Genomic DNA, 144,179 nt, shown 5'->3' with positions numbered 1-144,179 from the left:
GCCCCCACTCATGTCTCCCACCACCCCCACCCCCCAGCAGTGCAGGGGCAGCCTCCACCAGGCCCCCACTCATGTCTCCCATCACCCCCACACCCCAGCAGTCAGGGGCACCCTCCACCAGCCCCCCACTCATGTCTCCCACCACCCCCTACCCCCCAGCAGTCAGGGGCACCCTCCACCAGGCTCCCACTCCTGTCTCCCAGCAACCCCACCCCCCAGCCACCAGGGGCAGCCTCCACCAGGTCCCCACTCATGTCCCCTATTACCCCCACCCCCCAGCAGTGCAGGGGCAGCCTCCACCATGCCCCCACTCATGTCCCCTATTACCCCCACCCCCCAGCAGTGCAGGGGCAGCCTCCACCAGGCCCCCACTCATGTCTACCACCACCCCCACCCCCAGCCACCTGGGGCAGCCTCCACCAGGCCCCCACTCATGTCTCCCACCACCCCCACCCCCCAGCAGTGCAGGGGCAGCCTCGACCAGGCCCCCACTCATTTCCCCTATTACCCCCACCCCCAGCAGTGCAGGGGCAGGCTTCTCCAGGCCCCCACTCATGTCCCCTATTACCCCCACCCCCCAGCAGTGCAGGGGCAGCCTCCACCAGGCCCCCACTCATGTCTCCCACCACCCCCACCACCCAGCACTGCAGGGGCAGCCTCCACCAGGCCCCCACTCATGTCTCCCACCACCCCCACACCCCAGCAGTCAGGGGCACCCTCCACCAGGCCCCCACTCATGTCTCCCAAAACCCTGTACCCCCCAGCAGTCAGGGGCACCCTCCACCAGGCTCCCACTCCTGTCTCCCAGCACCCCCACCCCCCAGCCACCAGGGGCAGCCTCCACCAGGCCCCCACTCATGTCCCCTATTACCCCCACCCCCCAGCAGTGCAGGGGCAGCCTCCACCAGGCCCCCACTCATGTCCCCTATTACCCCCACCCCCAGCAGTGCAGGGGCAGCCTCCACCAGGCCCCCACTCATGTCTACCACCACCACCACCCCCCAGCCACCTGGGGCAGCCTCCACCAGGCCCCCACTCATGTCTCCCACCACCCCCACCCCCCAGCAGTGCAGGGGCAGCCTCCACCAGGCCCCCACTCATTCCCCCTATTACCCCCACCCCCCAGCAGTGCAGGGGCAGCCTCCACCAGGCCCCCACTCATGTCCAACTTATGTCTCCCACCACCCCCACCCCCCAGCAGTGCAGGGGCAGCCTCCACCAGGCCCCCACCCATGACTACCACCACCCCCACCCCCCAGCCACCAGGGGCAGCCTCCACCAGGCCCCCACTCATGTCTCCCACCACCCCCACCCCCCAACAGTGCAGGGGCAGCCTCCACCAGACCCACACTCATGTCTCCCACCACCCCCAGCCCCCAGCCACCAGGGGCAGCCTCCACCAGGCCCCCACTCATGTCTCCCACCACCCCCACCCCCCAGCCGTGCAGGGGCAGCCTCCACCAGGCCCACACTCATGTCTCCCATCACCCCCACCCCCCAGCAGTGCAGGGGCAGCCTCCACCAGGCCCACACTCATGTCTCCCACCACCCCCACCCCCCAGCCACCAGGGGCAGCCTCCACCAGGCCCCCACTCATGTCCCCTATTACCCCCCCCCCAGCAGTGCAGGGGTAGCCTCCACCAGGCCCCCACTCATGTCCCCTATTACCCCCACCCCCCAGCAGTGCAGGGGCAGCCTCCACCAGGCCCCCACTCATGTCCTCTATTACCCCCACCCCCCAGCAGTGCAGGGGCAGCCTCCACCAGGCATCCACTCATGTCTCCCACCACCCCCACCCCCCAGCCGTGCAGGGGCAGCCTCCACCAGGCCCCCACTCATGTCCAACTCATGTCTCCCACCACCCCCACCCCCCAGCCACCAGGGGCAGCCTCCACCAGGCCCCCACTCATGTCTCCCACCACCCCCACCCCCCAGCAGTGCAGGGGCAGCCTCCACCAGGCCCCACTCATGTCCAACTCATGTCTCCCACCACCCCCACCCCCAGCCACCAGGGGCAGCCTCCACCAGGCCCCCACTCATGTCCCCTATTACCCGCACCCCCCAGCAGTGCAGGGGCAGCCTCCACCAGGCCCCCACTCATGTCCCCTATTACCCCCACCCCCAGCAGTGCAGGGGCAGCCTCCACCAGGCCCCCACTCAAGTCTACCACCACCACCACCCCCAGCCACCTGGGGCAGCCTCCACCAGGCCCCCACTCATGTCTCCCACCACCCCCACCCCCCAGCAGTGCAGGGGCAGCCTCCACCAGGCCCCCACTCATTCCCCCTATTACCCCCACCCCCCAGCAGTGCAGGGGCAGCCTCCACCAGGCCCCCACTCATGTCCAACTCATGTCTCCCACCACCCACACCCCCCAGCCACCAGGGGCAGCCTCCACCAGGCCCCCACTCATGTCTCCCGCCACCCCCACCCCCCAGCAGTGCAGGGGCAGCCTCCACCAGGCCCCCACCCATGACTACCACCACCCCCACCCCCCAGCCACCAGGGGCAGCCTCCACCAGGCCCCCACTCATGTCTCCCACCACCCCCACCCCCCAGCAGTGCAGGGGCAGCCTCCACCAGACCCACACTCATGTCTCCCACCACCCCCAGCCCCCAGCCACCAGGGGCAGCCTCCACCAGGCCCCCACTCATGTCTCCCACCACCCCCACCCCCCAGCCGTGCAGGGGCAGCCTCCACCAGGCCCACACTCATGTTTTCCACCACCCCCACCCCCCAGCAGTGCAGGGGCAGCCTCCACCAGGCCCACACTCATGTCTCCCACCACCCCCACCCCCCAGCCACCAGGGGCAGCCTCCACCAGGCCCCCACTCATGTCCCCTATTACCCCCCCCAGCAGTGCAGGGGCAGCCTCCACCAGGCCCCCACTCATGTCCCCTATTACCCCCACCCCCCAGCAGTGCAGGGGCAGCCTCCACCAGGCCCCCACTCATGTCCTCTATTACCCCCACCCCCCAGCAGTGCAGGGGCAGCCTCCACCAGGCATCCACTCATGTCTCCCACCACCCCCACCCCCCAGCCGTGCAGGGGCAGCCTCCACCAGGCCCCCACTCATGTCCAACTCATGTCTCCCACCACCCCCACCCCTCAGCCCCCAGGGGCAGCCTCCACCAGGCCCCCACTCATGTCTCCCACCACCCCCACCCCCCAGCAGTGCAGGGGCAGCCTCCACCAGGCCCCACTCATGTCCAACTCATGTCTCCCACCACCCCCACCCCCAGCCACCAGGGGCAGCCTCCACCAGGCCCCCACTCATGTCTCCCACCACCCCACCCCCCAGCAGTGGAGGGGCAGCCTCCACCAGGCCCACACTCATGTCTCCCACCACCCCCACCCCCCAGCCACCAGGGGCAGCCTCCACCAGGCCCCCACTCATGTCTCCCACCACCCCCACCCCCCAGCAGTGCAGGGGCAGCCTCCACCAGGCCCCACTCATGTCCAACTCATGTCTCCCACCACCCCCACCCCCAGCCACCAGGGGCAGCCTCCACCAGGCCCCCACTCATGTCTCCCACCACCCCACCCCCCAGCAGTGGAGGGGCAGCCTCCACCAGGCCCCCACTCATGTCCCCCACCACCCCCACCCCCCAGCAGTCAGGGGCACCCTCCACCAGGCCCACACTCATGTCTCCCACCACCCCCACCCCCCAGCAGTGCAGGGGCAGCCTCCACCAGGCCCCCACTCATGTCCAACTCATGTCTCCCACCACTCCCACCCCCTAGCAGTGCAGGGGCAGCCTCCACCAGGCCCCCACTCATGTCCCCTATTACCCCCAACCCCCAGCAGTGCAGGGGAAGCCTCCACCAGGCCCCCACTCATGTCCCCCTGCACCCCCACCCCCCAGCCTTGTGATTTGCCTGGGTATGTGTACTTCGGGGTGCGCGGGAAGTTCCACACGCGATTGGCCTGGGTATGTGTACCTCGGGGTGCGCGGGAAATTCCACACGCGATTGGCCTGGGTACGTGTACTTCGGGGTGCGCGTGAACTTCCACATGCGATTTGCCTGGGTACGTGTACTTCGGGATGCGCGGGAAGTCCCACACGCGATTGGCCTGGGTACGTGTACTTCGGGTTGCGCGTGAACTTCCACACGCGATTTGCCTGGGTATGTGTACTTCGGGGTGCGCGTGAACTTCCACACGCGATTGGGCCTGTGAGAGTGGGGTACATGTATTCCAGGGGTGGGCGGGAATATTTACCCGCGACTCTGCCTGTGAGAGCGTGCTACGTGTATTCCTGGGGTGGGCGGAAAGATTGACACGTTCGCCTATGACGTGCCGAAAAATAAATGGTCCAATCCTGAGACACGTACGCCAGCATGAAGCAGGCGTACGTCGACCCACGCAGCATAAAAGTACGTGCAAACAACAAACAAGCTTATACGCCAGGATGAATATACCATTCCTAGCAGCAGTGGCCGTGGGTTACCAAAGGATGAGGAGGAGGATAGTGAGGGCCCGAATTTTCACTCCCAGAACCAGCCTTTTTGGGATGCCTGATGGCCAGGTGTTTGGGAGGTCCAGGTTTCCCCCACACATAATACTGGACCTGGTCAGTGAGTGGGAGGATGACCTCACATCACCCACCCTGTGCTCCCAAGCACTCAGCCCCCTGGAGAAGGTCCTCAATGTACTGCACTTCTTGGCCACAGGATCATTTCAGCAGACAAGTGTCATAGTGGGTGGGGTGTCACAGGCCACGCAGTCACGCTGCCTACACTAGGTCTTGAACATCATCACTGCACGCCCATCAGTCCGTAGGCACATATACCTGCCCAGGACACCTGCAGAAAGGCAGGCTGCCACCCTCGATTTCTACGGTGTGGCACAATTCCCAAAAGTGCTAGGTGCCATTGACTGCACCCATGTGGCACTACGTCCCCCCAGGGCATCTGAGCACATCCATAGGAACCGCAAGCACTGGCATTCCATCAACGTGCAGGTAGTATGTAATGCTAAGGGAATCATCACCTCAGTATATGCCAACTATCCAGGGTCCACCCACGACAGCTTCATTTACCGAATGTCTACCCTAAGCCGGGGCCTAGAAGCTGGGCGGCATGGCGATACATGGCTGCTTGGTGAGTATGAATGCCACTGCACATGCATGCATGTCAGATGCAGAGTTATGTCACTACCCCACTAATGATACCCATCACCTCCTCACCAGGGGACAGTGCCTACCCTCTGAGCACCCACATGATGACGCCAATTCGGAACCCCATCACGCCTCCAGAGGTAAGATAGAACACAGCCCATATTGCAACCCGGGGCATAGTGGAGCGCACATTCGGAGTGCTCAAGTCACGCTTTCGCTCCCTTGACCGTTCTGGCGGGCAGCTGTTATATGCGCCCCCAGTAGTGTGCAGGATCATAGTGGCAGCATGTGTCCTGCACAATGTTGCAACACGCCGGGGCCTGGCCGTGGACATGGTGGTGCCCCCACATCCCCAACCACATGCACGGCCGCTGCGCATGGGAGGGGAGAGGGCACGGGGTGAGGCAGCCCGTACGCAGCTGGTGGCTAATTACTTCACATAGAAATCACACCCCAGTGGAGTGCACACAGGCCTGGCACATACCATCTGATAAGCAATGATGACTCGACCTGACAATTAAGACGAACAAAGGGAATCTCAACTGTCAGAACCATAGCAGCCTGAGATTGTTCATGTGGAAGTGTCACAATGTGTGCATCCCTACCTACACAAACACCACCAATGCAGTGTCATGAAAAGACACTTCCATGCTGCAGAAATGAATACCCACTTGCAAAATACTACATGAAAACAGTGCCATGTCACCCACCCCCTCCCCGGCATGGCCACACAACACACCATGGCATGTCATGCAATGTGAGAGGAAAGAAATGAATCCCCACAACATGCCCCAAGTGTCAGCAGCTACAGTGTCCCTAATGGAAACATGTCCACACATGAAATGCTCACAGTAATGCAGGACCTACAACCCACATTACCAAATACCTACCAAGAATACTAATCACCTACACAACCTCCAACCTCCCTTAAACATGACATTACAGACTTAAAAATTAGCTAGCCTCACCACCTGATTATGACAGCCCTCCGAACACTTCCAAGTATACAGTGTTAGCGCCACGCAAGAGTGTAGGTGCACTGCTTACAACATGGACTCCAGTTCCAAGGTGGACCGCATTGTGAAGACATGAGGAATGGACCTGCAAATATGGAGGATGAGATGGATGCAGAGGCACATATCAATACACCACACAGTGTACAATACAACAACAATATGCACTATGAATGTATACACAGTATTGACTACAGACTGCCCACACAGCTCATGGGAGTCCAATGTCACCATGTACGTCAATGCCACTTGGGCACACCCTTTGCAAGCCCATGGAAACGGGAAGCAGGAGGGGTGTGTGTGACAAAAACCCAAGCATCTGAACCAAATCCATGACAAGCCTGCATGTGCCCAGCCACAATGCAGCGTATGCCCACGGGAGCCACACAAGGCAAAACACTGTCCCAAAAAAATAAATAAATCAAAAATGGCCATTAATGGGCCGGGGGTGGAGGGATGGGGAAGGCCACCCAAGAGATCCGAGGACAGGGTGCACACCAAAACCCACCTGTGTGGATCTTGCAAAAAAAAAACACCTCCATGGGCTCATGGCCTACACGGCTACCCTATTGTGGGAGTATCACTGCTGTCGCTATCCTCACCCTCTGCAGCTGCATCAGGAGGTGGGGGCACTATGGGAGGCAGCCCACGCAAAGCCCTTGTCTGTTCCTCCATGGCTGCAAGCATACGGGTGTGGTAGGTCTCGTTCTGGAGGATAAGTGTGTGGAGGTCCCCATGCAACAACTCACGGGATGCCCGGACCTCTGCCCTAGTTGCCTGCATCTCAGCTGAGAGCGTACGGGTGAGACGCTCCAGCTGCTGTTCTGTCCTTCGGTTTGTTGAAGCCTCAAGCTCAACAAGAGTCGTCCTGAGGTGAAGGAGTTCCAGCGTCAGGGCTTCCCTGTGGACCTGGGACTCTATGGAGATGGCTTCCTGCAGAGTCACCAGTGCCACCCGCCTGTCTCTGTCGGACGCCAACATGTCCTCCCCGTGTGACTGGCAGATGGAGTCGGCTGCCTGCTGTAGTCGCTCCATCAGCCTTTCGGAGGGGACAATGGAAGTGGCCACCCTATCCATGGCCTGAGCCATCATCTCTGATGATGCTGCCTGTTGGGTTGCCATACCGTAAATGGATTGCTCCCATGCGGTATTGCCAGGTGGCGTACGGCCACCACGTCGGCGGGCACCACACCTGTCTGCGGCAAGGCGAACTGCGCCTTGCTGTGCCGGCACTGCCTGAGGCTGCAGGTCTGCATTCCCCCTCTGATCTGCTGGCCCAGGAACAGGATCAGATGTCGCGGAGTGTGACTCTGCATCCGTAACCACCAAAGGCGTACCTGCCAACACTGACATCCCCATTGAGGGTTCTAACCATGGTGCAGGTGGGTCGGACAGAACAGAATCCCTCCCAGGAACACTCACCTGCGACGGCACGTAGGTCTCATCATCCGAATCGACACCTGAGTACAGCTCGGGTGAGGTGCAGCCAGAGACACCCCTTGAGAGCACGACCTGCAGCAGTTGTGGGTTCTCACCCACCACCACACCACGTCCCTCACTGGTGGTCGATCGGCCCTCAGACCCCTCCTGGGTCTGCACCATCTCCACAACCCCAGCAGTATCAAGTGCGTCTTCCCCTGCAAAGACATAAAAGAAAACAAATGGAAACAGGCATTAGCACTATGGCACACAATTAGGGCTGAGAGGCTACAGAAACAGTACTTGATTGACACATGTCCCACATGACTAAAACACTCCCATGCTTGCACCGTCACTGCGTGTGATGGGGAGGCAGATGGCACACATTGATGACACCAAGATGGAAGATGAACACATTTGCTGCAGGCTGCCTAGCAGTGGCATCACACATTGGCCAGTGATTGGCAGGTCAAATACACATGCCATCACACAGATGGCATGTACCCTAGCCATGAAGTGAAGAGGGAGAGGAGGTCACCAATTGTTCATTCAGTCTAGTTTGTTCATATAATTGATTATTTTCATTGTAATGGTTCAAATATTTAACCTGCAGCTGCCAGTCAAAAATGGTCCTATAGCACAGGGACACGTCCAAACTAATCATGTCCACGAAACTGAGCCAGTCCACTGTACCATAGCCATGTCAGACATGTGACAATAGGACTGAGAAATCCCGAGTAAAAGTGGTGGTTTGCAAACAATCTGCCTGAATAAACAGAGGTAAATAAGCAACAGTGTTGTGGCAAGATGACACTCCAAGGGCAACTGGCGTGGTGTTGGGCTGGATGTCTAATGTTGGCCGAAGGGATGCTGCTATACCCAAATGCTGTTGCCAAGAATGTATAGGAAGAGGCACATGGGTGAGCCGAACCACTCAGGCACACACATCCTCCCCTGGCTCCCAAACAGAAGCCCTCCCACACACCATGCACATGGATGACACACACATGCATGTGCACTCACCGGACAATGCCTCGTAATCTGCCAGTTCTCCCACGCCTTGGATCTGTTCCTCCGTGACGTAGGTCCCAGCAACCTGCTCATGTGGAGTGAGTTCTATGTCGTCTGCTGGAGACCCACCTCCAGTCACTAGAGTTGCGGCATGACTTGAGGCCAGCTTATTCTTTGCCCTGCGCTTCAGGTCATTCCAGCGCTTGTAGCATTCATTAGCTGTGCGCCTCACGATTCCAAGGGCACTTATGATGTCCGCAATGGTCTGCCAGTGTGCCTGACGTTGTGCAGGTGTAGTCTTGGATCCTGCAACAATCACCATTTCGCGGTCATGTGCGGACACATACTCTACAAGTGCATTCAGTTCGGCCTTATTGAAGCTGGGCTTCCTTGACGGGCCGGACTGTGTAGCCGTGTCTGGGGCATCAGCCTCTACTGGACGAGCACTCTTCCTCTTCCGCTTGGAAGGTGGTGGGGATCCTGAGTGTCCTAAGCCGCTCTGGACACTAGGGGCAGGAGCGTGGGATTGCACACTCAGCATGGGAGTTGGTGCAGGCATTATCTTAAGTGTGATGGTGTCAGGGGGAATGTCAGCATGATGGACTTGGACCGACACTGTCCTGGATGGGTGTGTGAGAGGTGGGGTGGATGGAGCCGCAGCTGCCCCTGCAGCCTCCCCAGCCTGCCTACGCGGGGCAGCAGATGACCTAGCTGCCCCTGATTCACGTGGCCTGATGACACCAACGTTCACCGGCGCACGTGGCCTAGACCTGCTGGCCTGGAAGTCAGCCATGGAGTCACCCTGTGCCAGGTCTGGTTCCACAGTGGGCTGGTCCAACAAGGGCTGAGCATGGATGGTGTCAGCCACAGTAACCTCAAGCAGGGGGGGGGGGCATGGGTGTCCCTGACTGCTCATCCACACATGGGGGGCTAGGGGCGCACCCTGCAAGTCACGGCCACGTCCCCTACTGGATCCACCACGGCCACCACTTGGGGCTCGGCCACCTTTGCCACCCTTACGGCTTGGTCGCCTCCCAGCCATGGCACTGATGTTATTGTGCGTATGGGAGTCGATGTGAACTATTGTCCTGGGCAATTGGGGATCAAAGGGGTTGGGTACCAGATGGTAATCGTACCCTAGTGCTCTAGCAAGGCTGTATGTCACCCCTGGGGAAAGATGACGGGTCACACAACGCACAGGCACCCCAAAAAAGCGAAGTAAGGTGCACGCAACCCCTCCTAGACCACGTGCGTGGAAAAATAAACCTGCACTACGCTGTGGCACCCAGGAACACAAGAATGAACGTATGCGTGTCACACGCAGCCTAGAATGACCTCTGAAGGGGTACGCGACACATGGGGCAAGCACAGATGTTAAATACGTGCGCGACTCACCGTCTGCCAGGAACAAAAGCGTGAAAAATATGCGCGTGTGCGCGTTGGCAACACCCCCGCCAAAAGAAGAATTGTACGCTGTCTGAGGAGACAGGACAACAGTAGTAGGGAACGCTATTTGAGGAAACAGGCCCAGGAAAAAGAGGAAAAGAGAAAAAGCTGTCAGAGGTAACAGGGAGTACGAACTGGAAACGCCGTGAAGTAAATCGCGTGTGAACCGACAAGAAGTACAGATTTCACCCACTCGCTCTCCATGAAAAGCACGTACAAGGAAATGGCGTTCTAGACGTACCTTTTATACACACGTCACAGACGCGCATACGCGATGAGGCCATTTCCACCAATTACGCGCTTTGACACTCGGACGTGTATCTCTTCATTTTTACACGCGCCATTCTCTACGGCCATGCGCGTGATGTCACAGCTGTGCATGGTGGCCTTTGGGCCAATGAAATCGCATATGCGAGCACACCTGGTAAAATGGCACGTCCGAGTGTCATTGCGTGTAATCGGAGGGAAGTGAGCGTACACGCAATTGGCCTGGGTACGTGTAATTCTGGGGTGCGCAGGAAGTTCCACACGCGATTGGTGGAAATCCACATGTGCTCTGTCATCACGTATAATGAGGGAAACACCTGCGCGCCTCACGTCACAGACGCGCTCACGCGCTAAGGGCCTTTGGTCCAATGAAATCTCATATGCGAGATGACGAGCATACGCGCTAAGGGCCTTTCCTCGATTTACACGCAGACGTGCAGGATTTTCACATGCCAAATCACTCTGTATCAAGCTGGCCACGCGTAAGCACACGGAAGACCACGCTCCTGCCCAAAAGGCCGAATTATTGCCCCCCAGAGCCCCGAGCAGCCTCCCAGGAGCCATCTGCTGCTGCCTGCCTGCTGCCACTGTGCCCTGCCATTTGGTGCCTGCACATCAGCCATCTGCAGGGGTCCATTTGCTGTGTCCACCCCTGATGGAACAGAAGACTCCCCACTGGGATAGCATCGCTCCACAGCCCAGCCCCAGGACCCAGTTGCCCACCCACTCCTGCCTCTGGGGTTGCCATGTCGGGCACTGCAACATCTGGCACCACTGGCAACCCCCGGCCAGAGAGGCAGAGGGGCACCAGCTTCACTGCCACCGAAGTTGGTGTCCTGGTGGAGCAAGTCCTGGGGCAGTATGATGCCCTCTTCGGAAGTAAGCGCGCCAAAAAGGAAGGACGGACTCGGATCTGGACGGACATCATGACTGCCATCAACGCGGAGGGGGTGGCAGTCCGCGACTACCAACATGTCAAGAAGCGCTGGGATGACTGCAAGTCCAGGACCCTCTTGAAGGCCCGGCGCCTTGTGGAGGGGGGCCGGGGCCGCATGAGTACCATCCAGATGAGGGTCCTGGAACGCGTAGGCCCAGCACTCCACGCCCAGATCCTTGAGAGGCAGACCCGTCTGGAGTTGAGCGGTAAGTGGCCAAGCATTGCTGTGTGAGACAGGGCATGTCGCAGTGTGCTGGTTGTCTGATACTTGCCTGTATGTGTGACATAGGCCATGTATGCATGTGTGTGTGCAGGGACGTCATGCATGTGAGACCAGTAATTTGTGAACCACACGGTTGGTGCATGTGTTCAAATGCAACATGGGTTGCCCTATGTGGAATGGCCACATGAAAGCATGCCAGTCTCTGTTCCTGGACATGGGTGAGGGATGGGTGCTGATGCCCTGTACATGTATGCTGTCCATAGCATGCGCCATGCCTGTTACCGCATGCGTTTTACCTGCACTGAGCCATGTGTTGTGGAGGGACATGATGGAAGTGATCTTTGACAGTGCCACTCATCTGCTATTGCTTCCTGTCTAGGGGACCATTGTACAGTACCCTGATGCTTGTGTTCTATGTCTCCCTCTACACAGCGCCACGTGAAGAAGAGGGCGGAGACGGCTCTGTGGAGCAAAGTGGCGGGGATAACCCCACGGCTGCAGCGGAAGGGGTGGGTGAGCCCCCACAGGGGCTTGCAACGGCGGAAGACGGGGTGGAGCCATCCAGGTTGGTGGTTTCCACAGAGGAGGAGGATGCCGCTACTGAGGCGCACATGGGGCCTGGTGGGGGCATCCCTGCTGGTGCAAGTGTTGCAGTCCAGGGGCAGGGGCAGGAGGCAGCACAGGTCGCCGTGGAGGGGCCTGTGCATGCCACTGTCCTGACACTGTTACTGCACCACCATGCACCAGCAGGGATGCCCCATCCCAGGCCCGTCCGCAGGTAGGGGGGATGTCCATGTCATCTGACTCCCCTCCACCGGCGGTCGAGGGGACCCCTGGCCGTATGGAGAAGGTTCTGATTGGTGTCGCATTGCGCACAGGTGCAATTCGTGATGAGGTGCGTGCTTCCCGGGAGGAGCATGCACGTCATCACGGAGAGCACCGTGCCGACGTGGCCCAGTTGGGAACGGCCATGGTCGGGGGTTTCCTACATGTGTCGGCCAATCTGGCGACCCTCTCCTCCTCTGTGGAGACTATGCACAAGTCGTTCTCCATGCCGTCTTCCGGCCCAGATGCCACCAGGGCCCCCTGTGGACCTGCCCCGACCAATGCAGCCGGCTCGGTGGGGATCCCATCCCTGCCACAGTCGGGAGTCGGAGGTCCAGCAGGGGTGGACACACCAGCAACTGGACCCCAGCAGATGGAGGATGTGACGGCATCATCGGGCAGGGCACGTGCACGACGGCGTCGGTGGATACCATCAGCTTGGATGCCGTTGTGCTGGCACAGGCAGTTGCGTCGGAGGCAGTGGCAGGCTCGACGTGGGAGGCATGATGGCTCGGGGCCATCAACATCAGGGGTGCAGGCATCGGCCGGAGGGCAGGAGAACCCTGGAATGGGAGTGGCTTCCGTGTGGGAGCGGTTGGGCCAGCAGATAGGTGCGGAGCGGCAGTGGGCAGAGGAGGAACGGCTCACAATGGTCAGGGCGGAGAACTCCATGCGGAGGGCGCTGAGGCGGGCTGAGTGCCTCAAGGGTCTTCGCAGGGAGTTGGAGCTGGACACTGCTTTATCCCTGCGAGACCTCGGGGCCAGGGAACATGCCCGCCTCCAAGCCATTGAACAGGAGTTCGATGATGCCCTGGCCCATGACAACATCCAGTGAGCCGTTGGACTAGCCCGCTGCCCATGTAAATAGTTATGTAGTTAGTGTTAGGTTTCCTTTGTTTTTGCATTTTCTTTGGACCTTTTGGACAATGGGCCACATTTTTGTATATAGTTATTTTTTATTAGGTAGTGTTGTTAGATAGGTTTAATTTCTTTTGTTGGGATCATGGACCCTGGCTTGTTCACCTGTACATAGTTCACTGTTGGATTTTCTTTTCTTTTTACAATTTACCCATGGAGCAATGGCTTTCAATTATAATTGCCCATTGGATTTTCTTTTGTGGACTGTGACTTTGGACACCATTCCTTTGGATTCTGATTTTTGGTTTTGCATTTTTTCACGGACATGCTTCTTTTTACTTTTTTTACATTCCCATTTCTGTTAGTTTATTTTTGATTCAATTCATGTTTCCTTTAATACATATTTTGTTATCAAACTTCAATGTGTAGTATCATCTCATTGGTTTCATGCATATCATGATATGGGTTTTGAGATTCACTGACACCCATTGGGTGTATGTGAGGGACATGTGTTCGTTTCCAAACTTGCAATTGCTGTTCTATCATGTTATTGCCATTTCTGAGTGGGTGGATGCAATACTCGGGTGGGTGTTTTGCATTTGGAGGCTGACCATCGGGACCAGGGATCTAGATTGTGATGACATGTTGGCTGGGGAACATGAGTTGGACATGAATGGGGGCCTGCTGGCAGGTGCCCCACAGTGCTGGGGGGTGGGGGTGCAGGGGAACATGAGTTGGACATGAGTGGGGGCCTGGTGGAGGCTGCCCCTGCACTGCTGGGGGGTGGGGGTGTTGGGAGACATGAGTGGGGGCCTGGTGGAGGCTGCCCCTGCACTGCTGGGGGTGGGGGTAATAGGGGACATGAGTGGGGGCCTGGTGGAGGCTGCCCCTGCACTGCTGGGGGGTGGGGGTGATGAGAGACATGAGTGGGGGCCTGGTGGAGGGTGCCCCTGCACTGCTGGAGGGTGGGGGTGGTGGTAGACATGGGTGGGGCCCTGGTGGAGGCTGCCCCTGCACTGCTGGGGGGTGGGGGTGGTGGTAGACATGAGTGGGGGCCTGGTGGAGGCTGCCCCTGCACTGCTGGGGGGTGGGGGTGCAGGGGGACAGGAGTGGGGGCCTGGTGGAGGCTGCCCCTGACCTGCTGGGGGGTGGGGGTGGTGGTAGACATGAGTGGGGGCCTGGTGGATGCTGCCCCTGACCTGCTGGGGGGTGGGGGTGGTGGTAGACATGAGTGGGGGCCTGGTGGAGGCTGCCCCTGCACTGCTGGGGGGTGGGGGTGATGGGAGACAGGAGTGGGGGCCTGATAGAGGCTGCCCCTGCACTGCTGGGGGGTGGGGGTGTTGGTAGACATGAGTGGGGGCCTGGTGGAGGCTGCCCCTGCACTGCTGGGGGGTGGGTGTGATGGGAGACATGCGTGGGGGGCCTGGTGGAGGCTGCCCCTGCACTGCTGGGGGGTGGGGGTGGTGGTAGACATCGGTGGGGGCCTGTTGGAGGCTGCCCCTGCACTGCTGGGGGGTGGGGGTGGTGGGAGACAGGAGTGGGAGCCTGGTGGAGGGTGCCCCTGACTGCTGGGGGGTAGGGGGTGCAGGGAGACATGAGTGGGGGCCTGGTGGAGGCTGCCCCTGGTGGCTGGGGGTGGGGGTGGTGGTAGACATGGGTGGGGGCCTGGTGGAGGCTGCCCCTGCACTGCTGGGGGTGGGGGTGGTGGGAGACATGAGTGGGGGCTGGTGGAGGCTGCCCCTGGTGGCGGGGGGGGTGGGGGTGGTGGTAGACATGAGTGGGGGCCTGGTGGAGGCTACCCCTGCACTGCTGGGGGGTGGGTGGTAATAGGGGACATGAGTGGGGGCCTGGTGGAGGCTGCCCCTGGTGGCTGGGGGGTGGGGGTGGTGGGAGACATGGGTGGGGGCCTGGTGGAGGCTGCCCCTGCACTGCTGGGGGGTGGGGTGGTCTGAGACAGGAGTGGGAGCCTGTTGGAGGCTGCCCCTGACTGCTGGGGGGTAGGGGGTGCAGGGAGACATGAGTGGGGGCCTGGTGGAGGCTGCCCCTGGTGGCTGGGGGGTGGGGGTGGTGGTAGACATGAGTGGGGGCCTGGTGGAGGCTGCCCCTGCACTGCTGGGGGGTCGGGGTAATAGGGGACATGAGTGAGGGCCTGGTGGAGGCTGCCCCTGCACTGCTCGGGGGTGGGGGTTCAGGGAGACAGGAGTGGGGGCCTGGTGGAGGCTGCCCCTGGTGGCTGGGGGGTGGGGGTGGTGGGAGACATGGGTGAGGGCCTGGTGGAGGCTGCCCCTGCACTGCTGGGGGGTGGGGGTGCTGGGAGACTGGAGTGGGAGCCTGGTGGAGGGTGCCCCTGACTGCTGGGGGGTAGGGGGTGCATGGAGACATGAGTGGGGGCCTGGTGGAGGCTGCCCCTGGTGGCTGGGGGGTGGGGGTGGTGGGAGACATGGGTGGGGGCCTGGTGGAGGCTGCCCCTGCACTGCTGGGGGGTGGGGGTAATAGGGGACATGAGTGGGGGCCTGGTGGAGGCTGCCTCTGGTGGCTGGGGGGTGGGGGTGGTGGTAGACATGAGTGGGGGCCTGGTGGAGGGTGCCCCTGACTGCTGGGGAGTGAGGGTGCAGGGAGACAGGAATGGGGGCCTGCTGGAGGCTGCCCCTGCACTGCTGGGGGGTGGGGGTGGTGGTAGACATGAGTGGGGGCCTGGTGGAGGCTGCCCCTGCACTGCTGGGGGGTGGGGGTGATGGGAGACATGAGTGGGGGCATGATGGAGGCTGTCCCTGGTGGCTGGGGTGGGGGTGGTGGTAGACATGAGTGGGGGCCTGGTGGAGGCTGCCCCTGCACTGCTTGGGGGTGGGGGTGATGGGAGACATGAGTGGGGGCCTGGTGGAGGCTGCCCCTGATGGCTGGGGTGGGGTGGTGGTAGACATGAGTGGGGGCCTGGTGGAGGCTGCCCCTGGTGGCTGGGGGGGTGGGGGTGGTGGTAGACATGAGTGGGGGCCTGGTGGAGGCTGCCCCTGCACTGCTGGGGGGTGGGCGTGGTGGTAGACATGAGTGGGGGCCTGGTGGAGGCTGCCCCTGCACTGCTGGAGGGTGGGGGTGGTGGTAGACATGAGTGGGGGCCTGGTGGAGGCTGCCCCTGCACTGCTGGGGGTGGGGGTGATGGGAGACATGAGTGGGGGCCTGGTGGAAGCTGCCACTGGTGGCTGGGGGGTGGGGGTGGTGGTAGACATGAGTGGGGGCCTGGTGGAGGCTGCCCCTGCACTGCTGGGGGGTGGGGGTGCAGGGGGACAGGAGTGGGGGCCTGGTGGAGGCTGCCCCTGACCTGCTGGGGGGTGGTGGTAGACATGAGTGGGGGCCTGGTGGAGGCTGCCCCTGACCTGCTGGGGGGTGGGGGTGGTGGTAGACATGAGTGGGGGCCGGGTGGAGGCTGCCACTGCACTGCTGGGGGGTGGGGGTGATGGGAGACATGAGTGGGGGCCTGGTGGAGGCTGCCCCTGCACTGCTGGGTGGTGGGGATGTTGGTAGACATGGGTGGGGCCCTGGTGGAGGCTGCCCCTGCACTGCTGGGGGGGTGGGGGTGGTGGTATACATGAGTGGGGGCCTGGTGGAGGCTGCCCCTGCACTGCTGGGGGGTGGGGGTGGTGGTAGACATGGGTGGGCCCCTGGTGGAGGCTGCCCCTGCACTGCTGGGGGGTGGGGGTGGTGGGAGACAGGATTGGGAGCCTGGTGGAGAGTGCCCCTGACTGCTGGGGGGTAGGGGGTGCAGGGAGACATGAGTGGGTGCCTGGTGGAGGCTGCCCCTGGTGGCTGGGGGGTGGGGGTGGTGGTAGACATGGGTGGCGGCCTGGTGGAGGCTGCCCCTGCACTTCTGGGGGGTGGGGGTGGTGGGAGACATGAGTGGGGGCCTGGTGGAGGCTGCCCCTGGTGGCTGGGGGGTTGGGGTGGTGGGAGACATGGGTGGGGGCCTGGTGGAGGCTGCCCCTGCACTGCTGGGGGGTTGCGGTAATAGGGGACTGGGGGGTGGGGGTGGTGGTAGACATGAGTTGGGGCCTGGTGGAGGCTGCCCCTGCACTGCTGGGGGGTGGGGGTAATAGGGGACATGAGTGGGGGCCTGGTGGAGGCTGCCCCTGCACTGCTGGGTGGTGGGGGTGCAGGGAGACAGGAGTGGGGGCCTGGTGGAGGCTGCCCTGGTGGCTGGGGGGTGGGGGTGGTGGGAGACATGGGTGGGGGCCTGGTGGAGGCTGCCCCTGCACTGCTGGGGGGTGGGGGTGCTGGGAGACAGGAGTGGGAGCCTGGTGGAGGGTGCCCCTGACTGCTGGGGGGTAGGGGGTGCAGGGAGACATGAGTGGGGGCCTGGTGGAGGCTGCCCCTGTTGGCTGGGGGGTGGGGGTGGTGGGAGACATGGGTGGGGGCCTGGTGGAGGCTGCCCCTGCACTGCTGGGGGGTGGGGGTAATAGGGGACATGAGTGGGGGCCTGGTGGAGGCTGCCCCTGGTGGCTGGGGAGTGGGGGTGGTGGTAGACATGAGTGGGGGCCTGGTGGAGGGTGCCCCTGACTGCTGGGGGGTGAGGGTGCAGGGAGACTGGAGTGGGGGCCTGCTGGAGGCTGCCCCTGCACTGCTGGGGGTGGGGGTGGTGGTAGACATGAGTGGGGGCCTGGTGGAGGCTGCCCCTGCACTGCTGGGGGGTGGGGGTGATGGGAGACATGAGTGGGGGCATGGTAGAGGCTGCCCCTGCACTGCTGGGAGGTGGGGGTGGTGGTAGACATGGGTGGGGCCCTGGTGGAGGCTGCCCCTGCACTGCTGGGGGGTAGGGGTGGTGGTAGACATGAGTGGGGGCCTGGTGGCGGCTGCCCCTGCACTGCTGGGGGGTGGGGGTGGTGGTAGACATGAGTGGAGGCCTGGTGGAGGCTGCCCCTGCACTGCTGGGGGGTGGGGTGGTGGTAGACATGAGTGGGGGCCTGTTGGAGGCTGCCCCTGCACTGCTGGAGGGTGGGGGTGGTGGTAGACATGAGTGGGGGCCTGGTGGAGGCTGCCCCTGCACTGCTGGGGGGTGGGGGTGATGGGAGACATGAGTGGGGGCCTGGTGGAGGCTGCCCCTGGTGGCTGGGGGGTGGGGGTTGTGGTAGACATGAGTGGGTGCCTGGTGGAGGCTGCCCCTGCACTGCTGGGGGATGGGGGTGCAGGGGGACAGGAGTGGGGGCCTGGTGGAGGCTGCCCCTGATCTGCTGGGGGGTGGGGGTGGTGGTAGACATGAGTGGGGGCCTGGTGGAGGCTGCCCCTGCACTGCTGGGGGGTGGGGGTGATGGGAGACATGAGTGGGGGCCTGGTGGAGGCTGCCCCTGCACTGCTGGGTGGTGGGGGTGGTGGTAGACATGGGTGGGGCCCTGGTGGAGGCTGCCCCTGCACTGCTGGGGGGTGGGGGCGGTGGTATACATGAGTGGGGGCCTGGTGGAGGCTGCCCCTGCACTACTGGGGGGTGGGGGTGGTGGTAGACATGGGTGGGGCCCTGGTGGAGGTTTCCCCTGCACTGCTGGGGGGTGGGGGTGGTGGGAGACAGGTGTGGTAGCCTGGTGGAGGGTGCCCCTGACTGCTGGGGAGTAGGGGGTGCAGGGAGACATGAGTGGGGGCCTGGTGGAGGCTGCCCCTGGTGGCTGGGGGGTGGGGGTGGTGGTAGTCATGGGTGGCGGCCTGGTGGAGGCTGCCCCTGCACTGCTGGGGGGTGGGGGTGGTGGGAGACATGTGTGGGGGCCTGGTGGAGGCTGCCCCTTGTGGCTGGGGGGTAGGGGTGGTGGGCAACATGGGTGGGGGCCTGGTGGAGGCTGCCCCTGCACTGCTGGGGGGTGGGGGTAATAGGGGACATGAGTGGGGGCCTGGTGGAGGCTGCCCCTGGTGGCTGGGAGGTGGGGGTGGTGGTAGACATGAGTGGGGTCCTGGTGGAGGCTGCCCCTGCACTTCTGGGGGGCGGGGGTAATAGGGGACATGAGTGGGGGCCTGGTGGAGGCTGCCCCTGGTGGCTGGGGAGTGGGGGTGCTGGGAGACAGGAGTGGGAGCCTGGTGGAGGCTGCCCCTGACTGCTGGGGGATAGGGGGTGCAGGGAGACAGGAGTGGGGGCCTGGTGGAGGGTGCCCCTGACTGCTGGGGGGTGGGGGTGCAGGGAGACAGGATTCGGGGCCTGGTGGAGGCTGCCCCTGCACTGCTGGGGGGTGGGGGTAATAGGGGACATGAGTGGGGGCCTGGTGGAGGCTGCCCCTGGTGGCTCGGGGGTGGGGGTGCTGGGAGACAGGAGTGGGAGCCTGGTGGAGGGTGCCCCTGACTGCTGGGGGTTGGGGGTGCAGGGAGACAGGAGTGGGGGCCTGTTGGAGGGTGCCCCTGACTGCTGGGGGGTGGGGGTGCAGGGAGACAGGAGTGGGGGCCTGGTGCAGGGTGCCCCTGACTGCTGGGGGGTGGGGGTCCTGGGAGACATGCATTGTTGATCAGTAGTGCAAGGTGACATGTGGGTTGGCTGGGGTGCATGCCCATGGTGGATGGGCTGCCTGCGGGACATGAGCAGGAGTGCAGGGTAGTCCCCCGTGGTGTGGGCTGCCTGCAGGGGCCGTGGAGGTTGTAGAGCGGACACCTGGGAGGACCCACACGGCCAATTCACGTGTAGTACTCCCCAGAACCCCTGAAATACACGTACCCTGCTGAAATCGCGTGTGGAACTTCCCCCGCACCCGTGAAATACACGTACCCTGCTGAAATCGTGTGTGGAACTTCCCGCGCACCCATGGAATACACGTACCCTGCTCGCAAGGGGCCAATCGCGTGTGGAACTTCCCGCGCACCCATGGAATACACGTACCCTGCTCGCAAGGGGCCAGTCGCGTGTGGAACTTCCCGCGCACCCCTGAAATACGCGTACCCTGCTCGCACTGGGCCAGTCGCGTGTGGAACTTCCTGCGCACCCCTGAAATACACGTACCCTGCTGAAATCGCGTGCGGAACTTCCCGCGCACCCCTGACATACACGTAGCCTGCTGGAATCGCATGTGGAACTTCCCACGCACCCCTGGAATACACGTACCCTGCTCGCACGGGGCCAATCGCATGTGGAACTTCCCGCGCACCCCTGAAATACACGTACCGTGCTGAAATCGCATGTGGAACTTCACGTGCACCCCTGTAATACACATACCCTGCTGGAATCTCGTGTGATACTTCCCGCGCACCCTTGAAATACACGTACCCTGCTGGAATCACGTGTGATTCTTCCCGCGCACCCCTGAAATACACGTACCCTGCTGATTTTACGTGTGATACTTCCCGCGCACCCCTAATGCACACGTACACAGGACAATCGTGTGTGGAACTTCCCGCGAACCACTGAAATACACGTTCCCCGCTTTGCGTTTGCTGTTTGCAGCCCTGTGAACTGGTCCAGGGTTAGCGCAGCCCTTTGCGAATATTTGGGGATTTTGAAGGCTTTTCCTTGCGCGAGGGCGTTCTTGGGGGCGTAACTGGCGCTGCTGCAGGGTCGCTGCGCCACGCTGCGCCACGTCTGGTTTTGGATGCGAAAATCCATGAATACGCTGTGCGCGGAAATTGACTTTAGCGCACGCGGCTGGCACAGCCCATAGTCTCTGCACCCACCACTATATGATCTTGGAAAAAGTGCACTCCCTTCATACTCCCAAACAGCATGTTGCCCTCTGAAAAAAAACAATGATGCAGAAACTAAGCCATAAGGCATTCTTCAGAATTGAAAGACCCCTTCATGGGAGATGAAGGCCTTGAGGGGACATGACTCAGGGTGCAGATTGATCTTTGGTATGCAGACATTAGGTCTAACTTGATATACGGTGAAGTACCTGGTCTCTTGAACGTGCAGTCTGGGGTACCTTATAAGTTGCACGCTCTCAGCTTTGTTGCAGATTGATCATGTAGCTGGGCAGTAGGAGGAGTCAACCCCCTTCGACCCTGTGGAGCTGAAAATTCAGGGAAGGTCAGGGACAGACTGTCCACAACAGGCTCACATCCCGGAATAACGTGATGTGAAGCCAATGTGGAGACTGAGCCGAGAGGTTCAATAATGATGACCAACAAGATACCCTGAGAGCCAGGCAGAGTATCCACAGAGGAACACAGGAGAGGGATGGGAATAGCAACACAAGCACGAAAGGAGTAGCGGCAAGGCAAGGGCTGGGAAGGAGAGCCAGTGAAAGAACAAGAGCCTCCAGGAGAGACAGCAACTGGAGGCAGCGAAGATCAGGAAGCAAGAACTTAGGCAGCAAAGTGTGGTGAAGCGCTGGCAAGAGGAGCGTTGATACGCACCAAGAAGATCAGGAGTCTTCCTTTTATGGCTCATTGTAGCCAGTTATCATGGAAACAAGCATCACGGACATCCTACAGGTGTAATCAAGAATTGCCCACAAAACACCAGTGGCTGGGTTACCGGGCTGCATAGAAACCAGCTGCTGGTGTGGTGTCCCTCCCGGGGGCTAGGAGCAGAGCGGAAACCCACCGCGAGGGATGAGGCATCAGCCTGCATTGGCTAAGTAGTGGCAGCACCAGACACAGCGCATGACACTCTGCCCTCCTCCCGGCACAGACAAAGGACTCGGTTTCCAAGGGTACCACAGGTAAAAACTCTGCACCAAACGTGGTGCATGCACTTGTGTAGCTGGTTCCCAGGTCTGAACTGAGGCTGCATAATCAATCAGATAACACAAGCGACCCTTCCGATAGCAAGAATCACAGATGGCACTCACTTAGTATTCAGGGTGTCCTGTACAGTTAATGGGGATGGTCTCAAAGGGAGTCTTCCAAAAGGATCAGGCTCAAAAGATTTTAACAAAAAAACATGACAAACTGGGTGCAAATGCCATTTAGCTGGTAGATGCAGATGGTAAGCCACTGAGGCGATAACAGTGATAATGAAAATGTATCAAGGAACCTAGGTGCCAATTTCTTAGGAAGATTGTGTAATGGAAGATTCTTGGACTACAGCCACACAAGATCCCCAACTCGATAGGCAGGCTCTGGAGATCTAAGTTGCATGTACCTTTTGCCATTTCTTGGTATCATGAAGGATGCTTGTCTTATGATTATGAACAGATTGCACCTGACGAACCATAGTATCAGCAGAGGGCACAGTAATGTCAGAAATGGTCTGCATCGGAAGTGTTTTGGGATGAAATCCAAACATGATAAAGAATGGAGTATTCGTGATATACGAATGCCAGGAATTGTTATAGGCAATCTTGCAGTTACCAATTTGTTGGGCCCAATTATTTTGTGTGGCATTGGCATAACATTGTAGATAATGTTCCAATATTTGGTTAGTGTGCTTGGTCTGACCATTAGTTTGGGGGTGGTAAACGGAACTGAGTCCATGTTAGATCTTAATATGTTTGCATAGCTGTGACCATAAACGGGATATGAACTAGGAACCACAGTCCGAAATGATCTTCTTGGGTAACCCATGCAATCGATAAATGTTATCAAGAAACACTACAGCCATCAAGGTCGTGGTGTGCAAGGTGGCCAAAGGTATGAAGTGTGCTAATTTGGAGAAAAAAAACACTCCACCACTTCCATTATGCAGGTTTTGCCATTAGAAACAGGTAGATACACAAAGACATCAGTGGCAATAGTATTGTCTGATAGGCTGGAGTAAGCCTACCGTTCTCTGTTTCAAAATCTTGACTTATGCACACACTAGACAGGCAGCTCTTTAAGTAGCCTCTTGCTTAGGTAAACTGAACCACCAGAAGTTGCAAGCTGCTAATTCCTGAGTGGTCTTAACCCCATGATGGCCAGCAAGGCAAGAATCATGTAAACCATACAGAACCACTAACCAGGTAGGTAGATGCAATCAATTGGCAAAGAAGAGCAAACCATCCTGTTGTCTTTCTTCCGGATTTTGCAGCAAAAGAGAAAGGGGTCTGAATGGGTGGCAAGATGATCCTGTTCTAGATAGAACTGTACAGCCCCCATGAAATGTTTAGCAGGAAGCAAGGCTGCTGGATAGGTACTTTGCACAGGATCAGAGGCCAAAGATCTTGAAAATGCATCTTGAAAATGCATCAGCACAAAGATTGTGTGTTCCCAGAATTGAAGTGAAAAGAAAGTTGAACTGGGCAAAAAAGGAGGTCCAGTGGGCCTGGTGGCTGTTGTGTGGTTGTAAGGTTAGTAGATTTAACAGTTTACGATGATTGGTCTGTTCAATCACAGGTTCCTATGACTCCGGAATGTGGGCTGGCCGTTGCTCAAATGTCCTTTGATAGCTAGCAGTTCCTTTGCAATAACAGTGAACTGGATGGTCTCCCGCCAGCCCTCTGACTGGGGCTCTCCAAACAGCCCTTTGAGATGAGTGGCAGTACCCTCGAGATAGATGGATATGCAGATTCATACTCATGCATCAAATAACTATGACAACTCTAATAGTTTGGCAAAGGGAGTCCGTTTAATGACAAGTACATAAAAAGTGGAGTACAACGAACATCAGCAATTGCTTGATCTTCTATCTCTCTCTTCCAACTCCAACTCAATTTCAGAAAAACACAGTATTTATAGCAAAACCTCATTATCATTGACGTGCAATCTAAAAAACCTAACATGCAACGTGATTGGTTATAGGAAGGTAACTTTATCATAGGTACTATATCTGTATGTGATAACGGAGAGAGGTTATTGGACAATCAATGTCAGGTGGGGCAACTAAGCCCTCCCTTCAAAATGGCCACTATGAACGTCACTAAAAGTACGATGTCCTATTGACTCTACTCTCTATAGGACCCTAGATTACTCGGTCCACTATGATTGGGTTGACAACAACCCCACTCATACTTTTCCACTCGCGTCTTAGCAGCATGCAGAACAACCAGCCAGGTGCAGGGAGCTCGTCTTCAGCACAGCTTCCCTCCAATTATGTTACAATCAATCATCACTTCAGTGGTCATGTGTCAATTACTGCTTTGTAGTTTGGCCTCGAGTCTGCTTCTTGGACTGAGAACTTTTAGGGAGTATGGGTATGGCGGAGATCCATGCGTAGGTGTGAAAGTCTCATTCTTCCAACCTGCCTTGTCACGTGACTAGGACACCATGAAATCGACCTCTTCTTCATGTATTGTCATGTATTTGATTTAATTCTGCCAGTCTTATACCATCTGTGGCTTATCTTGACCTTTCTGGACAGAATACCCTTTTTTTTTCTTTAATTGTATCCACTGTCAGCCTTTCCCAACCAAATACGACCTTGGCTTCTTGGCATGGTTACCTTCAGCTGAGTTTCACTCCATCTTAATTCTCGATTTGTTTGCTGCAGCACTCTCCTCTTGAGACCTTTAGTAACCTCTGTTCAATTCTGCTCATCTGCGTAGTGGAATTATGCTCATGTATAAAGTGCTTTTGAGGTATATTTATGTACATGTTGGCGCTTGCCGCAATTTACTTCACTACTAAGCATATGCAAGCTTCACGATTTCTTTGCTTCTTGCGTTTTCTTGCATCTGTACACGTTTAAACTAACTGAATATCTTCATCGTGTATTTGACATAGGTTTCTTCATTTTGGGTTCAAGATGTAATTTTCATCCTTATTATCGTCTTTTTGACTTTGTTTTCCATCAGCATTCTCTGGTCTTATATCATCTATGTGTGTGTCTGTCCGATGACTTATGACGTCACCATTCGTCTTCCTTTATTATCTTCTTGGCTTCTTCGGGTATTCCATTCTGATAACCGTCATTTTGTCTTGACTGTAGATTTGGTTTTCTCAATGGGTACCGTACTGTCCATGTTTTCTTAGGCGTCGATACTTCAATAGGTGCTGTTACTCAAATAGGCACTGGGCAGAGCCCTACCGTTGCTCTTTGTTGGTTTATTTGTTCTTCATACGTCAGAAACTTTGGCGTAAAAGTACCGGGTACTACGAAGGTGGTGGCTGGAGTGCGGATGACACCTGACACTTCCTCTTCAACAGCATAGTTGACTTCACTTTAAGAAAGTTTGCTTGAATAAAATGCGGCAATTTGTTCCATAGTTGTCAAAGGATTGATCTATAGTAATACTGATCCGATTGCACTGTCAGCTGCATCGACCACAATAATGAACATCAAGTTGTCATCAACGTGTCGGAGAATATGTGCTGTAATAAAAGTTTTTTATAGGGTTTGAAATGTGACTTCAGCTGGTTTGTCCCACTGAAAGGCAATGTGAGCATGCAGAACACAAGTGATGTCCAAGCATAGTTTTGCGAATGTGGATATATGGTCCCAGTAATAATCAGCGAATCCCAGAAAACATTGTACAGCCTTATGATCTTGTAGGCTTTGCCAATTCCTAATGGCCTGTACCTTGGTGGGATCCATTTGAATTCTGGTGTTGCTAATCATATGACCCAAAAAGGAAATGCTTTGTTGGTGGAAAGCACATTTCTCCAATTTAGCATATAGTTGTGTTTCCTCTAGTTGTGGCAGGACCTGAGACACATATACTTGACGATCTTCCCAAACAGGAATGTCATCCCAGTAGACCCAGACATGAAGGCGAAGGCGATCTGAAAAGATGGAGTCCATGAATATTTGGAAGACCGCAGGGACATTGCACAGGCCAAATGGCATCACCCGATACTCAAAATACATCTGAGATGTTTTGAAGGGGGTCTTCCATTCATTTTCATCCTTTATCCCAATGAGGTGGTGTGTGCTCCACAGATCCAATTTTGTGAAAATCCTGGCATTATGTACAGATTCAAGTATGTCCTGCATCAAAGGAAGTCGATACAGGTCTTTTACGGATATGTTGTTGAGTTTGCGATAATTCACACAGGGTAGTAAAGTTCCTTTGCCTTTGGGCACAAAAAACAAAGGAGCCCCCACAGGGGAGAGTGAAGGTACCATATAGCCTTTTTCCAGGCTCTCCTTCAAGTATCTTTGCTGCTCAAGTCTTTCTTTAGGGGACAGTGAATAGACCCATCCATGGGGCATTGGTTTCCCTGGAATAAGCTTGTTTTCACAGTCGAAAGGCCGGAGGAAGCGAAATGTCCTCGGGCTCAGAGAAACCCTTCCAGAATGAAAGATATTCAGAAGGCACCCATTTTATGGCACACAGCCAGGCACCTGAAGATTCTTCCTTGCTTTTAATGATGGGAATAGCAGATGGCCGTGAACAACACTTTGTGTAGCATGCAGTGGAGCAAAAGGTCACCGTATGGGTAACCCAGTTCACAAAGGGATTATGAAAGGTAAGCCAGGGTTGGCCCAGAACCAGAGGGTGAGAAGGCATTTGGATGACCTCAAAATCCACTTGTTCTGAATGTTGACCTATGGTCATGGTGAGCGGATGAGAGTGGTCAACAATGGGACCGGAAGCCAACTCGGTCCCATCGATTAAACCCACTTTGGCAGGCACATTTTTCTTTTCCAACGGGATGCTGTGACAGATCATAAAGTTACCGTTGATGTAGTTTCCTGAGAGCCCACAGTCAAGCAAGGTGAGATCAGTAATCAGCATGGATGAGGCAGGTTTCAGCAACAATACTTCCAAAACCAGAAGTTTGGTAGCAGGCATGGGTTCCTGACTGGATGTGGGAAGAAGAGAGTGATCAAACTAGCTTGTTGTTTTCTTTCCATCAGCCAATAAGTCTGTTAGTTTTCCACCAGTTGTGGGGGGCGTAAAGGACATGACCCCAAGTTAAGTCCCAAAGCACCACAATATAGACACTTCCTGATACTCCGTCAACAATATTTTACTTCTTCTGACAACGGTCTAAGTCTGGATCCCAACTGCATAGTTACAACCTGCTGCACCTTAACTGGAACTGTTGGGCCAGAAGGAACAGGCCTGGGAACCGAAGGAAGTGGTACGTGTCGTCTTCTTTCTCCACGTCATTCTGCCAAGCGATGGTCGATACACATGACCAAACCAATTAAGGAATGGAGATCCACTGGCTCAGGGGTGTGGACTAACTCATCCATATATTCTTCGTGGAGGCCACATTAGAAAAGAGTCTTTTGAGTTACTTCGGGCCATTGTGCATCGACTGCCAGCTGGCAGAATTGACTGATATACAAGATCAGATCCTGTGAACCCTGCTTCATATCCACTAATTGGTTTTGTGCTTTCGAGACTAGGCTGGGAGACCGGAATGTCTCCTGAAAGGCCTTCTCAAAATCCTGGAAATTGTTCAGAATCGAACTGTCAGTTGAGACATATGGAGCCGCCCATGCCAAATCGCTACCCGTAAGATTGCTCAAAATGTATCCTAGCTTTCTTTTGTCGTGCGAAAAATAAGCCCATAGAAACATTAACTGAACTTTGCAATGACTGCCAAATTCCGATAGCTTTCTTTGGTCTCCATCGAAATTCATAGATGCTGTGGGCTACTGCATGTTCTGATGCAGATGTTGAAACATCTTGGATCGAACCTGCCCGTAACATGGTGTTTTCTTGTTTGATGAACGCAACATCAAGGCGTAAGGCTTGCATTTAATCACAAATTTCTTGCAGAGCATCCATGTCCGGACCGGTAGTGAGGCGTCTCAATCTATAAATTACCTGGTCTCTTGTGCGAAGAGTCTGCGGTGCCTTGTGCTTTGCACTTTCTCGACTTTGTTCCAGATTGATCTTGTAGCTGGGCAGTAGGAGGAGTCAGCTCCCTTCCACCTTGTGGGGTTGAAAACTCAGGGAAGGTCAGGGACAGACTCTCCACACCGCAGGCCCATCTCCCAGAATAACACACGTGAAGACAGTGCAGACACTGAGCCGGCAGGCTCAGTAATGATGACCAACAAGATACCCTGAGAGCCAGGCAGAGTAAACACAGAATGACACAAGAGAAGAAAGAAAGGAGAAGCGGCAAGGCAGGGGCTGGGAAGGAGAGCAGGGAAAGAACAAGAGTCTCCATTAGAGGCAGCAAGTAGAGTCAGAGAAGAGAAGGAAGCAAGAATCTGGGCAGCAGAGCATTACGAGCACAGAGGAGATGGGGTGTCTTCCTTTCAAGGCTTGCTGTAGCTCGTTTTGATGGAAATGAGAATCATCAGGGTTCTCCGGGCATTATGCAGAAGTGACCACAATACACTAACTGCCATGTTCCCGGTCTGCATAGAAGCCAGCTCCTGATGTGGTGTCCTGCCCGAGGGGCCAGGAGTGGAGCAGAGCCCACCGCAAGAGATGCATGACACCTACATTTACCTATGGAACACAGCATCTCATTCATATTAGGTAATGGATGATGCTCCATGACTACAGATTTATTCAATTGCTTCAGATCAACACACAGTCGTATATCACTGTTTTGTTTTCTGGCCACCACAAATGGCAACAGCTAATCTACTGCCCTCTCTCAATTATTCCACTCTCACACTATTTCCTCAGCACCCCTTCACCCCTTACCTCACAGCTAACTCCACTGGCCTAAGCTTGATGCTACTAGTATACTACCTTTCCTCAAGATAATTTGATGAACACATCCCTTTAGACTCTAACACAAGAAATCATGGGATATTCGCCTAATTCTACAACACTCTTTTCATTTCCCCCATGTAGCAACTGTGCAACTGTGTTTGGGTCCAAAGGTATGTGGAGTTGTTCTGTCCCTTCCCAGTAAAGATGGTGCCCCTTTATTGGTCATATATACCTTCCCCACAGCTTGTCAACCCTTTAATTTAAAGCTCCCTGCAAAGTACCCCAAGAGATGTATTCTATTCATATTATATCTACCTTGCTTTACATCAGGTGGTATTAGATCTCTTAACTTTCCAACTGCAATCTTCTCATACACTTCTCTCTATCTAAGTGATGTTTTTGCTTCTTAGTCAGCAAACATTTTTACATCAACCCTGTTTATGTGTATGCCAGCCATGGGGCTATCACATTCCTCATCATCTCCCTCAATCACATTTATGACCAACATATCCAGAGCATCCTCATCCGAGGACATCAACATTGCACCCCCACCATCAACTAGTTCACTTCTGTCCAAACCAATACCCCACTCTGGTCCTACCCCGCCCCCCTGCAATGTCGCCCAATAGTTGGCAACATGCCCACATCTTTTACATTTGTAGCACATTAGCTTTTTTTCAAGAAACACATTTGAGGCTGCTAAATGGTTTTTGCTCCCACACCTAAAACTTAGCCTTTCCTCACCAGTTGAAATCAATCCTCCCTGCTTCCTATCAGCCACGATACTCCCTTTTCTTTTGAAAATACTTCTCTGTGGTCCTCCCCCAGGTTCTCCTCCATTTCGCCATTTCTTCTGTTGTTTTCCTATCTTCAGTATGTCCTTTTGTACCTCCTTATCTGTGCCCTTGCTCAAGTGGACAACACAAGTCATTGAGTGCTCCATGCGTTTAGCAATGTGAGTCAACTAACCAAGGGCAGGGTCAGCTCCCAACCACAATTCTTTCCTGATTTTGGTATCAGTGCAGTGCACCATAAACTGGCCGGGTCTATGTTCATTGAAGGAACTTCCAAAGTTTCATGACAGTGCTAAATGTCTGACAGCTATCTCATAGTCCTCAAATGATTCATCATTTTCCTGCACACGAGTGTCAACATTGTACTGCTCTATCATCGTACTGGATTTCAGGTTAAAATTCAGATCTAATTTCCTCAGTACCACTTTGAGTTTATGTAGATTTAACACAGCAAGATGATCCTCTAGCAGGTCAGGCAGTGGTTTGTAAGTTATTTGACCTTCAAAACCAAGGAGATGCATCAAGAGCGATATCTTCCTATCTACCCCATGTCTTCTCCAACTTAATGTAGAAACTTCCTCCATTGCATCCATTTAACCCTTACTGGTCAAGGAGATGGCACGGTTTGGGTAGACATTCTCCCCAGGGATTCTATTTTTTTGGCAGTTGCTCTCTGCTACTTCTCCCCCTTCTTCTTCCTCCTCTTTTTTTCCCTTTTACATACCAAACTGCATCAATGTTTGGAACTGTCGTATTTCTTGCAGTGTGTGATTGCCAATCACATTTAATCTAGAGCTGTGCTTCATGCTTCTGATAGTGATATCCTTTTGTCTGGAGTGTGAGTGAACTGTGCTTAGGTGGTGTGCTGTATTCGTCACATGGTAGCCTTGGAACGTGTTGTAGGGTGCCCTTTTCTCTTTGCCTTATGAGCAGGTGCCTTACTTCTTATGTGACACCTTACTAGATGACCAAAGACCGTGCTCGGCCTCTCGGCTCTCTGGATTACCAAAGACCGTGCTAGGTTTCTTGGCTCTCTGGATTACCAAAAACCGTGCTCGGCCTCTCGGCTCTCTGGATTACCAAAGACTGTGCTCGGCCTCTCGGCTCTCTGAATTACCAAAGACCGTGCTCGGCCTTGTGGCTCTGACACTTCCTCGACTAGCACTGACTCGTGCTTTCTACATTTGTGCATCCTCACGCTCCTAACACAGTCTTGCACTACCAACACCTTCTCATGCCTCCAACCGTTCCAATCCTCTGGATTGTGCAGTAGCACAGGAGCTCAATTGCTTGCACATAACTGCTGAACCCATATGCATGCATTAGTAATGGCCAAACCCCAAAACCTCACCCATAATGATAGGCTCACAACTTGTATCAAGTGTTGGCAATAAAAGGCCATAGGATTTTATTGTACAGGTATGGGTTATGGCAATAACAATGTCACATATCATGATGGTATCATACTTTTGCGCACCGGGTCCTGAGGTTACCCCCTCGGACCCGTGCCACCTTCTTGTGTCCCATGACTTGTTGTGGGCACCATACAGTGCCTTGTACTTCTTTTTGTTCTTCTCCCCTTTTTGTAGGGTGGGCGGGTTCTGTGGTAAAGAAGCAAGAAGATTTGGAAGACACTGAGTAAACAGTGAACCTCCTGTTTGCTTGGGTCCCCGTTCAGGGTCCACAAACAGATTGTGTTTACTCTGAGAATGCTGCTCTCATTTATAGGACCCAGGGAGGCCCTGGGTCTTTGTTGTGTATGTGGTGGGGGCTGCTGTTGTCACAGGCCCTGGCCGGATAGCCGACTGTCTGACCCCCTGGTGGGGGCGGGTCTTTTGAACCTGGGCCCTGCCTGACGGTTGTTTTCCTTATGGTGCTTAGCACCTTGCTGTTTGGAGGAAGGGTGCGATGACTGTTCACACCTTACCCTTCCGTGGCTTTTGTGCTGCCGAGACTGCGTGTCTCCGTAGCTGGGGGGAGGAGAGGAGCAGGCGCAGGGAGGTTGGGGCTGCCCCTCTCCCAGCTGCCGATGGTAACAGCAGTTACCCTGCTTCGCTTGTGGGATGCCCATGCAGCATTGCCCATAACTGCTGAACCCATATGCATGCATTAGTAATGGCCGAACCCCAAAACTTCACCCATAATGATAGGCTCACAACTTGTATCAAGTGTTGGCAATAAAAGGCTGTAGGATTTTATTGTACAGATATGGGTTATGGCAATAACAATATCACATATCATGATGGCATCATACTTTTGGGCACTGGGTCCTGAGGTTACCCCCTCGTACCCGTGCCGCCACACACGGGCAGGTTGCCGGCTGACCATGTTCCCCCAAGAGTATGCCCTAGAGAAAGCCCCTGTGAGCAAGTGTTGTATTGATTTCCCGAAAGAAATGCTCCATGCCCTGGCTAGACAGATGGGTGCCATCGTGGAGAAAAAGGTCTGGGTTGCCTAGTGTAATGGCTGGGTGTTTTATGAAACCCAGTCCTCTTGTCATACAGAATCTCTCTAGCGTCCTGTTCAGTTTTTTTCTGGATATGTCTATAGATTTGTAGCAATTGGCCCCTAGCCATTTCTTTCTTGGTAAAATGGCTGAGAAGTATATTTCAGTACCCCTCCAGTTGTGCGAAATGCCTGCTAGGGAGGAGCAGATTTCTTCACATAGGATGCGTCTAGCTGTGTTGACTAGGTCGTTGCCCCCTAGATGGATGATCAGGAATTCAGGGGGGTCTCTGTATGCCACCAGTTCTGCTAGTGTTTCGTGGACGTCAGCCCAGCGTAGGCCTCTGTATCCCCACCATGAAGTAATGGTGTTTCTGAAAGGTGGCCCTTCTTTAGTCTCTTCTGCCCATCTGCCTGTCCTGAAAACGAATGAGTGGCCAACTACCCATGCTGATCGGAGTGTGGTCCTCGATTCGCCTGTTGTTTCTGTGGTGGTGGGAGGTGGGGAAAAGAAAGAAAATTTTAGGGCGGATGGCTATCTCAATTTTGGTCTGATATATCTTTTATAACAGTCTGACTTCCATCCCCCTATGTTTTTTAGTAGTTGCGGTGCTAAACCTCCTTGCCATACTGCAGTGGCGGCACCTATCCTGAAGGAATGAGTGCCGAAATGTTTGGGATCCCACCCTGCTCTGCTGATTGCTTTTATCAGCACTCCTTTAAATTGGTAGTGGCTTAGGGCCGATGCATCCTTGTGGATTAAAAAACTTCCCCCCACTTTGGGTCATTGTGCGTAATAGAGGTTGGTGATGCAAACCGGGCAGTTTGTTGCCTCATCGATGCAACAAATATTGATGGTTCCTTTTGCACCCGTTTTCGACTGTTGCATTTCTATGTTAACACTCTCCTGTCTCACCCTGATTTCCATGACGCCCAGGCCGTTTGTGGCCTTGGTGCTGGAAGCGATGAGTTCTCCTACCCGGAAAGCCCCAAAGTAGGCTAGGAAAAAGGCTGTTTTAAATAACATTATCTCGTATGGGTGCCAACATATGGCTTCCAAATGGCTTGCTATCTGCACCAGTTTGCTGAAATCAAGGGGTCGGCGGGTGTCCACTTGCAGACCCTCTATTCTGCCCCATCCCTTCATTGCATTAGAGATGAGGGCGTTCTAGGTGGGGTCTGAATCGCCTCGTATTTTTGTAAAGTATGAAATTGCCACCAGGTGTCTTTTACCCCAATCCCTTTTGAAACCTTGTTCCCAGGCCCATTTTAAAAATACTTCTATATCTTTAATTGTTATTAGTTCTATGTGGTTTACACCTGTGGCCTTAAATACTGTTTGCAAACACTTACTGTACTGTGTTGCAGTGGTGTTTGCCACCGCCCTCTCTGCCATCTCCGTTAGGAAGCCTGTGAGGTTGTTGGCACCCGTTGTTGATGTGCCTGATTCTTGTTGGGCATCCCGGCCTGGGCTCCCTGGTGCTGGCGTTGATGCCAATGTGTTGCTGGCACCCCTTTTAGAGGTCCCTGCTTTGTATTGGTCATCCCGGCCTGCACTCTCTGGTGCTGGCGTTGATGCCAATGTGTTGTTGGCACCCGTTTTAGAGGTGCCTGCTTTGTATTGGTCATCCCGGCCTGCACTCTCTGGTGCTGGCGTTGATGCCAATGTGTTGTTGGCACCCGTTTTAGAGGTGCCTGCTTTGTATTGGTCATCCTGGCCTGCACTCTCTGGTGCTGGCGTTGATGTCGATGTGTTGTTGGCACCCGTTTTAGAGGTGCCTGGTTTTCGTTGGGCATCCTGGCCTGTGCTCTCTGGCGTTGACGTTGATGCCGTTATTCTTGTCTTCCCATTATTGCCCAGCATTCTGCTGGTATTGGGGTCATCTGTTCCTGGCCGTGCGGCGCTAGCTCTCGGAATCTTGTCCACTGGAGACGAGATAAGGCATCAGCAATGTTATTTCTGCCCCTGAAATGTGCTTCGCTTTGAGTACAACGTTTACTTGTAGTGTGACTGCTGTAATGGCTCGTAATACTTTTAGTACTAAAGGGCATTTCGTAGACCTTCTGTTTATGGAGCCCACTACAGCCATGTTATCGCACCAGATCAAAAGTTCCGTATTCGCTAGTCGCCTGCCCCAGATGTGTAATGTTAGCCAGATGGGGAATATTTCTAGTAGGGTGATGTTTCTTGTCCACCCTGCTGCTTGCCATGAATTGGGCCAGTGTCCTGCCACCCATTCGGAGTCTAGTATGGCTCCAAACCCCTTGCTACCAGCTGCGTCGGTGTATAGGACCCTGTTTGACCGGGTATTTAAAGGCGTTCGCCAAAGTAAAGACCCGTTGAAATCTCTGAGGAATTTTCCCCATGTTTCCAGATCCTGTTTCACCTCTCTGCCTAGCTGGATATGCAAGTGTGGTTTGGTGAGTGATTTGATTTTGAACTCCAGGCTTCTGGAAAATATCCTTCCTTGAGGTATTATTTTGGATGCGAAATTGAGGCTTCCTGCTAAGGATTGTATTTCCTTTACAGTCCCCTTTTCTCTCATTATCAGGTTTTGTATTTTAGCCAGGAGTTCTGATATTTTTGTTTTGGAGATTCTGGAGAGCCCCTTTGCTGAGTCTATTTCGATGCCCAGAAAAATTATGTTTGTGTCTGGTTTGGTGGTTTTTCCCCTCGCTAGGGGAACTCCCCACTGTGCGGCCATGTGCTCCAGTTTTGCTAAAGCCCGGCCGCATTCCTCTGAGTTTGGTGGCCCTATGACCATGAAATCGTCTAGGTAATGCCCTATTTTTGTCCCTGGTCTCTGCTTTAGGAAAGCCCATTGAAAAAAGGAACTGAATTGTTCAAATAGTGCACAGGATATTGCGCACCCCATCGGGAGGCATCTATCTACGTATAATTTGTTGTTAAAAGTGAAACCTAGCCACTGCTGTGACTCTGGGTGGACTGGCAAGAGTCTGAAAGCAGATTCGATGTCCAGCTTGGCCATCAAGGCGTTTCTGCCGCACTCTTGTACGAGCTTTACCGCCTCTTGGAAATGCGTGTAAGATACAGCGGATTCTGTATGTGGGATGCCGTCGTTTAAAGATTGGCCTTTAGGGTAGGAGAGGTGATGGATTAGTCTCATTTTCCCGGGTTCTTTTTTGGGGACCAGGCCTAGTGGAGATATTAAATAGTCCTTTAAAGGCATGAAGTCCCAGGGACCTGCTACCCTATCCAGTTGCAGTTCTTTCTTGATTTTGGTTTCTACTATCTGGGGGTTGTCCCTGGCTGACTTTAGGTTCATCGGGATGTATTGTGACCCAGTGCCCTTAAATGGGATGAAAAAACCTTTGGTGAAACCCTGCCATAGTAACCTGCTGGTTTCCTTGTCTGGGTAGCTGTTTAGGGCGTCCCTAAAATTGCCCGGATTGATGGGCGTTCGTCCTGGTTCTAAAATTGGGATATCATTCTTTCTTGGCTGGTAGTCTGGTGCAGTTGCTTGCTGCATGGTCGCCGTTGCAGTTTGTGCAGGCGTGTTTGTACCAGCATTCTTTGCCCCATGTACATTGGTTTTTCCCAAAATTTCTGCATGGGATGTTGTATTTGACAGACTGCTGTTTGTTCTGTCTGTGGGCATTATTTTTAGCCGCCCAGGATGGTTCCTCCGAAAGGGCTGCTCCCCTTTTTTGGATTTATCATTGTCATGGGATTTGCTTACTTGCGAATTTTTGCTATTTTTGGAAGAATGCATGGTATCTTCTTCCTGGGGAGGTTCGGCGTTGAGGGTGTGTAAATAGTTCTGGACTTCATCCCACTCAATGGCCGGCCTTTCTGACATGCTCCTCCTAAATCTGATGTCGTATGCAAGCCATGTCTTCCCCCTCTGTGTTACTTTTACTTCCCTTATTTTATCAACGTATGCCCAGATCTTCCTATCATCCATGGGGAATTTTTCTTCATATATTGTTGCTAAAATGGCAAAGGCCTGTAACCAGTTGTCCCAGTTTTGTTCGACCTGGGCGTTTCTGGCAATAGCTTTTTCTTCTATTTTTTTGGGGTATCTGAAAGTGTCTTTCCCCTTGCGCGGGGCTTCTATTAGGGAAAAGATTTCTATACATTCTTTGGCCCATATGGCTTCTTTGATTGTGGTATCAATGTTCCATGCCAGGCATCTTTTGTATCTATTTAATATCTCTGTTTGGGAAGATTTCATTTTTTGGTCTACTTGTGCATTACAGATTGTTACAATGTCAGTTGTATTGCTGCCGGGTGTCCCTGTCGCGCCCGTGTTGTCTGTGCCTGGGGTTGCCCATGCTTTTAGGGCACCTGCTGAATCTGTTGCTGGAGTTTGGAGGCTGTTGTATTTATAGCTGTGGGCACTATTGGCAACTGCTGTTTTTGTTATGGCGGGATTGCTGTAGGTAGTGTTACAGGTGGGTTGGCAAACGTTATTGTAGGTTCTATTGCGATGGTAGGGTTTGAGGCCCCAGGTTCCCTTGTGGGCGGTGTCTCTTTCCCCCTTATTTCTACCATTAGTTGCTGCAATTCCGCTATGTTCTCACATAGTTTTGACAATATTTTGGTACCTTTTCTGGCGCCTTCGGATATTTTTCTCCTTTTTAATGGTGCAGAAACCTCCTTCTGGCTGGGTGGGCTGGTGATTCCTTCCCTGGGTAGGCCGTACATGTTTTCTCTAACCTATGCCCATCCGTAGTGCTCTGCCGCTTCAATGGCTGCTAACAATTGTGGTGATTTGGGCTTCTACACCGGTGTTGGGGGTGCCCGTGCTTTCCGTTTGGGCCCCATGTTCTTCTATGCCTGCTATAGGAAAAGGAAAAAGGTTTTAACAAAGGGTTAAAATGTTGTTATCGGCGAGTTCTCTGCGCCTGTTCTATTTGTTGCCCGTGTTGGGTAACTGTTGACTGGTGCCTTCTTGACCGGGTTCAGAAAATTTGGCAGCCCCCAGGTTTGATTTACTGGATTTAACTAATTGGTTTCACTTGTGAGGTCGTCCTGCAATACTACAGAAATTATTTTAAATCTGCAGTATTTGAGCCCGCCGAGCTTGAAACTGTGTTTGCCAGCTCTGCGTGGCTGTCAAGCAAAAACAAGCTCCCGGTTCGCCGTGCTACCAAGCTGGCTTGTGACTCTGCCCGAGTTTTAAAACTGGCATGTGTTATCTTGCCACACCTGCCTTATAACGCGGTGGTTCCGGTCCACTGTGATAAAATGTATCTCTTCCGGACATAAATGTCTATTTTTCCTCCCTCGTGGCCCCAGCGCGGTGGCACACCTGTAAGTTGTTGAATCGGTCGCTGTCCGCGCCGTGCTGTTCGAGTGCCTTTCTCTCCTTCGTTCGCACTGGTTTTGGGAGTGATTTTGCAGCACGCGTCTTTGTTTGTTTTGTTTTGGACACGCTCGCCGCTCGCTTTTCCTTCTATGCCGAAAATGTTGAGGTTGACAGCGTCCACGCTGGCTTTTCGGTTGCCGCTTCTTCCTTCGTTAAAGCTGCATTGCAATTGCTTTGAACAGTACAATGTTCAGGAAGGAAAAAAGACACTGCGACGTACAGCGAACTTCAAGAATTGCTAAAGAAGCAAGAAGATTTGGAAGACACTGAGTAAACAGTGAATTTCCTGTTTGCTTGGGTCCCCGTTCAGGGTCCACAAACAGATTGTGTTTACTCTGAGCATGCTGCTCTCATTTATAGGACCCAGGGAGGCCCTGGGTCTTTGTTGTGTATGTGGTGGGGGCTGCTGTTGTCGCAGGCCCCGGCCGGATAGCCAACTGTCTGAACCCCTTGTGGGGGCGGGTCTTTTGAACCTGGGCCCTGCCTGACGGTTGTTTTCCTTATGGTGCTTAGCACCTTGCTGTTTGGAGGAAGGGTGCAATGATGTTCGCACCTTACCCTTCCATGGCTTTTGTGCTGCCGAGACTGCGTGTCTCTGTAGCTGGGGGGAGGAGAGGAGCAGGCACGGGGAGGTTGGGGCTGCCCCTCTCCCAGCTGCCGATGGTAACAGCAATTACCCCCCCTCGCTTGTGGGATGCCCATGCAGCATTGCCCAGACTTATCGGACCAGCCACTAGAGTCCTCGGCTGTGCACTCCCTGTATTCCATCTGTTTTGAGGTTACGCCTGATCCAGTTCAGCACACATTCTGGGTTCTCCTAGGGTGCAGCCAGTGGTAGAAGTGTACTGAAACAAGTAGTAGAACTGTGATCTCGGCGGGGGACAGGGTAGGCAGAAGCATAGTGCAACATGTGACAAGGTGTTGCGTCCAGGCCATTGAAATAGTGAAAGCAACTACTAACTAAGTCTCCTACAACAACTTTACACTTGCACAGGGACAGGAATGGACAAATCCCCTATTTCCACCTGATATTTTAAAAATAATCCTTGTGAATGTTATGGGCATTTAGCATTTTACTGAGAAAATAACTTGCAAGTTTTCCAAAAACCAGAGGGAGATACGGTGTGAGTAGCGACTTCTTCTCAGTGTTGCCAGTATCGCCCCACCTTCCCCAATTGCTCTAAGATGGTAAAGTGAAGAGGTATGTTTTAACTTAAAAATGTAGCATTCCGGGATGGTAAATATGGTTGTAAAAAGTAGTTGAACTGTTAATAGAAAAATGTTAAAGTAGTGCTACACCGCTCCCGACCATTCCTGCTCACTTCGATCACTGGGTGCAGCTCGTCGGCATTGTTGTAAAGATCATGCGTCACAGACAGCGGCATGTTCAGTAGATGTACTGCGTAACTACAAAATATGCCACCACAGCAGGTACTTGTCTCCAGCCAGTCACTTCCAACTGCCTTTGCACTCTGGAATGCCCCACACTTCATCTGACATCACCCAGATGGCACATGCCTGCTTGTCTTAGTCTTTTTCCCACTCCCTGATACATTCCAACACCCCCTTCTTCAAGAGTCTTGTGTTTTTTCTCTACTTCTGCTGCTGTCAGTAACTACTGGAGTGGCTCTAGGAAGCGGGGAGCAAGCAATGTGTTAGAGGAGGAGGGGGCGATTGAGAAAAGGGTGTGCAAAGGGTCTGCAGAAACCAACCCTGCCACACATTGAACTCATAAGAACCTCCACTTTAATTGACTGCCCTGACTGGCTCTCTGCCTGGAAATCTCCCCGAACAACATGGCGAAAGACTCCCTAATACTTGAATGCGAAATGGTTTTTTCCAATTCAGATTACCTGAATTAGCATTGTAAATTATGCGATCACTGCCAAAGTTATGACAACTAGATACTAATAAATAAAATAAATAAATACTACGTCTGATCCCGCCCTCTGTACTACTGAAGCCTAGGCCTATTTTTTTAATGGAACCACTGTCAAATTATACTCGTAGTTTTATTTTGGTGGCTTTTCCGAGTTTCGATTAGAAAATCCGGTCGCCCTACATATTACGCGTCTGCTCCCCTCTCTCAGCCCATCCTTTCCAAGGACAGCGAGGCTCCTTAACTCGCGCATCCCACACCAAAATAACAGCAAGGCTCTTTTGACAGCTACAGCCCCGCTCTCCTGCATAGCCCCTCCTTCCCTCTCCTCCCAGAATGCCTTCAGGGAGAACGGCTGGGCGAGCTCAGTGAGCCTCTCACACTAACGCACAGACCGTGCGTGAGGAAGAGACAGAGTGAGAGAGCAGGGGCGTAGGAGACATACATAAAGGGGGGGGGGGCGGGGGCGGGAATCAGGGGACACACTGGGGACTTTGCTACAGACACAACCCAATCAAATCCCCATTGCCGTAGGGCTATGGGCTGAACCTTAAAGGCCCTGTAATCATGAGTGTTTTTCAACTGATTTAAAAAAGAACACCAGATAACGGCTGTTTTTCAAAACACAGTCAAACTTCAAATGAGCTGAAGCTTATGGTTGTTTGCAAAATCTATTTTGGGTTCAACACGCAAATAATTAGAATGTGCCTTCTGGCTCTATGCCAACAAAAACAGTGTTGGAGACTAATATCACCCGCAATACCATGGTGGGTATCTTATATCACTAAGGTATACATATTTGATTACGTTTATAAAGAGCTTTAAGCAATTGCCGCTGCCCCAAATGTTTTCAGATGTCCTCTTTGTTTATCCATTATAATCTAAGTTTATTGTCCAGTAAATTTGTCTTCATTTGGTTGGCCATCATATTCAATTATAATATAACTTTATTCTCCAGTAAATTTGTCTTTATTTGGTAGGTCATCATATTCACAGCTAACTGGACGACCATTACATTTCATGTTCTATGGCTTTATCTCTGCCTTGTCTAACTCTTGCTGTTCTTATCAGCATTTGAATTGTCATGATATGCCATGTTTGTACCATCTCACTAAGGTGGCATAGCTGGACAATGCCACAGCGTGATTTCTGTTCCATTGGCAGGCCACTGTTAGGGGAAGCACACATTATTGGGACCCAAGCGCACTAACAGTGCCCTCCTGGTGGAAGCTCACTCAAAATGCTGGCGTTAACTTATGGTGAGTGAGAGGATGCTGGCGATAACCTATGGTGAATGAGAGGATGCTGGAAATAATTTATGGAGAGTGAGAGGATGCTGGCGATAACACATGGTGAGTGACAGTAGATCAAGACAGACATATCCTCACACCATTCACCATCCTCACGCTGTCACAAAACATTAACGCTTTAAGAGAGAGCGTGCTAAGTCGGTGGATGGTAGCCACGTACAGCTAGTGTCTGTATATTTTCTCTCTATCTGTTTATTTTCTTGTGTTTGTGACTAGCTTGTCTTGCATCTATATGCAAGACTGCCTGCACCCTTTCCCGCCTTGAGGTCTCTTGTACAGCCATCTGTCTCCTGGTCCATATCCCTGCCTGAGCCCCACTGGCAGTCTCTCCGCATCTGAACAGTTACCAGTGCCTCTGCATCGATGCTGTCCATATGCTTTATCTCTGTCTCTATTTCCTTTTGCAAAAAGCTGCTGCCGGCTGATTAAATGCATCAGTCCAAAAACAAGTAATGTTGTGGGACAGGGAGCAATTGCAGACGAGCTGCGGACATGGTATTGATTGTTCGTCGCCACCACAGCTGGCAGGGAATTATCAGTCCCACGTGCCGCGAGGATGCGAATGGACCATCGCACAATCTGGTGCCCAATCGAGCGAGGGAGACTGCGCCTTCTGCAGACAGGCGGATCTGTGCTGAAGGGGCCCAATCCATAATCCTGAATCTGTGTCAGTTCTTGCGGCTTGCCAGGCCGGTGAATGGTGCTCAATCGCCATTGCTCAGACCAGGGGCCTCATTACGACCCAGGCGGATTTCGCGGTGCTAAATGCACCGCGAAGCACGGCGGAAAGCCGTCGATAGCGCCATGGGGGTTGGCGGATTTACCGCCCCATTCCGACCTTGGCGGGGCGGTAAGTCCCCAATCCCCATTTACCCTTCCCCATTCCCATTTTCGCCCCATAGGGTATAATGGGAGTGGGGAAGGAGTTAATTACGCCGCCGTAAAGTACGGCGGCGTAATTAACAACGAGGTCCCGTAGCGCCATGGTTTTCTCCGCCTGGTAAAACCAGGCGGAAAAGGCCGCCATGGCGCTACGGGAACTCGTAGTATGGCGGAGAGGTACGCCATGCACTACGCTGGCGTAAAACCCTCTCCGCCAGGGTCCTAATGAGGCCCCAGATGTCCACCTACTGCTTATTCGGAATCGTACAAAAATGTCGACCTGGGAATTGCGACGGCTGAAAATGCTGACTTTTTTTTTTAACCCCCCTTTACACCACCTATACATGTGGGGGGGTTTAGAGTATAATATTAATATGGGGGACCTGCGGGCGTCTCCCCTGCATATATATATGGTGTAAAGGGTTAAAAAAAGTTGCCATTTTCAGCCATCACAATAATCACATAGATCTGCTTATTCTTATCCTTTTTGTCTCAAATACGCGGCGCACACCAAATGCTGCACCATGCATATTCCACCTGATTATAAGACACCCTTTGAGTTTCCCGGGGGGGGGTGCTGGTGATCAGAATTTAGAGATGTTCCATTGAAAGTACAGGAACTTTTAGTACAGATTGCTTTTCCCGGGGGGTGCCCAGGCCCCGGAGCACCTGCGTACTCGGCGCTCCTGTTATAAGATATGGCCGCACCATTTCCCACATGGTGACTTCCCCAGCCAACTCCTCCACATGATGCACAGTGTTAGGTGCTACTTTTCCTGCACCCCAATGTCTCGGATGTAAATTGGAGCAGGCAGAAAAACCCATGGAAAAACAAACATTGGCATTACTCCACTTTGCATTGGACAGCGGCACCCCTATACCCGATACACCCCGGGAAGAGCCCATGACAGAACCCATCTTCTTCATTCAGTTGTGACTTTTCAGGTAGATATGGAACGGAAATTACAATTCCTTGATATCCCAGTGAAAGACTTGAGGAGACCTCATGATTAGGAGTGAGGTTGGTGGGAGCTTACCACTCTACACCCCAATATTTGGCTTGAAGCTGAGAATTCAGCTGCGAATAATAGAGAAGTGACCACACTACCATTCAGGTCTTTGGGAAATATCGGCCCTGCACACCTCTGTATGCAAGGAGAAGGTCATATAGACATCACTGCCATGTACCCTAAGAGTCTAGGTGCTGAGTGTGGGGTGTGAACCTCTTTACTGCGAGCTGGAGGCAATGGATTGCCATAAACCTTAAGACTTCCTGACAAGTGAGCTTATCGTTCAAGCAGAAGGCCGACGTGACCATCAATCCTACCTCTCGTGATTCCACGACCCGGAGCCCAAATATATTGTCATCAAAGGGGACTATTGGAAGCAGCCACCACCCTGCACCAATAGACCCCGGAAGTCCACAGACTATTGGAAGCAGCCACCACCCTGCACCAAGAGACCCCGGGAAGTCCACAGACTATTGGAAGCAGCCACCACCCTGCACCAAGAGACCCCGGAAGTCCACAGACTATTGGAAGCAGCCACCACCCTGCACCAAGAGACCCCGGGAAGTCCACAGACTATTGGAAGCAGCCACCACCCTGCACCAAGAGACCCCGGGAAGTCCACAGACTATTGGAAGCAGCCACCACCCTGCACCAAGAGACCCTGGAAGTCCACAGACTATTGGAAGCAGCCGCCACCCTGCACCAAGAGACCCCGGGAAGTCCACAGACTATTGGAAGCAGCCACCACTCTCCACCAAGAGACCCCGGGAAGTCCACAGACTATTGGAAGCAGCCACCACCCTGCACCAAGAGACCCCGGAAGTCCACAGAATATTGGAAGCAGCCAGCTGTACTGCACCAAGAGACTCCAGGAAGTCCACAGACTATTGTAAGCAGCCAGCCACCCTGCACCAAGAGACCCCGGAAGTCCACAGACAATTGGAGGCAGCCACCACCCTGCACCAAGAGACCCCAGGAAATCCACAGGCTATTGGAAGCAGCCAGCCACCCTGCATCAAAAGACTCCATGAAGTCAACAGACTATTGGAAGCAGCCAGCCACCCTGCACGAAGAGACGCCAGGAAGTCCACAGGCTATTGCAAGCAGCCAGCCACCCTGCATGAAGAGACCCCAGGAAGTCCACAGACTATTGGAGGCAGCCAGCCGTACTGCACCAAGAGACCCCAGGATGTCCACAGAATATTGGAAGCAGCCAGCCACCCTGCATCAAGAGACCCCAGGAAGTCCACAGACTATTGGAAGCAGCCACCACCCTGCACCAAGAGACCCCAGGAAGTCCACAGGCTATTGGAAGCAGCCAGCCACCATGCACGAAGAGACCCCAGGAAGTGGACAGACTATTGGAAGCAGCCAGTCACCCTGCACCAAGAGACCCCGGAAGTCCACATACTATTGTAAGCAGCCAGCCGTACTGCACCAAGAGACCCCCGGAAGTCCACAAACTATTGTAATCAGACAGCCGTACTGCACCAAGAGACCCCAGGATGTCCACAGACTATTGGAAGCAGCCAGCCACCATGCATCAAGAGACCCCAGGAAGTCCACAGACTATTTGAAGCAGCCAGCCACCCTGCACCAAGAGACCCCGGAAGTCTACAGACTATTGTAAGCAGCCAGCCGTACTGCACAAAGAGACCCCAGGAAGTCCACAGACTATTGGAAGCAGCCAGCCACCCTGCAACAAGAGACCCCAGGAAGTCCACAGACTATTGGAAGCAGCCAGCCGCCCTGCACCAAGAGACCCCAGGAAGTCCACAGACTATTGGATGAAACCAGCCGCCCTCCCCCAAGAGACCCCAGGAAGCCCACAGACTATTGGAAGCAGACAGCCACCATGCACCAAGAGACCCCGGGAAGGGAAGTTCACAGGCTATTGGAAGCAGCCAGCCACCCTGCACGAAGAGACCCCAGGAAGTACACAGACTATTGGAAGCAGCCAGCCGCCCTGCACCAAGAGACCCCAGGAAGTCCACAGACTATTGAAGCAGCCAGACTCCCTGCACCAAGAGACCCCACGAAGTCCACAGACTATTGGAAGCAGCCAGCCACCCTGCACCAAGAGACCCCAGGAAGTCCACAGACTATTGGAAGCAGCCAGCCACCCACCACCAAGAGGCCCCAGGAAATCCACAGACTGTTGGAAGCAGCCAGCCACCCTGCACAAGAGACCCCAGGAAGTCCACAGACTATTGGAAGCAGCCAGTCACCCTGCACCAAGAGACCCCAGAAAGTCCACAGACTATTGGAAGCAGCCTGCCACCTTGCACCAAGAGATCCCAGGAAGTCCAAAGACTATTGGAAGCAGCCAGCCACCATGCACAAGAAAGGAAGTCCACAGAATATTGGAAGCAGCCAGTCACCCTGCACCAAGAGACCCCAGGAAGTCTACAGACTATTAGAAGCAGCCAGCCACCCTGCACCAAGAGACTCCAGGAAGTCCACAGACCATTAGAAGCAGCCAGCCACCTTGCACCAAGAGACCCCAGGAAGTCCACAAACTATTGGAAGCAGCCAGCCACCTTGCACCAAGAGACCCTGGGAAGTCCACAGACAGAGGAATGCCTTTTTAAGGGGCCTGTGGAGGCCCTCACACATGTCAAGGCCCCAGAACATGACAGGTGGACCTCAGTATTCAGCCAATGAAGGGGAGACTTTGGTATAACGGCAGAGGGGAATGAGTGTGGAGCTGGAATTGTATGATTTTTCTTCTGGCTCTCACTGACATTTGGGACCACCCACATTACGGGTATTGTGGTAAACCATGTGTTTAAACACTAAGCCCTAGTTAAAGTACCCTGCAATAATGAGCTGGGATTATATGGATACCTCCCAAATCAGGTACTTAGATATGTGGTAAATAACCAATATTTACCCCATGCCATGCTTTCTATGCACCTCATACCATTTGCAATGCTTAATCAGGAATTTGAAATACGGCGTCTATTTACTGTTACCTCCAGGATGATAATGAGGCCCATGACGAGACATCAGGTGCATCACTGCTTCCGCTTTTCGTTCAGGTGCGGGTCCGGGCCCGGTGAAGCGATGACCTGACCAGACACTCAAAGCAAGCCCAACATCATCAGTCATGGAGGGTCCAGCGTGCCATGGGTTTGAAGCTTGTGGTTCAGAGCTCAGGCCGGGAGGGCTTGATCCTGATTGGGCATCTCTGCAGCTCATTAGTTGGCGCCCCCTAGCCCCTGCACAGCCGCAGCCTTGATGCAAAGTAAACCAGGCGATGGACGTCCCTTATCAGGAGGGATATTCCTCTCGAGCCGCTGCCAATACCTTCATAATTGAACAGGGAAAGGCATCAATTGGGCGCAGCGTGTGTGTGGGAGGTTATGGAATACTTCAATGTAATGCGCTTCGCTGTCGATATCAGCATGTGCTTTGATTATTTCAAGTGATCCGTAGCACAGAACATCCCTCTCATGTCCCCGGAGACTGGATTTGCCAAGGTAGGTCTTTATGCGTGCGTTCAATAAATCAATCTGTGAGGGGAGCAGAGGTAGAAGGTTGGATATCGTGCCACGTGGAGATGCGGTCATTAGACAGGGCGGTATCTTACACAAAGCCGATGCAGCAGGTGGACTTTCGGAGCCTTGTGTTAGATACCGCCTTGCGTAATGACCGCGTCCCCATATCGAGCAATAGCCAACCTTCTACCCTTGCTCCCCTCAAAGAACACACACACAAACATAAATCCTTGTCAAAGGTTTATTGTTTTCTGGTGTCTAGTCAAAGGATCGAAAAAAAGGGTCGACAGGACAAAGGATCGACACCAAAGGGTCCACAGGACAAAGGATCACATTTTTTTTTTTAATTATATATATTTTTTTTAGGTTTTCGTTTTGGACAAAAAGTGATTTTGAGCAAAAAAAGGGGGTTGGGCGGGACCCCCCCAGAAAAACAAAAAAAAAAGTAAAACAAAAAAAGAAAATCGATCCTTTGTCCTGTCGACCCTTTGGTGTCGATCCTTTGTCCTGTCGACCCTTTTTTTCGATCCTTTGACCTACAACCTTGTTTTCTGCCTAAGTCGTGGAAGTAGGTATACCGTCTTTTCATTGAAAAATGTTTCAGTGAAAGATGTTTCAATGAAAATGTTTCATTGAAAACTTTTTTAACTGAAAACATTTTTCAATTAATTTTTTTATTATTTAAAATATATGTATGTATGTTTGGGTGGGGTAATGGGTTGAATTTGGAAAACAGGGGAATGGGGGGACCCCCCAATAAAAAAATAAATATTTGGGAATGTCTGGGGTGTTTTAAAGGGCAGAACCCCCAATAAAAAATGTAAAAAATCGGGAAAGTCGATATACACATTTTTGCTGGAAAATGTCAATAATCCACATTAGATGAAAACATTTTCAATGAATAATTTCTCGATGAAACATCTTTCACTGACATTTTTTTCAGTGAAAAGATATGTAACCGTGGAAGTACTACCTGGAATCTTTTAATTAGGACTCATGCACTGTTTGAGCCAATCACTCCAGAGCAGATTTTGTCAGTTTGAGTCCTACTATGTGACAAGAAGTGAAATGGCAGTGGTGCGTGGCATAAAATCCCAGTAGCGAAACATACTATTTCTCTTTGACTAGTGCCACCAAAAATGTCTTGGATTCACAAGTTCGACAAGCAGCATGTTACCATGTAGACATGCTCTTCCTCAGTCTGGGAACGTCCAGGCGCTGCCTCCGATTTGGGAGAGGATTATAGTTGATCCAAATTGGCCAAACCAAGAGTGTGCTTTGTAGCAGTAAAGATTGCATTAGTCAGGCGATGTACTGCTCTTGATTGGATGAGCAATCGAGTGCCGAGCTATGGATGGAGCTCAGACCTTGCAAGGCATACAGTTAGACTAGGACACCTAGCCGAGGCCTTTGGATAGCTGCTCTAAAATACAAGGCTCAGTGTTGTTTACAACATGCAAAGGAAACTACAGAGAAACGGGAAAAGGGTGATCATATATTAACTATGGAGGTGTAAAGTGAAGGGCAAGGGGTTGTCAATGAACCAGTGCTAGACTCTGGAGGAGAATCTTGATCCTGTGACCTGCTCACCTGTGATGAAGGCTATTCATGCATTAGCTGAGATTAAAAAACATTGCAACAAATTGTATTGTAATCTTGTGAATTTTGCTATGTGGACTTTTCTTCACGGTTCTCATGTAGCTAAAATGTTTTACTCTGAGGTTCGTGCACATGAGTTTACTTTTGCTATGAGAAATCTAAAATCTTCATATATATCAGTAATCATGCTTTATTTTATTAGCAGCTGGTGTAATTAGTTTTACAATAAAAGCCACAACACCAGCAGCTTTTGGTGCCGGGGCGGTGGACGGATAATAGCGCACCAGCAGGAGGCTGCGGGGAACACTGGGCATGCACTGGGCACCAGGGAGGACCCCCCCCAACTCCCACCCTGGATCCACCACTGTACAACACCCTAATTCTTTCGTTCTGCTCCCAGTCATTGAGCTTAGCACTCTCTAGCCATCAGACTGCTAAGAGCAATGTTGTGCCAGGTTTGAGCATGGCTGGTTTGCCAGCAACCATTTTCAGAAGAAACAAAAATGAGAGCTTGCTCAAATCTGTTTCAAAGTCAAATCTGCTCATCCCCTCTCCCTTTTCCTATCTCCGCCCCTCTTCCCCTTACTTTCTTCTACGCACTTACTCTATCAGAATTGTCCCAGGAACTAGCATGATAGCAACCCCGTCTGTCGCTCCCCCACCCCCTTACTGTTCTGCCCCCCCCCCACCTCCCTCCAGCACTATCTGAAACGTTGTCAGGCCTTGTATGATAGTCGCTTGTTTTGTTCCTTCCCTCCCTTTCTGCTCCCCTCTCCCTCACCTTTTGTTTTTCTCCTGCTATACCAGAAATGTTGTCAGGCCTAGTGCGGTAGTCCCCTGTCTGTTTCCATTTCCTTCCCACTCTCCCCCTCCCTTCCTTATCAATGTTTTAGCTCTTACACTATCTAAAATATCGTCAGGCCTAATACGATAGTTGCTTGTTTTGTTTCTCCCCTACCTTTCTGCACCCCTCTCCCTCAGCTTTTGTTTTCCTCCGGTTCTACCAGAAATGTCGTCAGGCCTAATGCGATAGTCGCCTGTTGGTTTCCCTTTCCTTTCCACTCCCCCTCCCTTCCTTATCTATGTCTTAGCTCTTGCACTATCTGAAATGTCGTCAGGCCGAGTACGATAGTTAATTTCACATCCTTACTGTTCATGGCCTGTAAGAATGTCATTGGCCCTCATTACGACCTTGGCGGAGAACCATGGTGCTATTTGCACCATGGTCCATGGCGCTAAGCTGCCAACTCCGCCATGGTGGTTGGCGGACTTACCGCCCCATTCCGACCTTGGCGGGGCGGTAAGTCCCCAATCCCCATTTACCCTTCCCCATTCCCATTTTTGCCCCATAGGGTATAATGGGAGTGGGGAAGGCGTTAATTACGCCACCGTAAATTACGATGGTGTAATTAACAACAAGGTCCCTTAGCGCCATGGATTTTAACGCCTGCTAAAAGCAGGCGTTAAAATCACCATGGCGCTAAGGGAACTCGTACTCAGGCGGAAAGGGGCGCCATGGTTTACGCCGGCGTAAACCCCTTTCCGCCAGGGTCGTAATGAGGGCCATTGTATTTTCCCTTGTTCCCTCTCTTGCCTTGAAGCGCTTTGAAACACATTGTGTATAGGCGCTATATAAATAAACTATCATATCATATCATATCAAATATATCTCACAATCTTATAGAGCTGATAACTGTTCTTGAGTTTGAGCTATTAGGTGGTGCCGAAAATGCTGCCCGTAAGCTGTCTCTGTTGCTTCGGGAGGTGAGAACAGACGTGAGATTACATGTGATTGGGGACACACAGCCTGGGGGTGTTTTTTGGTTATTTATTCACTCATTGCCACCCGTGAACATGGTTGTCGCTATGGCAATTCCCACCCGCTTCCTGCTCAACACACTCCCCTGTGGGTCCTCTTTGAGTCTAGCTCTGCGCTTTTTGAGGATCCCTCCGAAAGATAACGGCCTAATTGCAGCTATTCTTAATCCAATGTGCTTTGCCACTTTATGAGTAAGCAGTATGTGTCTTGTTACATCTGTTGCTTGCTCTGAAGTCATATTAAACACAAGAATTGGAAAAGCCAATAGTTTTGGCTCTTACGTAGCCATTACAGCTTTTTCTTTTTTTACCAGGAACTTCCATGATATGCCCAGGTACTGGCACCATTTGCCAGTTTTTGCCATCTTCTGTCCAGGTAGGACCATTATGGAAGTGCCACGAAAATGCAGGTCCCAAGTCTGTGCAAAAGCCGGCACTATTGGCTTTGCCAGTGCTTATTTCTTAAACTGCCTGATATCATGATCTTGGTTTAGTGGTTTGATAGATAAATATTCAACTTTTAGAAACGTGCAGTTGAAATTTGTGGTATAAAATATAATATAACTAATTAACTTGGACCAAGGTGTTTCTAAATAATATAACCCTTGTGCAACCAACCACATGTAGCAGTACCTTTTCTTGTTTGTGAAATTTGTGGTCTGAGCAGCTCAGTATCTAATTGTGTTGATTACGTTGTGTGTCATTGTTCAGTCTTGCAGCTAGAAAAAGTCGACTTCGGGTGATCTTGCTGCCTTGGACCCAACACAGGTTGATCGCATGCGCATTAGTACATTTTGCCAAGAACTGAACATCTCGGTTCCATTTTGAAGGACATGTGAAAGCAGGCAGACAATCCCTTCCCTGAGTGGCATTGACTTCAAAGTTTTCTTCCATAAAAAGGAAGTATTGCTGCACAAAATTACATTTTGCTTAATTTATACTTAATGAAAATAAGTATATCCTAAAAGTACAGAATTGCATTGCTGGTTCCGTATCAGGCCTCCTGATGGAAAGCAAGCACATGGCCAAACCCAGAGGCCTCAGGGTTCGGTGCGCTATACAAATTGCAAAATAAATAAATAAACAAAATAAATGTTTTTATTTGAAGAGCCGGAATGTGAATTTCGATCAGAAATTACTTAAAATAATACATTTACGGATGGTGGAGGCATTCCCCACAAGGTTGCCTGTACAATAGCACAGAAATGAACACATATAGCGAGCCAGTTTAAGAGGGTGTGCAAAAAGCAGGACATAAACCAGGGAATTAAAAATAAAAATAACAATATAAAGAAATGGGTGATTTACAAAGAGTGTATCACACCAAACAACGGACGTACAAGGCTTACTTCGTGCCAAACAACCCACTTTTTCCACTATTATTGTGATTTACAAAGATAACATTAACATAGGGGAGCAAGTGCTTCACACCAAAGAAGGGTGCTGTAAACATATAAAAAGTGCACTATAACGTGGCACTGGATGGAGCGGTGGGGCGAGGTAGGGACGATGGAGAGAGAGCCGGGGGAGCTACCCCTTTAGCAAATAAATACAGTTATGTCGCACTTTAAAAGAGATGGAGTCGGGTTAGCCTTGATTGTGATAGGAAGTGTGTTCCAGTGCAACAGAGCAAGTAGAAAGAAAAAGCAGAAGCGAGAGGAGACACGTGGGGGCATAAAACAGGGAGGTGGAGGGCCGAGGAGGATTGGAGGGAGTGCGAAGTGAGTACACAGAGATACAGTAAACAGGCACTAATGAGCAAGACCATTGATAGCTTTGTTGAACTTGAAAAGGGAGGGGTTGTGTATGGAGAGCCAGCCAGCAGGTTCGGTAGGTAGAAATTGGGGGATATGGGTAGGTTGTAGAGAGCACAGATAGTGAAATTGAGGACTTTATATAGAGGGGAAAATGAGTAGAGTGGAAGGCTAAGGTGTAGGCATGAACAGTTGTTGAGTTTGCTGAGCATGAAGGTGGCGAATAAAGTTTGTGTAGAGTGCTGAGTAAGAAATTGACTAATTTATTGAAAGTTCAGAAGTTTAATACGGGCAGAAGAGGCAGTATTAGGGATGAATTGTTGCAGTTTGAGGTCGCTAACAAAAAGGACGCCAAGGTTATGAGCCTTGGGCGATGGAGCAGGGCGTCGGGTTGGAAGAAAATAGAAATGGGGATGGTACAGAAGGCATTGGAAGTTGGGAGAAAGATCATTTCCAATTTGGAAGAGTTCAGTATGAAACAGTGGAGAGCCATCCAGTGACGGATTTCAGTGAGATAGTTGGTCATCTGTTTCGGGATGGCTCGGATGAACGAGGGAACGGAGAACATTATTTGAGTGCCATTAGTAAAGAGGTGATAGTACAAGCTAAAGAACTAGATAAGTCATTCTAGGGTGGAGGTATAGAGGGTGAAGAGCAGAGGTCCATGGATGTATACTTAGGGGAGAGAACAGAAAGAGGGGGTGGTCAGAGGTTTGTGAGTTCCAAGAGATTTGAAAGGTGTGTCCTTCCAGGTACGAGGCAATCCAGACGAGAGCACATTTTGCAAAACCAAAGGTCCTGGACAGTGTGTAGGAGAGAGAGGTGTTCAACAGGGTTGAAAGCGGCAGAGAGGTCCAAATGGATAAGTATATAAGAGAGTTTGGAGTGGTTATCATGCAAGAGAAAGTTGGGAACATATATGAGTTGGGGTGGATACACCAAGGCCATTACCCTCCAGGTATTTAGTGACCCCCTCAAGGACCATTGAATAATATGGAAGAAGGGAAACTGGGTGATAGTTTGCTGGGATGTGTGAGTCAGCAGAAGGCTTCTTCAAAAAGGGGTTGGACAGTTGCAGATTTTAAGGATGTAGGGAAGAGCTCAGTACAGAGAGAGAAAGAGAGAGCTGAGTGCTTAGAGAGATAAGGGTAGGTGATTTCTCATTATAGGTTTGGTAGTGTGGGAAAGAAGTGGCAGTTATTCCGTTACCACCTATTTTCCTGCCCCGCCAATCTACAGGTTTGCTTGCCGGTGGGGGTTGACTGATATACCTTCAGCAAAAGGCTAGAGGTAGATCAGGACCCCACTGGCAAAAAAACCTGCCGGTATTGCCAGCACTGGTATTACCGGTACTGGTAATACCAGCCATTCCCCCCATGAAGCCCCATCGGACTCCATGGAATGGGGAATTACCGACATTGCTGGCACCTGTAATATCCAGAAAGTTTTGGGATATCAGGTGCTGGTAACAGTAGGTCCGTTTGCCGGTATCCGGCCGGAATTTCAAGCGGGATACCGGCAAACCTCTAATGACCCTGTAAGTCTTTAACTGTTTGAGGAACAAACAGTTTGATAGAAGAGCAAGATCGGTCGGTGCTTTGAAGGATGGGTGCAAATTCATTAGGAGTGGTGGGGAAAACTAGTCAAGAGTAGAAGGGATGCTTGGGAGAGGAGGTGGATGGAAGGAGGGCGAGGAGAGTGAGAGAAAATAGGGCTCTTAGAGTGTCACAAATTTTAGAGATTTTAGAGGAAGAGTAGTGAGCTAAGTCATTAGCAGAGAGGGAAGAGGCAATGGATATTGTCTTGGGAGATGTGAGCAAAGCTTGAAGGGTAGATGAACGTTTACTCAGGTGATAGTGAAGGCAAGAGGTTAGGTTTATAAATTAGGAGGATTTGACAAAGTACAGTGTAGTGGTGAGGGGAGCCAGGGAATTTTTGTAGTCTCGGAGTGGCGTGGGCAGTGTGTGATTTCCACTAGCATCGCAAGTCAAAGCACGTTTGTTTTGAGGGTCTGGATCTCAGAGGTGATCTAGGGATGAGGATGGGGATGGCAAGGAGTGAATGTGCATGCATGCTAGAGTTGGTTAAAGGGAGTCATAGCTGCATAGTGAAAGTCAGAAAATGCATGGTCAATGGGAGAGGCAAGATTTGATATGATATGGCATGTATAACGTGCCTACTCACAAGTGTTTCAAGGTGTGACGAGGCAAGGGAGGGGGACCAGAGGGAAGACAGACAACAATCTTACTAGACCAGGTGTCATTCAGATCGCACAAGTGCATGGGAAGGGGGAAAGGGAAAAGTGCAGGGGAAAGGGGGAGGGGAAAGTGCAGTTCATGGGATAATAGATTAAATAAGATAAATCAAAAACGGCCAGATGGTGGCAATTGCAAGGCAAGTGCAGACATTAGTGCTGGTAGGGGGACTGTAGAGATACAGAAAACAGTCCCCAGGTGCAGGGGTTGCCAGGGAGGCAGTGCAGGCATGCAACTGGCAAGGCCTGGGCCCGAGATCAGAAGGGTGGCCAGGAAACCAGTGCAGTCTCAGTATCAGCCAGGAATTCAGCAGGTGAGAGGGGGAGAGAAAGCAGAAACAAAGAGGAAGGTTTTAAGGTGCTTCCAGAACCGGAGATGGTTCTCCTCAAGTTTCAGGGAGGCTGTTCCAGAGGGAGGCCCCAGCCTAAGAGAGTGATCTACCACCAACTCGTTGCTTGGAGAAGCGACTGACCCTGAGGGAGTTGGAGGCGGATGAGCGAATAGCTCAAAAAGGATTATATTTAGGAAGAGAGAGTTGAAGGTATTGAGGCCCCAGGCTCCAGAAGGTCTTGTGGACAATGCAGAGGGTTTTGAACTTAATCCTCACAGCTACTGGGAGCCAGTGCAGAGATTTCAGGTGTGTTTTCATGCTGCACTGTTTGTGACTGATTAGTTTAAAATCGAATTTAGGTGTGTTTTTCATCATGCACTCTTTGTGACTAATTAGTTTAAAATCGAATATAGGTGTGTTTACATCCTGCTTTGTAAGCCTGTAGCTTAAAATCAATTTTAGGTTGTGCTCACATCTGCTTCTCTTGTGACTGTGCTGACTGGTCACTCCCTTTGTCCTCTGTCCTTCTGTTTTCTGCTCCCTTACCCGTTCAGTTCCCATTGTTTTTTCTTGATCCTGTTTGTATTTCCTTTGTGCGCCTCCTGCCTACTTCCCCCCACGTACCTCAGCTGCTCTGCCTGGTTAAGTGTACCACACTCTGTGCCCTTCTCTTTGGTGTTTTCTATCTCTTGTATCTTCTCTAACTGCTTCTCTATCTCCTATCCTTCACCTCTCACTAAGTCTGGCAGGATGAATCTCAAGAAAGACACAATGGGCTCCAACCCAGGCCTGCCTATTGCTGACACTTAGGTCAGTGCTTCCGCCAGAGAAACTGTCACCGACATCCTCTTTGTCGTTCCTTCACCCGACTATAGACTCTTCATATGGTTACTCTGCTCTCTTCTTACTCTTCCTCACACATTAATGGTGGCACCCGCTTGGAGTTCCTTCTTGCCTTCTTCTCCACCTCCAGGGTCATCATAAATGTCTATCGAAATGGTACCATCCTGGTACAAGGGCCTCAATCCAACCTCCTACCTTTTGACAGGCTCCTCCCTCACCTTATCAACTTTCCACCTTCCTTCTCAAGGGCTCCCTTGCCATCTGCTTCCACAGCCTCCTTGGCTCCCTCGCCTCCTTCTGACAATATGGCCTCTCTCACCACAGCTCCCTTGCCGCCTGCAACCCACCTGGCTCCCTTGCCTGCAATCTCCTCACTGACACCTATGTCATCTTTCGGACTTCTACCTCCCCCTTCCTCTATCTCTCAGGCATCCTCGCCACTCGGGGGGGCGGAGGACTTCTGTTATCTGTGCACCCTTTAAGTCTCTCAAAAATGGCAACCTGTTTCCATGTTGCCATGCTTAACTCTTGCTCTGCTGTCAACCACTCCTCTGATATCTGCCACCTCCTTGAACTCCTGGATCTCGATGTTCTTGCTTTCACTGAGATATGGTTTAATGACGGCTCTGTCACAAGTTTTGGCACACTTCTCCCTGAAGGCTACATGATTCTCTCCGAGCCCAGGCCCAACAGGCCAGGAGGTGGAGTAGCCCTCATCTTTCCTGAGTGGATCCCTGTTTCCGTTATTCCCACCCAGGCCTACCCCTCCTTTGAAAGCGTGGTCTGCAGGCTCTCTCTCTCTCTCTCCAGTCTCCTCTCTTACTTTGAACACAAAAATGAGGGGTCCCCAGGGTGAACCATCCACATTTTCTTATTTTGTCATGTTGGTCGGCCACTATTCAGGCACGGCCCCTATTCGGGATTCTGATTAAATCTATCAGTCAGCACAAATATAGGCGTGAAGTAAAACTATTTTTTTATTTTATTCCATTCAGAGTGAAAGTTCAAAAGTCCTATAACTTCACATATAAAAATTATGTTACAGCATTTCCAATTAATTGAACTGTAGTCAAGTTTTATAACATCTTAGAATAAAACTGTGATAAAAATTTCTTTGTCACATCATACAATAAAACATCACAAAATATATAATAGAACAATTCGGAAACAGGCCAATACTTAGTATCTTAAGTGCAAAATACCCATTGCCTACGCAGCCATGCAAAAAGCATATGGTGCAACTCTTAACACTTATAATTCAGTGTTAAAAGGTTTCCCAACAATGAAAAAAACTTTTTTTGTATATGTATTTTTTGTGAGGAAAACCAAGCTAACACACGGGATTAACCAAACAGGTTTTCTGGATACAAAAACTTTTTTGTATAGGTTGATTCTAAAAGTGGGTAATCTCAATCCTATTCTGTCCCTGTCTTGATTATACACCACACAGGACTTCTTTACCAAAACCCTATGGTTCCCGTAGTACGATCTGAACACACATCCCAGGTCTACGTCTTGGATCTGGTCACCGAGAGAAGGGACCAAAATCACTGCCGCTTGAATGTCAGCATGACGTTTCGGCATTTGTTCTATTTCGCTGCCTTCATCGGGACCCCAAGGTAAGATGGAGCTCTGTGGATGTGATATACAAAGTTACTAAAATGTAAAAGAAGCTGCAATTGTAATTTATTTTTCTAATAAGGGAAAAGCTACTTTTTGAAAAACGTTTTTAATACAAACAGAAAAAGTACAGACAAGACAAGAAGTCAGCCCGAATTGAAGAACGTCCCCTATACCACCATAAAGTGTGCCGACAATCTGCCACCAGTGCCTCCACCAAGAGACAAAGCGAATTTCTATCCATCTATAAAAGAGGCCAGCACCAAAGAATATGACACTGTATGAAGCCAGTCTCATCCCAAGCCTGTGTTAAATGCTGGCCGGCCAAAACTTTACCCTGTGCGCATATCACTCCGCAGGTGGATTTCTTAAACCCCCTCAAGAAGGCATCGCACTTACTGAGTATGCAAGTTCTTGATTGTTCACTAAAAGAATAAATCTGATATTCACTTATAATGGTCACTTTAGAGTTCCAAAAAGGCTTTTGCCACAATCCTTAATTTCCAACTGTGTTATGGCTGCATAGGATAAAATGTATGTCAGTGCTCATGTGGGCACAATACTAACATGCTATTTAAATGTTGACTCTCCTAATCAGTTGCCCAACCAAAAATAGTCCACATGTAAGTGTCCAGAAAGTCAGAAAGAAATATACGCCCTACCCATATACAAATTCCTATTACTATGAACCTAAGTATAAAAATGGTAAGTTCTTTCACTACACTATACATTACCAGCTGTGTTGCTGCCCCACGGACAAATGTAAAAGAAGCTGCAATTGTCCGTGGGGCAGCAACACAGCTGGTAATGTATAGTGTAGGGAAAGAACTTACCATTTTTATACTTTTCTAATCGAAATGCGGTTCTGGGAGTTTTCAAAAAAGTACCTTCAAATGCTGGTAACTTGTACGTTTGCCAGCCATTTACCGATTCATTTGTCACTGAAAAAGTCAAACAATATTGTGCATTAAGCATCGGGGACATCAGGTACTATGCAAAGCACATAATTTAGAGCCCAGTCATTAATACATAAAGATCTAATTATCTGCTGTCTGCCCCCTACACGGGGGGAGGGGGGGGGGGCTGAACACGTCCCACATCGTAGAGTGTAAGCTGGGACTCTGGTTCCCGCACGTGCTATCAATGCCGTTATGTTGAACCATTTGAATATCAAACGTAATTCACATATACGGCGAAATTTCTCAAAAGGTACAAACACATGCCTCGAATATCCCACTTACAAACACGTATGATTACAAACGTTATTTTATAAATAGGTTGCACCCACTATGCAGGGACAAATAATGATGATCTTACTTTGGCCACCTTCTATCGGCCGCCGTGCCAGTCTACCCTCTTTCTCTTGGAATGGGCAGGCCTCCACTCTGCTCTCCTTTCCTCCTCTTCCCAACTCCTCCTGATGGGGGATCTTAACATACACCTTCACTCTGTCGACTCTTCAGGACCTTTCTGCAACCTATGTGACTCCATTTCTCTCTCCATTTTACCTTCTGCCCAACGCACAACGCAGCCCATACCTTGAATGCTCTCATCTCCACAGACATACCTCTCTCTATCCCTCTCTCTACCTCACTCTACTGGACTGATCACTCTCTTCCCTCTTCATGCTTGAAGCTCTCTTCTTCTTTAGCACTGGCCCACCCTGCACCACCGACCACCTTCAAGGTCTTCAGACCCATGAAAAGAGAGCCAGTGGCTGCCTTTGCCTCCTTCGACTCCTGCAGCTGACTCCCACCCTGTCACAGCCCTCTCTAATTTTCACATTTCCATCTCAAACACTCTCGACAGTCTTGACCCTGTCATGAGGGTCCGACTGAAGCCTGCCAAAAAGTGCAACTCTTGGTATGGCTCCGATCTGGCTGCACTTAAACGCAGGTGCAGAGCAGCAGAACGGAAATGGGGATCCTCAGATGCACCCTCTGACAAGCTGGCCTGCCGCCTTCTTCAAAGCCAATACAGACTCCTCATCAAGTCCAACATGGCCAAACTTTTCAAAGTCTACAAGTAACTGGCCAACCCTACTGCAATGTCATCCTCTACTGCTCCCACCCAGGCCCTATGCTCCGCCCTGGCTGCACACTTCATAGCCAAAACACAGGACATCCTGACCTCCCTCACCTCCGCACCCACTCATGCACCAACATTGCTTGGGCCCCACTTAGCAGCCCCCACCCCTCCCCCTCTTCTCTCCTCCCTCTCCCCTGTCACAACAGAGGAAGACTAGACAAGTCTGGTCTATGAAAGCCTCTTCCAAACAGGTGACCCCCCTGCCCTTCCAAAACCATCAAGTACAACATTGACACTCTCACTCCAGCCTTGGCAGACCTCTTTAACCTCTCCTTCGCCACTTGTGTTTTCCTCACTTCTCTCAAGTACTCCCTTGTGCACCCTCTGCTCCAAAAACCTTCTGCCGACCCTTCTATTCTGGCAAACTACCACCCAATTTCTAGCACTCCTTTGTGGGAAAACTCCTGGAGAAGTTGGCTATCTCTCAGTTTACCATCCACAATGAATCTGTTGGTTGTCTCTTAGATCATCCAGAGGCATGGAAATTGCTCTTCTGAACACCTGTGAAGACCTGCTCTCAAATCTTGACTCTAACTCTCCGTCTGTCCTCATTCTTCTCGACCTTTCTTCTGCTTTCGATACAGTAAACCACAATATCCTGATCTCCCATCTTGTGACACCCTGGGTATCACAGATCAGTCCCTGGTGTGGCTTGCCTACTTTCGCTCTGACCGTCCTTCCCAGGTGGAACTGGGGTCTTTTCTCTCTGCTATCACTCTCTCTACTTGTGGTGTCCCCCAGGGATCTAACCTATACCCTGGTTCTTTAATGTCTACATGGCCCCTCTGGCCCGCAGGATCTCTGCCTTCACCTCCAACTTTCAGTGTTATGCGGATGACACACAGCTCTCTTTCAGGCTAACCTTGGCCTCCTCCTCCTTGCTCATTCCTGACTGTCTGTACGCAATTCCGTCTTGGTGTGCCTCAATGCTAATAAGACAGAGATTGTCCTCATTAGGACCTCTGCTCCCGCTTTCCCACTTTCTCTCTGGCCGGCCTCCCTTGGCTCTGTGCCCTCACCCACTAGTGAGGCAGAAAATATGGGGGTCATCTTCAACTCCACTCTCTCCTTCTCCTCTCACATCTTGGACATCTCTAAAATGTCCCACTGCCAGATGCACCTCCTCAGAGGTATTCTTCCTTTTCTCAATTTCCCAGGGAGCCGTACAGTCTGCAGAGGCTTGGTTCTCTCTAGACTGGTCTACTGTAACAGTCTCTTTCTCAATCTTACTACTTCTACTCTCTGACCTCTACAACACATCCAGAGCAGAACCGTGTGACTTATCCTTGGCCTCAAGCCCAAGGACTGCATCTCTTCAGTGTTGAAATCCCTCCACTTGCTCCCCGTGGCTGCAAGGATCAAGTTCAAGATCCTCTGCATAGTCCACAAGGCGTTCTGGGTCCCAGGCCCGCACTATCTACAGCTTTCTCTCCCTAAATACTCTCCTCTAGAGCCCTCCGCTCAGCCTCTTCTAACTCTCTGTGGGTGAGCCATTTTTCCAAACAGAGATTTGGGGGTAGATCTTTATCCTCTGCAGGTGCTTCCCTGTGGAACAGCCTCCCTGCCTCTCTCCATTTTGAGCCGGAGCACCTTAAGTTCCGGAAACTCCTGAAGACCTTCCTCTTCTGTTTTTCTTTCTCTCCCCCTCTCCTTGTCTAACCTCCTCTCTATTCACGGCTGCTTCCTTCCACCTTCTCTTCCCTAACTTCGCTCCATTTTGCTGACTGGTTGCCTGTTGCACCGCCAGAGCCAGACAGGTCTGAGGCTCCCCCGCCAGTCTTTGCACTTGCCCCCATGCCTCTGCACTCTGCTTACCACTACTGCACTTCTGGAATTTGTTCCATGAGAAGGGTAACCTCTATGCACTTAACCCAGAGCCCTGTTGGACTGGGTGCCCTTGTTCCTTTCCCCCTCCCTTTCACTTCCGGTCTGCGTCCTTACATTACCTACAATGCACTAGGCCTAGTTCGCCAGTCCTAGTACGGTAGTTTTTGTTTCTCCTCTCCCCCTTATCACCTCACTCATTGTTATGCACCTGCACTATCTGAAACTTAGTTTATGGATTGTATGTTCTTTTCCCTCTCCTCCCACTTTCTCACCTCCCTTCTTGTCATGCGCTTGCACTAGTAGTAATGCCGTCAGGCCTAGTTTGATAGTCTTTTTTGTTAGATCATTCGGAAATGTCAAGACCTAAGAATATCTTCTGTATCCCCTTGTTCCCTTCTGGCCTTGAAGCGCTTTGAAGCACTTCACTTGTGTATAAGCGCTCTACAAATAAACAATTACAATTACAATAAGAAGAGGTGATGTGAGAGGGGAACAGGGGGCAGTGGTGAATGCCTTATTGATAAGGAACCCCGCTCCAGCACCCTTCGCAACAGGTTGGGGAGAGTAGGAAATGTAGCAGGGTCAATTGGGGGAGCCGCTAGTGTAGCAGAGTCATGAGGGGAGATCAGGTTTCTGTGATAAGAAGAACTGAAGGTTGAGTGGATAAGAGGCAAAGTGGTCAGTGATGCAGGGAGATTTGTTGCAAAGGGAGTGTGCCATCCAGAGGCCAAGTGAAAGAGTCATAGGAGGTGATGAGAGGTAGCAGCGTTGTGCAGTTAGTGAGGGGGATCGTTGATGCTAGAGATCTTGGGAGAACGGGAGCATCAGGTGTGAGGGGGTGCAGGTGCATGGAAACAGGATGGAGATGGAGAGGTGGGGAGATTAAGGTATGTCTATGGGTATGTATATAATCGATGTATAAAGTGCAACCAAGTTTGGGAGGGATGCACCCCAGAGTGTTACAGGTAGGGTGCAGGAGTATCAGTGTTGACTTGGATGGGCAGGGCTGCAGGGGAGGAAGGGAGCTCAGCAGTGAGAGACGTATGGATCAGTGGAGCTATCAGCAATTGGGGAGACGTTCTTTGTAGGGTATGGTCTTCAGGTCCTTCCTAAAGTGTAGATTGAAGGGGGACAGACTGATCAGCCTTGGTAAATTGTTGCAGAGACAGAATGCTTAGCAGGGAAAGTGGCTGCTTTAATTTAAATGTTGTGCACATCTTGGGAACACTAGCGCTGTGGGCCTCGGATATCAGAAATTGACAGTGGCCCTCATTACGACCCTGGCGGAATTCGCGGTGCTAAATGCACCGCGGAGCACGGCGGAAAGCTGCCGATAGCGCCATGGGGGTTGGCGGATTTACCACCCCATGCCGACCTTGGCGGAGCGATAAATCCCCAATCCCCATTTTGCCCTTCCCCATTCCCATTCTTGCCCCATAGGGTATAATGGGAGTGGGGAAGGCGTTAATTACGCCACCGTAAAGTACGGTGGCGTAATTAACAACGAGGTCCCTTAGCGCCATGGATTTCTCCGCCCGGTAAAACCAGGCGGAGAAAGGCTCCATGGCGCTACGGGAACTCGTAGTAGGGCGGACGGGTCCGCCGCGAATAACGCTGGCGGAAACCCACTCCGCCAGGGTCCTAATGAGGGCCAGTGACTTGCTCATTAAATTATTTAAAATGAGTGGCGAATGCTAGAATGCCAAATGTTGCACCCCTTTAGCGACATAAAAGACATTTTTAGGGACATTTGAAAATAACACATTTAGGGCCTGATTCATGGAATAATCAATGTGTAATATATGGACTTTGCATGCCAAACTGCGTGTGAAATCCTGTTTGTCGTTTCATGGAATCGGCTGTGCAGCACTTTTTCCTACTTTGCAGGGACTTCATGAAGGCTGGAAATGTCTCTCTGAGCAGCCAAGTGCCTTGCATGAGACCCCATGCAGAGCATGGGCCTGGCTTGCACAGAGGGCAGGGAAGCGGGCGGAACTTGGAAAATGAGGAAGAACAAGGGAAGATGTGGGCGTTACGAGGCACGGCTTGCAGGCAGTCCATCGCATGTCCACTATTGCACGGATTGATACATATTCATGGATCCAACCGTGCAACCTCTCAGCAGGGAAATGACCACGCAAAACCCTCATACTATCTGCCAGGCGAAGACAAGCGTACAGCCACTTGTGCAAAGGAGGTAAGATTGGGTGTTGGATGTCCCATGGTTCGTGTGTTCTTGTCCCAAAAAATCAAAAAGCAGGCGTGAAAGGAATGTAAATGAAAAACAAGCTAAGCCCCCATAAAAACAAGAAATTAAAATATGGTTTCAAGGTTTCAATTGGAGAAGGGGGAATTTAAAAATAAAAAAAAGGAAAAAATACAAGAGAGAAGCAGATTTAGGTTTAGATGCAGTGGGGAGGAATTGTCGTATAAACGAGAGAGAGGGAGAGACAGAGAGAGAGTGTGCGTGTGGGGGGGCAAAGGAGGGGCACCCCATCTAAAAGCAGGGGGGATATGTGAATCAAAAGCATAGACTGGAGTTAACATGAATTTTGATTTGGGCACACAACACATAGATACAAAAAGAAAACCATTGAATGATTTGTTCCTGCAGCTTAATAAAGCTGACATGGCATAGCATAAATTAACACAGTGTGGTATTCCAAACCTAGCAGAGCACAGAGCATTTCAAAAGCAAGCAGAACATAGTGTAGGAACCAAGCAAAAATATGCCATAATTTAGCATAATGAGAAACTAATAATGTAACCCAGCAAAACAGCACTGCAAAGGTAGCATGTCCATCAAATTTGAATGGGTCTCTCTCTCTCTCTCTCTCTCGCTCTCTCTCTCTCTCTCTCTCTCCCACACACACACACCCACCCACCCACACACACACACACACACACAGCCCCCATCACTCCTTTAAAAATCCTTGGCACCTACTTTTAACTCAATTGGGCACGGACAATGGTGATGCCTCCCATACCATATACTCAGTTAGGGAAGACTCCTATTTGGCGACATGTGCGTCCTGTCATGAGGCCATCGTCATGGAAGTCATGGAAGCTGAACTAGTACCAGTTCATCTTTACAGCACTGATGATGATGAACGATTCAGACCTTACCATGGGGAGCCTGTTCAGATATGTACTGGAGACTATTTGTATTGAGAACAATAGACCACATGGGACCTTTGACGAAACTAGCCACTGGCGTGAAACGTGCGTCAGTTCACGTATCTGCACTAATAATGTATACTAAATCCACAACGACTGATCCACACAAAAGGCTTATGAATTATTAGCCACCAAATAGGAGTGAAAGACTAATATAAATCAGGATACTGGGCCACATTACGAGGTTGGCAGTAAGGGTTTAACGGCTCTGGTAAAGGTGCCGGAGCCGTTAACCCCCTACCGCCCTATTACGAGGTCTCCTCGTGGGACCCGCTAAGGCCGCCTGGTTTTACCAGGCGGCCTTAGCGGGTCCCACGAGCAGTCCAGCATGCTAACAGGCCCATTATTAGCATCATCCCCATTCCCAATGAGCCCTATGGGGGCTCAAATGGGGATGTACAGGGTCTGGGTTCCCTGAATGGGGAAATACCGGGCCCTCTAAGGTCGGAATGGCCCGGTAATTCCTCATTCAAGAAACTCTGACCCGGTAGCCGCTAAGGGGGTAGCCATGCCACTAATAGCGGCATGGTTACCTCCTTCCTCGTAATGGGGCCCACTGTCTCTCTTTCTTTGTCTTAATTGATGATTTTACCTCTCCTCGAGGGATATCCCCAGCGCCCGAGTTTAGTACAACACGTTCTTGATACTGTATGCACAGAAAGCCCCCCTTTCTTCATTTCCTTCCCTGCTTCTTACCCTCATTATAAATTGTGTGAATTTCGTACTCGGATTGGTGTATGACTTAAATACAATCTCCCATGCTGTGATCTGTGAAGCGACTCCATTGTAAGAATAATGCCAATATGGCAGTAAGAGATGGACATTTTACATGCTATTGTTCCGAAAATCTTCACCCAATATTTAAAGACATATAAGTAGTACATTGCCATCCCTGTCTTGCAGGTGGAGATGGAATATGTACAGTACTGGATACGACTGCTGCTGTACAATGTATATAACTCAGAAAAGGCCACCTATTGACCACCCACGGTATCTAAATTGAATTTGCAGCATTTGTATAGTGCTGGCACCTAAAAGCTAATTGCATCTAGATGCTAGGATTTGAAACTGGCATATGCCATGTGATCCAGGAGCACCTGCAAGGATTGGTAAATAAATGTGCCTTGATGGTTTCCTGAAAGGTTTTTGAAGTTGATTGTGGCTATGCAATGATATGGCAAGGAGTTACACAAATGGGAAGCCTGAGGACATAACTCCCCATGAGAAAAACATCTAATAGTTGGAGCTTTCAAAAGATTTACTCAAGCAATAAACCCCAGCGTGGTTGGGCATTACCGGTCAGGTTATGGCCCGGGGCCCAAGATAAATGTCTGTTAATGCCCACCCATGCAGGGGTGTATAGCTATTAGCCCGGGATGTTGATAGCTTTTTTTAACCTAAGGTAAGAAACAGTAGGGTTGCCTTTTCTCCATTTATAAAAAAGAAAATACAAATCAAAATAGCCACCATGAAGTCCCTTCTCCCTTTTCATGCCAGCCATTGCAGCAGGGGGGAAGGGGCAGGACAGTGGGAGCCAGCGAGGTGCAGGTAAGTAGTGCCTGGGTAGCGCTGGTGGGGAGTGGGTGGGGCAGGTGGAAGTGGTGAGGGGTTAATGAGAAGGGGTGTGGGGTGAGCGAAGGCTTGTGCCCGGGGGGAGGGAGTGGGGGGATGATAGCCTCCTGCTTCTCAAGGCACTCGAAATGCTGGCAATACTGTAATACCATATCAAGCTTTGTGACTGGCTGGCTGGCCCCATGATGAGACCTAGCGAGTGCTAATTAGGAAGAGCATAGTTCCCTGCTATGGAGCAGTGTTCATTCTTTCACATTAGGTAGAATGGGGATGAATCCATGAATGCATTTGAGAGTTAAGTACAGGACCTTGAAAGTGATCCGACTGGCAACTGGTAGCCATTGTACGGATCTCCATAGATCTGACACAGGTACCTCCACGAGAGAACAAACACCAGGTCAAGAGCAGCATTCTGGGCCACTCCTGATTATATCATAAATGGTCTGAAAAGGTGGGCATTTGTGAGTCCCACTTTTCGACTGATTTTGTCCTGAAGTGACTGGTTGTGCATATGCATTCCTTCCCTTCAGGGAAAAGAAAACTTGGGATGCCGAGGTTGGCCTGGAACCAACTTGGGCATCACATCTTTGTGATGCCACATCATTTGGCAACATCCCCAGGAGGTGGATGACAGCACAAGACCTCAACTGTAGGCCTCATCCCTGAAGGCAATCATCATACCGCCCCCACTCCTTATTATCATCCCAGAAACCATTGATGCTGTGGCAACCTCTGTCTGGACACAAAGCTCCAGCTCTGCTTTCTACACTACCTCTAAGCACCAGGCCATAGTGATGGATGCAATTGAGCATGGACACCAATATTATAGATCATATGATAGGGTATGTCTGGCCATTACTAACCTCGCCGCAATATTGTCTATGTGCCACTTGGCCTACATTTCTGGTCAAAAAAGCCTGGTTTGCATGGGTCCATGCGTAGAGCCTATCAATGGTGGAGAGGCTGCATCAACGCTGGAAGAATCCCACTTGTCGTTACTTTTCATGAAAAGCTGCACAAGAGTTGTATAATGACGTACTTTATGCTTTGGGAAAGGCAATCCAAGGGGGCATAAAGTCTGTTTCATCATGGAGATGTGTACCAGTGGATAGAGCATTGTCTACATGGATGTGACCGCAAACAGGGTAACCAGCCCATTCCCTGGCAGCTGATGGAGGGTCCTGATCCCTAAGTATTCATGGTAATTGTACCAGGCCACATTTTGAATGCAAGTATTTGAAGGCAAAGGCTAGAGGACAATTGACATCTAGGAGTAGGTGTCATAGGTGGTGACGCAGTGGCTAAGATCATGGCACATGCAGATGGACTTTTCTGCTGCTAACAATGGGTTTACATCCTTATTGACCTAAGAAGTGTCCAGACCATGCATTTCCCTTGCTTTGCACACGTCCTTCATCTTGTGATGGCAGTTTTCATCAGCGATTGTCACCCTGTGAAGGATATAATAGCTGTGGCCCAGAAGATCAGCTCATAATTCAGCCCTGCCACTAGTGCAAGAAATGTGCTGCATCAATTCCAGGTGTGCCACAAGTTGCCACACCACAACTTGAAGAACACAACTGCCACGCATTGGGATTCTACTTTGCACAAGATGCACCTTCTAAATTAGCAAAGCAATGGCAGTATTGTATTGCAACAGTCACAACTGAGCCTTAGATGGCGATTCTCTGTGCTAGGACAGTGGCAGCTGCTTTGTGTTGTCTGCTCTGTGATGCCGCCTTTAAAGGAGGCCACCAAGTATATTAGCCGGCCTAGTGTATCACTCAGAAGGGTACTGCCACTGGTGTGCCTGCTAGACCTCAACCTGACCAACATGTCCAACCTGTCTAACATGATAAAGGCCATCATTTGGCAGGTGATGTAGATACACTGTGGTTGGTGAAGGCAGTATTCCTAACCTTGCAAGCAGATCTACTTCGAGCCTCAGTGACAGATACAAATGAATACCACGTGGCCTAATTTCTCAATCGTGTTTCAAGATCAAAGTGGCTGCTTTTCAGCTCCATGAGAACTTAACAAGGCACTGTTAAAATGCGCAAAGGTGCACTGATGCCGAGGGTGGAAATGAAATTGAATGAATGACGGAGCAATCAAGAAAATGCAAGATTCCTTGTGCTCAACAAAGCACTTCATCATCAATACGCACATGGTGTTTGATGTCTACACCAGCGGACCCATCCCCTACAAACACTACTGAATACAGTGATAAACTGGAGAAGGCGAGCCTGTGTGATGCATTACTCAATCAAACGTGAATCTTCATTAGCACCCTGGCAGGGAATCCAGCAAACCAGGTGGCTAGGAACGCAGGCTTGTACTGCCGGTTAAAGCATGCGTTCCATCCTACCTGATGACTGGCTCCCCCGCCGCCTTCTTCCCCCCACCTTCTGTCCCTTTTTTGTCCCTTCTCACCCCCCCACTTACCTTATTTCTGCCGCGGTGGCACTCCCCGCCGCCGCTCCTGCAGGCTATCATGGAAAGGGCAAAGGTGCTCCGTATGGAGCCCCGCTTCCCTTTCCATGGTGGCCATCTTGGAAAAGTATTTTCCTTAGTTCAATGGGATGCCGCGCTCATCCGTTGAATGAAGGAAAATACTTTTTTTTAGCACCCCGGGTTACCGCTTTGGTAGCCCAGGGTACTAATGGCCTTAAACCCTCGTTCCAAGTGCTGGAACGGGTGGTAACACCCCGGAGCCGCTTTGCTCGGGCCATTAACTTGGGTTTACCTCTCCTTCCAGCCCTTGGAACGGGGGTTTAACACCACAATATGGATGAGTCCACATCATGGATCATAACTTCTGCAGCTCAGATTTTGGGTGCATATCTACCTGATGCATTTCACCTGCGTAGGGACGATGATCCACTACAGCACTCAGTCTGGAGTCTGGACAGCACCACTTGTGAGATTTGCCAAAGAATGAATGAGCTGCCACCCTGCCAGTGTTCAGTCTGAGCAAATATTGTATTCTGCCTAGGCTTACGAATCTAACCACAGGAGAATCCATACACACACACACACACACTCGGATCAGTACTATTTAGTGAGGCTTGTCATTGTGAAAGAGAGATCTCTATTGTCTTGACTGCCGGGTGAGCTGTGGCTCTCATGTTAATTTCTTAAGTCCTACTCCTATGTTCTTTCTCTGTAGTGGAAGGGAATGCTACCTTTCAACAGTGCCAGATGTCAAAAACATGATAATTTTGGGATCTTCCCTGATACCTAACAGCTGCCCACGGGGGATACTTTGGGTTATTCCCATTAGCTGGGAGCTGCCTGTATGAGAATTTGTGTGGGTGCGCCCCTCAACCTGAAGCCATCAACATGAGAATATGTTTTGCATACTGTCTGGTACTTGAGAGCCGCGAACATGAGAATTGTTCAGGTTCTTTCCTTTAATTTAAAGCCTGTCAACGTGACAATGTCTTGGGTTTTCCCCGCCAAATGAGAACAGATAACGTGTAGTGTTTGGGGTCTCCCCACCGCCTGAGTTCTACCAATATGAAAATGCACTGGCGTTTTCCCTGTGATGTGGCATTTTTGCCAGGGTATGCATGGGAGATGGTGGGTGAAGGGAAAGACATGAACTAAAGAAAGAGACAGAGAAGAGACATACAATGGATCAAACATGATCATATAGGATCATATAGAGACAGGTCATCACGCACCTATACAGTGATGGTTAGGGAGCGGGGACAAAGAGGGGTAAGAATGTACTGGGTAAGTGTGTGAGGTCATTGCAAGTACAGAAGATGGATTTGGGGCTGACGTGAATGCAAATATGTTGTTGGTGGTGTTTTTAATTTCAGGTAGGGTGTTCCAGTGGTGGGGCAGGCGCAAGGAAGGCGAAGGAGCAGAAGGGAGAAGAATGCACAGAGTGGGCTAGGAATTGAGAAATTGAGGGTGGTGCTAGATGCCAGGATGAGAATGAAGACATCAGGTGCGGGAGGGTGGCTAGTACATATAATATTATGCATAGTTTGTCAGTCTTTCACTCCTTGCTCGATCTATTATGATATGATATGATATGTTATTTATAACATGCATAATACCCAGAGGTTTCTAAACGCATACCCGGGGATCGAACCCGTGTTGCTCTGCGTCATCTTGCTTCCAAGGCAAGTACATTCCCCCTGAGCTATCCTCCGGAGTCAAAATTGGAGGATGTTGGGCCACAGACGAGCCTCCTGAGCATGTTGGACTGAATTGCTCTCTCGGGTCCGGTCCTGGTTCCTTGAATGGGGACTTAGCGGGTCATTCCAACCTTGGAGGACCCGGTAAGTCCCCATTCAAAATACCCATCCCCATTCCCATTTGAGCCCCCATAGTGCTCAATGGGAATGGGGAGGGAGCTAATGACAGGCCCGTTAATAACTGGCCTGTTATTAGCTCCATGGTCCTTTAGCGGCTCCCGCTAAGTGCGGCTGGTAAAACTAGCTGCTCTTAGCGGGACCCGCTAAGGGACCTCGTAATGCGGCGGTAAGGGGTTAATGGCAACGGCATCCTTACCGGCAGCGTTAACCCCTTACCGCCGCACTCGTAATGACCCCCATGTGTGCCTGCATTCCAGAACAGGCAATCATGCTGGCTGTTCTCAAATGTAGTCATAGCCCACCTTTCCACCAGGGAGGGGCTAAAGGCCAATCAACTCAACACTGACTTAAAGCTGTAGCATGTACCACTGGCTGTGATTGGGCCTCTGTCATCCCGCCAGGTCTATGTCATGATGGGAAACGACCTGTGTTTGGAGTTGGTTACCGTGGTGGTGAGGAAGTGGATATCACATTGCTAAAGAAATGTGTTTTATGAAACCACAAAATGTGTTTACGTGTTGGCATTGTTTCTAATGCATAATGCCCAGTCTTCTTGCCCAGCGCGCTACCTTACTGCAGAGCTTTCACACACCTTTGCGTTTACCTTCTCTTCTGTCTGAGGAACTACTGCCGAACCCAGGAAGGGCCACATAATAAACTATCGGAGCAGTCCCCTTGCATTTGCCCCATCCTCTGGCCTGCTTTGCACCTTTCACAGGATGGGTGTTACAAGCATCAGCTTGGTCAGCATCCTCCTCTTGCCCATCCTCTGGCTGCTCTCCCCCTCCACCCAGCCCTCTTTCTCCAGCGCCATAACCACATCATCTGCTGCCTTGTATCTGCCTTTGTCCCACCTACTGCTACCCCTGCTCCTGCCCCTCATCCGGCTCCTGCTACCTGGCATCCTCCTGCTCCTTTTCTGCCACTTCCTCATGTACCACCTACTGCCCCTCGTCTGCCGATGTTCCGCTTTCTGCACTGCAACCACCTCGTGTCCCTCTCAGTTTCTGCAGCTTTGTTTTCCATCTTCTGCTGACTCTCTTCCTCACCCAAAGATTCCACTGCTCCAAAGAGACCCACTTGTTCCATAGAAGTTGTAGGTGTGTGACAATGGCCCATGTATTCTGTTAGAAGATGAGAGTGGAGGAGCCAGTCACGACCACACACTCCGGAAGGAAATGGAGACACACTCAGGAACCCCAGCCAATCCCTAACCTTTTATTTCTAAGTAAATCTACTGCCAAAGGGACATCCTCTCCCAAATCTGATGCACACTTTCACCCCTGCAGTGATGTGCTAATACTAGTATTCCCAGTGTGCCTGACATTGCATTGGTTCAAGTTCTATGACTGATTCCCAAGGTGGTCACTGTACTCCAGGAAACACAACCCTACGTGGATGACGTTAGGAAGTTGCCTTTGCTTTACCCGCTCCTGGACAAACCAGTCCTGGCCCTTGAAGGCGGCTGATAGCGCATGCATGCTTAGCACCCCACATGTGGGTGAAGAAGTCATAGATAAAACAACAATGGGAAGGAGCAGCATGTGATCTAAGACAGGAAACCTGAGCAGTTAATCTCAAGGACTCAACACACATACACCCAAGGCATGTTAGTCTAGGGGACTCCTCCCAAGGGCGGGCCAACTTGTGGAAAGCAGAGTACGGACTACCCGTGGGGAGGGACCAACCAACCCCAAGTTCCATATCAAAACAGCAACCTATCCCAGACGCAATGCCCATTACCAATCTGCTTAACTATTGAATAGGGAGGCACACCTGAGTACCCTTAGACCAGAGAGCGGCTGAAAGATGGAGATCAAGGCCCTATAAACAGAAGAGCCTGTGACAGAAGACTGTTGGGGTCCAGAAAATGGGCTCCTTCGGAGGTGTCTGGAGAGGAGTGTAGAAGGAGCAGAAGCAGAACACAAGAGGCTGGTGAGAGAAGGACCCAGGAGACTGGGGGTAAGAAGGACCGAGGAATAAAGGCGAGACACTCAGGGGCAGAGAGAATAAAGACAGAGGGGCCCTGCAGAGAGAAAGAACCGGGTCATGGGGTGAGAAAGACCCAGGGGGCTAGAGAAAGACGGGACGGTGAGGAGAGACACCAAAGGTTATGGGGCAAGAGAGACTCAGGGGTCTGGGGATAGCAAAACCTGGTGGGCTGGGGAGATAAAGACCCAAGAGGGTGGGGAAAGAAAGACCCAAGAGGCTTGAAAGAGATAAACTGAAGATTTGGGGATAGCAAGAACCAGGAAGCTGGAGGGCCCAGGGAGTTGGAAACAAGACTTTGCAATGCTATCTCTGGATGACAGAGGTGTCTGAGGAGGAGGCGGTGAGACAAAGTAATGGGAAGGCAGTAGAGAAGCTGAGGAGGAGGCTGTGAAAGGAATCCCAGAGGAGGGGGTGGAGAAGCCATCCCTCAATAGAGAGGTGCCTGAGTGGGAGGTGCCTTAAAGGAAAGCTGTGAACAGTGAGGGGTGGCTAAAGTTAATGGGGACCACCGTGGAGAGGTGAAGAGGTGAATCACCAGGAGAAGAAGATAGGAGGAGTAGAAAAGGTAGATCCGTGGCACAATAAAAGAACAGGAGGCAGAGGAAGATACTGAGACAAGATGTAATGGGAAGCCTTGGGTGGGTGGAGGAATAAGCAGAGGGCAAAGCATTGAGGAGGTGCAGAAGAAGCATAATAATGCAGACACAGAGAAGGAAGGAACAAGAGGAGGCCCCCAAGGTATGAGCTCATGGCTGGAGGTTGAAGAGGAGAAATGGCTTGGGGCAGAGGGTGTAGAATCAGGACCCTGAGTGAGGGAGGTGCTGTGAGATGCTTACATAGAACCTTGTAAAGACCTTAGCACAGCCCTGTGCTTCCCTATGGATCTGGGTCTTAGTTTAAAGCCAGCTCCATTGTGGCGCCAACTACGGAATCAACGATCAGGCTTCAGTCAGACATGAGACCCAGAGGAGGACTGCCCATCGTACACTACCCGCACAAGAATATCACCAAGACCATTGCTAGAGACTGAGACTTTTCTATGGACTTAATCGGCAAGATGGTGAGAGACATTGTTCTTTTAATTATTTATGCATGATTAGGGCCACTGAACACCTACCACCACATTTGGTTTCGTTTGTAAAAGCCATTGGAGAGGACCAACCATCCTGACACCCTTTAGGTTACCTTTATGCACATTCTTTGACCTTAGCAAATTGCTTTGAATTGTCAAAAATCCTAATAAATAGGCGATGGGTAAAATACATTGGGCCTCATTACAAGTATGGCGGTAAGGCAACAACGGCGCCGGTATCGCTACCAGCACTGTTGCTACTGTACTGCCATACTAGGAGTTCTGCTCGCGGGTGCCCTTGTAGCCACCAGGTCTGACCTGGTGGCCGTACCGGCACCCGCGAGCAGAACATGATGGTAGAACCGGTACCGTTATAAACGGTACCGGTGCTACCACCCTCCCCAATCCCATTCAGCCCTATGGGGCTCAAATGGGAATAGGGATGTACCGGGCACGACACCCACGAAATGGCAATTACCGGGTCCGGCTGGGCCGGAATAGCCCAGTAATTGCCCATTCCCGGGTGCCGGACCCGGATGCAAGTTTGGAGGTAGCCTTGCCGTTAAAACTAGCAGGCTACCTCCAACCTCGTAATGAGGCCCAATTGAGTCTGGCCTTTGTTCGATCCCTGTGTGCTTCATGACAGAGTAAGGCAAAACGAGGAGATGAAGGGGGAGCATCAGGATAGAGAACAGAGGACGTTGGAGAAGGCCAGGATGTGGGGAGCAGAACTTGGACTAGGAAGGGAAACAAAGGGAGAGAAAGTGAATGGATGAGGTTGGAGAAGGTGGAGTAGAGAAAGAGTAGAGCAGGTAGAAGGAAGTGCATTGACACCCTTTTTCTTGCCCTGGTTGACTTCTGTAACCACTCCATCGCCACTGGAGCCTTCCTTTCCCCCCTCAACCACTCTGTTGTGCACCCACTTCTCAAGAAACCCTCACTCCTTTCTTGTACAAACTCCTGGAAAAGCTGGCCATCTTCCAGCTTAATCTTCATACTGAATCTGTTGGTTGTCTCCATGACCAACAGTCTGGCTTCAGAGCAGCCAGAAGTGCGGAAACTGCTCTCCTGACCATCCATCAAGACCTGCTCTCTAACCTCGATTCTAATCTTCCCTCTGTCCTCATCATACTCGATCTCTCTTCTGCCTTTGACACGGTCAACCATGCCATCCTGCTGAATCATCTCTGTGATAACCTGGTATCACCGATCAGGCCCTGGTCTGGCAGTCCCCTTTTCTCTCAATTGACCCTCCCAGGTCCAACTCGGGTCCTTCCTTTCCTCTATCTCACGCTCTATCTGTGGTGTTCCCCAGGAGTCTAACCTCTCTCCCTGACTGTTCAACCAATACCTGGCACTTCTTGCCCACCGCATTGCTGCTCTCTGCCCCAACTTTCAGTGCTATGCTAATGACACTCAGATCATTTTCAGGCTCCCCTCTGCCATATTTCTCCTTCTCTCATCTCTGACTGTCTGTCTGCTCTCCAGGAGTGGTGTGTCGCCAACTATCTCTGCCTTAATGCCAGGAAGACAGAGATTCTCCTCGCAGGCACACCTGTACCCTCCTTTCCTGTCACTCTCTGACTGGACTCCGTTGGCCCTCTTCCTTCTCCAAACTTTGAGGGTAAAAACCGTGGGGTGATCTTCAACTCCACACTCTATATCCTCACATCTCTGACGTCTCTATGAAGTCAAACTACCAACTGCACCTCCTCAGAGGTATTCTTCTTTTCCTCTCCTTCCACCAGAAGCTCACTGTATCCAGAGCTGTGGTTCTTTCTAGGCTGGGCTACTGCAACAGCCTCTTTTTAAATCTGCCTGCTTCCACTCTTGTCCTTCACCTCAAGCCCAGGAATCGTATCTCTCCAATACTGAAATCTCTGCATTGGCTCCCAGTGGCTGCGAGGATTAAGTTTAAGACCCTCGCGATTGTCCACAAGGCCTTCTGGGGCCCCAAGAACTCCAACTCTTGCTTCATGAATACTTTCCTACTCTAGTTATTTGCTCCTCCACTTCCTCCCTGAGGGTCAGTCGCTTCTCCAAGCAACAGGTTGGTGGTAGATCTCTTTCTTTGGCTGGAACCTCCCTCTAGAACAGCCTCCCTGCCTCTCTGAAACTTGAGGAGAACCTTCTCCGGTTCCAGAAGCACCTCAAGACCTTCCTCTTTGCTTCTGCCTTCTCTCTTCCTCTCCCCTGCTGATTTCCTGTCTGAATCTGCACTGGTCACCTGCCTACCCTCTGATCTCGGGCCCAGGTACCTGCCCTCCCAGTTGCACACCTGCACTGCCCCCCGGGAACCACTGCACTTAGGTTTGTATCTGTAAACCTACAGTCCCCTTACCTGCACTTTTGTACACCTGCTGCTTGCAATTGCACATGCCACGCGTTGGCCGCACTTCTTGATATTGTTTGATCCCATGTACAGTACTGCCCCCTCTTTCCCCTCTCACTTTTCCCCTCCCCCCTCCACTGCACTTGCGCGATCTCAATGTCACTTGGCCTAGTAAGATCGTTGTCTCTGTCCCCCCGTTGTCCCTCTCCCTTGCCTCGTCCCGCTTTGAAACACTTGTGTATAGTCACATTATAAATGCCATCTCATATCATATCAATCAGGAGGCATGGAGGTGAGAAGTCATTTGGAGAGGACGAAGGAGCCAATAGGGAAGCCAGAGAAATATACTTTGATAAGGTGAAGAAGGGAAGCTAAGAGGGAAGGTGAAAAGCTTAAAGCGATTGTGTGACATCAAGGAGGAAAGAGAGGAGAGTAAAACAGTGGAGAAAAGTTGGAAGAGTGTAGGCCAGGAGAAAGAGTAAATGCCCAAGCCTAGGAACCCTCAGTAGATAGCCTTCCAATCCAGTACCGGTGGAGACATAGGCAAAGAATGCCAACAGCACTAAGGGGAGCAAGCTTTCCCAATCGCAGTCTCAGAGTTGGCTGGTCCAATATCATCAAAGCCTGGAGGTTGGGCCCAAGACCCTAAGACCCAACAAGCTCAGAGTAGTGAAACCTCCATTTGTATTCTCATGCTTCTTCTGCCAAGGCGAATGATATCCCAACACATGCAACCATGGAACATCAAACAACTTTGAGTCAAGAAAGAAGGGTCAGGGCCCTTAAAGTCACAAAGACTGCAAGCGACTTTGTTTGAGGGATGGACTGATGCATTAAAGGCCTTGGGAACGTTGGCATTGCTTCCTCGTGTTTCTTTGAATTCTCCTAATCTTGTTTCCAGTCTACCCTAAACCCTGGGCATGCATAATTTGTAAAATAAAACCTTTTAAACATTATACTCAGGTTCTGAGTTGTCGGTTAATCCCACGGCCATGGCAGGGGCGCTAAGGGAATGTTTGTCTCAAGGGTTTGACAAACAGTTTCACTGCAGGTTTCTCATTTCCCCCATTTTGCTGGTGTTGAAATGGAAAAATATGAAAAAACAATACTCTCAAAGGGTTCCATTTTGTGCGGGAGGAAGTAGGAAGGTGGGGGGACATCACTTACTGCTGAAATATATACTCACAAGTAAAGAAAAGGTAAAAGCAAACAGTATGTTGTGCTGTGCTTTCTTCCTTTACTGCCTTATCCTCTGAATTCATGGTGATGTCGTGAGTGTTATGAGTGTTTAATGAAGTGCGAGTGCTGACTGCTGAGTGTTCTATGTATAACAGTTGGGGAGAGGTTGGCTGAGAGAGAAGGTGTGCTGGTGAATGTCTTCCCCTTACCCGAGACTTGTGTCCAGAGTACCTATGGGGCTGTGCAAAACTGTGTTGTAGCTGAAGAAAGATGTCTTTTGTACAGCTAGCTCCTGTCATCTTGGGAAAGGACACCTTACAACTGGGTCCCATTAAAACAGTGGGACTCATTACGGGTCTGGCGGTAACCGTGCCAGTAAAATCGGCAGGTAGTTGCCCGGACCCGTAAACAATTACCGGCACCTGACTTGCTGGTAACACCAGGGGATTACAACCCTGGCGGCCGGTAAGTCAGGTGCCAGTAAAATGTTGTTCCCCATTTCGATAGAGTCCCATAGGATTCTATGGGGATGATGGAAACACCGGCACTGGTAAAAACGGTGCCGGTGCTTCCATGAAACTCTGTGGGCGGGAGCCGGTCTGCCCGGCAGGGCAGACCTGCCGGGAATAACAGTGCCAGAAGCATGCTTCTGTGAAACTTTGTGGGCGGGTGCCGGTTCGCCTGACAGGTCAGACCTGCCAGGCAGGAGGGCACCCGCCCGGGAGATTTGCACTTTGCCGGTCTGGAAACAATGGTGCCGGTAAGCCTACCGACACCATTGTTTACGGACCAGCAAGGTTAGAATAAGGCCCAGTGTGTCCATGCCTGATTAATTAAAAAGGTAGTGTGAAAAGGAACATTAATAACATGCCAGGCACGTTAAATGCTGCATGTTAGAGCTGGATGCCCTGAAGGGGATGTGTTGCTGATAAAGAAAGTACTTCCATTGGTTCTGGAACCTACTTGTGCAAATTGTGTAATGTAAATGTAAGAGTTGTGAATTAAATGAAATGGATAACGAGGATGAATTTTCATTGAATGCTACATTCACAATGAGAAGCAATGCGTGCCCCCATAATGATAACTGTCTGCTACTGTATGACATGTTTCTGTTGGAGGGCCCGATTTCCTATTGGGATGGGCCCACATCATGATGAATAGGGGCCCTATAAGGAAAGGAAATGTGTTACATCTGGAAAGGGGTCCATCCAGTCTACACTGCAGCGAAGATTGTCCAAAACAGGAACAAGGAGGTTACGACCCATATATTGAATCAGTTGGGTATTACTAAACAGTTTCTCTGTCCGTGCACTGTACAGCACAGAGCATATCACTGAATGGAGGGTGGGAGGTCATGAAGCGGACCAGGAGCAACATCGTACAGACACCATTGGCATGTCCCAAGTATTGCTTTATTCCACTCAAATCTCTAGAAATCATACCATAATGACCCCATTGTCTCCTCTAACTCTAAGGGTGCCCCGAATTATGATGCCCTCTACTAGCTGAAGCCCCTGATTTCATGCAGCTTGCTTCAATCAACGACCACATGTTTGTGATTCATTTGCTCAATACACAAAGTCTGTGTACTCGTTTCTTCAGCCTTACAAAGGGCCTCATTACGACCCAGGCGGTAAGGGGTTTACGGCAGCGTTAACAGCGCCGACCCTTAACGCCTGATTACGAGGTCCCCTAGCGCCATGGTGCTTTTAACACCTGCTTTTAGCAGGTGTTAAAATCCATGGCGCTAAGGGACCATGGAGTTAATTACGCCACCGTAATTTACGGTGGCGTAATTAACGCCTTCCCCACTCCCATTATGCCCTATGGGGCAAAAATGGGAATGGGGAAGGGTAAATGGGGATTGGGGACTTACCGCCCCGCCAAGGTCGGAATGGGGCGATAAGTCCGCCAACCACCATGGCGTAAACGTAGTTTACGCCATGGTGGTAAAGTCATGGCCCAGGCGGTAACTTACCGCCTGGGTCGTAATGAGGCCCAAAGTCTTTTCTCTAAACGTAATGAAAAAAAGCAAGGGTCCTTGGTATCGCAACACTAAACTCCAGGGTAAATCACATGTCTCTCCCTTTGATGTTCCTTCCTGGGAAACAATTGACATTACGTGTCCTTGCACTTTTTTGTTTCCTCATGTCTTTGATTGGGTGCCCTGTAAGAACTTCTCTGGGCCTCTGGGCCAGCTGAGCCTGCACCTTAGGCCTAGGCAGTGGCATTACCAAAGGGATTTGGGTTGTTTGACCATGGTAGAAATATTTGCAGCAGAATTTACCATAGTCATTTTTGCCGCAAATACGTTTTTGCTGCGGTTAAACAAACCAAACCCATGTCCCCCCAATCCAACCGTACACCCACAAACCGGATCTGACACTGCAGTGTCCCTTTTTCTTTTTTCTTTCTTTTTTTTTGTTCCCCCGCCTCTAATATTGAAGAAGCGGGGGCCAACCCCACTTCCCCGAAGCCCAAAAATACCGGACAAGGGTTGCAAGGCCACCCCCGCAACTCCTACCCTTCATGGTCGGTATTTTTAACAATTGATCGATTAGTACTCTCCAAAATCGGTCAAATGTACCATTTGATCGATTTGTTTCGATCAACTTTGGTAATTCCGCACCAAAGGGATGGTACTGTGCCTCTAAGCAGCCCATTACCCAGAGTTCCTACCAGAAATTAGCACATGCGTTAGTAGATGGCTATGTTCAGTATTGTGTCCCTTCTTCACTGTCCCTGTCTGTCTCCTTGTAAACTCGGGTTTGCCTCATACCTAAGAAAACATTCCATACGCCTTTCCTCCTCCTACCACTATAATCCTCTCCTTACTCTGCAGGTGCCTCCTCAGTGTCCTGCCATGTTCTAGTTCCTCTTCACCTCCCAATTTCCCTTTTTGCAGTATAACATGCCTGGCCTCTTTCTATATCTGACCTTCCTTGGCTGCACCTTACCCTCCTCCTTGTTTGTTGACTCCTCTGCCACCTCCTCTGTATGATTCTCCACCTCCCCAACCGTAGGTATCCCTCAACCTCCATACTTTACTTCTCTCTGACTCTCTCCCGCCTTCTGATCCTTCTTCACTATATGTTCTTTCTTCTCCTTCTTATTATCCCTGCCAATTGCTTACTTGCCACCTCCTCCTCAATAGTCACCAGCTCCTGATTTACTCCCTCCTTCTGTCAAGCCTCTGATCTGCAGCCTCATTTCCCTTTCTCAAGATCCACCTGCTCTTTAATGGCATCCAAATTCTCCTGCCTCAAACACAGTCCTGCACTGCTTCACTGCTCTATCCTAACACCCTCATCCCTATGACAACACTTGTGCTTTATATAAGGGTCTGGCCACCTCTTGGGGACTGGTCTCATTCAATTATATTCAGGAGCATATAGTTTTGCGTCTTTTCACTGGATTTGTCAATGCTCACCGGCTTGCTGTTGGTCAGGCTGACGGCCATCTTGTATTTACATACTGCATGTGCACGGAAATGGGCTGCTACTGTGGAACTCTTGCTCCTTGGCAATGCTAAGTAAGTCAGAGGATTTATGGGTGCAGTGGTTCCTGTTCACACTCACTGTTCTCAGGTTTCTCTGTGCTGCCAGCTCCCAAAGCAATCTCCTGGATTTAATGTGATCAGACATTTCTCTCCTGTCCTGTACTTCTGAAACAACATACCTGATTGGGAGAAGACCGGAGGAAGGGGGCAGGGGTGTCAGGAGGAGAGAGGGGCGGGTTGAAGAACACATTCTGAATATAGGGTTCAGGGACAGAGTAGTAGGTTTTCATTTGGTGACTCAGGCATTTCCTCCCTGCACTACTCTTGTGTCCAGCATTGTTTATTGAGCATCAGTAGAGTGCTCCCCCATGGCCACCCCACTCTGCACCCCATGACCCAGGTAGGGGACTTTGACCTAGAGGCCCAGATTTACCCTCCAAAGCCGAAGTGAACAGCAGCGTTTTTAAAGAGTCCCAACATGCTTTTTTCTTGGATTTGGAAATCACCGATGGCAGGTACATTGTTCTCATAGATTCTGTAGTCGTACTTCCAACAAACTCCTGCCAAGGCAAGACCTTGCAATTTCCCCGCTTTACCCTGTGATACCTTCAATAGTGCAGCATCCCCTACCAGGGCAAGACCTCAAGCTTCCACCCCCCCACCCCCTCGAACCCTTGCTCTTCAGCATTTCCAATGCAAAGAGGCAGGATTTTCTCTGACTCCGCTGCCTGTGTGCTTTTCAGGCTGCAGTTACTCTTTTGCCATCAGTCCAGGGTCACTTATGCCCACTCCAGACTCTTGCCCCACTCCTCAAAGTCTCTGGTCAATGCGAGGCTCTAATCTCAGCAGGAAAATAATAGGTCACTCTTTTTTTCGCCACAACTCGGGTGGACTCATGATCCTCACTAGGATCTGGACTATTCAAGCTGCTCCTTCTCAGTAGCCTCTGTCTCCTGCCAGCTTCTGTGTTATTTCCCCCTGCCAGCTACTTGCTCTCTCTCTCTAACCTATCCCAGTCTCTGTGCTATTTGGCTCAGCCATTTGCTGTTTGCTCCTCCTGCTACTCTGGCTAGTAGCACACCAACTCTCTGGAAGTCAGCCCTAGTTCCCACACCACAGGCCCACATCTGACCTGTTTTATACTCTGCTACAAGATTCATGTTTCTCAGTAATGGCACTGATGGTTTCGACCCGCCCATCTTTAATTCAGGATCATGGAATCAGTTGGAAATCCTCCCTTTCACATGTTTACTTTCTTCTTTGTATTCATAGCTGGCGCTGTGTTTTTAATTAGGACCTTTTGGACCAAGTGCTTAAAAACACTGTGGGTGTCATTACGAATTGGGACATATTCTGGAGGTAAATCCACCGGAATACCGCCCAACGGAATTAGCATTACCCCCACTTGATTCCTTCGGAATTACCGCTCACTTACAAGTGGCAGTTGGGGAGTTAATCCCCATTCTCCCAGAGTCCATCGGACTATATGGGACGTTTTTGGTGGAATTGCTGTGGCAGTATTTTCGCTGTGCTAATTCTGTCGATTTTGCTGATTTGTCAGCGGTAAGTGTGAGGATTTACCTCCAGCATCATGCTGGAGTATTATGCAGGGCTATACTTGTAGTATTATCATTGTTATTTTTTATTATTATTATTATTATTATTATTATTATTATTATTATTATTATTATTATTATTATTATATTATATTTATTGAGCGTGGACCAAGCTTCAATAAGCAACAGAGCGCTTTACTGAGGGAAACTACAGTACAGATTCATAGCAGAACACTTTACAGAGGTAACAACAGTACAGATGCATAACAGAGAGCTTTTCAGAGGTAACAACAGAACAGATATACAGCAGGAGGGGGGGAGTAGTATGGCGGTGCGGGCAAAGTGGCTGTAATTTTGTCGCCATCAGCAGATTGGCAGTTTTGCCACCTTTCACCCGGCACAATTTTCTTCAACGATATGAATCTGCTTGTACTTTCTGTTTATTGCCCATTATATGTGAACACCCGATTTCCCCTGGATTCGGTGCCTGGCTCTAGGGTCTCTTCAGCCTTAGGGTGCACAGGGTGAAGTTCATAGAGCAATCCGAAGGGCAGTGGTTGGCCTACGATGTCTCTCCTTGTTACTTCTCTCCCACCTTGGGGTGCTAGGGGCCAACGTTACCCCCATGTTGCTTTACTATAGGGGATCGCTCCCTGCCTCTTGCATTACAGATCCTATGGGGGTTAAGAACAGGCAATCCCTCTTGATTGGATTCATCACAGCACCACCATACGTTCATACGTACAATAATGAATGTTGTAAGTGACAGAGGAGTTCATTTATAAGGTCACAGAAATCCGAGGTGACTTGCAATATCCTTTGATGTGGTAGAGGATCCTTGACTTAATAGAATACGCAGTCCCATCGTCATCCCCTTTAGAGCGTGGCCCTGTGCTTGTTTTGATGTAAGAGACCTTGAAACTGAAGTGCAAAGAAATGTAGATGCCGTACTGTTGGAAGAACAGACAAATGCACTGCTTGCATCATGTTGCAATGAAGTCTGTTAAGCTGTTTAGTAGAATTCTCTGTAAACACCAGCTTTATGGCTTTAAATAAGTGTTAGCATAGCCACCTCATACAGAAGCAGTTGCTGGGTGTTGTGCGGTTTCTAACTTTCCTCTTCTTTTTCAATGTTTAGTTTTCCTATCTCTCAATGCAGACCCTGCCCCACTTGGCGTGATCTCAACTGCTCTATAGTCACATATTTGTAAAGTGCACTCTCACTACTGTCCATCAGTCTCTCTCTTCCCCTTAGATCTTTCAATTAAGATCGCGATGTCTCCACAGTTTAAGGTAAACCAAAAATTTGATTGTAATATCACTACTGACAAAAGCGGACAAATGCAGGTCTTACCTGGGAGTGATCCCATCCAGTTCTCGCAAAAACTGGCCTCCCCTCTACTGAAGCCACCGTTCCAGTATATAGTAACATCTCCTGACAAGGGATCCCCCAAAAATTAAGACAAATAAGAGGAGAAATTCCGCCCCTACCCCCGCAACCCCACAGGGGTAACACCTCAAAACTGATGTTGACAGAACTCACTGGTTGATGAACTTGCAATGGGTCTCTTAAAGGAAAGAAGAGGGGTTGCAGCAGGCAAAAGGACCACCAGGAGCATCATAGCTTGCAAGTAGCACACATAGCATTCAGGAATGGAAGGAATGTTCAGGGGGAAAGGGAAAACAAGACCGACAAATTAGCAAGAAGAAAGAGGTTCGAGCAGAAAGGCAGAAAACAGAACACACAGGAACAGCATCAGTACACTGACAGGAGTGTTGAGACGTCCGGAGTCGCGATCTAGCGACCCGGAAGTCTGCCATATTTGGAAGGTCATCTAGGACCAAAGTGGCAGTCATCTTGGAAGGGCAACTCTCGTCCTAACAGTATGCACTAGGCGTGGTTCCCAATGCGTCTTTTCCTGCATAGAAGGGTGCATGGCCACAATCTCCACTTTTGTGAAGGTAAGTGGTGCATGGCACAAGCATCCTCTTGATGATTTATTTGAAAGTGGTACTAATCACAGTGTGGTAGGGTGTCCTGTGAAATAATTTGGTGAAATTGGTCACGCTGCTCACATCAGTCTTTCCTTTCACTTGGTTCTGCTTGACATTTAGATCACTGGGCAAAATCATGAATGACTTCTGCTTTGCAAGGATGAAAGGAAGATATCCCTGTTATCATTTACTCAAAGGATTGAAGTCTCCAATAAAGTTGGGTAGCATGCTTGCCAAGCTCTGGCTTGGAGAAGGCCACAGGAGTGCACTTTGAAACTTACTGTGCAGTAAGGGAAAGTAACTCAACAGTTCAGCCTCACTATTAAGCCTCTTACTGGAGTGTAACGCCAGGTGGGTGGAGTGGGTTTGACATATTATAATGAGCACAGCTCAGTCTGGTGTTCGGCGTCTCAGTACCACCTTGTTGGTACCAAAATTGTATGTCACTACGGCTCTTGCTAGTGTGATACTAGACTGGAAATACACCAAGAGGGCCAACGACACTCTCGCTTGATTCTGTGCTGCTGCTGTTTGCGACTATACTTAAGTCTTATATTTTATACTCGACAATGGGCCTGATATATGGCATTTTTAGCTCATGCAAATCGACGTTCTACTGATACAAAGTCACTTTGCACTGCCAATAAACACCCGGATTTACAGAACAGTGCAAAGTGTATGTTTGCAAGTCAAAAAGTCACTTTGCACTGCAAAAACACACTTTGCACTGTTCTGTAAATCACTTTGTACTGAAAAAGTACTCTTTTGCACTGTGCTAAATGGGCCCAGTTCACGGTGCAAAGAGGATTTTTCAGTGCAACGTAATTTACAGAACAGTGCAAAGTGTCTTTTAGCAGTGCAAAAATACACTTTGCACGGTTCTGTAAATCAGGGTGTTTGGTGGCAGTGCAAAGTCACTTTGCACCAGTACAAAGTTGCTTTGCACCGCGCAAAAAATTCCATAAATCAGGCCCAATGTTTCATATTTGTTTTGCACGTCTCGGGGTATCGCCATAGTGCTTATGGTTAAGAAACAGAAGCACATAGTATGTGTCAAGCACTTGATCGGCATTTGCAAAGACTTCATAGACTTGATGTTTACAGATTAAACTTCTTCCTCGCTTGAATGTTTCAACAGAATGGCCTTTAGGAAGAAGGGCCACCTATCAGTTAAACCTCAGGTTAAACCTGCTATACTATTTCCTTAAAAGTGCATGTCTCAGGAGGCAACTTTAAGAATGTCCCAGGGTGAATAGTGAACTTCAAATGCTGGCCCTGCATTGTTTAAAGGAGACCATTGTGAGCAAGGCATCAGTGCTATGCCTGAAGACAATATTGTGCACAGGGCACTCGCAAATGAAGGACAATTCTGGAAAATCATACACAACATACTTCAGTTATAGGGTTTATGGAAAGCCAGATTGTAAACTAGGTGCAGACTGCACCCGAATACCTTGATCTCAGTAGAAGGGGTCTGAGCCCAACTCAAAGTATATTTCTAATGAGCGCACAAACCTACAAACAAGGTAGAGTTGTTGAGTGACCAAAGAAAGTTTGGAGCTGAAGTCCTCACTATACATCTTTTCAGCAGAGCATTGGACATGTGAAGAATGATCCTTCAATGGTTATTGATCGTAATTCAGCCATCACCAATATTTAATCTATGTATTGTATGCACTGTGTTTTTGTTTGATAACCTACAATTCTGTAATATTTTGGAGCCTTTTCCGTGACTCCAGACTTGCATCCATATCTTGAGTATTGTGCTAGTAAATCTGTGCACCAACCCCATCAGCGCTGCCGCTGGACCTGAATCCACCTTTCCACCCACTCAATGAGTATCGCCCTGATTATAGCTCTGCCACAATATCATCAGTGCAGCCCCAGGATCCAAGTCTACCCTTGCATCCACATCCTTTGCATCATCCTGTCCCAACCCCATCAGTGCAGTCCTGGATCTGGAACCCACCCTTTCAAAACACCCTGAAAATCACCATCACTGCAGCTCGGAATCCTGAGTCCACCCAGCACATCCAAGTGTCGCATTACAGCAACATTATCTCTTCTAAAAAACACACATTGGGGGTCATTACGACCCAGGCGCTAATTGCGCCAACTTTACCACCATGGTGTAAACTATGTTTACACCATGGTGGATGGCGGATTTACCGCCCCATTCCAAGGTGAGTGGGGCGGTAAATCCCCATTTCCCATTTTCCCTTCCCCATTCCCATTTTTGCCCCATAGGGCATAATGGGAGTGGGGAAGGCACTAATTACGCCACCGTAAATTACGGTGGCGTAATTAGCATCATGGCAGGTTAGCGCCATGGATTTTAACGGCTGCTAAGAGCAGCCGTTAAAATCAGAATAGGCGTTAAGGGTTAACGACGGCGTTAACCCTTAACGCCTGGGTCGTAATGAGGCCCATTGTTTCTTAAAATGCAAAAAAATGGCAATTCACACCTCGGGAAGGCCCATTGACCCATCAGATGGCTGGGACAGTGGGCTACAATATACATTCTCTGGCCGCTGTTTCAGCCACCCAGGAACCTTCCCAGGGTGGGGCCATTTTTTAAAATAGTTTTTATGTGGAGAGGCAACAGGGACCATCTCGCTGTTGCCTCCCCACCTTCCCCTGACCCTCAAAGCCAACAAATCCCCTTCCGCCTTCCCCTCCACTTTCAAACTTATCTGTGGCAACAGAGCTTTGAGCTCTGGTCCCTGCTCTCCTTGCGATCCCAGCCGTGATAGAAATGGAAAAGGGGACATAGCCCCTTTTACCTATGGCGGTGGCCATCTTTTTTCTTTGTTTCTCTTCCCTCGAGAGATTGGTTCCACAGAGGAGGTACGGACATGGCCGGTAACGGCCCACAGTCCTCGCTGAGGCCCTCGCTTCACTCAGGCCTACCATGACTTCGGCTGGTGGGCCGTGACAGCCATGTACATCCCCCACCTAGCAGGGGAAAGCCATATTCTGTCAGCTTTTGAATAGACAAGCACATCTTCCCTGTTCAAGGGGCATGGTTGTCTAACTGTTGCAATTCTTTGTTGCCATTCACTGCTCGATATTCTTACCTGCTCAGATCTTTAAAAATACTGTGATCCAGACTCAATCCTTCCTTACTGCTCACAAGTTGGAATGGCCCTCGTTTTACACAGTACATGCTACTGTGTCATGACACTACTTTTTCTAGCATGTTAATTATTTTTTGGGGCGACTGCATGCTTTGAGAGTACTTTATTTTGTATAATAGGAGACGCCATGTATTGGTATGTCATGCCCTCCAAGATTGGCCTTTCACCTTCCAGTATCATCTACCTTGAATGCAAAAGGCCCCATCATCTGGGCAGAACTTTTCAATCCATGCACCTTTAAGGATGTGGTGCCAGCTGGGCTGTTACAGATAGTCTTGCTTCTGAATTTCCCTTTTGTGTGGGGGGCACAGATGAGCAGAGCCTAGCCACTCTTCAGCCACCACAGGAGGAATATGCAAACCTGAGACTAATGCCTGGCCTCCTGTCCGCGAATGCCCTAGCTATGACACACACCTGGTGCTAATGTCCCTGAGTGCGTCCTGTCCCTGGCATGCATGAGCGAGCGCAAAATCCCCATATGAACGCAAGGGGACCCCTAGAATTGCAACGATGTACTGCCTCTCGCTCCGCTGTACCTCCCCCACTCTGAGAGATTTTGGAGCCAAAATGTTGATGATGAAGATACAGCTGTTTGAGAAAACAATTAATGTTTCTAAGTGCCCCTCAATTAATATTGCCTTGTAGCTTTTCGAAAGCATTGTAAGTTTTTAGAAGCAAGTGATATAGAGAGCAAAGAGCAGAGAGTTGTGGCAGGTGCGGAGGAGCGGGGCATGGTCCTATCACACTTGGTCAAAACATGTGAAGGTGGGCACAGCAATGCACATTTTCTTACTGTTACATGCTTAACGCACCTCCTACCTGTCTCCAGCAACCCCTGCGTACCTTAGCTCCATGTCACGCTGAGTGCACCTCTGTGGGAAATGGACGTGGGCAGGAAAGGCAAAGGTTAGGATTCCCAACCTTGCGTATGGCAAGGACAGCCTGGCATTGTTTACAGCGTGGGGGGGGGGGCAATAAATAAAAGTGCGGCCAGCTGGTGGCCAGTGTAAGGGTTAGTTCAGACATCAGGGGTCAAGTGCTAGTAGGGTCTGTAGGGAGACAGAAACAGTCCCCGGGTGCAAGGGTTGCCAGGGGGGCAGTGCAGGTGTGCAACTGGCTGGAAAGGGACCTGGGCCCGAGATCAGAGGGTAGCCAGGTAACCAGTGCGGTTTCAAATTTAGCGAGGAGATCAGCAGGGTAGAGGTGGAGAGAAAGCAGAAGCAAAGAAGAAGGTCTTGAGGTGCTTACGGAACCAGAGATGGTTCTCCTCAAGTTTTAGAGAGGCAGGGAGGCTGTTCCAGTGGGTGGCCCTAGCCAAAGAACGAGATCTACCAGCAACTCGCTGCTTGGAGAAGCAACTGACCCTGAGGGAGTTGGAGGCGGAGGAGCAAAGAGCTCAAGAAGGAAGATATTTAGGAAGAGAAAGTTGAAGGTATTGACGTCCCAGGCCCCAGAACCCTTTGTGGACAATGAAGAGGGTTTTGAACTTAATCCTCATCACCACTGGGAGCTAGTGCAGAGATTTCAGTCCTGGAGAGATATGATCCCTGGGCTTGAGGCCAAGGACAAGTCTTGCAGTCCTGTTTTGGATGAGTTGCAGGGGCGGAGAGTAGAGGCAGGCAGATTTAGAAAGAGGCTGTTGCATTAGTCCAGGCTAGATAGAACCAGAGCTCTGGAGACAGTGAGCTTCTGGGGGAAGGAGAGGAAAGGCACAATCTCAGGCTTCCAACATACATGAGGTAGGGGTGGGATTTCCTGCAGAGGCATATAACTGCTCCTCTACAGAACACACCCCTGGCTCCTGTCTTCTTTTTTTTTTTTAACAAGGCGGTCCCCACCACACTCTGTTTTATCAATGTTCTCTGTTTTCAATATCTTCCCAGCCCAGGCAACATCCACCTCGCATTGCCACCTTAGTAGGCAAAAGGCACATCGATACATGTAGGCTGCGGTAACTTGACCTGCTTCCGAGGATATAGCCCAACTCAACTTTTCTTGTGACTAACATTGGCTAAACGGGGTCTAGTACTCTCTATGTCTGCTCGTTTTTGACAGCTGAACCAATTGCCAATTCCATGCTCCTAAACTTTATTGCTTTGTTTAAGAAATGTTTCCTCTCTGAAGGACTTTTATTTTTCCAGCTTTTCACTCATGTCTTGTTGGTTGCCCAGTCTGAATATTATCAAAAATAATCAACTGACAGCTTCCCTCCATTACCTTGGAGAGACCTAACATTAGTACCAACTCACATTCCCCACAAAAGGCTGAATTTGAGTACCATCTTCAAACATGGGCAGGTCTCAGGCGGAACACTCTCCACATCTTGAACTCCCTGCTATGTCCTGCATTCAGAACCTTTTCACCTTTTCGGGTGCAAAGTGCAAACTTAGCAGAGTGAAGAACTGTTTTTATTAATATTTGATGGGGTTGTACATCATGAAATAGCCTGGCAGGTAGTTCAACTTTCCCCGACTGCAAGCTCTCAGACTTTCTCCCCATTTTGCCGACATTGGTTCTCATGTTTACTTATTCTCTGTTTTCCAAGCACCCCAATACTATCTTGAGAATTAGTGATGCCCTAAAGAATTCCAGCTTTGAATTTCTTGTATTAATGCATCTGAAAAGTCTGACTTCTGGTCAAATCATCAAATCAGACTTCCTTCTTCATGACAATGCTCAAGTTATGATAACCGAAAACTGTCAATTGCATTCCAGAATGTGCTCTACATTTTTGACGCTTATAATTTCCAGGCCATCTCCCGTCCCTTCTCTGCCCGGACTCTTGGTTTGCATCCACTCCACCTGACCTCACCTGAACGGCCCTCACTCGGTTTGGCTTTTGTGGGTGTTTTATACCCCTGACCTCCCTTTCTGTTCCTTTCCTCCCTAACCATTGGTTATCCCGCCCCTCGGATCTCTTGGGACAATCTAGTGTTTCTGGTCCCGCTGGGGTTGGGCCACAATACCTGGAGGTGTGAAAATCCCCCTTTTGTCCTGGACCCATTCCATGCGGGGAAGTAGAATCATTGTCTCTGGAGCAGGGCTTGGTTGTCTGACTTCAATCGCTGAGGTACAATGTGTCCTTGTTTGTTGGTGTGATGGGCCGTTTAACTCGTATTGTCTGTGGCTCAGTCGCAAAGTCGGTGGCTCTCCTCTGCAGAGCACGTTGACTGCTAGCTGCAGCATGGCCTTCTGGCATGGTCTTCTGGGACCAGTTATCCTGCAAGAAAACACAAAGAATTCTGGCCAGCTGCTTCTGTGCCTCCATCTCCCCCGTGCAGCTTCCCTTCTCTCCGCTCTGCCATGCACTGTCCTTAACATCAAGCTGCCAACTAAATTCTGACCCACCTCTCTGTGTAACTCTCATAGTGGGATTGCTAGCCAGCGAGCTCTGTGATTGGCTGGCTTGCCCTTGGACTGCACATGTCCTATCTGCTGGTGTTTGGTGGTCTGGCTCGAGTGCAATGCCATGTTTACTTTTGCACAGGGCATCCTTTTGGAGGATGCTCAGAAGCATCTGAAGTTCCTCATCTTATGTGGTGGGTATGGGAAGGATTGAATCCCCACACGGGTTCCTGCAACCATCATGGAACGAAGGCCACACAATGCCTCCTTTGAAATCCTCCCTCCTCCTCCACCAGTGGAATTGCGTCTGTGATTCGCCAGGACTAGGGGGCCACATCTTTGCAGTTTGTCAAATATGCAGTTTACTTCCTCATTGTTTCATTGCTGCTCCTCCCAGCAAATTCGTGTTGGTAATCTTGGGGAGCTTCTTGGTTAAATAGAACATTACTCCCTTCATCATATATAAAAGGGGCTTCTAAACTAATCAGCAAGGGGTTTCACTGGTTTGTTGATGGTGTTGGTTGGTGATGGATGCTTGGAAACAATATGATATTGTAGAGGAGGAGCCAAGTACCCCACTCCACCTGCCCTGCCTACATTAACTGAAGCATGTGAACCAAAATATGTGACGTATACTGAACAGGTGAACCAGCAAAGAGAAGAGCGCAGACTCTGTGCAGTACCCATAAGAATACCTCTACCTAAGAGAATATGGGAGGTAAAGTACCCATTGAGGAAACCATACTTGCATCCAAGACAATATGATGGCCATTTGAACGAGATTCCTGAAGAAGCAAAGAAACTGAATGACCAGGATGAATGGTGACGTCATACAAAGTTGAATCGACACCCATATAGAAAGATAACCAGATCAGAGAGGCAGACGATTTATAAAAAACAAAGAAATACCAAGGATAAGTGACGTCTTGGGATTAAGATGAAGAAACGTATGCCACAAACCTGATGAAGAAACTTAGTTAGTTTAAACGTGTACAGATGCAATGTGACACAAGCAGCAAAGTAATCATAAAGCTAGCAACCTGCTTTTAAAATAGATAGATCGCGGCAAGCGCCAACATATACATATATACCGATAGATACATATGGACAAGTAAAGGATGGATGTTTCCACTACGTATAAAGCAGTGCTGAACAACGAAGAAAGGCCTCATTCTAGTGTCGCAGTTCAGAAAAGCATTTAATTAAACAGAATAAAAGTGCAGCTAAGAAGTTCACTGAGCCAAGAAGGCCAAGACCTTATCAAACTGGAGTTGGCTGACATCATATACAATTAACGTGAAAGAACAGAAGCTCCTGTTCAGAGAGGTCAAGCAAAAACAAAAGATGTCAGAAGACTCTTGTAAATAAAATAAAATAAAATACACAGAAAGGCTTAATTTCATGGTGTCCAGTCACGTGATGGAAGAAAGTTGGATGAGCAAGATTATCACACCTATGCACAGAAGCCGGATAGTGCCCATACTCCTTAAAAATTCTCAGAGATCAGTACAGACTCAAGGCCAACTTCAAAGCACTAATTTACACTGGACCATTGAGGCGATGATGGATGATATTTTAATTGGTGTGAAGCTGGTATCAAGACAAGCTTATCCGCACCTGGTTGTTCAGTCTGCGTGCTGCTCACGTAGGTGGAAAAATACTGACGGGGGTTAGTAGCCAACCAATTGTAGGGGACCACATAGATGGGGGTCCTATAGTTTGTGTAGGCAATGGGACCTTGTACATTTAGTAACGTTCATAGTTGCCATTTTGAAGTGAGAGCTTAGTTGCCCCACCTGATATTAATGATCCTATTACTTCTCTCTGTTACTCCATACATATATTGAACTTATATTTAGTTATTCACTTAGACCAATCCCACTTACCGATAAGTTTCTGTAGTTTGCCACATAGGATGACGTTGGTAATGACACAGGTCAACACGTCAGTTATGACCAATTATGGGTATAAGAAACCCAACCTTTTTATGAAGTCGTTAGAGTCAGAGTATCAAGCAATTGCTGATGTTCGTTATACTCCTTGTTTTAAGATATTTGACATTAAAACAGACAGGATTTGCCTAGCTATTTGTTTCATCTTGATTATTGATGCATGAATAAAATCTGCATCCCCATCTATCTCAAGGGTACCGCTACTCATCTTAAAGGGCTGGAAGCCTCCAGTTCACTTGTTGTCAGAGATTTGATGGTTAGATAAGATACTATCGGCCGTCGACATTAGTAACTTTAGAGTCTCGGCAATATCGCACAACCTTTGCCATTCGGCTGTCAGGACGTGAAGCGCCCCGTAGATAGTGGCTAGAATAGGTAAATCCTTGCAAGGAAAGGTTTGACGGGACCCCTATTTTGAGATAGAAACCCCTCCCACATCTACAAGAAGTGGATCGGAAAGCGGCTCGAAGAGGTGGTAACGAAGGCTGCGATGCCGAGGGTTCGAAGATGAAAAACATGTGAACGGTGAGTGAATAGACCAAAGAGTGTGGCAAAGGTATGCATGCATAGCAAATAATGGAGAGTAACAGAGGGAAGCAGAATAAAATATAATGCAAGAGTAAGAGTGTAATATATATGTATATGGGAAACAAGATATTTATTGACTTGAGTGTGTCCAAGTAACATATGAGGAAAAACAGTCGTGAGTGTAGCCACGCTATGAGGATACGCCCTGTTCCTAGGCTTTAAAGAGTGTTAGCAGAAGCTTTAATTCAGAGTCCATTTACGTGGGACATATAGACAATGAGACTGATTAAAGACAATCTTAAAGGAATAAGCTAAAGTTCCATATCGGAGCAGATGTAGAGGGTAAGGCGAGTCTTAAGAAAAAATTGCGAGTATTACATGTGGACGGTCAAGTCTGTCCGTTTTGTTTTATGTGGTTGTATGGTGTGATGACGTCAGAGTTGAACAGAAAAATATTTTAAGTAATAGAAAAACGCGAAGTTGAGACGGTAAAATTGATTGTTTTAAGATTAAACTTTGATGGTTGTTTTCTAGCAAGATTAAAGTCAAAAATGGTATTATGACTGAATTGGAGCTTGCGACGATTGATGCTTGTTCATAAGTGTATTTTGACTGAGACATTAATTGAAAACTGTCATTAAAGTATAAGCGAGTGGTAGCAAAGAGAAAAGTGAAGGTTAGAAATGGATGAAGTTATGCCATTAGTGCATCTTTGCAAACAGCTACCAAAGCACGCGCTTAAACTTAAACAATACAGAGCAGAATGGGTTAAAGGGACAGCAGAAAAATGTTCATGCCATGGCCACAAAGTTGTTCATTATCAAGAGCAGTTCTGCAGCACATGATGACATATTTGCATGCTGCGTTCACAGGAGAAAATTTAGAAAAGCGCATAGCGAGTCTAGAGCTTTGGAAAATGTGTGAACACGAAAAGAATGAGGATCCTCTTTAGATTGGATACTCATTATATGCAAAGGGGGGGGGTGAAGAGCCTTCTGCTCCGCCCGCCCCATCTGAAATGAAAGATGAGATTAAAAAGGATGAAGGGTTATACCCATTAAGAGAACTTAAAGCAGAAACGGGATATAGCAATCTGTCATATGAGTTACCTACGCACAGTAGTGGCGAGGGCCTAGAGAGAGACACTGAGAACGATATAACCTCCAAAGTCCCAAGGGACAAGGAGAGATGTAATAAGGAAAGAAGCGATCGACCAAGCACATCTCTAGATATAAGGAGATAAATAAAGAGATGAAAGGAGACAAGGATAAAAATTATGAGATAGCGCTCTTACAGAACAAATTGTTGGGAGGTCAGATTTGTCTTCAATTTGACCGAAAAAGTATTGAAGATGTAAGACAAAGAGAAGATCAAGACTAACAAGACAGAAAAGAAAAAGAGAGGGAGGAACGATTCAAAAATGAAGGAGCGAAAAGAAAAGATAGAAAGAGACTAGAACAGTTAAATCAAGATGAGCAGGCTAAAAAACAGGAGAAAGCAGAGGAGAAAAGAAAACGTGAAAATAAAAAGAGAACAGCCGATGAACAGGAAAGGCTAAGAGAAAAAAGAATAGAAGATGATGAACAGGAAAGGATAAGAGAGAAAAGAATACAGAGGCAAAGGGATGAGGAAATTCAAAGGGCATACGAATGTAGGGAGATGAAAAAGAAAGAGGAAAATAGAGTAAGAGAAGAAGTGAGAAAGCGCAGAGAAGTTGATGATGGCATGGAACGTAAAAGAAGAAAGAGAGCACGCAATCTCGAATATTTGGAAAGGGAAGTAAGAAATCCCAATCCACGGGTAGCATGGGAAGACATAGAGGAATTCTTTCCCGAGTCCGAGTCATTACCAGGCACGTCTAGAGAAAATCTAGAAAACGAGTTTGACTCACAAAGCATTGGGGACACAATTGATAAGGTATACCACAAAATGCAAGCCCAGAAAGAACCACAAGGGAAGGGAAAAAATGATCGTCTCAATATCACTCAGTTGTACGACACAGAGTAATCCTCCTGTAGTGCGAGACATAAAGAACTGTCTTTAGATAGACTAACATTAAATAGAGATGATGATGAGAGAAGTTGCACGAGTTGGGCACAAGAAGTATTAGACGAAGAAAGGGAAACATTCCCGAGGGAAGAGAGAAGTGATATATGTGTTCCAGAGGGATGTGCGCCTATGGATAAGGGAGTAAGATGGTCAGATTTAAAAATACCTATGTCTAGGGCACCAGAGAAACTGAAATAGTCAGACTGACATAAAGGGCAACCCCATGGTCAGAGGGGGGAGTCCCCGCCTTATGTAAGTAGGCTAAGATCATTGCCAGGTAGACGGCGATGTGGAAATATTACTCCAGCGGTAGGTAGACAAATGATGAGAGAGGACAATGAGTTTGTAGTGTCACATTTCCCCTTGTTGGAAAAGGGAGGGGTTGTTGGGTGTCCTGACCCACGTTTAAGCTATCATGCTACAACATTTGGTGCTGTGGGCTTAGAAAATTCAAGATGGCGGAAAACCCACATGTGCGCCGAAATCCAGGAAAGCTGCGCAGTTTGTGCGCACACCAAAATGGTTGCCTCACTTGCCACCCACCAGTGCGAAAATGAAAGGCCGGGTTGCCATGAGGGAAATGGGTTGCCAAAGGAAAAACAGTAGCGCCGGTTAGCTTCAAAGCGCTTTAAAATCACCATTGGACTACCCGCACAGTAGTCTGAAACCATTGGGAATGGCAATGCTGATTGCCAAATGCAACCTAGAATTGTTGGGAATTCATTTTCTTAAATCCCAAAAATGGGTGCAGTACCAGTACTCACCACTATCCAAAAGCCGGCAGTTTAAAACCACCCTGTGTTTCTCTGAAGGCAGGCTCAAAATGTCTATTTTAAACATTGCAACACATCTAAAAACTCACTGGACACCAGCAGACATTTGGCAGAATGGAGTTTTGTGTGCCTACAAAATCTGGGAAATGAAGAGCCCAAAACAATGCTTATAACAAAACTGCTATGGAGTCAGCAGTTTAAGTTGCACTGGATTTAAAGACACTAAAATCGAAAATGTTTAGATTAAATGAGTGACCTATGTTTGGTGTCACATGCCTTTGTAACTGTTGAAATGTCATAGTTTTGCACTTACAATCAGCATTCTAGCTGCATGTGTAAAATTGCAAGTTAATTTAAAAAGCAACAAAAAAAACATGACAGCTGAAAGTCTGGTTTAAGGAACTTGATTCTGCCTGACAACTACCCCCATCAGGAGTGAAACTTGAGTCACAACTGTGTTCCCAGGCCCATCTGCCTTTTTGCTGGCCACACTAAGGATATGCCATCTATCTGATAATTGAATTACCTGTGCTCTACAGGAGCTCTGAACAAAGCCTGTCTTGACTCAGGCAAAGGTTTTATTACAGCGGTCGTAAAATGTAGCTTCCTCTTGGCAGAAGCTGGGAGGGGCACTGCCTGTGAGAGCAAGCTGGCTTGGCAGAACTGGATAAACCAGTATTTCTACCTTGTGCTGAGAGGAAACCACACCCCTTTGGAGCCAGAACATAACTTTAAAAAGATGGATCATTCATAGAGCGGACATGTGAAAATTTTATAAATGATACCATAATTCTTGTGATTTTTCTGCCCACAGTTTAAGAGGTTTTTAGAACCGGTGGTATGTTCAGGGGGGTGTCAGCGGAAAAGTGGATATTACTCTAAATGTATGCATGTTAAAAATCTGAAACTTCATCAGTTAATGTCCATACTCCCTGCGCACATGTATGTAAAGTTGGGTCAATGTCAGAAATTGAAAAATCAGTTAAAAAGTCAATTATCTGCCATTTCTGAATGCAAGCTCTTAGAAACAGCAGATTTGGACGGAGGCATGGCTAAATTCAGCCACACCATGTATATGTAATTTCAAACAACTGTGTAACTGTGAAATATGGATTTTGATCATATATAGATTTGGGTGCACAGATGACAGGGGAGGTTTTTTCAAGAGATCATAAATGGCTGACATCACTCTGACACAACTTAGTTCCCCAATCAAATGAGAAATGGAAGTTTGACCAATTAGAAGCTGAGAGAGAGGTAGGGTCAGTGATGCTAGAACACACCCACATTCTAAACACATAAAAGCAGACAGACAGGACAGATAGGGACTTTTCAAATCCATCTGCCGCTGGAAGCTCTGCCGGAAAAATCCATACTTTACCTCCATCAAACCTCCAGAGAGCCAAACTAGAGACTTCAATCTATCCAGAACTAGAGACCCAGACCAGAGAACCAGAGAGAGCTGACCCAGATCACTGTGAAGTGCAGAGACCAGAGGCGAGTTTAAAACCTGACCAGATCCATGGCGAGGCCCATTTCACTCAAGAATATAGGGTGAGTACCTAGAAAACTGTGCAGAACCAATCTCCTAGTTAAAATAATATAATTCAATCTAGCTTAATCTAAGTAGAACTGTCTCCTAACTGTCACCTGTCATTTGCAAAGCTGTTACCTGTCATTTTCTAGTTGCAAGCTGCACTTGTCTTTTTGAACTTTAAAATTTCAAATCTGAAAAATGACCTTTATTTAATCGCTCATATCTCCGCGACCGTTTGTGCTAGAGACTTGCAGTAACTTTCATTTGAAAGCTTAGAATCTTAGCTTAGAATCGCACCAAGAACCACATTCCTACCCCTTATAGTTTTACCGCAATCGCGGAAAACGCACGTGTGAATTTTGCCGCGATTTGCAAATTTCTTCACGTGTAAAAAGACAGCAGTTTTGCTTTTCCTTGCCAAAAACTTCGTTTACCTGCTAGTTACTACTAAAGCATTATTAAGGTGATCCTGAATTTATAGAGAGTAGCTATCACTCACCCTGAACCTCTGAAAGGGAATTAATAGCATTTCCAGCATATTTCTCATCCATTGCTAGCACATATCAAAGCATTTTGCCTGTGTTTTCAAACTTCTGTAGTCTAAGCTTGCTGGGGTGAACTGAATCACATTTGATTGCATTTCTGAGAACTGTGTGTTTTCCTTCCATTTCCTTGCCTTGCATCAAGGGGGGGAGGGGATTGCCAGAGAAAAGTGATTACATTGTTTGGTTGAAATCATATTGAGTATTTTCTGTACTGCATTCATTGAATATTGCATCCACCTGAGCTTACATAAAGCATCCTCTACCACATTATACTTTTGTTCCTACTTACCAGTGTGCTACCGTATCCATTTCATGTCAACTCATTAGTGATTATAAGAAGTGTGCTAGTGCCAGATTCTCCGTTGTTGATCTTTATCATATCAGATTAAGTGTGCTATTCAATTATTAATTTATTATAAAGTGTGATATATATATATTTTAAATTATCAAATAAACCTTTTAAACTTGCAAAACAGAACTACTTCTTGGCTCAGTGGGGTCAGGGGGATTCCAAGAGAGGGGTGTTATATAGGGGTAGTCATCCAGAACGCATGAACTGGACATAAAGATATATCAATAAGGGTTTTCATTCAGTATTCTAGACTAGGCGTTAACTTAGCTGTAGTGCTGAATTGAATCCTCTTACAAATTGGGGGCTCGAGCCGAGACATTGGGTTAGATTTACCACTTGTGCAGCTTAATACAGTGTGCTAACTGACGGGATACATACATCCGGTCGGATCACCACGCTGCATTACGCTGTGAAGCATTCCTCAAAAGGGACACTCCAAGAAAAGTTCTGTTCTGCAAAAATAAAATACAAACTTCTGTAAGTCAGGACAGAGACCAATCTCTAGAATGACGACCTTAGTAGACATGAAAATAGCCAGAGAGCACCTCTTGCATAAGCTATTTGTGAGAGGTGAATGGACCGAACAGGGCCAGGATGTGCGGTTGCAGGCCATCACACAACAGGTCACTGAAACAGGGTCAGATATATATAGAGATCAGGGTCCCTTACATGTGGCCCTGAGTGAACTATATATGGCTCCTAAAGCCAAAGAGGAACACAATAAGATTGCCAGGATAGCAGCATACCTGTACCTATATATGGGAGACATGCAGGATAGATGTGCTGAAAGCCAAAATCTGGCAAATAGGCAACAGATGGCATTACAGAAGGCCCAATCTGATCTGGACTCTTCTGAGCAGAGGCTGCAGAGGAGCCAGGAGTCAGAAGATGATAGTAGGCAGCACATCATTAAAATAAAGAAGGATATGGATGTGCTGCAACAGGAAAAGGTAGAACAGGATACCAGATTTCTGGCCTTGCAGAAGGAATACCAAGAAGGTTTGGACTCCCTACTGCAAAACCAGAAAAAGCTGGAGCAACAACTGGACTTTAACAGGGCATGTGCTGAGCAGGTAGTCACCCTGCAAGGCCACCTAGATAGGGAAAAGGCAGAAAGCAATAAACTGATTCTGAAAGACCTGGATACCCAGGCAGAGTTTGATGAAGAGCGCCGGAAAGCTGGTGCCCTTCAAAGGCAGAGGGATGACCTGGCGGCACAGATGCAGGCTCTTACTCAGGAAAGGGACACCTTAGGCCAGGAAGTCTGCCAGTTAAAAAGAAAAACGGAAGAAAATCACTTGGCCCTCCAGGGGCTGGGTGATCTCCAAAAAGAGCATGCAAACTTGTTAGAGCACACCAGAAGGGTGGAAGATGCTCTTGCAAGAAAGGAGCAGGCCAGTAGGGAGGGGAATCAGGAGGTAACCCTCCTGCAGCAAAGACTGGCCCAGTGCTCCAGGACCAATCAGGAAGCACAGAGGGAAAATGAGGCTCTCTGCCAGCACAATGAGAGGCTCCAGCAACAGGTAGCGATGCAGGAGAAACTGATAGAGTCGAGTAAGGCCTTAACAGAGGAACTGAAAGCACAAATGCAGGCTCTTGCATTGCAACAGGGAGCAGGGGCGGATAGAGATGAGGTCCGCTGGGAAAGAGAGATTCCTGACCATAACCGCAGGAGCCCTACCACCAGGGGCCTTCATCTCCCCCAGTCCCTGGACTCTACCACCCCCATGTCCCCTGGCGCACCTGAGCACAGGGCCACAGGGATGGCAGATTACTATCCAGCTAAGAGTATGGGGCTCATAGGCCAGTACCACTCAGGAATGGAGGGGTGGGCATCCGGGTATGGGCACCCAAGTACAGTACAGTTCAATGGGGAACCCCAGGAGAGTAGGCCCATTAAGGGCATCCTGAAAACCTCTGCTCAGTTAGGTCAGTGGAGGGGGTACCCATCAAATCCTGGCAGCAAGGAGGAATCTGAAGACTCCTCTGAACTGCGCAGGACACAGGAGACCAGGTCCCCACATTCTGCCAGCCATTCCCAGGCTCGCAGAATCCGGGAAAACCTGGAAGAACAGACGGGAACCTCTGGGAGCAGTGCCTCTGAGTCCGAGGACGAATGGACAAGGGTTACCCGAACTAAAAAGGCCAATAAGGCAAAAAGGGCCTTGCTAAAGGACCCCTTAAAGCAGATTAAGGCGATCAGGAGCGTCATCACGCCTTACCATAAGAACGCTAAGTATTCTGTTTGGGAGCACTTAGAGTTGTTTGAACAAATGATGGAGACTTTCCATTTGAAGGACAGCCAAAGCTGTATTCAGTATGTAAAGTGGACCTTCTCCCCGGAATACTCCAGTTTCTTTGCAGGGCTGGAGGACCAAAATCATTTAAGATGGTCCACCTATAAGGCGGCCATCTTGAAACATTTTTCTGTTCACAGAAATCCTCAAGAGGCTCGCAAGGCAGCCTACAATTTGCAATGTGGGGAGGATCAGGCCCCACAAGAATTTGTGCAGGAGTTAAAGCGTGCTTTTGCACAGACCACAAGAAGGGTGCGCACGGATAGCAGAGAATTTATAAATACGTTTTTCCATGCCTTGCCCAAATATATCATGACCCAGCTCGTGAGGGATTTTCACGAGAAAAGATCTTTAGACTGGGTCATTGAACAGGCTACCCGGATCTATGAGGTGCAGAAACCGGTAGATAGCAAAAGTAATGCCCAGAAAAACCCCAAAGCCAACAGCACCGCTGCTGCTGCCAAGGTGGCAGAGGTAAAGGTCACCCCCGTTTTGGATTTGGAGATTGGGGGGCCTAAAAACCTACCTGCACCTAATAATGCTAGGCCCAGGAGGTCCTCGGGTCAGTCACAGACAGGGAGCCAAGGAGGCAGCCCCACAAATGGGGTCCCTCGCTCTCCTGATTATGTAAGTCCCCGTTACAAGGGAAATCGACCCATCCTGGGTTATGTGTGGACTCCTCCAGCCCAAGGGGGGGGATCCAGCCAAGCACCTAACCCAGGGAACTTCCCTCCAAACTTCCCACAGGAGGGCAGAAATTTACCAAACCCTGGGCAGAACTTTTTCCCCAGATATCCACCCGACTTTCAGCCCCAAAACCATCCATCCTTCTTTCCCCAATTCCCTGAGCCCAGACCACTGAATCCGGGAGAGGGGAGGCCAAGGGTGGAGGGGTACCCAAATCTTCCAAACCCGGGGTATTACCAGAGGAGGGACAGCTACCCTTCCCGGGATTAGCCCAGGGGAGAAAACAGGGCCCCGTATCAGCCTGAGCGGGTTTCCCAGTTAGAGCGCCAGGCTCAAAACATGGCGCGGGACCTGGGTCACATACTGAGGGCTCAGCAGAACCCTCAGATGGGCGTGCCGGCGCAGAACGCACCCAACTCTGGACCTGGTGCTCCAGAACAATGACGGGGGCAGCACCCCGATAACTCACCGGTTCCCAGGGAGGAGGCACAAAGGGAAGGGGGGTGTAAAGCCTTGGAGGAAGCTTCCTTCCTCACTTGTAAACAGCCCCTGGAAACCCAGGAACCGGAAACAAAATCTCTTGCCCCTGAAAGTCTGCCTCCTAAGGAGCAGAGGGGGGTAGGAGAAACAAAAGACCCAAACAGACTCAGTTTGAGGAGGAGGTACAGATCTTCCAATTTGAGGGAGAGGGATCCTCAGAGGATCCTGGGAAAAGGATCTTCTCCTTCAGAGAGGGGGGAACTCCTCCCAAAGAAAAATGGGTCCCTAGGGATGCAAATCCAGACTGGGGAGATGTGGAGACTGAGCTACCGCCGCCCACCATCTCATCCCAGAACCAACAGCAAGAAAATCCCCTGGTTCAAACCCATCCTGGTGACTGCCTCCAAAAAGGGGGGGGCGGCCCGGAACCGGAGCCAGGGGAACCCACAATGGCTCTGATCTCCAGTTGCCAACTTTTTCTTTCAGATTCCCAAGGCTCTCCACAGAATTCTGCCCAAAATTCTTCTCTCGCGATGTCCAAAACCAGAAAATTAGCCCACCAGTTGTCCAAAAATGTACATTATCTGTGCCCCCTTGAGGAGAAGGAGGGAAGATATTATGCCCCGGTACAAGTACAGGGGCAGGGTACAATCTCGGCACTGGTGGACACTGGATCTCAAGCTACCCTTCTGTCCAGAAGGGCCTTTGACGAACTGAATGCAGGAAGGGGAGAGAATTACCAAATTCCTCTCACCTCTCTTCCGGGACAACTACAGAACTTTGACGGGAAGGAAATTCCCGTTGAGGGGACTGCAGACTTGGACATTAAAATTGGGCGACATAAGTTGAAACACCCGGTCATAGTTGTGACCCCGGAGGGCACCCCTTGTTTACTAGGGAATGACCTCCTGAGAAGGTTGTCACCCCTAATAGATTGTGTAAACAAGGTCCTCTGGACCCAGACTAGCTGACCAATAAAATTGAAACAGAGTGTCAACCATGTTAGTTTAAACGGCACATGCCACATGGTTGAACAAAAATCTGACCAAGTAGAATTTCACTTCCAGAACAACCAGATTCCAGACGTGACAGTAATAGCAGTAGGACAACAGACTAGTGATGGGGGGGTCCTCCCTATTTCTGAAAATCAACCTTCCTTCCAGTCTAAAGTGGTACTCCACGCTGGAAGGAAACACTCTGAAATTCTATACCAATCCACAATCTGAAACTCCCACTCCTATAGTCCAGAAAGATGTGAAATCAGCTCAGAGCCTGGCTGATATTCAGCAAATTGGAGAGCAGTTGTTCATCCCTGTTCAGTTAAATGATGGGAAGGACTCTGTTCTCGCTCGAGTGTGTGTGAACAACGGTAAGAGCTTCATCAGCGAAGCCATGTTTCGCCAACTTCCAAAAGATCCAGCCATTCCCACCTTCAAACTGATAGACAAATGTGAAATGGACCTGGAAGCACCCAATTCAAAACATCTCCTGCCAAGCAGGTGTATGCTCAAAATCTCCATTGGCAACAAGAGCATAGTCCATAATTGTTGGGTCGTGCGAGACGTCACTGCCGCCTTTTACTTAGGCAGTGACATTCTCAATCGCTTTGCCATTAGTTTGGACCTAATAAACTTCAAAGCTTGGTCCCGATTAGCGGATAATCCCATGGGCTTTGATGATCCAGAAAAAGCATTTAGGTCAGCTCAATTGCTACCTTATGCAGTTGAAATTCAGGTTAAAGATGAAGTCACCATCCCAGAAAGGACCCGACAATTCTCCCTGGAAGTGAAAGTTAAAAGGGGACAAGAGTTGAAAAACCCTGATGCTTACATACATCTAAATGCTTCTTTCCAACAGCAAGGGTTGGGGGTAAACCCAACTCCATTAGTCAACATAGAACATGACACCATTCTAATAGAGGTGGATAACAGCGACTTAAAGAGTATTACTCTAGCCGCAGGCACCATTATTGGAATGGCGGTTGATGACCGACATTTTTCCATCGACTTAGTAAATGAACTGTTAGGACCAATCCCCAAGGACTGTTTTGACAGTGACAGTGATGACAATACAACACCAGACAGGATTTTTACCCGGCATGGGGGGAACTTCCTGGTGTACACTTCCTGCCCCTATGGTAAGGAAGATGTGACTTTTGACTTCAGGAGGGATGAGGTGATTTTCCAGGTCCATGAGGGCTGCCTTTCCCACCTGAAGCCTCCAGTCCAAATCAGCACTCTGACCAGGGACTTCTCCACCCAGCTGGAGGAGGCCGCGGAGATAGCCAAACCAGAAGTCTTCCCAGGCTTCAGGCAGATGGTGGAAGAGAGAGTCAACCTAGCTGATGCCTGTGTGACTCTGGAACAAAAGCAAAAGTTGAAACAAGTTTTCTTGGATTTCCAAGATCTCTTTGCGGTAGACTCATATGACTGTGGTCGCACTGACATCCACACAACAACAATCCCCACGGACCCTGGCATGACTCCTGTGTTTGTGAAGCAATATCGCTTGCCTCTCGCATCAATGGAGTCCCTTACTGAAATAATTAAGAACCTTGAGTCCCGGGGAATAATCCGTCCAGTCCACAGCACCTTCAATAATCCGGTGCTGGGGATATTGAAGCCAAACGGCCAGTGGAGACTCTGCGCCGACCTTAGGGAGCTCAACAAACGGGTCCATACTTCCCGATGGCCTCTGCCCTACATTGACCAAGGGCTGGCCCAGATTCAGGGGTCACAGGTATTCACTGCAATAGACCTGACCAATGGATACTGGACCGTGCCTGTCAGCAGGGAGGACCAATACAAACTGGCTTTTACCTTTGGGGGCCAGCAGTACACATGGACCCGGACTCCCTTCGGATACCTCAACTCCGGCAATGAATTCAACATTTTCCTACATAAGGCCATGCCCGACCTGGGTGCAAGGGGTAACCTGGCTTATGTAGATGATGTCCTCATCAAAAGTTCATCTGTGGAGGAACACATAGCGGAGATCCGTTATGTTCTGACACAGTTGAGGGCCGCCGGAGCAAAACTTTCCTTTCAGAAAGCACAGTGGTGTAGAACCCGTGTTAATTTCTTGGGGCATGAGATTACTCCTCAGGGCCTCTGTCCCCAGGAAAAGAAAGTGGAAGCACTTCAGAAACTGAAAGACCCCACAACTCTGCGGGAACTAAGGAGCCTCCTTGGACTGACTAATTACAGCAGAAAGTTCATTGAGGGCTACGCAGAGATCACCAGACCCCTGATTCATCTCCTAAAGGGGGGGGTCAAGTGGGAATGGGGTCCAGAACAATCCGAGGCAGTAAGACAACTCAAGAGAAGCCTCTCACAAGCGCCTTGCCTAGCTTACCCTGTCAGAAACAAGGAGTTCTTCCTGGAGACAGGGTTCTCTAATACGTGCTTGACGGCCGTATTATACCAAAAGCATGACAAGGTCAATAAAGTAATCTCATATGCGAGCAAAACTTTATCCTCTGTGGAGGAAAAATTCAACGATTGTGAGAAGGCACTCCTGGCAACGGTGTGGGCATTGAAGAATTACCGCCCGTTTATCCAGGGGGAACACATCATAGTGGAGACTCCACACCAGCCTCTGCAATATCTCCAAAGTGACAGAATCCGGGCCGGAAATGTGAGTAATTCCCGAATTACTTCCTGGATTCTGTCAATGCAAGGCTTTCCTGTGGAGGTCAGATATGGCCAAAACAAGAAGAATCCCCTCGCGCAAGGTCTGGCTGACTTGCATGATTGCGCCAGAGAAAACTGTCTCGAGGACGAAAGTCTAAAAATAAAGGACAACATGGAGGCATACCTTAATTCCCCCCACAAAGTCTTTGAAGAAGACAAGTGTGAGGGAATGCCCACTGTGTATGTGGATGGATGCTCTTACCATGTTGACAACAACGGGGAGAAAGAACTGGTGGCTGGCGTAGGGAATGCATGGGTGAATGAGTCCCCAGAACCCTCCGCTGGATACAAAATTGGTCCCCGAAGTAGTCAGGTGGCAGAATTGATGGCTGTGCATCAGGCCATCCTCACTGCTGTCCAGCATCAACTCCACGAACTGGTCATAATCACAGATTCAGATTATGTACGGAACGGGTTCGTGGAGCACCTGGTTAATTGGAAAACCAGAGGCATGTTATGTGCTAACAACAAACCCTTGAAACATGGGAAGTTGATCCAAAACATTGATGATTTGGTCACCTCGAATGAGATGACCATCTATTGGAAAAAGATCAAGGGTCATTCCAAAGTAGAGGGGCCAGACAAAACTGGAAATGACTTAGCTGATCAGCTGGCCAAAACCGGGGCCATCCAAGGGGATCTAATTGAGATTGAGTCCCTATTGGGGGAAATCCAGGTCACTGCTATCACTAGGTCCCAGACAAATGCTCACAACGACCTTTCAATTGCACAATGGAGCAAGGAGACCCCTGATGCTGATTTGATTACAGCTCAGAAGGGGGATCCAATAATTGGTCAATTTTACCAGCACCTTGAGGACCCTGAGAACTTTCCCCTGACGGATACCGATTATATTGGGAAAGAGGACCTAAGAGTGTTGATGAAATGTCCAAAAATGTTCCGAATCCAAGACGGTTTGTTGGTAAGGAAATCCAAAGCTGGCCACGATCAGTGGGTGGTTCCTACCTCATTCCGCAGCCTGATGTTAAGTCACGCCCATGATGCGGCCACTGCCGGTCACAGGGGGTTTCACACAACATTGGAAATCTTAAGAGAGGTTGCATACTGGCCACACATGGGCCAGGACCTCAACCAATATTTGAAGGGTTGTCTTGTGTGTGCACAATTTCAGCCGACATCCCTCACACACCGGGCGCCTTTACAAAAGAGGGGAATGACACTGCCATGGTCAGATTTACAAATCGACTTTGTAGGCCCCGTGATTCGCTCTGCTAGGGGGAATAAGTACATGTTGACCGTCACATGCGTGTTTACCAAGTGGGTGGAATGTCTCCCAGCCCCAAATTGCAAGGCAGAAACTGCAGCTGCTTTGATGATTAACCACATCTTTTCCCGTTTTGGTCTACCTCAAAGGATTGAGTCAGACAGGGGTAGCCACTTCACCAGTGAAGTAATGACAAAGATGTGGGAGATACTGGGGGTCAAGAGAAAGCTGCATATTGCTTATAGACCAGCTTCTTCTGGGGCAGTGGAGAGATATAACCGAACCATTGTGAGCATCTTAAAAAAGTTTGTGGCAGATTCTGGGCCAAGTTGGGATATCCGATTACCTCTGGTCCTAATGGCCATCAGATCTACCCCTTCATCTGCAACCAAAATGTCACCATTTGAGTTGATGACTGGGCGCAAGATGGTGCTTCCTCAGCATTTGCTCTACAGGACCCAAGAGCAGACACTGATAAATGCCTCCACTACTCATGAGTATGTGGAGAATTTAAGGAAACACCTCCAACATGCTTTTGCTTATGCTCAGCGGAATCTAGAAAGATCAGCTGATAGCATGAAGACCCACTATGACCTGAAAACTTCCAGGAAGGAATATCAGGTGGGGGACCGGGTCTATCTATACAACTTCCAAAGGAACCAGGCCAAGCAGCGCAAATTTTTGCCTACATGGAAGGGACCATTCGAAATCATAGACAAAATCTCCCCTGTGGCCTACAAAATCCACATCCCCAAAGGTCCTTTGGCAGAGGGAGAAGTCAAGTGGGTCCACATAAACCAGTTGAAATGTTGCCATCCCAGGCACACTCTGCAACAACTGGAGGAATCCTCTGGAATCCTAGCGGGTACTGTCTCAGACTAATTCAGTTCCAATCATAAAACATACCACATCTAGTCTCTAAAATATTGTGATTTGCATGAAACTGTCTCTTAGTTATACTGTTGTTTTTTCAAAATAAGAATGTAATGTTTCGTTATGATGAAATGCATATGCTGCCCCACTATCTCAACAGTGGTGGAAAAACGTCTATGAGTAGGTATTGCCGCTCTTCCTTTGTCGTCCTAGGAGAAAGAAAACCTGAAGACGGGCCAAGGAGGGCGATCCGGAGACCGGGAACGAAGATCCAATGGGCCCAGTGGACCGCCCAATACTCCCATCAGGACTGGCGAGGAGAACCGATCGATCAGTACCGGATGGAGAAGAAGATGCTGAACTGTGCCATCTACAGAAGAGGAAGAAGATTATGCGGACAGACCGGTGCGTGGGTCAAAACCCTTGGGCACACGACTCCCCATCGACTCAAATTCAAAGTGCAGTCGCGTGGGGGGGCTTGTTGGGTGTCCTGACCCACGTTTAAGCTATCATGCTACAACATTTGGTGCTGTGGGCTTAGAAAATTCAAGATGGCGGAAAACCCACATGTGCGCCGAAATCCAGGAAAGCTGCGCAGTTTGTGCGCACACCAAAATGGTTGCCTCACTTGCCACCCACCAGTGCGAGAATGAAAGGCCGGGTTGCCATGAGGGAAATGGGTTGCCAAAGGAAAAACAGTAGCGCCGGTTAGCTTCAAAGCGCTTTAAAATCACCATTGGACTACCCGCACAGTAGTCTGAAACCATTGGGAATGGCAATGCTGATTGCCAAATGCAACCTAGAATTGTTGGGAATTCATTTTCTTAAATCCCAAAAATGGGTGCAGTACCAGTACTCACCACTATCCAAAAGCCGGCAGTTTAAAACCACCCTGTGTTTCTCTGAAGGCAGGCTCAAAATGTCTATTTTAAACATTGCAACACATCTAAAAACTCACTGGACACCAGCAGACATTTGGCAGAATGGAGTTTTGTGTGCCTACAAAATCTGGGAAATGAAGAGCCCAAAACAATGCTTATAACAAAACTGCTATGGAGTCAGCAGTTTAAGTTGCACTGGATTTAAAGACACTAAAATCGAAAATGTTTAGATTAAATGAGTGACCTATGTTTGGTGTCACATGCCTTTGTAACTGTTGAAATGTCATAGTTTTGCACTTAGAATCAGCATTCTAGCTGCATGTGTAAAATTGCAAGTTAATTTAAAAAGCAACAAAAAAAACATGACAGTTAGCTGAAAGTCTGGCTTAAGGAACTTGATTCTGCCTGGCAACTACCCCCATCAGGAGTGAAACTTGAGTCACAACTGTGTTCCCAGGCCCATCTGCCTTTTTGCTGGCCACACTAAGGATATGCCATCTATCTGATAATTGAATTACCTGTGCTCTACAGGAGCTCTGAACAAAGCCTGTCTTGACTCAGGCAAAGGTTTTATTACAGCGGTCTTAAAATGTAGCTTCCTCTTGGCAGAAGCTGGGAGGGGCACTGCCTGTGAGAGCAAGCTGGCTTGGCAGAACTGGATAAACCAGTATTTCTACCTTGTGCTGAGAGGAAACCACACCCCTTTGGAGCCAGAACATAACTTTAAAAAGATGGATCATTCATAGAGCGGACATGTGAAAATTTTATAAATGATACCATAATTCTTGTGATTTTTCTGCCCACAGTTTAAGAGGTTTTTAGAACCGGTGGTATGTTCAGGGGGGTGTCAGCGGAAAAGTGGATATTACTCTAAATGTATGCATGTTAAAAATCTGAAACTTCATCAGTTAATGTCCATACTCCCTGCGCACATGTATGTAAAGTTGGGTCAATGTCAGAAATTGAAAAATCAGTTAAAAAGTCAATTATCTGCCATTTCTGAATGCAAGCTCTTAGAAACAACAGATTTGGACAGAGACATGGCTAAATTCAGCCACACCATGTATATGTAATTTCAAACAACTGTGTAACTGTGAAATATGGATTTTGATCATATATAGATTTGGGTGCACAGATGACAGGGGAGGTTTTTTCAAGAGATCATAAATGGCTGACATCACTCTGACACAACTTAGTTCCCCAATCAAATGAGAAATGGAAGTTTGACCAATTAGAAGCTGAGAGAGAGGTAGGGTCAGTGATGCTAGAACACACCCACATTCTAAACACATAAAAGCAGACAGACAGGACAGATAGGGACTTTTCAAATCCATCTGCCGCTGGAAGCTCTGCCGGAAAAATCCATACTTTACCTCCATCAAACCTCCAGAGAGCCAAACTAGAGACTTCAATCTATCCAGAACTAGAGACCCAGACCAGAGAACCAGAGAGAGCTGACCCAGATCACTGTGAAGTGCAGAGACCAGAGGCGAGTTTAAAACCTGACCAGATCCATGGCGAGGCCCATTTCACTCAAGAATATAGTGTGAGTACCTAGAAAACTGTGCAGAACCAATCTCCTAGTTAAAATAATATAATTAAATCTAGCTTAATCTAAGTAGAACTGTCTCCTAACTGTCACCTGTCATTTGCAAAGCTGTTACCTGTCATTTTCTAGTTGCAAGCTGCACTTGTCTTTTTGAACTTTAAAATTTCAAATCTGAAAAACGACCTTTATTTAATCGCTCATATCTCCGCGACCGTTTGTGCTAGAGACTTGCAGTAACTTTCATTTGAAAGCTTAGAATCTTAGCTTTGAATCGCACCAAGAACCACATTCCTACCCCTTATAGTTTTACCGCAATCGCGGAAAACGCACGCGCGAATTTTGCCGCGATTTGCAAATTTCTTCACGTGTAAAAAGACAGCAGTTTTGCTTTTCCTTGCCAAAAACTTCGTTTACCTGCTAGTTACTACTAAAGCATTATTAAGGTGATCCTGAATTTATAGAGAGTAGCTATCACTCACCCTGAACCTCTGAAAGGGAATTAATAGCATTTCCAGCATATTTCTCATCCATTGCTAGCACATATCAAAGCATTTTGCCTGTGTTTTCAAACTTCTGTAGTCTAAGCTTGCTGGGGTGAACTGAATCACATTTGATTGCATTTCTGAGAACTGTGTGTTTTCCTTCCATTTCCTTGCCTTGCATCAAGGGGGGGAGGGGATTGCCAGAGAAAAGTGATTACATTGTTTGGTTGAAATCATATTGAGTATTTTCTGTACTGCATTCATTGAATATTGCATCCACCTGAGCTTACATAAAGCATCCTCTACCACATTATACTTTTGTTCCTACTTACCAGTGTGCTACCGTATCCATTTCATGTCAACTCATTAGTGATTATAAGAAGTGTGCTAGTGCCAGATTCTCCGTTGTTGATCTTTATCATATCAGATTAAGTGTGCTATTCAATTATTAATTTATTATAAAGTGTGATATATATATATATTTTAAATTATCAAATAAACCTTTTAAACTTGCAAAACAGAACTACTTCTTGGCTCAGTGGGGTCAGGGGGATTCCAAGAGAGGGGTGTTATATAGGGGTAGTCATCCAGAACGCATGAACTGGACATAAAGATATATCAATAAGGGTTTTCATTCAGTATTCTAGACTAGGCGTTAACTTAGCTGTAGTGCTGAATTGAATCCTCTTACAGGGTCAGGCCACAATATATACCATTGCCCCAGATGAAAAGAGAAAATTAAAAATGTAAAATCCCAAATTAAACTTCTGGGGCTGTAAAATGGATACATGAGTTAGAAAAAATGACGGAGGGAACACATTAGCTATAGGGGATATTAAAGGTCTTCTAATTGCCATACTTGATGAGCGAGCTGATGACGTATGGACACGGTCAGGTTACCCTGGTGTGACTATACTCAACACCGCACACTTAGGAGCACCGTTTAATAATTGTAGAGCAGCAATTTGGAAAGCGCTTTGAGTGCTATATCCAGACACGTCCGATATGGGAGCTATAACGATGAGAAAAATGATGGAAAGAGAGGACCCGTTGCTTTATATTCAAAGTTTTCAAGACGCTTGGGCGCTTGAAACACATGAGGCTTGGGGGAATTCTATACCTATATTTTATCATATATTATGCAAAGGGCTGCCAGAGCAGATACATAAACAGCTCAAGAAATTAGTGGGGATTGAAGCCATTGCGTGGTCGGAAATCCAGTTAACCATTGCACATTATTGCAGACTCCTGCAGGAAAAGATTCGCAAAAATGACGATGCACGAAAAGGTGAAGAAGCAAAATGAGCTCAGAAAAAAACTATCCAAGTATGCCATTGAAGGGGCAATGTTAACTAATGTAGGCAGATCAAATTTGCAGCACGCAGTGAATATGCCTCAAATAAATAACCAAAGGCAGTTTGATCAGACAAATAATGGATATGCTCCGCGAGGATGGGGATACCGAGGGAGAGGTTGGCAAGGTAATCAAGGGTACTGGCTGAATAATCAGGGAGGCTTCCAGAATATGCAAAATGGTAATCAGAACATGCAATATGGGCAGATGGGGAGACAGCCGCTTGTAGGTTGGACATGTGGAATGACGGCACATAGCTCGTAAGTGTAGAAGCCAAGGGATGGTACAGTATGATCAGTTTTCAAGACAGGGAACGCCAAATCCACCTGCATATTCGCAGCAGGGTGGAAATGGATTTGCGCAAAATCAAACAGTGCAGCAGCAAGCGCTGAGAGTGCAGCAAGGCTTGAAATCACAGCAAGTAACAGGTAATCAAATGCAAGGACAATCACAGAAATCTCCTATGCAACTCCAGCAGAAAACGAACACAGAACCATCAATGACACGTAGAATAGGAGGTGTTATTATTGATGGAAGAAATCCATTCACGAGTGATGGAGTGAGACTGTACCCGAAATAGGACAGCTCACTGGGAGACCTGATGTGTTCAGTACTATCTATTACACCAAATCCTCATGAGGAGCCAAGGGTAGACGTAATTATAGGTGGCAAAGCTTTTTCCTGTGGACACGGGTGCAACGCGCTCGTGTATATGTGAGGGCAAATTTTCAATGTCTAGCGATGCAATGAATACAAGTTGAGTTCCTTTTACAGAAGAATTACCAGCCTCCATAGGCGAATGTGATATGAAAGTGCCACTGCTTTATTCAAGGCAGATGCCTGTCATCTCATCATATTAGGACGAGATTTAATGACAAAAATGAATATGACCATTTCATTTACAGATGATGGCATAGTATGCTCAATACCAGGAGTGCATTATTTAAACATGTGCGAAATGATCAGGGCATACGCAGGACAAACAGCGCTTAGAGCGATACCGTTGGAACCCGAAGTGTTCCATTATGCGGTACGTGTTTTGTTAACATGGCTGCCAGGTCTAGTAGGCAGAACCATGAGAATACCTGATGAGTTTCTATTTAGACCTCAGATACCCATGGACGAAGAGGAGGGGCGAATTTCCCCTTAGACATAGAAGCAGTTATAGTCCGAGGAAATATGGCTTTGCTTGATGCAACTGATGATAAAGGTAGATGATGGAACACAATAATTGCCATTGAGGAAGGCTGCAGAGTGACTGACGTCACTGATGAGGACTTGTTTGGAGATGACGTATCTGACAATTTTGTGATATTTGAAATGTGCATTACTAATTGGGTGAAGGCGATTGAGAGAGAAGTTCTGCAGAGAATAATGCTAGCAAAGAAGCGTCCTGAATATTTTGATGAATATATTGCAAAAGTGCCAATTTCATTGTGGAATACTGGCCCCTAGGATGTAGGCCTACTGAATGGAGTTGGGGAAGTGAAGATTTCATTGAAACCAGGAGCGATTTTACCTCGAGCACAACAATATCCCATGTCTCGAGAGGCAGATGAAGGCATTTTTAAGATGATTTCCGCCATGATGGACCTATCTTAGTGACGTCAAAGTCACCATGTAATACATCAATTTACCCATTGAAAAAAGGGAAAGTGAGGTCTTGGAGACTCGTGCAAGACCTTTGCCCAATAAACCAAATTTGAGAGGGCGAGTTCCCTCTAGTCCTGAATCGGTCTACAATTTTATGTAATATACCTGCTGATGCACGATATTTCACGGTGATTGACTTGAAAAATGCATTTTTCTCACTCCCATTGCACAAAGACTCACAAGATTTGACATCAGTTACAGTTAGTTAGACAAGTGTGATTAAAAAGCACTAGGCTGCCTCAGGGGTACTGTGAGTCCCCATCAATTTTTAACAGAGTCCTCCAGATGTACTTGATCAATACTGCTTTAGAAAGTGTTGTGCTGCAATACGTAGATGACATTTTAGTTTGCAGTACCACAGAGCAAGAGTGCAGGCGCGATTCTGTTCTGCTGATGATTATACTTGCTGACAAAGGTTACAAAGTTGTCATGGAAAAGTTACAATATTGTCAACAAGAAGTGTTGTACATAGGCCAATTGATTTCACATGAGGGAAAGAAGGTCACCCCTGAAAGAGCTAAGGCAATTTTAAAAACAGCTAAGCCACACACGATAAAACATATGCAGAGTTTTCTAGGACTATGCAATTATGTGAGGGCATGGGTCTTTGACTTCAGCTCGTATACGAGGCACCTTTTACAGGCCTTGAAAAAAGCACAGGCAATGAAAGAAAAAATCGTGTGGACTGAGGCAATGGAAGAACGGTTTGACTAATTGAAAAAAGCAATCTGCACAGCCCCAGTTCTAGGGATCCCCAATTATGCAGAAGATTTATTTTTATTCTTGCATACAGATGGTACTTTTATGACAGCAGTACTCACACAGAGAACAACATTGGGGTACAAGCCCCTTGCATATTATAGTGGAATTTTGGACCCAGTAATGAGAGGCCATTTTCCATGCGAACAAAGTTTGGCAGCCGCCGCGTTCGCCATAGAAAAGGCTACAATCCTAGTGATGGGATGCTCCTTGACATTATTTGTTGAACACACATTATTTGGCAATTTAGAAAAACCAAAAGTCACGCTGACTACTCAAAGGTCTTCTGCCTATGAGGTAATCATATCAACTCCAGCGATTAAAATAGTTCAATGTAAAATAGTGAATTCAGCTATCTTTATAGCTGAGCCAATCACCGAAGGAGAGCCTACACACGATTGTGCAGACTATGAAGAGTTCTGTGATGAGCTCCCTAGAGTAAAGGAAAATGCGCTTGCAGGGGGAGAGGTTGTCTTCATTGATGGGTCCTCAAGGATCGATTAAAATGATGGGCAAAGATATACAGGCGCCCTGGTAGGGAAACATCTGGCAAATGGAGAATTTTGAGTGCTTGTGAGTACCCGATTGCCATCTCATTATTCAGCACAAGCTGCAGAGTTATTGGCGTTGATACTCGCAGTTGAGAATCACGCAGACCAGGAAGTAACAGTGTACAGCAACTCTGCCTATGCGACATTGACGGTACACGAAGGATTAGAGCGCTGGAAAAGGAGGGGCTACCTCCAAGGGACAGCACGCCAGTGCAGCACGCAGCCTTGTTGGACAACTCATTATGGCACTACAACTCCCAGTGGGCATAGCAGTCACAAAAGGGACAGATTTTATCTCGCATGGAAATTGAGCAGCAGACGCTGAAGCCAAGCGCGTAGCAAATACAGATACAGGGATGATGAATATAGAAACCATTAATGTGAATGAAATAATGACTGTAATGACGATTGTGGATGAGGGATATAATCATATGTCTAAAACATAGATAGTGGAGATTCAAGGAGAGGCACCGCTAGAGGAAAAGAACTTGTGGAAGCGAAGAGGGTGTTCTTTAAACCCCTCTGAAGCATTGTGGTGACAAGACAGCACTGGTAAACCAGTGATGCCTATAGCCTTATTAAGGGTAGCGCTAGAACAATTACATTACCAAGCGCATACAACTAGGGAGAATCTTGCTGTAACCGTTGCTGAGGATTGGTTCGTACCCCACCTAATGGAGCATGTTGCATTTTTTATGGTAAATTGTATTGTTTGCTAACAATTCACGGCTGGGGATACACTGCGCATAGTGAGGGGAGTCATCCCAAGACTCAATGGACGGTTTTTAGCACTTAAATATCGACTATGTTGACATGATAGAGGTTTGCAATGGATATAGATACCTAATTGTTGTAATATGTCCTTTCTCTAGATGGATAGGGGCAGGACCATGCACACACCCAGACTCTAACTCTGCAGCTAATTTCTTAGTGCTCAAAGTGTTTCCTAGATGGGGAGTGTAATGAGATCAGATAATGGACCTCACTTTGTTAATACAATTTTCGAACAGATCACCTTGATGCTTGGTATAAAACATAAAAAAGTACACAAAAGTTTTCTTTCAGCTTATCACCGCAAGGAAACGGAATCTGTGAAAAGCTCTATGGCCTGTTAAAAGAAAGAATAGAAAAGTTGAAGCTTACTTTGAAAAAAGGGTAGTTGCACTGCTTACCACTGGCATTGTATGCATCGAGGAACCAACCAGGTTCTGACCACCATCTTGCGCCGCACGAACTTGTCACAGGAAGGTGAATGAGAACACCTTTAATGCCTCCATCCCGAGTTAGAAGTGATGCTCAGCCAACGTCAGAAATTTTAGGACTTCAATTGCAAAACTATTTGAACTCTTTAACATCTAGTTTTTCTGTGATTTCAGGACAGTTGCAGAGACAAGGGTGTAGGGTGGCAGTACACAATACAGAAGGAGATGCTTCAACAACCCAAACTCCTGAATTTCTACATCCAAGAATTTACCCAGGAGATATGGTCCTATATCGTAATCACACAAGGAAAAAGTGGGTCGATCCCAGATCCAATGGTGCTTTTGAGGACGTGACGCCATCTGCTGTCATATTGCAGGGTAGACGAGCTTGGGTCTTCCTGGGAGACATCAAAATCTACTCTGGAGAGACCCCTTTGCCTGCACCCCACCGCGTAGAAGCTACAATCATTGGCGAAGAACCACAGCATGTGCAGACCATTTCTATGACGAGTAAGAAGGACAGATAACCTGACAAGTGGAAATCATGAAGAACTCTTTAATTGGACTGTGGCTTGATTTTGGACACTCCCTTTTGAGCTATAAATAAAAGGGTAAAATGGCACATTCAATCACTCTGTCCATCCTAGTTGCAGAGTAAAAGAAGATCTGCATTCTTAAAAAGCCACAGTAGTTTATTGACTTTGGACTGAGGCATACTTAAGCCTTGAAAAGAATAAGGATATGCCAAATTTTGATCGTGGGCACAGCAATTGGAAGAGGGTACAGTACCCCAATTCTTTTTACACAGAGTTCTTGTTTGGTTCTACTGATGGTGTTACCCTGTGACGACCTTTCTAGGTTCAATCTTACTTATCTCGAGTGGGTGTTACGTTTTTATCCTACGTTGGTGGGGAGAACTTGCCTCGGGAGGATAGCTCAGTGGCAACGTGCTTGCCTTGGAAGCAAGATGACACAGAGCAACACAGGTTTGATCCCCAGGTTTTTGCTTAGAAACCTCTGGGTATTAAGCACGTTATAAATAACCTATCATATCATATCATTCCAGCTTATATTCAAAATCCTGACAATGAAAAGCTCATAAGAAGATTGCTCATAATCATCACTGAAGAGTTTTTGAAGTTGCCTGGGTTCAGTGAGGAAAACACAAATGCCCTTATCAGCCCACACAGCACATAGACTAGTCAGTGTGGTGTTCTTTGGTCAAATTGAAGAATACCCCCATCTCGTTGGAAGACACATGGATGTGCTAACTTTCCTGAGAGATCCAAGAAACACTGCAAACTTGAATGTGATCCTGGAAGGAATAATCCTCCAGGGGGCAATCTATTCTGACAGAAATCACAGAGCTGTGTAGAAACTTTCCTTCGAGGGACAGATTGAGGAATTGAATGAAGGACAAAACTCTTTGTTCATGCTGACAGGGAAGCAACATGTCATCTGGACTGAAGCAGATTCGAGGTATTGATTGGAAACTAATAAATGAAGCAGATTTCATAGAGGCTCACTGATGACATTTTTCTTCACAATAAAGGAACATTTGCATCCCGACTGGTGAAAAGACTAGTTCCATAGAGAAAGATAAAGTCACTTCTTAAGGCATCCAGAAAGCAGATAGTTGTTCGAGGACGAATGCTGAATGAAGACAACAGTTGCCAGAAAGCAATCTCAAAATGCAGAGCTATTAAAGTTTGTTTTTCCTTCCTTAGCATCGAATGATTGAGATGGGGAATATGAATAGTACCATTGTGTTGCCCCATGAGGATTGACGTACACATTGTCCAAGAAGTAGATTCTGTCGACTAATTTACCACTGCATCATCTACACATGCATTATATTCATACTAATATTGCTTTCACTGACAGTGAGAACTGCATTTTATGTAGGAGCACATGATGCTAAGAGTCCTGTATATGTTTCTGAGCAGAAAGAAACAGTGAGCGTGGCAACCACAAGGCAGCCTAGACCCTACATAGCTATTAATGTCCCAAGAAAAAATGAGAAGATACCTGAGCTTGAAATGGATGTTGTCAGTAATAAATCGCACACAGCACTTGGTTCAGAAACTGCTTTTAAACGCCGGAAACAGGGTCGGCGAATCAGACAAAGTAAGGGGTTGACAAAGGTTGAGCCTACACAAATAATACATGCAGACACACCAGGTCCAGTGACAAGAGCCCAAGCACAAGTCCCCCAGAGAAATCACGTGTAGAGATTATAGCAGAATCTTTATGGCCGGTTTTAGCTGCTGCTAGAAAAAGACAGATGGATAAAGAAAGACTTGCTGAACTTTCTGCTATGCAGGGAACCCAGATGGATGCTCCTCCAACCTGACCAGCCAGAAGAAGCTATGGTGATCCATTTAAAGAAATAGTCATAGAAAACTACATGAAGACCTTGAGAACCAAAAGAAGCACTCAAGAATATAATTATGAACTGAATGATTATCTGGACAGCACAGCACACTTGGGAAATAACATATGGTACTAACACATGAAAGAAGTTGGAAGAAGGACATCAGATAAAGAATGCTTTGTATGTGCACTCCTGCCATACAGCATGGGAAAGTCAAAGATCTTCATAGCTATTGAAACAGATGTCCTGTCTGTGCATAATGCACTTAGCTTTCTGTAGTACCAGAGGCCAGTTCATGGGTCGAACAGCCTCTCTCAAATGGGCAACTGAAGGAACAGATCCGAATGAAGATGACTATGTTCAAGACATAAAGACAAGAAACAATGATAAGACAAACAACATTGTGATAAGATACGAGTAACCCGGAATACATGGAACTGGAATATGAAGAGAATTGAATGACATTCTACAGATGACATCCGCAGATGGAAAAACAGAGGCCAGATGCAGATATGGGGAACAGTTTTATCACCAGATGGCTGGGAAGAAGGAGTAGTGATCTGCAGAGACTGGGTAATAATGGGTCTCTACCAACCAACAATCGAGAATGCACAAATGTTGTGTAAACCATTATGGCCAAAACCTGCTAAATTACTGACATGGGTCGAAGACAGAGGAGTACCCCTGCAGATATTACCAATGGAAAGTTCTAAATTATGCATCAGGAACAATGGTACAAGAAAGATGGGAGAGAATCAGAACTGTGGACGAATCTTTAATGCACCAGGAATGAATATCGGAACAGCAGTAATCATGGATCATTATTGGGCTTGTGGATCCAAGGCCTACGTCAGACAGCATTAAGATTGGGGAGGAATGTGCACATTGGTTAATGTCCATGTTCCTGCATTGGTGATTCCTAAAGGTGACCTGAACATTGATAGATTCCCGAAAGCAGATGCTCATTTAAGGAGGAAGAGATCTGTGGAAGTGACCAATCGAATAGAGAGAGTGAACTACTTTTCAGCCAAATCAATAGAAGTCTTTTCTGCTATACCATATGAACATAGACTGTTCAGCCAGACTTCCTCAGTGTTCACGTTGATCTTTATGCCAAGGATCCAGGTTGGAGCAAATACCAAGTGGCTTCAGTTCACCGAATGGGAACTGCTACAGATGATTACTACGGTATCCAGTTAAAATGTCGAAAACATTTTTTTGAATGCAATATTATTATATTTGTATGTTCTTTTTTTGTTTAGCTAGTAGAAATAAACTGTAAATAAAAAAACGGGAGCTTGGGAGGGGAACACCCCCATTAAAAAAATAAAAAATCGAAATAATTTTTTTCGCCATTTTTTTGTTGACATTATGGCATTCGAAAAAATGTCATTTGACATATTCACTATAAACCAATTAATACTACCATAAAGGAATTCAATGCAATCAGAGAAGAGCTGAGAGCTGTAAAATTGATGACCCTCCAGAACAGATACGTCCTGGGCATGATCACAGAGATGGATGGAGTTGTTTGTGCCAAAATTGGAGAATCTTGTTTCACATTTATACCTTCTCATGATGACGAGAATGGAACATCGACAGAGGCCATAGACATGCTGACGAAGCTTCATGGCCAGATGATAGAAGCGGTTGAAGACATTGCTTTTGACAACCCGTTTGGATCACTCTTCTCATGGGTTCCACAATGGATGGCAGATATGTTCAAGTTTTTAGGAGCTTTGTCATTATTAGTGATGCTTGAATTCTGTGTGATCAAGATAATAATCTCACAATGCAAGAAGACAGCAAAGAAAACCTTAGGGATGAAAATCATGATTGATGTTGAACCAGGATGGAAGCCTAAAGATCTGACTGATGAAGAAATCAGACTTCGTAAAGGTCAGTATCCATGCACCTGAGGGAACAAAGTTCCTGTATCCAAAGGACCATAAGAAGCATGTGAGAAGATGGATCTATTGCAGTCCAAGTGGACAATGCATGCTCATGGCATGGAACAAGGATGAGCATGTGAAATCAGCTGGATGCCTGAAGGGAGTAATACAAAAATGGATCCACAAGAAGCATTTCTTCAGACCTGGAGGTTGAGATACAGAAGATGATGTGAGAGTGGTCGATAAATCACCCAGAAGGGGGAGTGTAGAGGAGGAGCCAAGTACCCCCACTCCTCCTGCCCCGCCTATATTACCTGAAACGTATGAACCAAAATATGTGATGTATACTGAACAGGTGAACCAGCAAAGAGAAGAGCACAGGCTCTGTGCAGTACCCATAAGAATACCTATACCTAAGAGAAAATGGGAGGTAAAGTACCCATTGAGAAAACCATACTTGCATCCAAGACAATATGATGGCCATTTGAACAAGATTCCTGAAGAAGCAAAGAAACTGAATGACCAGGATGAATGGTGACGTCATACAAAGTTGAATCGACATCCATATAGAAAGATAACCAGATCAGAGAGGGACACAATTTATAAAAAACAAAGAAATACCAAGGATAAGTGACATCTTGCGATCAAACCTGATGAAGAAACTTAGTTACTTTAAACATGTACTGATGCAATGTAACACAAGCAGCAAAGTAATCATAAAGCTAGCAACCTGCTTTTAAAATAGTTAGATTGCGGCAAGTGCCAACATATACATATATTCTTCATAGATACATATGGACAAGTAAAGGATGGATGTTTCCACTACGTATAAAGCAGTGCTGAACAATGAAGAAAGGCCTCATTCTAGTGTCACAGTTGAGAAACACCATTGAATTAAACAGAATAAAAGTGCAGCTAAGGAGTTCACTGAGCCAAGAAGGCCAAGGTCTTATCAAACTGGAGTTGGCTGACATTATATAGAGAGGTCAAGCAAAAACAAAAGACGTCAGAAGACTCTCGAAAATAAAATAAAATAGAATACACAGAAAGGCTTAATTTCATGGTGTCCAGTCACGTGATGGAAGAAAGTTGGACGAGCAAGATGATCACACCTATGCACGGAAGCCGGATAGTGCCCATACTCCTTAAAAAAGTCTCAGAGAACAGTACAGACTCAAGGCCAACTTTAAAGCACTAATTGACACTGGATCATTGAGGTGATGATAGATGATATTTTAATTGGTGGGAAGCTGGTATCAAGACGAGTTTATCCACACCTGGTTGTTCAGTCTGCGTGCTGCTCACGTAGGTGGCAAATTTCTGATGGGGCTTAGTAGCCAACCAATTGTAGGGGACCGATTAGGTGGGGGTCCTATAGTTTGTGTAGCCAACGGGACATTGTACATTTAGTGACGTTCATAGTGTCCATTTTGAAGGGAGGGCTTAGTTGCCCCACCTGATGTTAACTATCCTATTGCCTCTCTCTGTTACTCATCCAGATATAGAACCTATATTTAGTTATTCACTTAGAACCAATCCCACTTCCCGATAAGTTTCTGTTGTTTGCCACTTAGGATGACGTTGGTCAACACGTCAGTTATGACCAAATATGGGTATAAGAAACCCAACTTTTTTATGAAGTCGTTAGAGTCAGAGTATCGAGCGATTGCTGATGTTTGTTGTATTCCCTGTTTTAAGATATTTGACATTAAAACAAACGATCTTTGCCTAACTATTTGTGTCATCTTGATTATTGATGTATGAATAAAATCTGCATCCCCATCTATCTCAAGGGTACCGCTACTCATCTTAAAGGGCTGGAAGTCTCCAGTTCAATATTGTGCAATACATCCGGGTACAACTCCTATTAGTCAATACACAAGGTGTGGACAATGCCTCCTCGTCCCATGAACCTGCTGGTGGTTCAATCAAGCCAATTTAAATTGTTACATATATACATTATATATAACCCTTTAGTGCTGCGCCAGTTGATTCTGTCTCTAGTGCCCTACTGACCTGTTTACATGTTTCGAAACAATCTTCTCCTTGCTGGCAAGTAACCTGTAACCTACTCCTGTCGTTCCTGTTGTCCTGGAGTCCAACCCAGGTTCTTGAGGTGACTGGTTGTCATGGACTGGTGGCCTTTTCCTGTCTCTGTAACTTGATCTCTTTGGGCCCTATCACATGAGCTTTGGATAAGATATCTTTTGGGGAACTTTACCATCTTCTCCGGCCTGACAGCCTTATACGGCCAAATCTTGCTAAGGTACCAGGAGAGGGCATGGACCTTAGGTTGGACTGGGCATCTCAGGGCATCCTCCTTATGCCACTTCCAATGCCTACATCATGGCGAGTGTGCTGGTGCCCAACCCCAAGCACGCACAGCCCCATCACCCAGCCGGCAACATGTGACTTCATAATAAGGACCCACAAAGGGGGTAAATAGAGTCCCCCTCACAGGGGCAAAGGAGACACTGCAATTCCAGTGGAGACAAAGCATAGCATGGGCAAGGGTGGGCTAACTTTCCACTAGCAGAGTGGATTCGACAAATTCCACCCAAAATGTCACTCTGCTGGCATAGCAGAAAAACACAAAATAGTTGTAAAAGATCAGGAGGGCGCGGTCCAGGCCCCCAGGCTTTGGAACGCTCTCCCTTTGGTGACCCGTGCTCTACCTGAGCATATTAGTTTGTGGAAACAACTAAAGACCTTATTGTTCAACACCTAATCCATTTCTTTTTTGTTTCCCCTGTTTCTATTTCGTTTTTTTCTTTGACTTTCCCTGGTTTCTCTCCATACATATATACATACAAATGAGAAAGCAATCCAGCAAACGATGTATCATAACACTAAGGGCCTGATTCATAGAATTTTAGCACGGTGCAAAGTGAATTTGCACTGCGGAGCATGTTGAATATGGCAGCAAGTGGGGATGGGGAGAGAGAGTCTCACCTTGGCAAATGTGAGCCCTGCAATTTAAACCTTAAATGAGGGGCAGCTCAGTCTACTAGCTTTCCCTTACTCCAAAGATGCCCCCTCTGGGACCCTCCAACAGATAAGTGGTTTAAATTGCCAGAGCATCAGATGGATAGTCTTTATTTCGAAGGAGGTTTGAGCCATTAACATTGCTGACTATTTTCCCAACATCATGCTCTATTCCTTTCTATGAGGACTGTGTGGGGATAGATCCCCACCCCCTATTCCCCACCGTCACTTCACCTCTGGCTCTTCAAATGTTCACCTTCTCACCGCCCTTTGAAATGTTAACAGGAGAGCGTCAATAATGGCCCTACTGGGCATTATTTTGCATTCTACAGCAACTGTATTATCCTCTACTGTACACAATCCGATGCAGCTGGATTAAAAACACAACATATGCTGCTTGCAGAGATTTTCTGAAATACTTCCGGGGATATTTTGGCAAATGCGCATCTTTTGCTGCCCTTCCAGTTGCACTGTTACAATAAGGTGATCCCTGCGAGCACGCAATAACCATGATTACTACAGGCAGTGATCCTGGAAAACATCCCCCAACCACGTAATAGGCCAATGGCGTCGCCCCCTGGGATAATTATACCACGTCTCAAAGGCGTGCGCAAGGTTTTTCGGGTGTATTGTAAGTTTTTAGGAATGTTTATGACACTAGTGCATGTTCTTTGTTCACACCATTTTGCTGTTAATTCACTACTTGATTTGACATCTAGAAAATGAAAACTCGCATCCTCCTCTCCCATCTACCACTTTGGCCTTGGCCTAGAACAGCCTCTTGCAAGACTATGGACACGACACTGGATGCAGCTGTTAAAGCATTTTGGGACTCATTACGAATTCGGCAGTAAGTTAAAAAAAAGCGTCAGTAATGCAAATACTGCCACTTTTTCCACTCAGCCAAATCAGGGCTACCATTGCTGAACCATCCCTGAACCAGGATGGCATCCAGAGCAGTCTCAACATCAAACAGCCTTATCACCGATGCTCAAGCGTCTGTCGGTGCTGCATTTCCTAGCCACAGGCACCTACTAGCACACTTTGGGCATGCTGCATTGAATGTCACAGCCCACATTCTCAATTGTGCTTGTGCAGGTGCTGGATGCACGTTTGCAACATGCTGCCCACCACATCTCCCTGCCCACCACCCCAACACAGATAAATGCCACAAAGGCTTGAGGTAACTCAGCTGCCAAACTGCCTAAACTAATAGCAGCCCTATACTGCACCCATATGGCCTTGGTGACCCCCCCCATCCAGACAGCAGAAGAGGTATACCGCAAAAGAAAGGAGTACCATTCACTGAATGTACACATGACCACATCACACACTGCTGCGCCTGCTTTCCTAGTTCCACCCACAACGCCATGCTTCTGCGTATCAGCACACTGTCTGCCTACATGGAGAGATGCAGAGTGCAATGGAGATGAATGCTGGGTAAGTATAAGTGCCACCACACAACACAAACTTGCAATACAAGTGGAATGCTACCTGAGGGGGGTGTACACAAAAGAATGAAAAATATATGCAGGACCTGACATGCGTAGAGAAAACATACCTACACATAGAATAGCACTATTTACCACTCCACTGAGCAATGAGAATCCAACACTGTCAGACAGTGATGCCATGTATGTTGAAAACAATGAATGACATTCCACAAGCGCAGGAATGCACAAACCATAGAAAATGCACAATTACAACTGTATGGCCCTCAGGGCACCTGCATAACAGTACAGCATAGGACTACCACAGATGACATGTACATTGGCAATCCTGTCACAGTGTATTCATGTGAGGAATTCGACCATCCGCATGGGGAGTGTGCGCTCGCCTGTGCTTTTTTGAAGTTTTGTTATAAAAATGAATGATGGGAGATCAACCTCAGAAAATGCATGGGCTAATCCACAGACATTTTCCTCTGCTCACTGCACAACAAACACATAGTTATGTGTACTCCGGGGGGGACACAGCCTACAGGCACAGTCCTCCCTGTCACATTTAGCTGGAATGTGACAGCCACAGTTACATCAAAGCATCTCAGGAAGGAGGAAGACAACACCTTCCTTCGGCAATGGCCAGCCTAATTAAAATATCAAAGGCTCCATGGATCTGCCTTCTCTATTGTCTAAGTTCTCCTGGTGGCAGCGCATACTGGTGAGAATTAATTGAAACAGGCCTGCGAAAGGCCTGATCGCAGAACTGAAAAAAGGGGCCAGGAAACCCAACACCTCTTTGATATGCTTGTTTGTTTGTTTGTTTATTTTATTTCTATAGCGCTCCGGACCCGGGAGTAAAAGGGTGCTTAGTACAAATTACAAGGCACAGTACATGGTAGTAGGCAGTGATACTAGACAACAGTTAAATACAAAATGTACAGTCAGTGGCGGTAATAGCGGTAATGGTATAGTACAGGTTGCATGGCACAGTACATTGTGATAGTCAGTGATACTAGACAACAGTTATGTACAAAATATACAGAAAGTGGCGGTAATAGGGAATAGTCATAACAAAAATGAGACATGTGCAGTTCGTATAGTTTCTAGCTAAGTCTAGCTTAGAGGTTGACTTTTAGTCAGAAGCCATCCAACGGCAAGTTTCCTGAATGATAGGAAGGATTTTGATGACTTAATGTTCAGTGGCAGGGAGCTCCAGAGTTGGGAGGCGAGGACAGTGAAGCTCGAACCTCTGGATCATTTAGATGTAAATCTAGGTACTGTGAGACATAAGGTGTTGGAATATCTCATGGTTCTGATGGAGGATTTCAAGGTGAGTTTATTAGTAAGGTAGGGAGGGTCTAGATGGTTGAGGGCTTTGTAAGTGAGGCAGAGGATTTTCAAATCAATTTTATGTTGGATAGAGAGCCATTTACATGAAGTTCTAGTGGCCGAGATATGCTCATGCCTGAGAATGTTTAGCGCTGCGCGTAACGCATTGTTTTGAAGGACTTGGAATTTACTGATTGCCGCTCGGTTAGCCCCTAGGTAGAGGCTGTTACAGTAGTATAACTTAGATTGTATAAGAGCTCTGGCTAGCGTGAGGCAACTGTTAGAGGGAAGAAATGGTCTACAAGCTCTAATTAGTTTTCCTGTGTAGGCGGTAGCTGAGGCGGTTGAATTAACTTGCTTGGTGAGGTTAAGATTGGCATCGAGATAGAAACCCAATGTTTTCACATTTTTGGTGACTGGATGGTATTCCCATCAATTATGATGTTAGAATAGTTGGGGCTTAGTTTTTGCAGGTTGTTCGGTGAACCAACAATGAGAAGTTCAGTCTTCTGGTCATTCAGGCAGAGGCCATGTGTGGCCATCCATGCCTGAATGACAGAGAAGATTTCATTGATCCTGGCTAATGAAGTATTGTAATTGCCCGAGATGGTGAGGAATATCTGGGTGTCATCCGCATAGTTTGTGTAGGTGACACCCATATGGTCCAATTTATCAAAGAGGGGCTTTGTAAAGATGTTGTATAGGGTGGGTGAGACGCATGAGCCTTGCGGGACACCACAAGTGATGGGGATAGGGTTGCTGCACCCACCGGAGAGAAGACTCTCATGGTTCTATTGGCCAGGAAGGACTGTATCCACGAGACGGCAGAGGGGGAAAAGTGGGCAGCAGAGGAGAGGTGGTTGCAAAGTATTTTATGGTCGACCAAGTCGAAAGCTGCAGAGAGATCTAAGAGGAGTAGGATGGCAGCCTTGCCTTTATCTTTGATTTCGTCAATCTGACTTTTAAGATCAACAAGGGCAGTTTCAGTTCCATGTTGGGGCCGGAAGCCAGACTGACGTAATCCAAGTAATTGGTTGGCCTCTAGGTAATGCTGAATTTGCAAGTAGGCAACTCTGTCCAGGATCTTTAACAGGAAGGGAACGTTTGTGATAGGTCTGTAGTTTATGGGGATGGCTGGGTCCAGGGTCTGTTTTTTTAGTAGCGGGACGACGCATAACTGTTTCAAATTGTTAGGTACCCAATTGGTGGAGAATGACACGTTTATAAGCTTCGAAATGAAGGGTGCGAGGTCTCTTGCTGCATCTTTTATGATCTGTGAGGGGCAGCTGTCACCTTTGCAGTTTGACGGTTTGAGGGAGGATATGATTTTTTGCACTTCTAGTGGGGTTACTTTTTTTAACGTGAATCCATGATTAGTGTTGGGGGTGGTGGGTGAGCTAGGGATAGGGGGCTAGAGGTGGGGCTACTATTGGAGAGTTGTCGTCTTTTATTTTCCATTTTTGTTTTTTAAGCCAGGAATTTTGTTTGCAAGAGCATCTTGGATGCTAGTGCACCAGAGTTGGTCCTTCACGGACATGTCCGAGGGTGGAATGGGGTTTTCTAACTCCTTCAGGATGGTGAATAATTCTTTGGTACTGGAGCTAGCATTACTTATTCTTATATTGTAGGCTTCCTTTTTAGTACAAATTATTTCTTTTTTATAGAGGGAGGATGCATTTGTGAGATTGGTTTTGTGTACCTCTGTCGAGTTGCTTTTCCAAAGGGTTTCCATTTTGGACTTATTATTTCTTAGTATTTTAAGTTCTGGTGTGTACCAGGAGTTAAGATGTGCTTTAGGTTTACGTTTGCGTAGTTTTAGAGGGGCAACAAGGTCGATAGCTTTGGTCATGGCGTTATTATAGGTGTCTACTAGTAGATTGAGGTCCGAGGTGTAAGGGATCATGTTTAGGGTGGGTAGAACTAGTGGGATGAGGGCTTCAGCGGTGATATTCCGCTTGTTTCGCGTCAGACATGCTGGTGCAATGTGTTAACTTGAAGCTAGCTTCCACCCCTCTGTATAAAGGGCAGTGAATGTCTTGTCTGGGACAACTGTTTACAGTAGGCAACCCCTGCAGGGAGACTCCCTTTCAGATGGAAGAAGTATGTGAATTGATGGAGACTGAAAGTCTGTTCTCACCACAAACGTCAAGGCAGACCTGTGCTTTGGTCAGGAGATACAGGGAGCTCAATTAACCAGAGAGACACTTTGATCCACAATGGACAGGAAGATGGGTTACACTTAATAGTACATGTCACCCCTTACCTTTCCTGTTGCAAAGCACTCTGGTTATAACCTCGCGCATAACAGATGATTGCTGGTGGGGACCCAGGGATTGGTTCATTAAGGTTGGCTTAGCCTGCACCAATCACTGGGCCCATTTGGATTTAAAAGAGGGCTGACCCTCTCATTTAGCAGATCATTCAACGACTTTGAAAGAAGTAAGAAGAAGGACTCATTTGGACCCTGACTGAGGGTACAGTCTGCCTTGCAGCTTCTGCCAGTGAAGGAAGACCAGGATTTCCAAGAGGGGAGCAAGATCCCGCCCCTAAACATCTCCTAGGGAACAGAGGGAGATACCATACTCAGAGGACACTTCCAGCAGCTCCAGGACCGGTAACCAGCCAGCACACAGCGTGCCCTGCTAGGTTCTACCAGAAAGCTTCCTGAATGGGGAGTACCAGAGAGTCTCTAAACAAAGGACAAGGCTGTTGCTAGCAAACACTCTCTTCAGCTTTGGCCCAACCGCCTTAAAGGATGACACGAGCCTTGTGAAGAAGCTAGGAGGAATGCCACGACAATGTTCAACCAGCGTCCATCTTTTAAGAACATTTTCGAGGCAGTCGAGCCCTCAAACTGTGACTGGCTGCATCACTGACTGTTGTCACGCTGCAGTCACTAAAGCCATCCGAGGCACCTCAACCAGCGTTCCATATCTGCCAACCAGCACAGAGACAGCGATTCCTGACCCCAAGCTGGCGTGAAGGCCAGCCTGCAGCCGTCTGTTCAGTCTCACTTGTCCAACTGCCTGCTGCCATATACTCACAGCTGTCTCCCATCTTGAACTCTGTCGCAGGACCTGCAAAGTGTCCTGGAACCTACTTGATGCTGTCGAGCATCAAGATCATCTCAGGCACCAGGGACATTGTGGTTCTGTCCCTCTGGTCCTTCTCCAAAGGCCTCTAGTCACATTTACGAACCCTTGCTCCCTTGGTGCTGAAACCAAATAACCTTGAACAGTTAAGACTGACTGCTTTACCGAATACCCTCCTGTCAGTACCCAGAGTGCATCCCTTTCCCTCGTGAAACTGTTTGTCCTATGGGATCCTTTACAGGGTGGGCTGTATTTTGTAGTGTGCTAGAACTGTCTGTTGTAATAATAATAAAGTAGATATTTTTATACAACCGTGACTCGACAGTCCCTTTTATCATTGGGTAATAATAGTTTTTTCGCTGTGCTGCAACTAACCAACGATCCTCGACCTTGCAGAGATAACGCTGCCATTCCATCCACATTACCAAAATTGGACAAGAAGGTTTATAATTGACTTGTGTTTCCAATCTGTTCGGATCCCTTCTGGTGTACTAGAGGTTTGGGGCTGATTGATGGTTTAGAAATCTATATTCATCCCTGAACAACTGGTGCCCCGGAAGGTTATTCATCACAATGCATGTTACAAAGGGTGTTTGAGAGATAAGTGAAAGCGGACTCCCAAACTGTTATTGTATACATACCCCTGTCGTTATGACACATGAAGTAGTATCAGTGATATGCTACCACGTTTTTCACCAAAGCTCACTAATGTCATGAAGATAGTGTAGATGAACTTGCCATGAACAAATGTCACACATCCTCAATTAACCGTTACTGACACCTGTGCTCTTTGCCTTTACAGTTGACTTTGGATAACTACAGCTCGCGTGGCTAATGACAACTGTGTGAAATCCACACACACTACAGGAGGCGGCCTATAATGCAGTGCACATCCTGACCAGGCTGGGCATTGAGTCGACCTTCGGCCTACTGAAGGGAATGTTACGGGGGTCTCCATTTGACCGGCGGGGCCCTGATGTTTAGACCTGAGAAGGTGGGGAAAATCTTCGTAGTCTGTGCCAGGACAATGAAACACATGCTGCTGATGAAGTGCTGCCATGCAGTCAGTGTGATAATGTCAGGGAGGGCCGCCTGGAGACAATGGGCATGATTATGAGTTTGGTGGCAATTCAGCAGTTAATCCACCAAATTACTTCCAAACTCATTTACCGTTTCTGCCACTTGGTCCTGTGGGTTTACCACAGGATTACAAGTGGTGGTAGGGCGGTGTTAATTCACATTTATGGAGTCCAACACTCCATGGGGATTTTAGCAGAATTACTGTGAGCGGTAATTCTGCTGTGGTAATTCTGCAGAAATGTTGGCCTTAAAATGGCAGGTTTACACCCAGCATGATGCTGGAGGAAAGGCTTCAACATCCAGGTCGTACTTGTAGTTTGGCCGTGCAGGAAAAATAGAAGTAATTCTGTTCCCACCAAAAAAGTGGTATTAACGGAATTGCCGCCAGCTATTTCCCACACAAATTAGCTTGTGATGAGCCCCAATTTCTTTTAGACACATTTCTGTGCACCATTCTTACTCATTTGGACATAGCCAATTGTTAGTACGGTTCACATTGTCGGTTTCCTTTTCTTGGCATTTTCTCATTGTGTACCGCCCGCCTGGATCCTATGCATCATTTTTGCATCCTTTTCTGGACTTGGGGGCAACTCTCCAAGTTGAATATGGGAATTTGATGATGTTGGGAGATTTTAATATGAGATTTAATGCTCCTATGCCTCTGGGACTCTCTCAATTCCATGAGGCTATGTTGGATCAGGAATTGGTACAAATTGTCTGTAACCCGACGCGTAGCCGGGATGGTATCCTGGACTTGATTTTTCTGTCGACTACCAGTATCTCTGGGGTGAAGGGGAAGCAGTTACTCTGGTCTCACCACAGTCTTATCTCCTTTAACATTTTGAGCCCTTCAGGGTGGCTTAAAGAGCCCCCAGTTTCATCTTGGAGACGCAGTTGACAGACAGTTGATCCCCAGCAGCTGTCCTCCGATATTGTATCTCAGTGTAAGGCAGCTGGAAATATGGATTTTTCCGTACTTTCTGGCATCCTACTGGATGTCACTAGTCATATGGCTCCGCTTAAAATAGTCCATGCCAGGAAACATCCCTCTAAACCCTGGTTTACTGAGTCGTTGAAAGTATCCCATCTGCTTGTGGGACAGGCGGAGTGCAATTGGTGCTGTGCTTATGGTGCGACCGAGAAGGCCTCTTTCTGGCATCTTTCGAAAGCATACCATCAGGATGTGATTTTGGCTTAACAATTCTACTTCACCTTTAAGGTGGAGTCGGCTCTTAATCAATCAAAATAACTTTTCTTGGTGGTAAAATCTTTTTCTACGGCCTCGCTCCATCAATGCCTGCCTCCCAAGCTTTGTGTGACACGTTGTCAGACTTTTTCCAAACTAAGGTAGCCGATATCCGTGCTAATATCTCAGGAGGTATGCAGGTGACTGCCACAACCACGTCCTGGGATAAGGTGGCTGCTGAGGGCATGGGATGGAACTGGTTTCCTGAATTCTCGGCCTCTGAAGTTTCTCAGGCAGTGGAGCGCCTGAAGTCAGCCGCCCCATCTGACCCCATTCCTCTGGTCACTTTGAAAACGATCTTGCCAAATATGATTCCCTGGGTTATGGAGGCTGTAAATTCCTCTTGTCGGTCAGGCTGGGTGCCAACTGAGTTGAAGCAGGCCACGATGATCCCACTTCTTAAAAAGCCTTCACTGGATGTGTCGGTGCTGGCTAATTTCCGTCCTATTTCTCTGCTTCCTTTCTCTACCTCCTATTTCTCTGCTTCCTTTCTCTATGAAGCTATTGTAGTCTCTAATACCTCCTCTTCTTTACTCTTTTTTGGAATTGCCGTCTTTCTTTGACCCCTTTCAGTCGGAGTTTTGTCCAGGCCAAGGCACCGAGAGCATCTTATTGTCTGTGGTGGATGATCTCACTATATTAGTTGATCAGGGAGTTGTGGGAGCCCTGATTTTATTAGATCTGTTGGCGGCATTCGACACAGTCGACCACGCCATCCTGCTATCTCGCCTGCAGACTGCTGGCCTCTCGGGACCCGTCCTGGACTGGTTCACATCTTTCCTCGCTAATAGGTGCCAATCACTATCCTGACCTCCTTTTCTTTCCTCTTCTCGTGTTTTAATTTTTGGTGTCCCTCAGGGATCGGCCTTGTCCCCTATGCTTTTTAATAGCTATATTCAGCCGCTAATTTGCCCTATCCGTTCTTACGGTTTCCCTTGTTACTCCTATGCCGATGACACTCAGATCCTGGTCTGTCTTGATCATGATCAGGGTACGGTGGCGCTTGAATTCTGGAAGTGTCTATCGGCTGTGGGAAACTGGATGAGTGCGAATTGGCTGAAGCTGAATGGTTATAAGACCGAAATCTTGGTGGTGTGTTCTTCTCCGGTGACTGCTTATTGGTCTGCTTCCTTTTGGCCCTCAAATTTGGGTGATTTTCCTATTCCAGTGAAGGTGGTTAGGAACTTAGGGGCCCTTTTGTCATCTGAAACTCTATGGCATCTCAGGTCAGTGCTGTTTGTAAGACTGGTAATTCCTTTCTAAGAGCTCTGCGCAGAGATCTGCCTTTCCTGCCTGAACGTCTGCACCCACTTGTGGTGTCCTCTCTGATTACCAGCTGTATCGACTATTGTAACGCACTCTATTTGGCTCAACCTCTCTGGCTAATATATCATCTGCAATTGTTGCAGAACCTAGCTGCTCGGGCGGCTACTGACTCTCCTTATGGAGCCCATATAAGTTTTGTGCTTCGGTTACTCTACTGGCTACCGGTGGCACAAAGGATTAAATTCAAAGCCTTATGTCTGGTACACCGTGCCTTTTTCAAGCAGGGACTGGAATATTTGGAGGACAAATTTCCCCCTTTTATTCCGGGCAGGCCACTGCATTCTGGTGACGCCAATTTAGCTGTCATCCCAAAGGTCTGTCTGGTCCATGTGGGTGGTTGGGCATTTTCATATGCTGCCAGTAGATTGTGGAATGGGCTTCCTTTTGGCCTTAGATGCCTGGTAAACCACTTACAATTCAGAAGGGCGTTTAAAACTTTCTTGGTTTAGGGACACTGCAGGGGCCTGTATTTCCTCCTTTGTCCGCGCCAAGATGCCTTCTGGTGAAAATGCACACTACAAGTGCTCCTAACATAACATAACATAACATAACATAACATGACATGACATGACATGACATAACATGTAATAAATTGTACACTCACACAAATAAGATGTGTTAAGGTTAACAAGTGATTTATTTATTTCAGTGCAATACCCCCATCTCCCCCACACCCTCACCCCCAACACCATGTCCACCCCACACCCTCATCCCCAAAACTATCCCCTTCCCAAACTGTTGTGGTCTGCAGTCACTCACATGGAAAAGTGCACTACTTTTTCCTCTTACCACCTCTCTGTTTTGGAGTGGTAGGATGACTGAGGAGCTCCTGTGAGTGCCGTGGTGCTGTGCTCAAAACCGATCCCTCTTTTGGGGTGGCTGAGAGTGAAGTGACTGGTTCACTACCCAACATGTTCTTCAGGGTGAGGGTTATGGCCCATGAGGCGTTCTCATTTGAGGCAGCCATATTCTCTGCCAGCTCCCGCACTCTTTGGCCTATCAGTATTGTGCTGGCTGTTCATCAGCTGCACACTGACACAGATGGTCACAGGCAGTTGCCAGGCTCCTGGAGGCACTGCATCTCGCATTGACTGGGAGTGTCCCAGTTGTTTCTAGACAATCCTTACCATTCTCTCATGATGCTGCTCAATCTGTTGGAGCCTCTCCCAGATGGCATTGGGAATGTGCTGGGGAACTGGGCTGTATATGACATGTCGGTGCCTCCCCTGGGAGCCAGAAGCCTGTGCTCCATCTGAATCTTCATTCTTGGGAGAGGACAGCGAGCCAATAAGGGGGAGGGAATTGCTTGTAGAGGTGAGATGCTGGGCAGGGGAGAGGAGTCCATGGAGTCCATGTCAATCTGGCTCACTGGGGTAGCTGCATTTGTAGTGGCAGTGTAGTAGGTAGGGTGTCTGTGTCCTGCATAGTTGCCTGCCCAACAGCCTCACTGACGTCTGTGATTGGGTGGGTGCTTTGCACCACAGACGCTGTGCCAACACTGATAAGATGTGGCTGGGTGGAGGTGCTTCTGCAGACTCTCCGAATGCTGATGTTGGTGCCACTATGGCAGCAGCTGTGCTTGTGGCCCCATAGGTGGCGGTAGTGGTGCCCTTGGACTGCGAACTCCTGGCGGTGTCCTTCTGCCCAATTGTCTTCCTGGGGGCTGAAACGCTGGACTCTGCTACATGTGCTTATGCCTTGTTGCCACTTCTAGGAGCAGGAGTGTCAGATGTGCTCGGGCCTTCCAAAGCCTATTGGCTGTCTTGTGTGCGTCTTGGGAGACCTGAAACATGGAATGATTACCCATCTTGAAATGTCGGAATGTGATTTCATGCAGTGTAGCATGAGGTACTGTCAACACTGGGTAGGCAGGTTGCTATGGTCATATGAGTGGCATGTTCACATGGCATCATGCATCACAGGCAACTTGATTGGTGATTGGTTTAAGTACTAAACTGGTGGGAAGGTCCACCTTGGCTGGCCTGTGGCCTCATTGATGTCACAGTTGTGCAAGGACAAGGGTGCCCATGCAGTGCTCAGCACATTTTCTATCTTGAATGTGTAATCCTTTTACCCGAGGGCTGCCTTGCTTCCCTTCATGGTGTGAGTGTGTCATTTGGCAGTATACACTGTTCATAGAGGCTTTGCTGCTATTGATCTGTTGCACTTGTTGTCTGTGGGGCCGGGAAAACAGCAGATGCTTGATTTTTTGCCAATGCGTTTAGTGGGTTGTGGCTTTTTGGCTTACATGTGGTGTGCATACATGGGTGCGTTGCATACTGTCATACAGAGGTTGGTGATGTACTATGTGATTCATTGTCAGTCCATAATATTTGTTGGGTGTTTCTGATTTATGTCCTACATGAAGGGCCTTGTCTATGGTGGGTCGTTTTGGTGGTTGACAACCTGCCATGGCTCCTGCTGTACAGTCCTGAGGTCTGTACACTTCTGGATGTACTATGTGATTCATTGTCAGTCCATGATATTTGATGGATGTTTGTGATGTATGTCCTACATGAAGGGCCTTGTGTATGGTGGGTCGTTTTGGGTGTTGACAACCTGCCATGGCTCCTGCTGTACAGTCCCGAGGTGTTTGATGTGTTGCTTGTGCGTTGACTGCCCAATGCTTTGCAGGGTGACTGTAAGTGTGTAAGTTGTCATTCTATTGATGTTGATGTGAAATGGGCCCATGGGTCACTCATGTACTCAGCAGCGGCTTCCTGGCTGCCGGCTCTGACCTCTGCTGACCCAACACCCTGTAGGCCTGCCATGGGGAGTATGCTGCCCACTGTCTCCTTCCAGGGATTGAATTGCAGCGACTTGACTGTTCCTCCTCCAGTGGCTATGGTCTCTTGACAGTGGTTGGACATGCGGGTATGGACCCTGACTTTCAGGTCATACCACCCGTTCTGGATGTCCTTATTGTCTTGTGGGACATTGCTTACTGCCGCCTCCTTCTCCTGGCTCTTGCTCCAGATGTCCATTTTTTGCGCTGGTGGGATGTTTCACGGTGTTGTGCCCCATAAAGCTCCTTTGAATGGGCCACCATCTGCTCAGCAAGCACAGTGAGCTCTTGGTCTGTTAATTTTGGCGTGTGAAGCTACATTTCAGGCAAAAATTGGCAGAATTACTGATGAACTTCATTTTTCGGTGGTAATTCTGACAGACATAATTAATGTTACTGCCGATGGTTGGTGCGTGCACCCATCAAGTATTGATTTGGAAGTAATTCCGCCGGACACCAGTGCGATAACTCTACTTCCATCCGGTGGAATTACCGCTGACCTTACTGCCCAACTTATAATGAGGGCCTATGACTCTTCAAAATACAAGATTACATGTCACCAATAGTTTCATGTCCAGTGTTGACAGACATGTTTCTTGAATGCAGTCATGGCTGGTACATTTTGTAAATGGGGGAGAAATGTTTTCCCTAAATGGAGCGAGCCATGGTAGCGAGCAAGATGGAACTCACTCATGGAGGCTTCGAGTAGTTCACTCCCAAGTCTTCCCTTTTGAAAAAGAGTCAAAATTGTGCATTTATCATGTATATTTTTGTGTCAAACTAGATAGAAAAGCCATCGGATGTACAGGTAGTGCTGCCTGGGAATGCATTAATATTTTATAGAGCTAATAATGTATGTGTCAATCAAAATGTTGTGTGCTTGATAGAGACACTGGATTCACTGGAGACACATATATATATATATATATATATATATATATATATATATATATATATATATATATATATATATATATATATATATATATATATGTATGTGTGTGATGCCACTGAAGCAGTGGCAGATGCTCTGTGCCTTTACTATGCAGCCAAAAACACCAATTAAAAATCACATGGCAGTAGACAGCAGTTTTAAATATTGTGCCAGGTGAATACTCATTTATTGCAAAGCACGGTTCCTTTAGTTCTTCCTGAAGCCACATCTGACCTGATAGAGCATCAAGTGCAATCACATATAGCTACACGTTTGTTTCCACATTATGCCAAGTTCCTAAATATGTGACAATTCTGTTAACTGTGCCAGCCTGTGAGTTGAAAGATTATGATGCCAGTGTCTACACAGTCATGCAATTTTCAACCCCAGTTCATCACATATTGGCAATGTCATGCCTGTGTCATCAGTGCGATGCAAGCGATGTCACAGTCAAGCACATTATCATTCTGCATCTACACAGTCCCCAGAAAAATGAAATAACAGTCTAAACAATGCATTACTAGTTTAGCTCCATGACACTGCCTTTACCCACAGAGCTGTCCTTTTGCCAATTGATGTACCCCTATGTCTCAATCAAAGCTAAACTACCCCATTGCAGTGGAGTAACACTAAGGGGGTAATTCATAGAATTTAGCGCACAAGTGGCGCACGCGGCTGGCGCACAGTGTGCGCGTGCGAATCTCTGTGCCAGCCGCGTGCGCTAAAATCCATTTCCGCGCACAGCATATTCATGGATTTTAGCTACCAAAACCAGCCGTGGCACACAGTGGCGCAGCGACCCTGCAGCAGCGCCAGTTATGCTCCCAAGAAAGCCCCTCGCTCAGAGAAAAGCCATCAAAAACCCAATCCAGCGCAAAGGGCTGCGCTAACCCTGTACCAGCACGGCAAGCGGGGTACGTGTATTACTGGGGTTCGCAGGAAGTTTCACACACGATTGGCCCTGTGCGAGCGGGGTATGTGTATTACTGGGGTGCGCGGGAAGTTTCACACGCAATTACAGCAGGGTACGTGTATTTCAGGGGTGCGCGGAAAGTTTCACACGCGATAGGCCCTGTGCGAGTGGGATACGTGTATTTCGGGGGTGCGCGGGAAGTTTCACACGCGATTTCAGCAGGGTACGTGTATTTCAGGGGTGCGTGGGAAGTTTTACATGCCATTTCAGCAGGGTACGTGTATTTCAGGGGTGCGCGGGAAGTTTTACACGCGATTGGCCTGGGTACGTGTATTTCAGGGGTGCGCGGGAAGTTTCACACGCAATTTCAGCAGGGTACGTGTATTTCAGGGGTGCGTGGGAAGTTTTACACGCAATTTCAGCAGGGTACGTATATTTCAGGGGTGCGCGTGAAGTTTTACACACGATTTCAGCAGGGTACGTGTTTTTCAGGGGTGCGCGGGAAGTTTTACACGCGATTTCAGCACGGTACGTGTATTTCAGGGGTGTGTGGGAAGTTTTACACGCGATTGGCCTGGGTACATGTATTTCAGGGGTGCACAGGAAGTTTCACACGCGATAGGCCCTGTGCGAGTGGGATACGTGTATTTCGGTGGTGCGCGGGAAGTTTCACACGCGATTTCAGCAGGGTACGTGTATTTCAGGGGTGCGCGGGAAGTTTTACACGCGATTGGCCTGGGTACGTGTATTTCAGGGGTGCGCGGGAAGTTTCACACGCAATTTCCGTGGGAAGATTTACACACGATTTCAGCAGGGTACGTATATTTCAGGGGTGCGAGTGAAGTTTTACACATGATTTCAGCAGGGTACGTGTTTTTCAGGGGTGCGCGGGAAGTTTTACACGCGATTTCAGCACGGTACGTGTATTTCAGGGGTGTGCGGGAAGTTTTACACGCGATTGGCCTGGGTATGTGTATTTCAGGGGTGCGCAGGAAGTTTCACACGCGATTTCAGCAGGGTATGTGTATTTTAGGGGTGCGTGGGAAGATTTACACGCAATTTCAGCAGGGTACGTGTATTTCAGGGGTGCGTGGGAAGTTTCACACACGATTTCAGCAGGGTACGTGTATTTCAGGGTTGCGCGGGAAGTTTTACACGTGATTGGCCTGGGTACGTGTATTTCAGTGGTGCGCTGGAAGTTTTACACACGATTTTGCTGTCAGGCTGGGGAACACATATTTCGGGGGTGCGCAGAGAGTCCTACACGTGAATTTGCAGTGTGGGTCCTCCCAGGTGTCCCCTCTACCCCCTCCACGGCCCCTGCAGGCAACACACACCACAGGGGACTACCCTGCACCCCTGGTCATGTCCCCCAGCACCCCCACCCCCACAGCAGTGAGGGGCACCTGCCAGCAGGCCCCCACTCATGTCCCCCTGCACCCCCAAACCCCTAGCATTGACAGGCACCTGCCAGCAGGCCCCGACAAATGTCCCGCAGCACCCCCACCCCCAGCAGTCAGGGGCACCTGCCAGCAGGCCCCCACTCATTTCCCCCTGCACCCCCACCCCCAGCAGTGAGGGACACCTGCCAGCAGGCCCCCACTCATTTCCCCCTTCACCCCCACCCCCCCAGCATTGACAGGCACCTGCCAGCAGGCCCCGACACATGTCCCCAAGCCAACACGTCATCACAATCTAGATCCCTGGCTCTTATGGCCACCCAAATCCCACCCCACGCCACCCCAGTCCAAACACCCAACCAAGCTTTACATTCATTCCAAATTGAAATCCCCATTACATGATAGATCACAAATAAGCAGTATACGCATGAGTACAAGTCTGTCCGACCCACACAATGGCAACACATGACTGAGAAATCCCACATTGTGACATGCATGAAACCAATGAGAGAAGACCACACATTGAAGTAAGAAACAAAAATGTAGTTCAAGTTAAAATGAAGGAAATTAAATCAAAACACACAATAATGCCAATAATAATCAAAATGCAGCATGTCCCAAAAAATGATAAATAAATAAAATGCAAATCCAAAATAATCCAAATGAAAATGTGTCCAAAGTCACCGTCCAAGAAAGCAAATCCAAAGGGAAAGAAAAGCGTAATATCCATTGCTCCATGGTGAAGAAAAAAAAAGATGAAGGAGAAAAATCCACTGTAAAACTATGTGCAAATAGCAAATCCAGGGTCCATGAGCCCAACGACATAAATGAAACCTACAATGAAACCTACCTAATTACTAACTATATACAAAAATGTGGGGCATAGTCCATGTGCCCCAAATGAAACAAAAAAGAAATGAAACCTAACACTAATGAACTATATACAATGGCGGCGGGCAAGTCCAACGGCTCACTTGTTGATGTCATGGGCCAGGGCATAATCAAACTCCTGTTCAATGTCTTGGAGGCGGGCCTGTTCTCTGGCCCCGAGGTCTCGCAGGGATAACCCCATGTCCACCTCCAACTCCCTGCGAATTCCCTCGAGGCACTCAGCCCGCCTCAGCGCCCTGCGCATGGAGTTCTCCGCCCTGACCATTGTGAGCCGTGCCTCGTCCGCCCGCCACCGCTCCGCACCTATCTGCTGGCCCAACCGCTGCCACACGGAAGACACTCCCATTCCAGGGTCCTCCTGCCCTCCGGCCAATGCCTGCCCCTCTGATGTAGATGGCCCCGAGCCATGATGCCTCCCACGTTGAGCCTGCCGCTGCCTCCGACGCAACTGCCTCTGCCAGCACGACGGCATCCAGGCTGATGGAATCCAACAACGCCGTCGTGCAGGGGTCCAGTTGCTGTGGTGTCCACCCCTGCTGGACCTCCGACTCCCGACTGTGGCAGGGATGGGATCCCCACCGAGCTGGCTGTGTTGGTAAGGGCAGGTCCACAGGGGGCCCTGGTGGCATCTGGGCCAGAAGACGGCATGGAGAATGACTGGCGCATAGTCTCCACAGAGGAGGAGAGGGCCACCAGAGTGGCCGACACATGTACAAAACCCCCGACCATGGACACTCCCAACTGGGCCATGTCGGCACGCTGCTCTTCGTGATGACGTGCGTGCTCCCCCTGGGAATCACGCACGTCATCACGAATGTCACGCGTGCGCAACACGACACCAATCAGGACCTTCTCCATACGGCCAGGGGTCCCCTCGTCCGCAGGTAGAGGAGTGTCAGATGACATGGACATCCCCCCTACCTGCGGACGGGCCTGGGATGGGTCATCCCTGCTGGTGCATGGTGGTGCAGTCACAGTGTCAGGGACAGTGACATGCACAGGCCCCTCCACGGTGACCTGTGCTGCCTCCTGCCCCTGCCCCTGGACTGCACCACTTGCACCAGTGGTACCACCCCCACCAGGCCCCATGTGCGGCTCAGTAGCGGCCTCCTCCTCCTCTGTGGAAACCACCAACCTGGATGGCTCCACACCGTCTTCCGCCGTTGCAAGCCCCTGTGGGGGCTCACCCACCCCTTCCGCTGCAGCCGTAGTGGCAGACGCAGCACCAGTCCCCTCGGTCCCAGACGATAGTAAATTCGGGGAGGTTGACTGGGCCTTGCATCGCCGCTTTGCTCCACAGCGCCGTCTCCGCCCTCTTCATCACTTGCCGCTGTGTAGAGGGAGACGTAGAACACAAGTATCAGGGTACTGTACAATGGTCCCCTAGACAGGAAGCAATAGCAGATGAGTGGCACTGTCAAACATCACTTCCATCATGTCCCTCCTCAACAATGGGTCAGTGCAGGCTAAACACATGCAGTAATAGGCATGGCGCATGCAATGAACATTAGCATACATGTCCAAGGGACTCTTGAAATATACAATGCTGGTTTGAAACTCACATGCATCATGGGTCATGCCTATCACATGCACACACTTCACCGTAGTTTCATCCATCTGGCCTCATACACCCCACACACAGTGGATACAAGGATGAGTAGGCTGCATCAGTGAATCTGAACATTGTCACAGACATGTCATGCATCCATGGCATTTACAAGTCACAGACACGCAAGTCAGACACACAGACATGGACACCATACATGTCCATGACCGCCGCACCCATCTCTCACACCCCACCCATGACCAATAACAGAGACAGGCATGCATTAATGTGTGCATTCCGCATGCTGCTCCACATGTTGCATTGTAACACATGGACCTACCATGTTGTTCACACATTACTGGTCTCACATGCATGACCATGATGTCCCTGCACACACACATACGTACATGGCCTATGTCACACATACAGGCAAGTATCAGACAACCAGCACCCTGCAACATGCCCTGTCTCACACAGCAATGCCTGGCCACTTACCACCCAACTCCAGACGGGTCTGCCTCTGAAGGATCTGGGCGTGGAGCGCTGGGCCTACGCATTCCTGGACCCTCATCTGGATGGTACTCCTGCTGCCTCGGCCCCCTTCCACGAGGTGCCAGGCCTTTATGAGGGTCCTGGACCTCAAGTCCTCCCAGCGCTTCTTGACTTGCTTGATGTAGCGGGTTGCCACCCCCTCCGCGTTGATGGCAACCACAAAGTCGTCCCAGATCCTATCCCGTCCTTCCTTGTTGGCGCGTGATGTTCCGAAGAGGGCATCTTAATGCCCCAGGACATGCTCCACCAGGACACCAACTTCCTTCTGACTGATGCTGGTGGCCCTCTGCCCCTCTGGCTGGGGGTCGCCAGTGGTCTCAGATGGTGTTTGCCCCGACATGCTGACCCCCGAGGCAGGCATGGGTGGGCAACTGGGTCCTGGGGCTGGGCTGTGGAGTGATGGTATCCCAGTCGGGAGTCTTCTGTTCCAGCAGGGGTGGACACAGCAACTGGACCCCTGCAGATGGCTGACGTGCAGGCACCAAATAGCAGGGCACGTGGGCAGCAGGCAGTCAGGCAGCAGCAGATGGCAGGTGGGAGCATGCTCGGGGCTCTGGGGGGCAGGAAAATGGCCTTCAGGGCAGGAGCGTGGTCTTCCATGTGTTTTCGCGTGGCCAGCTTGATACAGAGTGATTTGGCACATGAAAAAATTGCACGTCAGCGTGTAATTCGAGGAAAGGCCCTTAGCGCGTAAGCGCGTCAGCACACATACACAATTTCATTGGACCAAAGGCCCTTAGCGCGTAAGCGCGTCCGTGACGTATCACGCATGGGCGTTGCTCTTTCGCGTGTAAAACTTCCCGCGAACCTCAGGAATACACGTACCCTGCTGAAATTGCGTGTGAAACTTCCCACGCACCCCCGAAATACACGTATCCCAATCGCACAGGGCCTATCGCGTGTGAAACTTCCCGCGTACCCCTGAAATACACGTACCCTGCTGAAATCGCGTGTGAAACTTCCCGCGCACCCCAGTAATACACGTACCCCGCTCGCACACGGCCAATCGTGTGTGAAACTTCCCGCGCACCCCTGAAATACACGTGCCCTGCTGAAATCGCGTGTGAAACTTCCCGCGCACCCCAGTAATACACGTACCCTGCTCGCACAGGGCCAATCGTGTGTGAAACTTCCCGCGAACCCCAGTAATACATGTACCCCGCTTGCCGTGCTGGTACAGGGTTAGCGCAGCCCTTTGCGCTGGATTGGGGATTTTGATGGCTTTTCCCTGAGCGAGGGGCGTTCAGGGGGCGTAACTGGCGCTGCTGCAGGGTCGCTGCGCCACTGTGCACCACGGCTGGTTTTGGTAGCTAAAATCCATGAATACGCTGTGCGCGGAAATGGATTTTAGCGCACGTGGCTGGCGCAGAGATTCGCACGCGCACACTGTGCGCCAGTCGCGTGCGCCACTTGTGCGCTAAATTCTATGAATTACCCCCTCAGTATATGCGTGCTTTTTATTTGTGCATACTTTTGTAATGTGCAGGGACGCTACCGCCTACCTTCGTGTGGCGGACGTGTTTAGGCCTGTGCGTGTCTTTGCCCGTGCGAGGGTTTGCCCTATTCTATTCCATGAATACATGTGGTTCGCGTGCGCGTGGGCGTTCTGTGTCCTTCCCAGCAGTACTTCCCCCGTTACACCTTCTTTTTCACACGTTATTCCCCATTCCGTGTGTTACGCCCCCTGTTCCTCCTACTTTTGTTGTGTGCACTGCGCTATGTGCGCTTTCGCTGTGCGCTTATCGCACGCTGTTTGGAGACGTGTGCGCCAGCGTGCGCCATGCACGGATTTGGCGCACAACCAGTGGGAAAGTAGCGCAGCGCCTTCCTTGAATCGCACGCGTGCGCGTGCGCTTGCTTTCTCACGCTGTCACCTCCTTGCGCCTGCTTGCGCTGGGATTTTCGGCGCACGTTTGTTCCATGAATCGGCCCCTAAATGTCCCCCCTGCGCTCCCAGCTAGCCATGCTCCTGGCCCCTGCAAGCTCTTCAATGAAGCACCTGACCCTCCACATGCTCCAGGGCCAGGGCCAGCCTGGACCATGTGCATAATGATCATGCTGCTCCATGGTCATGCTATGCAATGCACTAGCTGAAAGATGCAAGTATGTTTTTTAATCAAATGTTTCATCTTTCGCCTAAGGTAGAAATGAGGGGCGGTGCCTAGTCACTGGGACCCATATGTACTATGCCAGAGGTGGAGGTAGCTTTTTGTTCAAGTCGGGCGGGCAGCTCCAGAGGGGGCACTATCATTTTAAACGATTCAAGGTCAAAGGTGGGAGGTGAGTATTTCTGGTGCAGGGGCATTAGCACCTCCCACAAATTAGTGCAAGCAACCGAGTGCAGCGAGAAAGCCGTAGATGATGTAGGAGATTTCAGCAGGCTGGGGGAATTTTAAAAGAATGTTCTGAAATGATGCATTTATTATTATTATTTTTAGTATTATTATCATTGGGTTTTTATATACTGCAAATGGAAGGTAAGAGCATGAGCCATGATTCAACAGCATTGTGAAGCAGAGTTATGCATTTTACTGCACAAACATTTAGAAAATGGGGTTAAAACAATTGTTTCCGAAGGGTAATCTATGAAAAAATCAAGTGGATGCTATTGCACCAACATTTCAACGACCTTCTAAGACCATTACCAAGGCCCCCTGTCTGGCCCTGCAACCTCTCCATGGTGGTGCAGGTTTACCATCAAGCCTACCCTGTATGCCCTACAGAATTATGCGATCAGCGTTCCATTAATTGACGCAAGGTAAGCCCTGATGGGCGTGTATGGAATATGGAGCACTGCTTTGAAGATCAGAGGTTTTCCGCAATATCTCGAGATGGAAATGTTGTACTGATGCAGGCCAACCACTTAAAAATGGCTGCCATGAATCAGCATTTCACTACATTGTAATCGCTCCTAATGGTCAGCCCACCTCCAATACCATCCGATTGGAAGACTGGTGAATTACAGCTTCCTGGACTTGGGAGCCGGTAGATGATGCCGGCCCCCTGCAAAGACCCACTTCTAAGGCACTCACTGATGCCCCCTGTCTGGCCCTGTCCAGCCACGGAAGGCCATAGAAAGTCTCATCACTTTGGGTACTTCAGGCACTACAGGGTATCTCTCAATTCCTTCACAATTGCTGCCACATGATTCAATCCCACCCACCACCGTCCCGCCATCCTACAATATGGCTCCTGCACATTGCCACAGTGTCACCTCCCAATAAGCTGTAGAAACTCCCTCTCCAAAGCATTTTCCTGCTCTGGCCCCTAGCCGCAATATGCCCCTATGTTTGCGAACCAGTGTTGCTCTGTCCCACATCCGAACCCTGACCCCACTTATGGCTCTTTGGCCCAAGCACCCTAGCACAATGTTGGATGCTCTATCCCAACCTCTTGCAGACTGCCACTAAGTCCTACACTTCAGGTCTTACTACACCACCTAAAGCTAGTGGTTGCTCCACAGAAAACCACCTCAACATCCTTTTCCAACCCAGAGAGCCTCGACTATGCAACCACAACAGAGGCCAAATCTTGCAACCCAATACTAAGACCGCGGCCCTTAAATGAGCACTGGTGAATGCCAGATCGATCCTAGCCCACCCCCATGAGATTGCTGACCTCATCCTATCTAACAACCTGGATATATTAGCCATCTCTTAAACATGGCTCCAGCCTACTTCTGGCCCATCCTTAACATTAGCTATTCAACAATCTATCACAACGAGAGACTGTTATCTAGAGGTGGTGGTGTTGCCCTCATAGCGAGAGAATCTGTACTCCTCCAAGAAATATGCAACCCTACCATTCCCTTTCAACAAACCTTTGACTACTAAACTGAGCCTATCTCACACCTCCACGATAACCATTCACCTGTTATATCGTGCCTGTGGCCCTCCTATCTCTTTTGATGAAGATATTGTGCACCTTCTTTCCAAATCCAAACCTTCCTCTAAGACTTTACTCATCAGTGACTTCAATCTGGGACTGAACAATGAG

The sequence above is a fragment of the Ambystoma mexicanum genome, chromosome 1q, assembly GCF_040938575.1.
Source record: "Ambystoma mexicanum isolate Mex_15411 chromosome 1q, UKY_AmexF1_1, whole genome shotgun sequence".
NCBI lineage: Eukaryota > Metazoa > Chordata > Amphibia > Caudata > Ambystomatidae > Ambystoma > Ambystoma mexicanum.
This window is presented reverse-complemented; position numbering follows the sequence as displayed.